Raw genomic sequence first — 132,520 nt, forward strand, 5'->3', positions numbered from 1 at the left:
TATCTTGTGGGGGAAGCGGAATGGAAATATAATTTCAGGGAAAAATATTAAACTTCTATTTGTTGGTATTTTTTTAAATGTATGGTGTGGGGTTTATATTCCATTGACTATATTTGAGTGATGTAATGGTTTTATTTTAAAATGCCAGTATAGATAATATGCCAGAAATGATGTTCTTTGCACTCATGTAAGCTTATGATGAAACATCTTAGAGGTCAACTCATGTGTGTGAGAATATACACGGTCTTTCCCAAAAATGTAGGGGATACGAGAGCCTTGATCGCTTCACCTCAAATGATCTAGCCCACCTCAGCCACGCACTTGCATGGTGTTATCTCAGACTTTGTGACTACCAAAATCTACCTACTACCCCAAATAAATTCTCAGTTTCTAGCCTCCTACCCTCTGACCACCACCTCCCGTCATTCTAACTCACTCCCAGCTCCACCGTGACCTGAGCGATTCTTCAGCACCACCAGGACCTCCAAAATATTCCCACCAAATCTTCCCACCCTTTCAGCTTCTCAGGTTGCCTTTTGCGCTTTACCTGACTCAGATTCCATGACCCATCGTGCCCATCACCTGCCTGCATACCTTCTCAGCTCCTTTGCTTCTTTCCCTCCCTCAACCCTGATTAAATCCAACTCACCCCACTTGGCTTCTGCAGCTGGGTGGCTCTAGAGAGAAGCTAGATTAATACACAACTGCTGACCATTCGTTCCTTCCGGTCATGACAAAGCCCAAGCAACCCTGCTACATTTTCTGAGTCACTTTGCTCTTTCACTCTCTGAGACCCCTACTCTACTTTTTCTCCTTTTCTCAAACCTCCAGTACCCGTCCTCCCTCCACACTCACAAGGTGATTAACTCGTTTCTTATTTCACTAAAAACAACAACAACCAAGTTAATCAGAGATCCCCACCTGCCAATTCTCCCGGAACCGTTGGCCTCCCTGCTTCCGTGTCCCCATGATGGATGACAGTCTGTTCTCTAGGTCAACCCCTCTGCTTGTGCACAGGAAGTCCCTTCTGTCTCAGTTATCCATGCTCCCCCTTTTGCTGGACGTTTTGATTGCCATGTAATGTTGTTATACTTCCAATCCTGAAAACAATAACCACAAAAACAGTGACAATAAACAGCCCACATTCCCTGCCAACTAGGTGTCCCATTTTCTTTGCTCCCCATTATGGAGAAACTCCTCAAAAGTGTTGTCTATGTTTGTCTCCCTTTCCTTCCATTCTTTCCCTAATGGCTTTGTCTCCAGCGTTCCAACGAAACTGCCTTCACGGTACCAAATTCAAGTCAGTCCTCTGTCATTATCGTTTCCTGCCAGCATTTAACACAAACGATCACTTTTTCTTAAAACACTTTTTTTGTTTTCCTCTTGGCCACCAGGGTACAAAGTATACTTGCTCTGGAATCTCCTCCAACCTCACAGACTGTTCCTTTTCATCCTGCTTTGCTGGATAGGCCCCCGGTTCCTGTCCTCCAAATACCAGAGTGTCCTAGGCAAAGGCTTCAGAGGTCTTTTCCATCTGCACTCACTTCCTAGGGAATCTTGTCCCGTACGGTGGCTTTAAACACCCTTTATACTCTGATGACTCCCAGCTGTAATGAGCAACCCAGCCCTCACATCCAGCCTTCCACATCTGCCTGCCTTCTCAACACTCTCTGCTGTTTGTCTAATGGACATCTCAGACCTTGATGTGTTAGCTCCTGATTTCCATATGCCCTCCCAGCCACCAACTTACCCTTTCCCAGTCTTCTTCCTCACGGTAAAGGGCAATTCCATCTTCTAGCTGCTGAGGCCGACTTGATTCCTTTTGTTCTCTTTTACTCCAAAACAAGTTTGTAAATTCTCAGGACTTTTTTTTTTTGGCCACATGACACGCAGGGTCTTAGTTCCCCAACAGCGGATTGAACTCGCACCCCCTGCAGTGGAGGTACAGAGTCTGTCTGTGTGTGTGTGTGTGTGTGTGTGTGTGTGTGACTGCCCTGGAGTTTCTTTTTTTTTTTTTTTTAAATTATTTATTTATTTATTTTTGGCTGCGCTGGGTCTTCGTTGCTCCGAGCGGGGGCTAATCTTTGTTGCGGTGTGCGGACTTCTCATGGCGGTGGCCTCTCTTGTTGCAGAGCACGGTCTCTAGAGCACAGGCTCAGTAGTTGCGGCATGCGGGCTTCAGTAGTTGTGGCGCGCAGACTCTAGAGCACAGGTTCAGTAGTTGTGGCGCACGGGCTTAGTTGCTCCGTGGCATGTGGGATCTTCCTGGACCAGGGCTCGAACACATGTCCCCTGAGAAGTGCAGAGTCTTGACCACTGGACCACCAGGGAAGTCCCTGTAAATTCTCAGTTTGACCTTCAAAATGTAGTGGACAGCTTGCTGCTCCCTGGTCCTCGCCTCCTCCAGACCAGGGTCAGTCACGACCTCCAGGACCATTGTAACAGCCTCCTAACCCATCTTCCCGTTTCCACTGTTGCCTTATGTTTCTTTTCCACAGAGCAGCTAAAGAGATTTAGCAAGTCATTCTTTCAGTGGCTTCCCATCTTACAGTAAAATCCAAGTCCTAAAGATAGCCTCAAAGGCCCCACTTAATCTGCCTCGAGTTCCAACTTCTCCTGGCAATTCTGCTTCTGCTCATTCTGTTACAGCCACATCGGCCACTGCTGTGTCCTGAGCACATTCACCGCTGTCCGACCGCAGGTCTTTGCACATCCTCTACCCTCCGCTGCAAGGTTGCGCTCTCAGATGTCCATTTCACTGGCTGCCTCTGCCACCCAACTTCTCCACAGATACCTGTTTTATACTTTGCAACGTCCAATGTTCCTCTGACCCATCAAAGCTCTTACCCAATGCCGTCTAGGTTAGGAGGAAGACCACAGTCTGTGAAACTCTAACTAAAGGAGGGTTATCAGAGCTTCACCTTGTCAGAGAACTTTACTATTGTTATATTGTTAGTTCTGCTAATGTGACATTAATCCAAGCAAAACTTGCATCTGTGGAAATTTGAGATCATAAATAAAGACGATTCAGAATAGGAAAAAACACCAATGAAGAGAGAAAATGTTCCAATGACGTGTTATCCTCCTATTACATTTAATGTTTCTTCATAACATATGGTTGGTTGGTTGTCTCCTACCCCTAGAATGTAGCTCCTTTGGGAGCAGGAACTATGTCTGATTTTTCACAGCTGTATTTTCAGTGCTAGAACAGTGCTAACATGCGAAACTCGTTGATAAATATTTTTTGAATGAATGTCATGAAACTTTTGTTAATCTAGTCCAGTGTCTTTGGTTTTTAAACATATCATTCCTTCTCAGTAGGCCTATTAGGATGAAGATGCTGAGTGGCCCAGGTGTTTGTACATGTCACTAAGTAATGCTGAGTGATTCTGGTTGGGGAATCTGCTTGTCAGGGCATGATGGGAGCATTTAGTTCATGCCTTCTTTCTCTAAATTTAAAGGCTGATGCATTTAGTTCAAGTTTGGGGAGAAAACATGTTTTGGAGAAAAACACAGGAATGCATTTGGTTCCAAAGCAAGAAGTAAACTTTTATGTTGAGTAGAGGAAATGAGAAATCAATTTTAATAAAGCGTATTTCTATAACACAAACCCCTGTTATGGAGGCATTAAATGGACAGTCAGTATTACAAAATACGAATTGCCTGCTGGAAGTCTGGTCTGAATAAAGGAAGGCGGGGCTCTCTGAAATTTTACTTGAACCTACTATGACCTCAGAAACAAAATTTGTCAGATTCTGTAATGATCAAGCCACACACACCAGGCTTGCTGCTTGTCCGCTGGGAAAGTTGAAGGGTCAGCTTAGGGCTTTTGATTTCCTGTGTCAAGATGTAGGAAACCATCCTCTGCTATGCAGACATCACAACTGTATTACTGTGATCAGGGAGGCCCTTTCCCAGGGGTGGCCTCTGTCAGTGTACAAATGCTTTCTTTTCCAGAGTATTGTTCTCCACATAAAGAAGCCGAAGATCAAAGAGCAAATGTGCAAGGTCACAGTAGGTTAGAAGAAGTGTACAAAATGCTATGTTCCAGGAAGGTACTGACACCAGTCTTTTGTTTTGGGGAAAGGGAGGAATAGTAACAAAATATCTGGCAAAAGTGCTGCAGTTACTTTCCCATGCCAGACAAGAGTTAAGTGTTTCATGGATTCTTTACTGCTGAGCTACAGTGACCTCCAAAAGTCTTCCCAATCAGTTTGAAGGATCCCTCATCAGTGGATTAGCGGTAGTACTGAAGATCAAACCCATTTGCTACTGCAGTTCTAATGGAACTTAGACATTCTTCACAGACAGGCGTCTGGCTTTCTGATTGTTATTCTATGCAGATAATTTTGCACAAGATCAAAACAAGTTATTGTTGGTCAACTCATCACAGACTGGGTTAAAAAGGATCTACAAAGAGAATTTACCTTTCTGTTTGCTGGGTTCCAAAGCTGGTTTTCCCCACTTTCTTAGTATGGAGTGAAGTACTTGGAAATTTTCGGGCTACATCGAGTTGGCGAAGCAGAGATCCATGCTTCTAGATTAGATCCCAGGTCAAACACAGGCTCATCATCAACAGATTGCTAAGAGTGGGATGTGCAAGGCTTAGTCATTATTCTGCCCTTGTTTAGAGTGCTCTAAAGACTTGGTGGTAGTGGTAAGGAATTCTAAATGAGTTGGCATCTTTCCTGATTCCTTTCAAAATACTCCATAGTCTCCCTGACTTTTGTCATGATTGACAGTGTTGTCATTTCTCTAAGCTGTCTGATTTTGCCTTCATTCGATACTTATTGAAAATTTTCCATTTTCTATTTCAGCTCATTTTCTAGTTGCCTTGTTTTCAGTTTTCCTGTCCCAAGGAGTCCAAAAAAGCTGAAACAATACAGGGGATAAAAGAGAGTGATTTAAAGAGGCCCCTCCACTTAAGTGGCCCATCCACACAAGCCTGGAGTTTCCAGAAGAGGCCTATAGCAGCACAGGGATTGATACAGTCAGCTAATTTCACATCTCTTCTGCCCACCCAGGAATAGGGAGGATGCCTCTAACTCCTTTATCTCAAAACTGCTGTCAGCTGTATCAGGCCCACTCTTGAGGACCCTCAATATAAACAACTAACGTGATATGCATCTGCACCTAGTGACGGAGGATGGTCATTCTGACCTGATCCTCGACTTTGCAGCAGTGCTGTATTTATTGTATCCCTCCTACCTCTGTCTTCTTCCTAAATTTGGAGTCATCAGCTCACTGCCTCCAGCCAATAATAACAGTTCTGCTTCTTGGATTCTCAGTTCCCCAGGAATGTAAAGTTCTCAAGATGGAATTTTGAGGTCACCACATGGTCTTTGCTGAAATACAGACATGGAGACCCACAACTCGGGGATCACTAAATAAGTCAAGTTGAAAGGGTTTGGAATTTTTATCCACCCAACCAAGACGATCCTCATAAGAAGAGGATATTTACATGGTGCCAAAGTAAAACCCCACACATTATTGACTCACTTCAAAAGGAGACGTACCGGGACTTCCCTGGTGGTCCAGTGGTCAGGACTCCGTGCTTCCACTGAAAGGGGCACGGGTTCAATCTCTGGTCGGGGAGCTAATATCCTGCATCCCACGTGGCATGGACCAAAAAAGAAGGAAATGTACCAAGTCAGTGGAAAGAGTTGGCTGTCAGCACTTTAGCCAAACACATCATGACTAACAGGGAGACAGTTCCCTGTCATGTACCTTGTGACACGATGTAATCTGAAATACCCAACACCTATGAAGACTTTTATCAACATGTTGAATCTAAATCAAATCAAATGTATCTAGATCTAACATCTAGAGGGGATAGAACAAGTTCAATTACAACATAAGAAAACAATCAGAAAATTCCAGAATGTGAGATAACTGGCATGGACATTTCAAAAAGTTAGTGTTTTAGAAAACAAGGGGGTGGAGAGTCATTCTGGGTAATAGAGACCTACACAAATGCAATGTGTGAACCTTGATTGGATCCTAGCTTGAAAAAAAAAAGCTACAAAAGACACTCTTGGGGAAATTTGACCACAACTGGATATTAGATATCACAAAATTATTGTTAATTGTCTTAGTTGTGATCACGATTACGTAGGAGACTGTCCTTACTCTTGGGAGATGCATGCTGAAGTACTTAGGTATGAAATTTCATAATGTTTGCAACTTATTTTCAAATGGTTCAAAAACAACAAAAATAGTATACACATACATATAACTATTACAATAGTGTGTAATAAAAAGTTGGGGGAGGGCTTCCCTGGTGGCGCAGTGGTTGAAAGTCCGCCTGCCGATGCAGGGGACACAGGTTCGTGCCCCGGTCTGGGAAGATCCCACATGCCGCTGAGCTGCTGGGCCCGTGAGCCATGGCCGCTGAGCCTGCACGTCCAGAGCCTGTGCTCCGCAACGGGAGAAGCCACAACAGTGAGAGGCCCGCGTACCGCCAAAAAAAAAAAAAAAAGTTGGGGGAGAAGAGTTTATAAAACAAAACCAAAAAGCAGGGATGCTTTCCAAAAGATAACAATTGCCTTTCCCAGCATAGTCAAGTCGTGCTGCAGACTTCGTGTATCTGTTTTTGCATGAGATCTTCTCCACACTGGACCACAGAAACAGCCTAGTCTTGCACACACACCACTAATAGGATTCCAAGACCCTGAACTGTGGAAATATATTCATTTTATGGAGCCAAAGGGCCTCTCTCAATCGAGGCAGGAATAATAAGGACTGATACATGGTTATGAGTTGTATGATGTTCTTTGTTCTATAAGAATGTGATTAATAAGTTCGTTACTTTTGGAAATGTTGCAAGAGGTTTCAAACCTTTGGAAGAGAGAGTTGTTTTGCTTTATTACAGAGATTGCTCTAGAACAACCTCCATTCTGCTTTCCAGCCTACTGTTTGCGTTACTTTATTTCAGCTTCCTGGCTCAGAAACCTCCTGATTTCTGAAAGCCTGTGAAAGACACTTGAGATTAGTGGACGATCCCCTTCAGCCCGGTCAGAGCCTCGCTCTTTCCATCCAGGGTGAGGAGTCTGCTTTTGGACACCTGGCATTCTCACTGGCTGGGCCTGGAGAATTCCTTCCAGATGATTCTGTATGAGGTGCCCAGACGCTGACCCTAAGCCTAACCAGAAACCGGGACTCCTTTGCTATGGTACCATGCTGAAAAAGCCCTGCGGTAAAGGAACCTGTCTAATGAGGAAACCTAGCAATTACTCAGCTGGAGAAAACCAGATGTCTTAATCCTCGTGGGAGCTAGCTGGACAACTCTCTGAAGTGTCCTCCCTGTGGGCAGATGAGTTTCTGTTTTGGTGTCAGTCACACGCCCACCCCAGAGGAGGGGGCCCGTAAGCAGGAGAATTCCGGAGGGGGGGTCATGATTTGTGTTTCCTCCTCAGGCTCTGCTCCAAACAGGCTGCAACCACTAGAGACTGAACAGAACTCTGGGAAGAGCAGGTTGTCAGCAGTGGGACAGAGCTAATTAGTCTAGCATATTCTGCTTAGAGACAATTCATGTAGTATGTAGACAATTCATGTATTGTTAGAGTGTATAATGGAGCAGAGAGACGGGGGGATTCAACCAAGCAGCTTGGCTTCAGCAGGGAGGACAGTCATGCTCCCAATTTCTTTGTACCCACTGCTTGGTTTAATCATGTCTCATCCCTCATGCTGCCGCTGACATTTCAGGTCTCGCACTGTATTTATTTCCAGTTAATAAATGCTTGGCTGGGACTTCCCTGGTGGTTTAGTGGTTAGGACTCCATGCTTCCACGTCAGGGGGCACGGGTTCCATCTCTGGTCAGGGTGCGGCGTGGCCAAAAAACAAAGAAACAAAACAAAACCAAAAAAGCAAGCAAACTAAAAATAACGGGGGGAAAAAAAAAGAAGCTTGGCCATTCTAAGTGCAGTTCCAGGCTAGAGTAGGGCCAGTTTGTGTTTTTTTCCATCCACCCTGTTTTTTTTCCAGGAGATTTTTTGGTGTGTGAGCTGGAGTTGTTTCCAGATAGGGCTGCTAGGTGGAACATTGCTAGCAGAAGTGATATACAGGAGGCAAAACTTTACCTCTACCCTATTAGGGTCTCCAGTTGGGCCTGAGAATTAAGTTGACATAAAACATTAACAGGAGGGCTTCCCTGGTGGCGCAGTGGTTGAGAGTCTGCCTGCCGATGCAGGGGACACGGGTTCGTGCCCCGGTCCGGGAAGATCCCACATGCCGCGGAGCGGCTGGGCCCGTGAGCCATGGCCGCTGAGCCTGCGCGTCCGGAGCCTGTGCTCTGCAACGGGAGAGGCCACAGCAGTGAGAGGCCCGCGTACCGCAAAAAAAAAAAAAAAAAAAAAAATTAACAGGAGAAAAGCAGACAGATTTTCATATGTGCGTGGGAGCCCCCATAGGAAAATGAAGACCCACAGAAGTACTTAGAACCAAATACTTATATGAAAAGTTGGACAAAGAGTAGTAAAATTGTGCAAACATGACAAGACAAAGGGACTTTGTCAAGGCAGCCCATCGTGGAGAACTGACTAGGAAGATAAGGGTTAGTTTAACAAGCTTTGTTTGTACAGATTCCCCTTGGCCTTGAGTCCCATCTCTGGCGATTAGAATGTTCTTTTCCTCCTGGGGTAGGGAGGTCATCTTTCATGTGGGAGCTTCATCTCCTGATTTCAGGGAGAGAAAGGTTGGAGCAACCTTCTTACATCTGCTGTTTTTCATATGCCTTTAACTTAAGGCATATGGTTAGGTGGTCCAGTGGTTAGGACTTGGTGCTTTCACTGCCGAGGGCGAGGGTTCGATCCCTGGTCGGGGAACTAAGATCCCGCAAGCTGATCGGTGCGGCCAAAGGAGAGAAAAAAAAAATCTCAAATGTTTTTAACTTAAGATAATCATTCTGCCAAAATGTCACCCTTCAATCAAATAACCCCTCACCCCGTGAGTCTTCTCTGTGTTCACATCACGTTAGTTCTGAGGGGGAGCAGGGAGAGGGGTGACCGAGAAAAGTGTCCTTTCACAGCTTATAACCTAATAGGAGGGATGGACACACACACAACTGTAGGGAAGTAATCAGGGATGGGGTCCTCATCGCCCCATCACCCAAACCCCCCACCACCTGTGCCTTCAGCTACACCCTCTGTTCTGCTTCCTGTTTGCTCTTATCCTAAGCCAACCTCTCCACCTGTGTCCCATCCCCTCGCTTGCCTTATTAATGACTTGCTTCTTCCAGGAGGCTGCTCTCATCCCTACCTCATCACTTTATCTCTGCTGGACCATTCTTCTCAGTCTACAACCAGTATGATCGCACACATCTCTGAAAATAACTCTACCTCTCACCCACAACCATCCAGTCCTCTGTTCTTCCCCAAGACCCCCTCCAGCTAAACTTCCGGAAAGCCATTCTTCACGTGGCAGCCTGAATGATCTAAATATATGCTATATGTATGTGATATGTGTGTGTGTGTATCCTCTGCTTCAAACCCTGCATCTCAACATCAGTGTCAGTACCATGAAAGCTAAACTCTTTATGATGTGTGGCCCCTGTTAACCTCTGACTTTGCTTTGCAGCCTGTTCCTGCTGGCTCTCAGGATTCAGCTCCAGTGACTGGATTATGCTGGAATAACAAAAGGGAGTCTACATTAATAATCCCAGCAAAGAAAGAGGGCTTGACCTGGAGCAGTGGGTCTGGAATTGGGGGTAGGGAGGAGATGCTCATGTGCGCAAATATTATAGAAATTTCAAAAGGAGATGCAATAGGGATTGTCCTTGATTTCTGCCTTTAATTCTTTGTGGACCTTGAGTTTAGATCACAGATAATGACGAATTATCTGGAAAGGCAAGGTTGTGAAGTTTCATCTCTCAGAAGTAAAGGACTGGCTTTCTGTTGAATATTCTAAATCTAGGCAGGTGGTCACTGAGAGCCACAAACTCTGAACAGCCTTGTTGTGAGCTGTTCATCCTGTGTGTTCACTTGTTGACGGACACAGGAACTCTAGGAGGAAAATACAGATGTTAGAGACAAAATATGGAGAGAATGCAGCACTTAGGCAACAATCTTCCCCCTCTAACGTTCAAATCCTCTAGGTTGTCGCTCTTTAGCCTTCCTGAGAAATTACCTGGCAACAACTATGTATTATTTGGCCAGAGTATCCGTAAGGCATTTCTGATCACAAGGGAAAAGTACAAAAATGCATTTTAAATACTTTTAAAAGGTTGCCGTTAGTGTTTTGTCTAAAAGGATACACAGGAAACTCATGCTTGCCTCTGGGGAAGAGGACCAAAGGCCTGGAGGTCAGGAGTGGGAGGGAGAGGTATTTTTACTCTACATCCGTTTATATATTTTGAATCTTCTATGTGTTTACGTGCTGTCTGCTCATACGGAGCTAATTGTTGTAAAATGACAGCTTGAAACGGCCAGAAAAATTACATCTATTTCTTTACGCTTACTGCAATTTAATATGCAAATTTTAAATATTTTTTTTCTCAAAATGGGCAAATATTTTGCAGATGGTGGAACGTGTTCGTGGTCCTGGACGTAGAGGTGGGGGCCCTAGAACTGAGGTTGGTGATGGACGCCCTTGGTTCTGCCCAGACTTGGGCAGATCCTGGGCTCTGGTGAGTTTCTCCCCCATCCTCTGTCCAATGTTGGAACGTGGACGATCTCCTTAACCCCTCTCAGCTTGGACATTCCATGAATGCTTATGTCTATTCATTTCACAAAGTGAAAACGCATCTTTCGACCTTTCTATCGGAGGAGGTGTTTCAATCAGCATCGCCTGTGAAATTTCAACTTGAAGACAGGCTGAAGGCTTGATTTCAGAGCTAAGCCGCTAATTCTCATCAGCACTTCACACCCTTGAACTGGGTGGATTTGCTGAGTAGCTAAAGACTCCCGCATCTGGAACTTGCTGGGGACTTACAGGCCTGCACACGCCAATCCACATGGGTTGAATCTGAAATGATATGAGTTCCCACCCTCAGGAGCCAACACGGATGGGAAATATTAATGCTTCCTTCAAATGCAAGTCTTTTTTTTTTTTCTTTTTGGAAGAAAGATTTTTAGAGAAGATTCTAGTTATTGTGCTACAAGAGAAAAAGAATCATGTTTGCAAATGTCCATTGAGTCATCGTAATATCAGAAGTAAATGGGGGAAAAAAGTGTTTATTTAAGAGAAGAATAAAAATCGAGTCAAATTTTTTCCTTCAGCAGCGACAAGTCTTTAGTCCTGACAGATCCTTAAATCCAAGCCCACTGATGTCAGCGGGATTCCAGTGTTATTTCCTTGCAGAGCCTGCTGGGCTGAACTCAGTCTTGGACTCTTCACTGTAAGCCTTCTAGAACCTTTCAGTACTTTAACTGCAAGTGTTGAACCTGGACCCGGGTTACCATGAGAATCTGCCCTTCTTGGTCTCAGAGATTTTGTGTTTACTTTTTTTTTTTTTTTGGCTGCATTGGGTCTTCATTGCGGTGCGCGGGCTTCTCATTGCAGTGGCTTCTCTGGTTGCGGAGCACGGGCTCTAGGCACACGGGCTTCAGTAGTTGTGGCATGCAGGCTCAGTCGTTGTGGCTTGTGGGCTTCAGTAGTTGTGACACGCAGGCTCAATAGTTGTGGCTCGCGGGCTTAGTTGCTCCGCGGCATGTGGGATCTTCCCGGACCAGGGCTCAAACCCGTGTCCCCTGCATTGGCAGGCCGATTCTTAACCACTGTGCCACCAGGGAAGTCCCTGTGTCTACATTTTTGACTCGATACAACCTCTCATAAATTCTTAATTGCTCTTGTTTACAGTAATGTGGGATGGACATGACAGAGAGTCTTGATAAAAGAAGGTCTTTCCAATGATCTTTTAAGGCATTTGAATATAGACACTTTATGCCTATGAAATCACATCTAATTTTTCTGTTTCTTGGTGCCCAAGGCCTAATAGTCCCACAAATGTAGTTAACATGTTTAAGCAGCGGTCCCTGTGTTGTCTGTGCTGCACCAGGTTGGTTTGTCCGAGGCAGTTAAACTCCCTGGGGGAAGGTATGGTGTGAAGGAAAAAGGTAAGGACGATTCGCTCTGGTAGAGGTTGAGCTCCTCAGAATAAACCTCTGGATAACCCAATGAGGGGATTTCCGAGAGGCCAGATTTGTTGCAGACAACTTCGGGAATTGGAACCCAGTCTCCTGACCTGGCCCGCAACCCACAGGAAGAGCCAAGCTGGCCCCTTGGGAAGGTGGGGATGGAAAGAAAGTCTGAGCGCTGTGCTGGTTCCTATCGGAGCTACACACCGGGCTTGGGGCTTATGAAGGTTTGGGGGCAGCGACAATAGGGGTCTGGGAAAGGGATGTTCAAAGGGAAAAACATTTATATGAGAACACAAATACTCAGACTATGGCTGGTGTTTCCTTACTGCCCTTGACAATGAGAGCTTCTTGGAGGCAGTGAGGACCTTGGGACCCTGGATGAACCCCCGAACTGTTCTCAAATTTCTCCCCTAGGAATAAGTAAATAAGTTAAATAAATACATGAATAAATAAATAAAATTCCAGTTCTTTCCATCCCTGGGGACTCCATGCTCCGTGGAAGGGACTCCAGAAATCGGGATTTTGGCAGTACTTTTTCTATTTCTGTTTTTTTTTCTTTTTTTAATTTTTATTTTATGTTGGAGTATAGTTGATTAACAATGTTGTGTTAGTTTCAGGTGTACAGCAAAGTAACTCAGTATACATATACATGTATCTATTCTTCTTCCAAGTTCTTTTCCCGTTTAGGTTATTATAAAATATTGAGCAGAGTTCCCTGTGCTATACGGTAGGTGCTTGTTGGTTATCTATTTTAAGTACAGCAGTGTGTATATGTCAATCCCAAACTCCTCTATAGAATTTTTTTTGTTTCTTTTCACATACCATCACGAGAGAGGCCCCTTTCACATTAGGAGCAGATGAACAGTTCTGTTTTTCCACAGCTCTGACCCCTCTCCATGATAGGGCGGGCAAAGCCTTCTTTGTTGTATCAAAAGTTATTTTGCTGCTGCACTAAATTCGCTGGTGGTGTGCACAGCATGTTATAAATTATGCACCAATTATATGGCTGAGTTCATTATCCCCCTTCGGAAAATATGCAGCCCTTCCCAAACAATTAACACTTAATTATGTTTCTATATTGTTTCTTAATTGTTCCATATGTTGCGTGTTTACTCCTCCACCAGACTACATGCCTCTGGATGGTGAGATCAGGGCTTACACATTTTGGAAGTCCCAACACAGCAATCCTTAGTCTGTCCTAATGAACGCTGTCACCGGCAGGCTTGGTGTTTTAAGAAAATGTTGGTAGCACAAGTAGCAACGAAGTTTGGGGAAATGGTTGGGCAGTATTTCTACAGTACAAAGAGCATGTACGTGTTAACAAAGTATCTGGCAAACCCATGATGAAATCACTGGGTAGATGTAAAAGGTTGAGGGAAATAGCTTCCCAGTCTTGTAAAGGTAGAGCACCAACAGTGTTTAAAGGAAACCACTGGACTGTGTGTATTAGTCAGGGCCATCCATCTTTCTGCTGTGAAGAGCTAAATCTACTCCCGATTCTGCCTCTCAGACGCCCTTTCTCTGCTCCACTGTTGAACATCCTCCCTCTCACTGACACTATTCTCTAGGTATGTGTATGGTATTAATCAGTTTTCAATTATACATCTGCTCTTCTATCTCCCGGCAGATCTTCTGATTCCCAATTCAGAGACAGAGTAGAAAAAGCATGGCTGTCAGAGCCAGGCAGACCCGGGTCCTAATCTAGGCTCTACCATTTACTGGCTGTATGGTTCTTAGCCATTCTGAGCTTATATCTTCAACTATTAAAAAAATAGGAATATTAATATCTACAACTCAGGGTTATTGTGAGGATCAAAAGAAATACGATTCTAATCCAGCTGGCACCCAACAAATGTCAGATTCCCTCACTTTCTATCTGTATGAAAACATAATGCAAAATAATCTTACAATGATGTTAACAATAATGTCATAGTTAATTTCTACTCTGTCACTAGTACTATGCTAGAAACTTTAGTCTCTTGTGAAGTATGCTCTTTTGAATACAAATTCTCATTAAATACTTTTTCTTCTCCTCTCTGCTTCTTTACCTAAGCCTTCATTTTCTATGCAAGCTAGAGATTTTCTGTAGCCCAGAGAGCTCTCGATGCTGATGAAAACCATTATATCCTCTTCGTATCTTGTAATTATGAAATCTCTCACCTTCACAACTGGATTCTTTCTGAAGCACACTTTCCATTATCTCTCTGCTCTCATCAAGAGTTTATAATGGCTCTCCAGTCTATATCAGATTGAGGGATTAACCCCCAACTCCCCAGCCCCATAGGCAGCCCTCCAACCAATGTTTTATTAGGAGCGTCTGCCTTCTGTTTCTAACTGCGCCTGAGACCTCTCTCCATCCTGCCCACTTCTGGACATGGACACACCCATATCTCATTACTGATTTCCTTTATGTAAACTTGGTTTATGCATTTCTTCTGCTTGAACAAGAATTCTTTCCTTACCTTCCTTCACCTAAATCCTACACTTGCTTTAAGGTCAAATTTGAAGTCCACAGAACCTTCCAAAACTAACCAAACTTCAAAACTATATAATTAATATTTATTTTGCTTCAAAAATTGTTTTTTTCCAGGTTACGTCTCCTCAGCCACTACAGATTATAATCCTACAAAGAAAAGGAAATTATATTCGATAACTTTAATGTTTCTCTCTACCTCTGAGCCTAATCAGACCTAGTGGAAACAGTAGGTACTTAATAAGTACAGGAGTAAATCACCGTTATAATGATCAGTAAGCCATGGGACTCTCCACCACAAAAACTTCTTGAACACCCAAAGATTTCAACTCAAGTCTGTGGAGAAACTTTTGCTTAATTGATATATAGTATATGTAGGGTTAATTTTGTTTTAAAATTCATGCATTTTGAAAAGCCAGCCTACTCAAGAAGATTCTGAGAGTTTGCAATCAAAGCTACATACATTTTTTTAAAAATGTGGATAGATTAATAAGAATCATGTAGTGAAGGAGGGAGATAATTGTATCTAGAGCTTAGTCTACAGATTGTTGAAGGGTTACTTTCCTGATATGTGACCTTTTGTCTTTCGGAACATAACGTAACTGTTCATATGAATACACATCTTGCACAAGATAAGAGAGTAACGTCCAACCAAGATTATTTTTTTTGTAACCACTACCATTGTCCCTCATATCTTAAAAAAGCATGTATCATTATAAGTGTAAATATGCTATATAGGTTACTTTTAATATAATTATAAAGCACAGTATCGTATGGCATACCCTCTTCTGAATGCTGACTTGTATAAGTGGATGAGTATAGATATTCATAAGAGAATATGAATATCCATAACAGACTAGAGAAAACAAAATAGTTGTGAACTGGAATCTTCCTGGAGCTCACTGTGGGACAAAAGCAAGTGGCATGAAAAAAATATTCATTGTTCATACACTTCTATGATTTTACAGTATAAAAGTTACCGGCGTGCAAGCTTGTGGTCTGAATACATCTAGTGCAGGGATTCCTGAGTCAGGGACTACGCTAAAGGTAACTTCAGTTGAGCCCAGTATTTAGCTCTGAGCTCCATGGCAGCCAGGGAAAGATGCTGATTTATGTGTCTTTTGTTATTTGACTTTGAAAAAAATCACCACTTCTTTGGATCTGAACTTCTTTCCACCGTCAAACTGTGAGAGAAGCTGGTCCTGGGACACTGAACAGCTAAGGCAGGGTCTTCATTAGAAATTTCAAAAATATATGGCCTTTCTTGTCAAGACACAAGACAATGTGCCAAGATAATTCTGTACATTATTTTGACAGAGAATCAAGTGATTTAATCTATAGAACCTTCTGATACAGCAATATGAAGAGGCGGTCATGAAGAGGACTTCATGGGTTGTTTGGTTTTCTTTTCTCAAGATGAAAATAGGGTGAAAAAGTGATTCAAAACTGAGTTTCAAGAGGCCAAATCAGCAAAGCCATTACCTACCTTATCACTTTTTCCAGTTTTCTTTCCCTTTGTTCTATTTTGGTTTATTTGTGGATTAAAAAGTAAATTATTTATGTAACATTTTGTTACCGTAAATAAGTAAAAAGTTTTTCAAATACAGAACGCTCCTGTGGTGTTTGCTGCCGGGTGAGGGTAAGGTGTCCATCCTACACTATATTTGGCCCCAGTGGCACTTTTAAGGGAGCCCCCTCTATGTTAACACAAAGCACAGGCTTCAGCTCAGGGGATTCTGGGAGATGATCTTCAATCTGGGCTGAATTGTTTCTGTAACCTGTCTTCTCTTTCCTTCTGGGGGCTTCACTTTCCTAGGGGACTCTCTGAATCGCACTGCTGCCTCTACCACCTCCCAATCTGGGCCAAAAGGAAGTGCCGCCATTCCACTTGCAGGCTCTACCCCAAGCTTGACCAAAACGATCTTTCTCTGGCTCCCCTGGGTGTTCATTCATTCATTCATTCACTTGATCATAGTTAATTCAGCATCTTCGCTGTGCTGGATTCTCTTCCAGGTCCTGAACAGCAGAGGTGAGTAAGGCGGACTCCTAGATTCTTTCCCTAATGGAGCTGTCATTTTAGTGGGAGAATATACAGTGAACACTTAAATAGAAAAGTTAGTTATTGTTAGTCATAAGTACCATTGAAAGACCACTCAGGGTTGACAAGAAGAACTGGCACACATTAAGGGAGAATAAGAAGAAATAATGATAGGAAATGCAAATAACAAGTTATTTACCTATGCATTTTTACAAAGCGTAGGCTCTTAATCTTATTTTATTATTTTTTTAATTGAAGTATAGTTCATATACAATGTTGTGTTAGTTTCAGGTATATAGCAAAGTGATTCAGTTATACATATATACGTATATATATATTTTTCAGATTATTTTCCCTTACAGGTTATTACAAAATATTGAATAAAGTTCTCTGTGCTATACAGTAGGTCCTTGTTGGTTATCTGTTTTATGTAGAGTAGTGTGTATGTGTTAATCCCCAAATCCTAATTTATCTCCCCCAACCCCAGGGTTTTTATTTTGAAATAACCATCCTCTAGCTCCAAAGAGTTGGTACTTTGCCACCAGCCTGTCTTCTCTTCAGCCTTAGCCACCGTGCTGCTTTATCCCTCAAAAGCTATTCTAATGCTTGTCTTGTCTCCTAGACTCAACATTTTTCTCTTTTCAAATATCATTGCCAAGAAGCCCTCAAACAAGTCAGTGACCCAGTAAATTACCTAATGCAGACTGTAGCTCCAGCGATCACTGGTACAATCTTAGAATACCCAAGTGGAAAACGTTACCTGGGGCAGGTTACCACCGAGGACTTAGAAATGAGGGAAATATCAAAATTTCCAAGGGATCCGAAGAGAGATAGGCAAATCTCTTTGATGACTCTCAGGCTCGTTAAGGACCCTAGTAATACATAGAAGATGTTTGCTTATCTGAACAATATGTCATTGTAATATGGGGGTTTAAACATGAATGGATTAAATTCTCCAACCAAAAGACAGGCTTGCTGAATGGATACAAAAACAAGACCCATATATATGCTGTCTACAACAGACCCACTTCAGACCTAGGGACACATACGGGCTGAAAGTGAGGGGATAGAAAAAGATATTCCATGCAAATGGAAATCAAAAGAAAGCTGGAGTAGCAATACTCATATCAGATAAAATAGACTTTAAAATAAAGAATGTTACAAGAGACAAGGACGGACACTACATAATGATTAAGGAATCAATCCAAGAAGATATAACGATTATAAATATATATGCACCCAACACAGGAGCACTTCAATACATAAGGCAACTGCTAACAACTGTAAAAGAGGAAATCGACAGTAACACAATCATAGTGGGGGACTTTAACACCTCACTTACACCAATGGACAGATCATTCAAACAGAAAATTAATAAGGAAACACAAGCTTTAAATGACACAATAGACCAGATAGATTTAATTGATATTTATAGGACATTCCATCCAAAAACAGCAGATTACACTTTCTTCTCAAGTGCACATGGAACATTCTCCAGGATACATCACATCTTAGGTCACAAATCAAGCCTCGGTAAATTTAAGAAAATTGAAATCATATCAAGCATCTTTTCCAACCACAACGCTATGAGATTAGAAATCAGTTACAGGGAAAAAATGTAAAAAACACAAACACATGGAGGCTAAACCATACATTACTAAGTGACCAAGAGATCACTGAAGAAATCAAAGAGGAAATTGAAAAATACGTAGAGACAAATTACAACGAAAACACGATGATCCAAAACCTATGAGATGTGGGCTTCCCTGGTGGCGCAGTGGTTGAGAGTCCGCCTGCTGATGCAGGGGACACGGGTTCGTGCCCCGGTCCGGGAAGATCCCACATGCCGCAGAGCGGCTGGGCCCGTGAGCCATGGCCGCTGAGCCTGCGCGTCCGGAGCCTGTGCTCCGCAACGGAAGAAGCCACAACAGTGAGAGGCCCACGTACCGCAAAAAAAGAAAAAGAAAAAAAAAGTGCTCAACAACACTAATTATTAGAGAAATGCAAATCAAAACTATAATGAGGTATCACCTCACACCAGTTAGAATGGGCATCATCAGAAAATCTGCAAACAACAAATGCTGGAGAGGGTGAGGAGAAAAGAGAATCGTCTTGAACTGTTGGTTGGAATGTAAATTGATACAGCCTCTATGGAGAACAGTATGGAGATTCCTTAAAAAAACTAAAAATAGAATTACTGTGTGACCCAGCAATCCCACTCCTGGGCATATACCCAGAGAAAACCATAATTCAAAAAGACACATGCACCCCAATGTTCATTGCAGCACTATTTACAATAGCCAGGTCATGGAAGCAACCTAAATGCCCATCGACAGACGAATGGATAAAGAAGATGTGGTACATATATACAATGGAATATTACTTAGCCATAAAAAGGAACAAAATTTGTAGAGACGTGGATGGATCTAGAGACTGTCATATAGAGTGAAGTAAGTCAGAAAGACATAAACAAATATCGTATATTAATGCCTATATGTGGAACCTAGAAAAATGGTACAGATGAATTGGTTTGCAGGGCAGAAATAGAGACACAGATGTAGAGAACAAACATATGGACACCAAGGGGGGAAGTGGCGGGGTGGTGGTGGTGGTGGGATGAATTGGGAGATTGGGATTGACATATATACACTAATATGTATAAAATAGATAACTAATAAGAACCTGCTGTATAAAAAATAAATAAAATAAAATTCAAAAAAAAAAAAAAAGATCCAGAGTCTTTACTTGGCAGGTGTGCCCTTCAGTTATAAAAGTGAGGGACTCAGGCAATTAAAGCCTTATGTCATAAACATTTGAATCATCACTTCCCTTTCTCTGAATCTATGTTAATCAAAAACTGTTCTGTGATTTGGTTTCTCAAATCCACAGAGAAAATAAGAACTACATGAACTCTGGGCGTACTTGTCAGTATTATTTCTTATTGAAATGAATACATTGGAATTTTGATTAATATCATTCAATGACTTGTCAGGCATTTTCCCAAATCTGATCAAACCCAGAACATTGACTCAATCTAGTTTCTGAGTTCCAAAAAGTTGTGGACTGCTTTGGGAATTCATTTGATCATTTCTTCATTCAGTTGAATATTTTGGAAGCGTCTTAAAGCCCAACTACTTTGCTTAGGAATATAGCATTGAGCAAAATAGATGTGATCCTGACAGAGAGCTTTCAAGACAATAGTTATAATTACATATGACAAGGGTTTCTTGGCATCAATGTTTTAAAAAAAGAAAAATTAAAAAAAAAAAAAGAAAAATTTTGAGTCTAGAAGAAATGATTAGGTTCAGGAAGTCTTTCTGGGGTAAACAGTACCTAAATAGAAACTAGAATTAGAGTTAGTGCAGTGAATGGGGCAGGAAGAGGTAGAAGACAGCAGAGGAAATCAGGTGAAGGAGAAGCACGGTGAAGTCAACAGAGAGTTCAGTTAGGATGGCCTTTTATTTTTTTTATTTTTTTAATTTTTTAATTTTAACTTTTTTTATTGAAGTATAGTTGATTTAAAATGTGTTAATTTCTGGTGCACAGCAAAGTGAGTGAAATAATGCCATTTGCAGCTCCATGAATGGACCTAGAGATCATCATAGTAAGCGAAGTAACTCAGAAAGAGAAAAACAAATACCATATGATAGCAGTTATATGTGGAATCTAAAATATGATTCAAATGAACTTACCTAGGCTGGAATTTTAGATGCTTGCGGGAGGCTCAACAGATGCTTGCAGAGGGCCGAGAGATCAAGGCTTTGGGATGTGGGACTTTATCCTTCGGGCAATAGGGAGACGCTGCATGACTTAGCAGTAAATTAGCATGATTGGATTTGCATTTGGGGAAATTCTCTGGCCACAAAGAAACCGAACTAGGAAAGAGAGGGTGAAAATGGACGAAACCTGGGCAGGGAAGCCAATCTGGAGGTAATGGTTGTAATTTGTGTGAGAAGCGATGGCGGTCCAAGGTAGAAACAGTGGGATTGAGGGAGAGGCGTAGGGATTGGAAAGACATTTCAGAGGTAGAACTTGTGGCTGAGATGAGAGAGGGCCTGTAGATGGATGAAATCTGGGCAAGTGGTGGGGAGATAGTAGAGTTGAGAGCAGCAGGCTGCTGTCAGGGGCAGCCGAGTGGGTGGCCAGGGAACCTCCTGACCTAGACGCTGATCTCTTATTTAGACTTTTCTTGGACATACCCAAAAGGAGGAAGATGTGCACATGTGAAGGGAAGCGTCATCTCCCAGCAGAGGACACAGAGGAGGGAGCAGAGCTCAACATGAAAATGGCCAGCTCGTGTTGGATGTTGCCTAGACCTCAACAGTGAAGGTTAGAATGGAAACCCTGGGTAGAAGATCCCTCACTGTTTCTCTGCTCAGGACCCCAGGAACTTCCTAATAGTGAGAGACCAAGCGATACAATAAGTGTTGGTACATTTAAAATGTTCTCTGTACTTCCTGACTTTGTTTCATTTTGTATTTATACCCCTCCCAGAATGTTTGCCTTCATTGTTCACCATCTCCCCTCCTTGTGGATTCCATTGCCTTTCTCACCCTATCAGCCTTCGGTCGCTCTCATGCTGCCCCTTACTGCTTGTCTCGTAAGGTCCTTTTCAAGGCCACATAGCTTCTTTGCTTTCACACACTCAAATTCTTAGGTTTATTTAATTTTCTGGGTTTGGTTTTCCATACTATATCCTTAATTGCATCTTAATGACTTTTGTTATTCCTCATGAATTATTGAATTCTGCACACTTTTAGCTAATTCCTCTGGCAGCCCGTCTTGCTGTTGTTCTGCTATGGTTTTATCTGTGAAGCCTCATCCACCTTCTAAAAACGAATTCTAAGATTGATATTTTTGGAGGTTTCAAGGATTAGCTTTTCAGCCACTCTGGTATGTAATTTTTTTTTTTAATTGGAAAGAAAAAAAGAATGAGATTCAGGTACCTTAACTCTTTCTCATGGATTTGAAGTTGATGTTCAAGAATGACAAAAGACAAATATAGACAATAGAATATGTGTGGAAGAAAACAGTATGGTTCCCTTATTAAGAGTAATCATCAAGAAAGATACTAACTTCTTCTTTTTTTTTTTTTTTGGCCATACCAAGTGGCATGCAGGATCTTAGTTCCCCAACCAGGGATTGAACCCGTGCTCCCTGCAAAGGAAGCGCGGAGTCCTAACCACTGGACTGCCAGGGAATTCCTGATATTATCTTATTTAATGAGTTTCTGGCAGTCTTTTCACAAGGGCTGTGAAAAGGGGCGTTTATAAATTAATCATCACCGAATTCAAATGGACTCTCAGTGCTACCTGGACGTCCTAATACGTTTCTCTGCTTTACTCATCTTCCCTGTCTATTCAGTGAAAGACTTGAAACTTTCCCACTTTCCTCCAGCCTCTAATCTTTTCACCTTCCTTCTTCAGCTTCTTAGAGTCAATTGAAGTCATCAGCCAAGAACTCTCTTGACACGCTGTGAATTAATCACCTGCCCCCATATCTAGCCTCTCCTGCTCTCCGTTAGGAGGCGTTCTTTCTTCCTGACCTGGAGACCTCCATCCCTATCCCTTTTGCACGGATCCCTTTGCCCTTCTGTTGGTTCAGCCTCTCGCTTTCAACTGCAGTCTTTCCACGACGTGCTCTGCCATCTTAAAACAAAGCAAAGCCAAACCAAAAATCTCTGCTTTGATTTGCTCTCTTTCCAATTGATTTGCACCCTTTCCAACAACCACCGCGTTTCTCTTTTTGCCTTTATAGCTAGATTTCTAGACAGATGTGTATAGACCCGCTGCCGTCACATCCATGCAGCTTACGTCAGGGTCTGCAGTGCCCTTGATATCATTCCACGCTCATTTTACCTCATTTTGAACAGCATTTAACACAATAGCTATTTCTTTTAACACTTTCATCTTTTGGTCATTAAATCTCAGGACTCCTTAAGGCTTTGTCCTAAGCGCTGTTCCCCTTCTCTACTCTTCTGGGTAAATCTCAGCTCTGCCAGTATCTTCAATCACTGTCTATGCTAATGACTCCCAAATTGACGTCTTCAAGCTTCTCTTCTCAACTCTAGATCTTGCCTACTTTACTTCTCTACTTGAATATCTCGAAAGTTTCTCAAGTTCAACATGTTCAAGACTGAGTTTATCTTCCTGCTGAAAGCTGGTTCTTTTCCACAGTTTCTTAGCTTTGTGATTGGAACCACCAGGCAGGTATACAAGCGAGAACCTAGGTGTCATGCCCAACCTGTCACTTATCTTTATCTTCCAAATGTAATACAACAGAATTCTGCTGATTTAACCTCCTAAATAGTGGATTTTTCCTCTGTTTTTCCTCTAGCATGACTGTCACATGCTAGTCTAAACAACTTCTAAGGAACTTCAATGAAACCAGGTAGCATACAGGTTTTTTTGAGGTCCCGCTCTCTCAAAACTATCCTTCTACCCTCACATTTAGCTAGTACTAATGGTCATGGGTTTCCATAGGATCTAATAATGAACCCTGGGATAACAATAAAGTCATTGCATAATGACTTTATATTATGAACAAATTGAAGAATTATAAACCTGCAATAACTAAATCCTTGCATTATTCATTGGTTACATTTTACTTAAATTATATTCTGAATAAGGGTGACATTTGAAAAAACTAGTGTTTGATTGACAACAATTAATTACTAGGTGGCAAGTGGTAAGTATTATAAAGCTTAAATAGGCTGAAAATCGTACACAGAGCAGATTTTTAAAAATGGGAAGCCACCATTAAACAGAAATTGAGTGCAATATCCTATTTTCCAAATCCTCAATTTAAAGCTAAGAGAAAAGTAAATAGTAAGTGAAAACCTAATACAAAGCAGGCTCAAATGAGAAAAATATGTGTTTTCCAAGGGGCCTCATCAAGCAATGCTATCACAGTCTGCAGTAGCGCAGACAATTAAATCAGTCTTTTCGTATCTCAAAGTGCTCTCTTGGAGATAGGTTATCGAATGTGAGGGAGTGTTTTTCACATGAAAAAACCCTCTCTCTCCCTGCCGTAGAGCCTGGCCACCAAAAGCTCTTCACTATTGCACTGAATGACCAGCCATGAGTAACCATGACAACAGCCTCTGTAAAGGTTAGCAGTGCGCCTCTTAGAAAAAAATATACTTCAAGGTCAAACTCTACGTTTGTGAAGAAGCCTTATCCTGGTCCTCGCACAAAGTTGTCATTGAACAGCTGTTAAAGTCTGAGACTCCCTCAACCTTGGGGGTGTCAGCCAAATGCCCCCGCTAGCTTCCTTCCGTGGGTCCCACCAGGACTGCCTGTGTCTGTCCTTTCTATCTTGCATCAGCGGGGTTCCTCCATTCCCTGGAAAGTTCTCTGTTGTGGCCACTGCTGGGATGGCAGCCGTGAAACCCCTTCACGTCGTCCCTCCATCCTGGGGCCTGGTGGCATCTGGTGCGGGCCTCAGCTGTGAACAAGACCCTGGTTACGGCCCTTCTTCCCAAAGGTAGGATCAAGTCTACTAGGAACTGAAAAGGAACAACGTCCCGTGGATCCTTCCAGGTCATCTTCTGTATCCGTGGTCTCTAAATGTATTTGATGCTACATCCCTATCAGCGAAAATGTTTTGAGCATGTACCCCCGATGTATACAGTTGACCCTTGAACAAATAGGTTTGAACTGTGAGGGTCCACCTATATGCGGAATCTTTTCAACAAATACGCACTACCTACCTGATCTATGGTGGAACCTCTGGATGCAGAATAGTGACTGTGAAGTTACCCAGAGATTTCTGACTGAGCAGAGGGTGGGCACTTCTAACCCTGAGTTGCTCAAGGATTAACTGTATTTATTTCTAAATTATGCATACAATTATATGCTGAAACCTGTAGGTATTAAACTTCAGGGAAGCTTAACGGATTCCTTTTTTAGAAAAAGGAGATCTCATATTTTCTTCCCACTCTTCAGCAGACTGCTCTGCACACCTCGTAGGCTGCTTGTGCTGCGCTTTAAAGATCATTGCGGTGCACGTTCGCCAGAGTCAACATTCTGAGATACAAATAAATCTCTCCCTGCTTAAAATCCTTCAGCCGCACCACACTGCTCTCAGGATAAAGTCCAAATTCCTTGACACGGGTTTGAAAGCCGGTCTGGCTCTGCTCTTTACCCTCTCATAATTTAGAATCCCATCCCTTGCCTTCTCTCCACGTCCTACATTTTTTCCCTTCCGGGACATTGCACAGATTTTCGACTGAAATCCTTTCTCCCCACACGGTCTTCCCCAGTGACTGCCATTCCCAGGGAATTCCCCAGGCTGTCCTGCTCCACCTCCCACCTCATCAGAATGTGGGACCAGCCTGTGCTTCTGCAACACAGCAGGGTTTATTTTACTCTTTATGTGACGTCCTTCCGAGCCCGTTGCAGTTATGAACTCACCAGTGAGCCTGCTGAAGGCCGAGATGGGTTTTTAAGCAAAAGGCTTGTGTTTAGCAAGATCAGAAAGGAGAAAATTCTCCTGGTTTGAGATGGTGCTTCACACCAGCGACAGATGGTGTGAAAGAGGTCCCCAGCCTCCTTGTTGATTTGCAGGACTTTCTAAAATAGTTAAGATATTAATATTGTACACATTTTCTTCTAATTCGTGATCTGTCTGTGAGTTTTATTTTTGGTGTTCTTTGTTGAACCGAAACCTTTAATTTTAATGTCCCCAATTCCATCCATTTTTTGCCTTATGCCTAAAGCTCTTGGGGATTTGCTTAAGAAATTCTTTCTCATCTCGAAGTCACAAAGATATTCCCCTATATTGTTTTCTGTTAACTGTATAGCTTTTATCATTTACACCTAGGACTTCTTTCCATATGGAGTCTACCTTAGTATATGGTCTAAAGTTAGAACCCAATTGCATTTTTCTTCATAGATCCCTTTCATTTTCTATGCAATATTCTGCCACACACACCAATTTCTCAGCCCTCTGCTAGGTTCTTTCTGTCTTAAAAGTCTAAATACTGAAGGCTCCTTCTGTCTCAGGAGTAGAACCAGCAAAAAGAAGTCATCCACGGTCAAGCTTAGAGGCTATGCATTGGTCCCTGCCTTTCTGGGTGAGTCCCTGACCCTTAAAAATAAATAGCTGGGGTCAATGACAGTGACGACATCCACTTAGAACTTTTCCTCTCGTTTGGAACACTGGCAGGAGGGCCCACTCTATTTTCTAATAGAGGTAGTAAGTAAGACATGCTTACTTGTGCTTACAAAGTAGTACTTGGGCATGGCTAGGTGAAAAAGTTTTATAGAGATAAACCATAATGGAAAAGAATATATGCATAAAAAATGAATGTGTGTATGTCTATATATACATATATATAAATAACTGAATCACTTTGCTGTACAGCAGAAATTAACACAACATTATAAATCAACTATACTTCAGGAAATAAATCTAAGTTCTTTAGAATTAAAAAAAAAGTTTTGCAGAACCTTGAATACTTTGTACACCTTCCTTCGTTAAAAATTCTGTTAATCATCTTTGGGAAGCGGTACAGCCCAGGCCTGGCAACATCTTGTTCTCGGGACTTTAGCAACACTTTATCAAGCCAAGGTTTTCCCTGATGAAGGAGAGAGTCACAGAGAGCAAAAGGCTTAGGAGTCCCTAAAAGGGCTTTTCCTTGGGTTCCCCGGCCATATACTACCTTCACTATTTCCCATGCAATGGGACTATTTGGGCGCAATTCTCTTAAGATATGGCCAGTTCTTGTACTTGACATTTCCCACGAGAAAATGAAAGAAGGAGGCTTGTGTCTTTTTGTCTCAGCAACATCATAGGACTAGTAAAATAATGACACTCAATCCGCTAATGACAATAGCGCCCAGCAAGCCACTATTCACAAATGGAAAGCAGATGTTTGTATTAAATTTTAACATAACACTGGGTAAGATTGTTCTAGTTCTGTTGGATCTTGATAAAAATGGTTTTCAAACTAAATTAGCTCCCAATTTGCCATAGTTCATTGAGTCCAAAGATGACACGTCCGGTCCTCAGGAATTTTACCTAAGCATTGTATTCTGATACATGCTAATTTTCTTCAGCCAAAAAAAAAGTGTCATTACTTAGAGTTTTCGTAGCTTGGTAGGCTGTGGCCCTCAGAGGGGCACTGTTGGCAACTTCATTAGGTTTAATTTAATTGGTGCAGATACTTTCTTGACCACAACTTGGAATTGCCTGGTCTTTTCAGACTGTCCGGCAATGGGCTGACATGGTACCCCACTACTCCTGCAGGAGAGGTAGATGTCTTTTCCTGAATCTCAATAAATAGGATGCCAGGCATGAGAGTACATCTTGTAAAACACACTCTTTCGAAACTAGTAGTGTACACACAGTGTCGCAGATGTGCTCAGTGGGCCAGTGGGAGGAGGGCACGGTTGTGAATTTAATAAAACTAAAATAACAAGGATGAGCTGACCCTTGTGAGAGTATATCTGGGTATTGTAACTTTCCAGGTAGAACTTGGTTCTTAGCCAGAGGTCAGGCTCTGTAAATGTTATTAAACCATAAAGTTTGGGAAGAGTTTCCGTCTGATTCTCTCTTAGTAATTCCCTAGCTATTACCAATTCTTTTTCCTCCTAGGACTTACAAATTATATTTTCAGCAGGACCCACGTTTATAAGCCTGTATGAACAAGTTTTGTCATTCCTGAGGTTATTTATATCCAGTGCACAGTCCTCTGACCTAAGAGGAGAAGGCTTAGCTCGTGTCTAACACTGACTAGAGTTTCCTTCCTCATCTCACTATCCACAAGACAGAAGTGAATGTGTATTTAATATTGAATGTTTTTCCTTGCTAATAAAAATATTTAATTTGTACTGATGCATTGCTGAAAGTTTTCTGGGTTTTATCTGTACAATTCCACCATCAGTCATTTAAAAACGTGTCCCATATGGTAGCCAATATCCTCATGTGGCCACTGAGCACGTGTAACGCAGCTGGTCCAAACTGAGATGTGCTTAGAGCATAAGGTACACACCAGATTGTGAAGATTTAGTATAAAAAAGAGTGTAAAATATCTCATAATGGTTTTTATATTCATTACTTGTACAAGAGGTAACATCTTGGATATATTGGATTAAATAAAGTATATTATTATAATTAACCTTACCTATTCCTTTTTACTTTTTCAAGTATGCCTACTAGAAAATTTAGAATTGCTTTTGTGGCTCCCGTATTTCTTGTAGACAACACTGATCTAGAAGCTGGCTTTGGGTGTCCTGGCATCAATTCCTTGCCCGGTTACCTCAGTCAGAACACTTGATCTCGTCCACACTGGTGTGAGTTCTTTCCTGTGGCTTAATCACCTCTGTCAAACATTGTCCAAGCAAGCAACTGGGTGTTAGTAGAGATTAGAGCCCATGACTAGCTTCTGGTTCCAGCCTACCTGGCATGAGATGCCAGTTGCATAAGAGGTTACTGGACATGTTGTAAGTTATGCAACTACCAGGGGAACAAAATTAAATTCAGGGCTTGTGCGTGCTGGAGTCCAAGGCATTCATTCTACTCACCTGAAAGTATAACTCTAGCCTAGAGCAGGAAGCTTCATTGTCAGGAGTAACAGGATTAGGGGATCAGTGTGAAAAACATCAACTAAAAACCGTTTAATTGTATAATTCCAGGGTAAAAACGCTATTTCCCCTGTCTCCGTTTGGCTACACAGCTGGATTTCTTGGGCTTTCAGTCACAACACCTCCTTTTCATGGCTTGATCATTGGGAGTTTTTCTATACTTTACCTTCCATTTAGTCGGAGGGACTTTTGTTTTACTTTAATCTTGCAGTGACTTGTAGAGTTATGAGTTCTTATAATATTTAAATCAGTGAGTTAACACCGAATTACCTCCCTGTAACAATGCAAAAGAATAATGCATAGAGTGGGCTTCCCTGGTGGCGCAGTGGTTGAGAGCCTGCCTACCGATGCAGGGGACACGGGTTCGTGCCCCTGTCCGGGAGGATCCCACATGCCGCGGAGCGGCTGGGCCCGTGGGCCATGGCCGCTGAGCCTGCGCGTCCGGAGCCTGTGCTCCTCAACGGGAGAGGCCACAACAGTGAGAGGCCCGCGTACCACAAAAAAAAAAAAAAAAAAGAATAATGCATAGAGAAATTTATTCCCCACTCAGTGTTCACTTGTTTCCCTAATAAACCATGTACTTTAAAATTTGAATCTACATCTATTTCCTAGGAGGAAAGCTTATTTTATTTTATTATTTAACTTTTTATTATGAAATCTTTCAAACATGCACAACAGAAAAGAGAATAGTATAATGAGTCCCCATATATCTGTCATGATGCAGTTCCAACTATTGTCACAACATTCCCAACCTTACATCATCTATTCCCCCATATATTTCTCTTTTTCTTTTTTCTGGAGCATTTTGAAACAGATCTCAAACAATGTGCCCTTTTATAAATACTTCGATGTGCGTGTCTAAGTGATAATTTAAAGGATTTAAAACATAACCACTCTGACATTTACCACGTTTATTAATAACCATTCCTTAGGGAAAAAAATCTGTAATTATGTATGGTGACAGATGTTAACTAGATCTACTGTGGTGACCATTTCACAATATATGCAAATGTCAAACCACTATGTTGTATACCTGAAACTAATATAACGAGGTATGGCAACTATACCTCAATTAACCATTCCTTAAGATAATCTAAATTCAGAGCATACTGGAAATGCCCCACTTTATCTTAAAAATGCCTTTTTTTACAGGTTATTTTTTGAATCAGGATCCAAACGAGTATCACACATTACGTTTGGTCGCTGTCTCTCTTTTATTCTATAGCCGACTCTTTTCTACATGCTGTGTATGGTACGTAAAAGACAATGAGTCATTTGACTATAGACTCTCCTACAATCTGTACTGGCTGACTGTTTCCTCATGGCGTCATTTGATTTACTCTGCAAACTCGTGTATTTCCTGTACATGAACTTAGGTTCAATTTTACGGTCAAGAATCCTTTATCCGAGGTGCTGTGTACTTCTTTTGGCATCACATTATGTGGTACATAATGGCTTATTGTTCCACTTTTAGAAAGGCCAAGACTGATCATTATGGGCCAGATTGTCAGACTGATCCCTCCATTATGAAGTTTCCTACCAACATTTCATCTAATGGTTTTGGCCTCTGTCAACAAAGGACCATTTTGTACTCAGATTACGAGGATAAGCAGGGCCAGTGTTTTCAGCACAGAGCTGTGTCAGGTAGTATGGACATGGCTGTAGGAGTAGTCTTTGCTTGGGTGTAGGAAAAATCTCTTTCTCCACGGCCTCTCTGTTCCCTCACCCCTTTGCCTGCCTCCAGATGGGTGTACTTGTCAAAAAAGGCACCGGCCTGTTAGAGTAGCAACAGCATTGTTCTAATGTAAGTCCTCACCAGGGGTTTCATAGGAATCCATATGGGAAACTAGCATTTTAACGTTGGAAATTAAGGACAGTAGGGTGGTGTGTGTGTGTGTGTGTGTGTGTGTGTGTGTGTGCAGGTAAAATTGCAAAGACTATCTTTTAGCCTGAAGTATTTCTTCTACTGTTTTGAGGGTTAAATTGTCCTTTAATTGATGAAATTATGTTTACTGTATTTGATAATTGGCCAAATACAAAGTTGGCAAATTTGTTTTCCTGATCTTTGAAATCAGAAAGTCTCAGATATCAGATTAAGATGATCCTCAACCTAGGAGGTATATGAGAACCTTGGGGTGTCATGAGCTTTTATATTTTTCCAAGGGGGCATAGGTTAGGAAAAAGAAAAAAAGATTGAGAAACGCTAGTCTAAAAGACGATGGAATCAGCACAGAGAACATAAACTCTACCAGATGACAAAGGTGATCATAATCGGCAAAGTCTCTTTTCTTTTTACTTGCTTTGGTCTGCTTATTTTTATCAACCCATTAAAAATAGTCACAATGTCGTACCCACTAGGATGGCTACAATGAAAAAGAAATAATAACAAGTGGTGGCAATGATGTGGAGAAATGGGAACACTCAACCACTGGTGGTAGGAATGTAAAATAGTGCAGACTTTGGAAAATAGTCTTGCAGTTCCTTAAAGGTTATAAACATAGAGTTGCCCTGTCACCCAGTATTCCATTCCGAAGTATATACCTAAGAAAACTGAAAACATATGTGAACACAAAAACTTGTACACAAATGTTCACAGCAGCATTATAATAATAGCCCAAAAGATTTAACAGCCCAGTGTCCATCAACTGATGAATGAATTAATAAGATGAGATATAGCCATCCAATGGAATATTATTCAATAGCAAAAAGTAATGAAGTACTGACACATACTACAACATGGATGAACCTTAAAAACATTATGCTCTGTGAAAGAAGCCAGTCACAAAGGATCACATATAGTATGGCTTCATTCATATGAAGTGCACAGGATAGGCAAATCCATAGCGGTACAAAGTAAGTTGGTAGTTGCCTAGAGCTGGGCGGGGGGCCAGTGGGACGGTTCTGGGAGACGAGGCCAGGAGATGGGAACTGACTGCTAATCTACACGGGGATTCTTTTGCGGTGAGGAAAAGTTCTTAACGTACTTAGTGAGGGTTGTACAACTCTGTGCCTGTATTAAAAACCACTACATTATACACTTTAAGTGGGTGAATTATGTGGTATGTGAAATGCATCTTGATAATGCTATTGTAAGAAACAAATAACAACAAGCCTTTTGAATAAGCATTGCTTTAAAGACACGAAACGTTCCACTCGTCCACTCTTAGGGATTAGAGAATGTCAAGGTTAGACCGGATTTTTTAGTCAACTGGTCTTTTTATCTCTTTATTGTCCTTCACATCTTCTTTCTCCACGTTCTAAAGTTTAATTAACAAGACTCCCCATGTATTAACTAACAATGAAAGATAAGTCTAATGTGATGGTGTGAATAAACCCACTCAGAAGATCAAATTAGATTAGAAGTTTGTTTAATAAATGAAGGTTTGGAGTAAACAGTGTTTAATCAACCCATTTCCTGAATTAAGAATAGGGAACATGGGCTTCCCTGGTGGCGCAGTGGTTAAGAATCCGCCTGCCAATGCAGGGGACACGGGTTCAAGCCCTGGTCCGGGAAGATCCCACATGCCGCGGAGCAACTAAGCCCGTGCGCAACAACTGCTGAGCCTGCATGCCACAACTACTGAAGCCCACACGCCTAGAGGCCGTGCTCCATGACAAGAAAAGCCACAGCAATGAGAAGCCTGTGCACTGCAACAAAGAGTAGCCCCTGCTCGCTGCAACTAGAGAAAGCCCATGTGCAGCAATGAAGACACAACACAGCCATAAATAAATAAATAAATTAAAAAAAAAAAGAATAGAGAACACAAAACCTCCTAGGGCATATATAAAATAGTGAGCTATATTTTAAATTTTATGACCAGTTTTAAAAAAAGAGGCAGAGGAAGAGAATGAGAGCTGTACACATAGGAGATAGGGAGACAGAGGGAAGAAGAGGATCGCCGGAATCTTGGAATCCCAGTGTTCATCAGACCTTAAAACACAGCTTAAAATATAACCAAGTCAGGGCGGAAGGAACATGAATCTGTGAAAAACAGCTCTCAAATTTCTTGTCAGAGATAGTATATAAAGAAAGCAGACTGTCCTACTAAATAACTCAACCTCGTGATTGATAGCATAAGACCATAAACTAGTTTAAACTACAGAAAGTGAGCATTTGAAATGCAGGCTATCAAATCCTAAGACCTATGCCATGAATTCAGGATGCAGAAGGACCGCATGAACAAGATTAGATCTGAGGTCATTATTCAAAATACCAGAAGATTCAGAGGCAGAGGGTTCCGTGGAGGCCCTTTCTGATTTAAGCGGAGCTGCTGCTCATATGACTCTTGACTATCATGAGGGGAGGCCGGGCGTCACCAAGAGACACAAAGGCACTCTATGGATGGGACAGAAGTCCCCCCAAAAGTGAGCCAGAAACAAACAAAGACCAGAGGATGTGGGCTCTTAGCCAGTTCTGAATGGCTCATCACAGAGAGAGTTCACGCCCTCTTGACCTAGGATTAGGAGACAAAATCTGCTCAGAAAATGGGGATTCCTGAAAGATGGCTGGAACTCCAGCTATTTCAAGAAGGAATTTCAAACGCTGTAATTTCCATTAGAGAAACAGAAGGGGAAAAGAAGAGTGATAGAGAAAGACATTCATGATTCCTAATTTGTTCAACCGTCCTAATTTGTGATCCTTTCGCATCGTGCTCAAATGATTTTAAAGCCAAGTTGTGCTTTCATAAGTAAAGGCATAGGGTGCCTTTACACTTGTCCTAAAGGGTTAAATGAAGTTAAATTTAAGGCCAAAATTTCCCATCGCTTTTTTATGGACTCCATGCATTAATTTTTTCAAATCCCTTCTGCTGTTTTGGCTGAAGGCATGTGTTGGAGGCTCTGTCCATCTCTTCTGCAAGCTGGTTGGAGATCATTTTGAGCTGCATCTGAAAGGCTCAGTCAAGTCTCCAGACACTCCATTTCCATTGAACATGCTGCAATAAATTCTCCCAAAGACTGCCTGACAGTTTGAGCGGTGTTACGTAAGAAGATGGAGCCCAGTTTGGTGTGGTATCAATTTGCAGTTGAGTTAGCATATTTTCACATGAGCTATAAATCTCGTGGATCCACCAGCTCTCAGCTTGATTTATAAGCTGCAGTTGCCAGGCACACGCCACACTACACCAGTCCGCCTTCCCCAGTGTCCCCACAGCTTTCACGAGATCCTCACGCTGGAATTTGACAAGACGTCAGGGAAGAACAGTAGTAAAGTTCCAGAGAGGGAGGAGCCTGAGAACCAGCCTATTTATAACTTTGCCCTTTTTTTTTGGTCATGTTCTGTACTATGAACATGGCCTTAACCTAAGTTATTGGTCTAAAGAACCCAGTTCTGAAGTGGGAGTCTTCTAATGTTTAGAGTTATACAAGCAGACCTCGGAGATATGGCAGGTTTACTTCCAGACCAATATGGCAGGTTTACTTCCAGACCATCGCAATAAAGCCAATATGGCAATAAAGTGAGGCCCACAAATTGTTTGGCTTTCCAGTGCATATAAAAGTTATGTTTACACTATAATGTAGTCTATCAGGTGTGCAATAGCATTATGTCTAAAAAAACAATGTACAGGGGACTTCCCTGGTGGTCCAGTGGGTAAGACTCCATGCTCCCAGTGCAGGGGGCCTGGGTTCTATCCCTGGTGGGGGAACTAGATCCTACATGCATGCCACAACTAAGACCCAGCACAGCCAAAATAAATTAATTAATTTTTTTAAAATGTGCATACTTTCATTTAAAAATACTTTATTGCTTATAAACGCTCACCATCATCTGAGCCTTCAGCGAGTCATAATTTTTTGCTGGTGGAGGGTCTTGCCTTGACGTTGGTGGCTGCTGGCTGGTCAGGGTGGGGGTTGCTGAACGCTGGGGTAACTGTGACAATTTCTTAAAATAAGACAACAATGAAGTTTGTCACATTGATGGACTCTTCCTTTCACTTGAACACTCAGAGGCCACAGTAGGGTTATTAATTGGCCGACTTTCAATAGGGCTGTGTCTCAGGGAATAGGGAGGCCCAAAGAGAGGGAGAAAAATGGGGGACTGCCAGTTAGTGGAGCAGTGAGAACACACACAATATTTATCAATTAAGTTTTCTGTCTTATATGGGTTCGGTTCATGGGACCCCAAAACAATTATATGGTACCATCAGAGGACTGATCACAGATCACCATCACACCTATGAGAATAATGAAAAAGTTTGAAGTATTGTGAGAATTACCAAAATGTGAGACAGAGACACAGAGTGAGCAAATGCTGTTGGAAGAGTGGTGCCCATAGGCTTGTGCCATGAAACTCCAATCTGTAAACATTGCAATGTCTCCAAAGTGCGATCAAATGAGGGTTGCCTGTAATTTGTAATAAACCATGAATACTTTAAAACCCAAATACAAAAAGTTGTATAGCTTTATTGCGATATGATTCACATATCATACAATCCATCCATTCAAAGTCTACAACGCAATGTTTTTTTTGTACCTTCACCAGATTGGGCAACCATCACCACTATCAGATTTTCGAATATTTTCGCCCCTTCTAAAAGGAACCCTGTACCGATTCGATGTCATTCTCCACTCCCTCCACTCCCCCATCTGCCGCCCGCATACACAAGCCCCAAGCAACCATGAATCTACTTTCTGTCTGTACAGATTTGCCCATTCTGGACACTTCACAGAAATGGAACCATACAATATGTGGTCTTTCGTGACTGACTTCTTTCACTGAGCATAATGTTTTCAAGGTTCATCCATGTTGTAGCATGTGTCGGTATTTCATTTATTTTTATTGCCAAAATAATAACTGTTCTGTTTTGTGGGTACACCCATTTTATTTCTCCATTCATCAGCTAGTGGACAGTCAATAAAAAATCCATATAAGAAAAATAGTGGCGCATATGTAATCATGAAATTTATCTTGGTTGTCTGTTGCACATGTTCTGCAAGAACGTCTAAATCCTAGTTGAAGTGTAACTTACCTGGAAGGCTGGTTATGAATTAGGATACAGAAAATGAGTTGTAGAATGTGTGGCGTTTCATTCAGGCATTTCTGAATTAGTAGAGTCCTTCCTCTGACATTTGCACACTTCACTTTCAACAAGTCTCTGGTTCTAGTTTACAAGCTAAGTCCATGCTTCATCCAGGTTGTTCTAGGTAGCCAGGAACTTCCAGACTCTCCCAAACTAAACCCATTCTCTAGATTCAAGCCTTTCAAATGGCTGCCCTGCTCTGACCCTGGTGAGGGAAGATTTGCGTGCAATCTTAGGCTGCAGAGAGATGCAGGGTCTGAATGGGGCCCTTCCAGAAGTGATGACTCACTGTCTATAAAGGGCACTTTGGGGCTCATTTGCAAACATAACCTCAAACAATTTTTGCAGAGAGGTGTAGCCTACCTGCCAATAATCATTTTCACAAAGGATGCTACTTCATTGACTGAAGATTAGTACTTATGGCACTGGCTGTAGCGGCAGCAGGAGCAGATGAATAGCCATCATTACAATCCCCGAGTGAATGGCATCACCTGCTGTATGAACGAAATGACACCCTCAAAGCAGTTAGAGGCTTCTTGGATTAATTTGAAAGACTTATGAATAAAATATTGTAGCCTAGGCTATAGAGGCAAGCACAGGGGGCTGCCCAGCAGCTCTCAGGCAATGAATGCCCTAGAAACTCGAGTGCTCTGCTTTCACGCCTGTTCTGTTAATGACATGGTGACACCAAGCTGTCATGTCTGTTTACTCCACTGTACACTCGGATGGTGTACTGACTGTCAGAGTGGCGAACTGAAATTATAGATATAAAAGTGCTGAAATCTGGCAAGCGTTCTGTAAACCATTAACTGAATCGGAGAAAAGCTACATGATTCCAATTGGGCTTATGCAAAGACCAATATAGCAATCTCTGTTTTACAAAATAATTTCTAAATCCTGATTATTGCAAAAGTTTCCAGCAAAACAATTCCTACACAACATATCACATCATTTAGAGACACCCAGGAATTTCACTAGAAGTTGATTAGTATAAACAATCAGTTCAATCCAGTATGGAACCAAGGATACATATAAACAAAGCAGACAAAAATCCTGTTCTCAAGAAGCTTATAGTCTCACCGAAAGTCAAGGTTATTCCTACTCTGTGCACATTCTGGGCAAATACATTTTTCCAAGCTCCTTGTCTATATAAACAATTTGATTTTAAAAATGTATTAGATGGGCTTCCCTGGTGGCGCAGTGGTTGGGAGTCCGCCTGCCGATGCAGGGGATACGGGTTCGTGCCTCGGTCTGGGAAGATCCCACGTGCCACGGAGCGGCTGGGCTCGTGAGCCATGGCCGCTGAGCCTGCACATCCGGAGCCTGTGCTCCGCAGCGGGAGAGGTTGCAGCGGTGAGAGGCCCGCGTACTGCCAAAAGAAAAAAAAAAAAAAAAGTATTAGAAAATTTATGGACCCATATGAGCTACAGTGATTTATTAGTGAAGATTCAGAATAATAGTTGGAGGAGAGATATTAAAGTATTTGCTTATTGCCCAGTCAATGCACATAAAAATTCTTCTTAGCGTCCAAGCCCCATCTCTTTCTGTTCACATCCAGGAATCATCTTTTGTGTTCTCTATTGCCAGATGCCCCCTTCCTGACCACGTTCACATCTCTCATCGTGAGAAAAAGGTAACAGCACTGTTCTTATTCACGACGCACGGCTCTTCAGAACCGGAATGCACTGAAACAGCATAGATCTTCAGTCTCTGCTCGTCCCCACAGGGAACGCTGGCTACGTCATTACTCATGAGGCTGCCTAATCCACTGGGCTTCCAATGACCACCTTAAAGGTTGTCACTGTGCTTCATTGATGGTGACCACAAATGCAAGTCTGATCCAGCATTTGCAGGAAAATATGAACAGTGATGTGTTCTCTGGCCAGGTCGGCTTTTCTGTTTGGAATGTTACAGCTTAAACATGGAACAACTCATCATCTGAACAGGTCTTCTCTTGCACTCCTTACACTGTAATCCCTGCATTGTTAGAATGTGATCTCTTTGAATGTCGTCTGCACCCCTACCTTCCAGACACTGCCACCAGCAGGGAGGGGCCGTGGGCAGGAAGAGAAGAGCGGACCAGTTCATGCCAGGAATGTCAGTCCTTTATCTGGCAAAACCGGCAGGGTGGGCTTCCCTGGTGGCGCAGTGGTTGAGAGTCCACCTGCCGATGCAGGGGACACGGGTTCGTGCCCTGGTCCGGGAGGATCCCACGTGCCGCGGAGCGGCTGGGCCCGTGAGCCATGGCCGGAGCCTGTGCTCCACAACGGGAGAGGCCACAACAGTGAGAGGCCCGCGTACCACAAAAAAAAAAAAAAAAAAAAAAAAACCGGCAGGGTGTGGATTGCAGGCACGAGAGAACATGGATCGGAAGGGCCGTCGTACTGGAGGGGCCCTTTGGCACCATGGAGTCATAGTCTTGAAAGCCCGTGGGGAAGATTGGGCACGAGAACTGTGGAGGACTGCCTGACACGTGGAGCCTATGGAAGAGACAGGGTGACTGCCCTGGGGGACAGCAGAAGTTTACACAGGGTAAAGGATGCCTGCCAGCAACCCCGTGGCCCTCCGGTGCTATCGATGGGAGGTGGTCCCACATTGGGAAACGGTCAAGCAAAAGCCACTGCTGCCTTCCTGAGTTCGCGACTTGGTTTCACGTGATACGTGGTCTTTCGCTTAGGGTGTGGGGTTTATGCTCTGCTGTTGCCACCTTGAAATTTTTGATAATTGCCTCTTTGAGCTTGTGTTTTGCGAGGAAGTCCTGCGGGACAATGGAATACGCGTGTCAGCAGCAGAGATAGGCCGGGGGCCAGGCTCTGAGCCTCACGGCCAAGCACACCTACGTATGCCTTGTGGATAGTTGGGCCCCATGGGGTCCTAAGGTGGCCAGGCCAAGACCTGGCCCTGATCGGTGGTGATGAGCAGTTGTGGCAGAAGCAGTGGTGGCAGCGGTACCAGCTGCAGCCGTGGGGAGAAAATAGTGGCTCGGTATGCAGCCAGCGCCAGCACCTGGGGCGGGGAGCAGTAAAGCTTGTCAGCAAATTATTACAAAAGGAAATCATAGACATGGGAACTGCAGCAAAGCATATCAGGAAGTTATTAGAAGTCTCAGAGTTTAGAATCTCCAGTTTTTAAAACTGCTGGAACATTGCAAAGCAAAGCAAACATCCACAGGCTTGAAAATTAAATTTAAAGGTCATTGCGTTCAGCGGAAAAGAACACCGCTTTCATAAGAAGCTTCAAGTAAACCAATTATCAATAAGAGAGAAATTCTTAAATTTTCATTGTAATTGAAGATATAAGTATAGAATGCATAAATAAGTGCTTTAAGTTATATAAGAATCATGAAGGCAATTTCAAAAACCTCCACAGTTAGAGGAAATACCAGGGAAAACCTTAAAATGCCAGTGGGAAATTTAAAACTTAATAGAATTCAGACTTACACAAAATTGATTTTGTATTGAGTAAAATCTCTTTTAGAAAAATTATCCTGTGAAAATAATCTCTAGATGTGCTAAACTTTAAATTTCAAAATAATGTATCAGAAATTTATCATGTTGTTACAGACTGCAAATTCTCTTAACAGCTCCGGAAATAGTTTCTTCTTTCTCAAAATAAAAAAATCATCAAAAGTTATTAGTGATCTTGCATCTGGTAGTAGTGACTGATGTTGCTTTCAATTATATTGATTGAAAGTGAAATTGCTAAAAGGATAGTTTTTGATGATCTAATCAATGAATTTACAGAAAAGCAAGCCAGAAAAATCTTAAGTCAATGTATCACATTTTAAAAGTATCATTATTTACCATACTATATAAAATTATGACGACGGAATATTACTCAGGGCTAAAAAGAAATGAGTTATTAAGCCATGAGAAGACATGGAGGAAACTTAAATGTATTTTTACCAAGTGAACGAAGCCAATCTGAAAGGGCTACATACATACTGTGAATCTAAAACTGCTCTAAAAAATAAAGTCTATTTAAAAGGGGGGAAAGTGGGAAAAAGATCTGAACTCCTCATCAAAGAAGACGATGTACAGATGGCAAATAAACATACGAAAAGATACTCAGCATCAGACGGCATTAGGGAATTGCAAATTAAAACGGCATTAGAGACCACCGCACATCCATTAGAATGGTAAAAATCCAAAACATTGATGACACCAGCTATTAATGAAGGTGTGGAGAAACAGGATCTCTCATTCATTGCTGGTGGGAATGTAAAACGGTCCAGAAACTTTGGAAGACAGCTCGGCAGTTTCTTACAAAGCTAAACATACGCTTAACGTATGATACTCAACACACGATCATGTTCCTTGGTATTAACTCAAAGGATTTGAAAATTTATGTTCACGCACAAATCTGCACATGGATGTTTGTGTAGTTTTATTCATAATTGCCCAAACTTGGAAGCAACCAAGATGTCCTTCAGTAAGTGAGTGGATAAATAAATTGTGGTACATCCAGACAATGGGATATTATTTAGCGCAAAAAAGAAATGAGCTATCAAGCCATGAAAAGACATAAAGGAATCTTAAACGTATATTACTAAGTGAAAGAAGCTAATCCGAAAGGCTACATACAGTATGATTCTAACTATACGACATTCTGGAAAAAGCAAAACCATAGAAGTTTAACATAAAAACATAAAGGGATCAGCGGTTGCCAGGGGTTGTAGGGAGGGAGCGATTATTAGAGGATCTTCAGAGTAGGACGCTATAATGGTGGATACATATCATTATACATCTGGCAAAACCCACAGAATGTACAACACCAAGAGTGAACCCTAATGCAAACCACGGGTTTTGGGTGATACTGGTGTGTCAGTGTAGGTTCCTCAGTTATAACAAATGCACCACTCCGGTGGGGCATGCTGATAGTGGGGAAAGCTGTGTACGTGTTGGGGCGGCTGGGAGTATGTGGGAACTCTCTTTACTTCTGTAAATCTAAAACTTCTCTTTAAAAAAAAATAGCCTATTTTTGGGACTTCCCTGGCGGCGCAGTGGATAAGACTCCGCGCTCCCAGTGTAGGGGGCCCGGATTCAATCCCTGGTCAAGGAACTAGATCCCATGTGCATGCTGCAACTAAGAGTTCTCATGCCACAACTAAGGAGCCCGTGTGCCTCAACTAAGGAGCTGGTGAGCTGCAACTAAGATGCGGTGCAACCAAATAAGTAAAATTTAAAAAAATTTTTTAAATAGTCTATTTTTAAAAAGCTGGTTAACAATGACAAACTATGAGATACACAAAAAAGCAAGAAGAAGCAATATGTTAAGAGGTAAAGTTATCAGAAAAACCAGATCCAGATGTAGCCCTGAGGTTGGAACTATCAAACAGGTCTTCAAAATAATCATGATTAATATGTTAAAGGAAAGGAGCTAGAGGAAAATGTGGACAGCATGCATAAACAAGTGGGAAATTTTTGCAGAGAGATAGAAACTATAAAAAAAGAGTAAAATGGGGGACTTACCTTGTGGTGCAGTGGTTAAGAATCTGCCTGCCAATGCAGTGGACTCGGGTTCAAGTCCTGGTCCAGGAAGATCCCACATGCCACAGAGCAACTAAGTCCGTGCACCACAACTACTGAGCCTGCACTCTAGAGCCTGCGAGCCACAACTACTGAGCCCTCGTGCCCACAACTACTGAAGCCTGCATGCCTAGAGCCCATGCTCCGCAACGAGAAGCCACCGCAATGAGAAGCCTGTGCACCACAATGAAGAATAGCTCCCACTCGCCTCAACTAGAGAAAGCCTGTGTGCAGCAACGAAGACCCAACGCAGCCAAAAATAATTAAATAAAATAAATAAATTTTAAAAAAAAGAGTAAAATGGAAATGCGAGAAATAAAAACCATGATATTAGAGATGAAGAATTCCTATAATGGGCTTATCAGCAGATTGGGAAGAGCTGAGGAAAGGATCAAGAAATGTGAAGAGAGTTTCACAAAAATTATCCAAACTGAAACATAAAGAGAAAACTTTTTTTTTTTAAGCCTAGAGTAACAAGAGCTGTTGGACAATATCAAACAACTTAATACATGTGAAGTTGGAGTCCCAGAAGGAAAAGAAAGAGAATAACAACAACAACAAAAAAAACATACTTGAAGAAATAATTGTTGAGAATTTTTCAAAATTAATGCAAGACAACAAATCCCAGATTCAAGAAACTCAGAGAACTCCACGCTGGAGAAAGAAAAAAGGTCACCCAGGCACTTCGTGGTCAAATTGCTAAAAACCAGGAGAAAGATAAAATCTCGAAGGTGGCTGGAGGAAAAATAAAACAAACTATTTTGTTATTGTTTTAATTTGCATTCCCCTGATGACACATGATGTAAAGCAATTTTTTTATATGCTTATTTGCCATCTGTGTATCTTCTTTGGTGAGGTGTCTGTTATTGTATTCTTATTGTTGAGTTTTAAGAATATTTAAGAATATTTTGTATATTTCAGAAACAGTCATTTATAAAATGTGTCTTTTGCAAATATTTTCTCCCAGAATGTGGCTTGTCTTCTCATTCTCTTGATACTATCTTACACATAGCAGAAGTTTTAAATTTTATTTTATTTTATTTTAATGAAAACCAGCGTATCATTTCTTTCATGGATGGTGCCTTTGATGTTGTATCTAAAAAGTCACGGCCATGCCCAAGGTCATCTAGGTTTTCTCTTATGTTATCATCTAGAAGTTTATAGTTTTTCATTTTACATTTCGGTCTATGAACCATTTTCAGTTTTTGTGAAGGGTATGAAGTCTGTGTCTAGATTCATTGTTTTGCATGTGGATATCCAATTGTTCCAGCACCGTTTGTTGAAAAGACTATATTCTGACAAATTTTTAACAGTTTGCTCATTGCTTTTATAGAGGAAATAATTTTCAGAGGTCTTACTTTATTTTCCTGATGTCAACCCCCAATAAGAAAGCACTGGTTTAGATATCAACACATTCACCCCCATCTCATGTTCATGTCAATAAATTTAACGTTTTGCATTATGATACCTCTGTTTTCTTGAAGGTTCTGATGAGACCTATACCATGCACCACGGGCAATACAACCCAACACATTTGCCACATACATTTCTGAGCAAGCTGTTCGGATTTCTTATTTATTTATTTAGCCATGCCACGCAACATGCGGGATCTTAGCTCCCCTACCAGGGATCGAACCTGAGCCTCCTGCAGTGGAATCTCGGAGTCCTAACCACCGGACTGCCAGGGAAGTTCCTCAGATTTCTTTTTGCACTGTGGTTCTCACTGTTGTAAAGCATCTTGGGACAGTCTGCCCTCAAGGGACCAAAACAAATAAAAAACAAAATGATCTCTTAGTAGCTTTAATTAATTTTATTTCATTAGTTCTGCATTTTTCATGCTCCTGTCACATAATTATTTGTAAATCATACTCATAACAGTTTCTTAATTTGTAGTAATTTTATCACTCAGAGAATAACTGTTAATTATCTTCCCCTATGATTATCACAGAAGAAAAACAAGAGTTTCAAAAACTGTGAAATTAAATTGGAAGGGAATTTCAAGTAGTCACATTCCCCCTTGTTCTGACATCCCAGATGGTGTCTACGGTTTGTATTCATAGTTTTGCAAAATGGCAGATGTCAGAAGCAAATATTTTCAGCATATTAATAAGAGCAATGCACTGGCCCTTTCTGTAATAGCAGGGATGGCACTGATAAAAAATGCTGAGAACTCTCTCAGATAGAGCAAGAAAAAATAGGCTCATTCACTGTCTTCAGTTAGTTTAGTGTCTGGATCAGTAAATGGAAAATCAAAAGATTGAAGCAATACCCCCTACTCCACCAGAGACTTATGATGTGACCTCATAATTCTCAGCTATGTTCCTCCTGGAGTGAGACAGGGCTATGGACCAATAAATAGGCTAATAAGCAGGCACTAACAGCTCAGGCAGTCAGCATCACAAACAGGCTGTGATTTCCCAATATCTGAAGCTTATTTCTGTAAGCTCTGAAATGTTAATTTTATCAATTTGAAGGAAATTTCTCTAAAACATCACATAGGTAACTGCTTTCATTTATTTATTCTGAGGTATATTTGATTTATAATGTTGTGTTGGTTTCAGGTGCACAGCAGCAAAGTGATTCAGATATATGCATATATATTCTTATTCAGGTTTTCCAGAGAAACAGAACCAAGAAGGTGTGGATATATAGAGAAAGAGATAAGAAATTTATTATGAGGAACTGGCTCACAAGATTATGAAGACGGGCGGGTCCACATCTGCAGTGTGGATCAGCGGCCTGGAGACCCAGGTGAGCGACAGTGTAGATGAAATCCGAAGACAGTCTACCTGCTAATTCTCTCTCCCTGGGAGAGGGTTGGTCTTTTGATCTATCCAGCCCTTCACCTGGTTGGGTGAGCCCATCCTACATTACGGAGGATGACCTGCTTTACTCTGTGGATTCAGATGTTAATCTCACCCAAAAGCACCCTCCCAGAAACCTTCCCAGAATAATATTTGACCAGATACCTGGGCACCCTGCAGCCCAGTCAAACTGGCACATAAAATTAACCATCACAAAAATATACGAATTGGTGGGACAAATAGAAAGGTAGATTTAAACCCAAATATGTCGTCATTACATTACACGTAAGTGGACTATATGTATAGTTAAAGGACTTCTGTGGCCCAGAACTCTTTGCCCAACTTGACCACTATATCCTTTGGAGGTGAGTTAGCCGACTAACAGAGGCCTCTGGGCCTAACTTCTCTCCCACATGCGTGAAGTTTAGTGTGTGGATTCGCAGGTCTAGAAGTGAGAGTACTGCTCCCTCAGGTCCCCTCTGGAAGGTATTGCTGGATGAGTTAGGCTTTCTCAACCCAGGAAAGCAATACTTCAACTCTAGCACCTTATTTTGGCTGCCGCACTTCCCCTACTCCCTGTTCAAACCTCATTTCTAGTGGAATGGACTGGTTTTGAAATATTTTGTGCTTGGAAGCATTGGATGATAGCAGCAACCTCAATTCATTAATTTTAGCTCCCTCTGCTGTTTCAGCAACATAGATCATTTAGGGAAAAAACAAAAACAAAAACAAAACCCCAAAACCAAAAAAAACACACCATGCATACACAGACACACAGCAAGTAACACTTAAGGGGAGGAAAAAACCAGAAACTAACTGGAGATTGCCATGGTCTGAACATGTCCCCCCAAATTCATGTGTTTAAATCCTAACAAAGGTGATGGTATTGGAGGTGGGGCCTCTGGGCATGATTAATTCGGAGGGCAGAGCCCTCATGAATGGGATTAGTGGTTAGAAAAGAGACTTAAGCAAGACCCCTCACCTCTTCCACGTTAATACACAGTGAGAAGGTGCCACGGATGAGGAAGCGGGTTCTCACCAGACACCAAATCTGCCGGCACCACGAGCTTGCACTCGCAGCCTCCAGAGCTGCGAGGAATAAACTCCTGTTGCTTACAAGCCAGTCAGTCTATGGTGTCTGTTGCAGCAGCCCGAACGGACTAAGACTGGGACAGTGGGGAATATCCCTTAGATTTAGATGCTTTAAAGAAGTAATCTTCGTATGAAAAACGAAACAAGAAGTTATGGAAGGTACTTTTGAAAAATGGCTACTCTGGGCTTCCCTGGTGGCGCAGTGTTTGCAAGTCCTCCTGCCGATGCAGGGGACGCGGGTTCGTGTCCCGGTCCGGGAGGATCCCATATGCCGCGGAGCGGCTGGGCCCGTGAGCCATGGCCGCTGAGCCTGCGCATCCGGAGCCTGTGCTCCGCAACAGGAGAGACCACAACAGTGAGAGGGCCGCGTACCAGAAAAAAAAAAAAAGAGCTACTTTTCTCTTTCACGACTTTTTCCTTTTCATCACGACTAAAAAGTATGTCAGCATCAATAAACATTACCAAGCAGACTATAATAATTTATGGCTTGGAGTTACTCATTTATTCTTCAGCAAGTATCTCTGGAATGCTCACTTTGCACAGGGTGCTGGGTGCTCAGGATACAGCGGTGCAGAAGAGAGTTTTTTTTAAAATAATGCTCTTTTACCTTATAAATCTGCAAGGCTTTCTCCCTAACGCTTCTCTTGATCATACCCCTTTCCTGGGTAATAGATTAAATCATGAATGAAGATTAATGTAATTTACTGTGGATTTATTTTTTAAAATAAGACCTTCTCGGCTTCCCTGGTGGCGCAGTGGTTGAGGATCCGCCTGCTAATGCAGGGGACACGGGTTCGAGCCCTGGCCTGGGAGGATGCCACACGCCGCGGAGCAACTAGGCCTGTGAGCCACAACTACTGAGCCTGCGCGTCTGGAGCCTGTGCTCCGCAAAAAGAGAGGCCTGCACACCGCGATGAAGAGTGGCCCCCGCTTGCCACCACTAGAGAAAGCCCTCACACAGAATCAAAGACCCAACACAACAAAAATAAATTAATTAATTAATAAACTCCTACCCCCAACATCTTCAAAAAAAATAGGGGCTTCCCTGGTGGCGCAGTGGTTGAGAGTCCGCCTGCCGATGCAGGGGACACGGGTTCGTGCCCCGGTCCGGGAGGATCCCACATGCCGCGGAGCGGCTGGGCCTGTGAGCCATGGCCACTGGGCCTGAGCGTCCGGAGTTACCTGGAGTTAGCATCAGATTTCGCAGATTTAAGGACTCAGTCCCACAAGACTACTCTCACTTCAGATGCTAGTTGGAAGTCCTACCCACCTGTACTTCTGACTGACCAGCTATAAGTCAGGGTTTCCTATGACCCTCTCTTCAGGTTTAAGCATTTGGTAGAACAGCAGAACCCAGGGGAACACTTTCCTTAGGTTTACTGGTTTATTATAAAGGCTACAACTCAGAAGCCGCCTGATGGAAGAAACGCACGGGGCAAGGTGGCGAGATGGGGGATCCAGAGCGCCCTTGCCCTCCCTGGGGTGTCACCCTTCCGATGCCTCAGTATGTTTACCAACTGGAAAACTCACCAAATCTTGTTATTCCAGAGCTTGTACTGAGCTTGACCTCCAGCCACTATTCCCCTTCCCAGAGGTTGCTGGGTGGGATGGAAGTTCCAACCTTCTAATAACTTGGTCTTTATGGTGACCAGCCCCATCCTGAGGCTATGTAGGGGCTCCACCCTATATCACCGCAGCAACATAAACTTAGATAAGGTGGCAGAGGGTTCATTACAAATAACAAAAGACATCCCTATCATTCAGGAAATTCCAAGGACCAGGGACAGAGACCAAATGTATTTCTTATTATACCACAGTCTCCAAGCCAGACTGCCTGAGTTTGAATCCAGGCACCACGATTTATGAACTGAGTGACTCCGGAGCATTAAGTCATTTCCATGTATCCCGGTTTCCTCATCTGTTAAATGGTCGTAATAATAATAGAACCAACCTAACAGGTTTGTTGTGAGGTTTAAATGGGTTAACAAAAGCACTTAGAACAGTGCCGCACAGGAAGCAATCTGAAAGTGCTGAATTGCTATTCACACTCCCTGGTTCACCCCATTGTAAGATAAAATTCTAACCCCTCTGTTGCCAGAGATTAAATTCCAAAGGGCTTCTGTAAAAGCCTCAATTTCATATTATTCACAGCAAGTAGTTTAATAAGTGTTAGATAGAGGTGAGTTTGGTTAGCGTGTCCTTTCTTTTAAATGGGGAAACTGCATAGCGTAGGGTGTGTGTGTGTGTGTGTGCATGTGTGTGTGTGTGCAAGTGCGTGAGTGACATTTAGAGAACTCCACCCTCCATTATGCCAATATTTAGACAGAGTATATCTAGGCTTTCAGTTATTACTATCAGTACAGTAATATGTACAGATAAGTTCTAAACCCTTGCTTTCGATAAGCATGAAGAAAAAATATCTTTCCAAATCAGAAATTGATGAATGATTTTTGGCCAAGATATTTAAGTGAATTATGTTCCTGGTTGCTGGCAGAATGTCAGTATTTCCATTAGAAGATGTTATCAAATCCAGATGATACAAAGTAGAGATCACTGTGTTCCATTAATGCCTTTGAATTCAAGGGTACATGTACCTTGATTTCTCCCAGGGTGTGACACAATTCTCATTGAAACAGGGATAAAATCGGTTGATTCATTAAACTCATGACGATATTGTAACCGAAAGTGGGGTCTGGCTGCTCGCTGCTCAAAAGCAAATAAAGAGGCCAGTTTGGTGGAAAGGAAAGTTTGCTTTATTTTGGACGCAAAAAAAAAAAATTATATTTGGGTGGGGGGGGTGACGGAGGGCAGATCCCTGTCCAAAGGCCAACTCCCTCCCCCACCCCCCGACAATCAGGGGACAGGAGCTTTTATAGACGGAGGGAGGGGCTACGTGCAGAAACAGCACAGTCAGCTCTGACAGTCATCTTGAAATTGGTCATTGGCGGTCTGACCAGCATCATCTCCATTGTTTTAGGTACAGTTAATCTTCAGTTCCAGGGTTGGTTTGTTTCCATTTCTTTGAAGCCGATTCTTGGAATTGTGGCAGCTTAGGTCATGGCTACAGCCTGGTCATCATGTAGTTAACTTCTTCCACCTGGTGTGGGTTTCAGTATCTACAAGACAGCTCACAGGATACGGCCCAGAATATTATCTATAGCCCTGGAGGAGAAACTAGAGGTCCTTGACTATGCTTAATGACTAAACTATTATTATTTGGTTCCCTTTGACTGTGTTCCTCTGTTTCTGCATTATCTCACTTCTCTGATTAAACTTTGGCTAAAGTTTTTCCACAGACAAAAGGCGGGCTGAGGACACAGAGAGGCAAGGACCACAGGGTCCTGCTCCATTTCAGTATGACAGCACGCAATAAATCCAAAGACGAACCCATGTAGGAAAGTCAGGTTGTAAACACGAATATGTCTTGCACGCCCATGTGTCTTTCCTGTGAAGCTATTTTTGGGTCCATACAGCAGTTTAATTTATGAGGACCCAGAGAATCTTTTTAAGGATGTGCGTGGAATTCCATCCTTCAGCCATCCTACGCTTCCTCTAAGGAAGTTCAAGTCACACTTATCAAGAATCTTCTGGGACTTCCCTGGGCGCAGTGGTTAAGAATCTGCCTGCCAATGCAGGGGACACGGGTTCGAGCCCTGGTCCGGGAAGATCTCACATGCCGCGGAGCAGCTAAGCCCGTGCACCACAACTACTAAGCCTGCTCTCTAGAGCCCGAGAGCCACAACTACTGAGCCTGCATGCCACAACTACTGAAGCCCGCGCGCCTAGAGCCCGTGCTCCGCAGCAAGAGAAGCCACCGCAACAAGAAGCCTGCGCACCGCAATGAAGAGTAGCCTCCGCTCACCGCAACTAGCCCCAACACAGCCAAAAATAAATAAATTTATTTTTTAAAAAAATCTTCTTCAACAACCTAATTTAGCCCTAGCCCACTGTTCCTACCGGCTCATCATGATAATCACCAAATGAGTTTGGGAGGAAAAAAAATCCCAGGCCATACTTGTTGAGACTCCCATAAGGAGATATTGGGGTGGAGCCCAGTCATTCATAATTTTTAGAGTTTCTTAGGGGATTATGATCAGGCAGAATTAGAAGCCACTGGTCTTTCTCCATGATCTGTTACCTGACAAAAGTGTAGTAGGTGAGGTCTAGGAATATCCAGCCTTCCTGAGACCCCCTTTACTGAGGACTCTTCCCTTAGCCACAAGGGGTGGGTCTTGACTAGTATAGTTTCAGTACTGGACTTTCTTCTAGGCCATGGTGATTTGACCAAGGGAAGGACTGTGGCATAACTTGGGCCATATTTGCTTCTCTCATTTTATTTAAATTGAGTCACGGAGGCTGAAAGAGCTGGAGCAGAAGACACAGAGGAGCACGATCCCGAGGGTCCACGTGCCTGCTGCAGGGGCCCTGCTGAGGTGACCCTGGTTCCCACCTTTCCTGACGCCCATTCTGTTCAACTTTTCCTTGAATTCTGCAAAACACTCTGCATTAGTTTCCTACCAACTGAGCAGCTTAAAACAATAGAAATGTATTGTCACACAGCTCTGGAGGTCTGAAATCAGGGTGTTGGCAGGATTGGTTCTTTCCGGAGCTTCCGAGCAAGAAACCCTTCCTTGTGTCTCTCCCAGCTTCGCCAGCAATCCTTGGCGTTCCTTGGCATGTAGATGCAGCTTCCCAATCTTTGCTTCCATCGTTACATTACCTTCTTCTCTGTGCCTAACCTCTTCTTATTCGGACACCAGTCCCTGGATTTAGGGCCTCCCTAAATCTGATGATGGTTAATTTTATGTGTCAACTTGGCCAGACCACGGTATCCAGATATTTGTTCAAACACGAGTCTAAATGTTGCTGTGAAGGTATTTTTTATATGAGATTAACACTTAACTCAGTAGATTTTGAGTAGAGAACATTAACCTCCATAACGTGGGTGGGCCTCGTCCAATCAGTTGAAGGCTTTAAGAGTCAACAGAATGAGGTCCCCTGAAGAAGAAGGAATTCTGCCAGCAGACTGCCTTTGGACTTGAGCTGCAACATTAACTCTTCCCTGGGCCTTCAGTCTGCTGGCCTGCCCTGCGGATTTTGGACTTGCCAGGCTTCACAATGGTGTGAACCAATTCCCTGAAGTAAATTTGTCCCTCTATATATCTGGTTGGTTCTATTTCTCTGGAGAAACCGACTAATATGGGAGGGGTTGGGTGGCCCCGTTTCCTACAGCACATACGTGCACGCACTCTTCTGGCTGCCATGTGACACCTACATGTCCCCCACCCTCCTCTCATGGGTACCTTTGTTTCCCCGGCCACCACCGGAGTATGGGGTCTGCTGTATCTTCTCCACCTCAGTGAGGGCTGGTCCTGTGCATACACAGGTCATTCTCACGTGTGCTGTCACTCTCTCACGTCTCTCTGTCCCCTGCTCCCATATCTCCTGCTACCTGGACAATGCCCCTTGTCCTAAACACCTGCGCTTCATCTTTCAGGGCCATTAGCATCGGTCTTATGTCCTCTCCCCAGGCTTTGGAACACATTTCTAAGGGAAGCCGTTGTTTCTAATCACCTTCAGAGTTATCATAAAGACCACCTTTTGGAAAAAATCAGTACATTTTTATGTTCAAATAAATTCTCTTTCTAAGGCACAGATATAAAGACTTCATAGTGTGAATTTTCGTTCTCCTCAAGTTATTGCCTGAACTCTGGTACAGACTTTCAGTCATGTACCTTAGTTTTAATTTTTGATATTCTAATCTTGTTGTCAAGTTGACCATCATTTGGAAATTTTAACATCGGACCCACTATTAGTATCCCAGGGATGTTCACATTTAATTAAAAACAACCGGAGAAGACATTTATTTAATAATGTATTAGTCTATTATTAACCACTTGAGCATATAGTAGCCTTTAGGATGAAATGACTTTTATCTTCCCTCTTTTCTGAAAAATCCACAAATTAGCTCTTCTTGGTATTTGAACTACTTTCCTTCTGGGGGTAACACTCCGTTACTTTACTACACGACTTCAAAATGTGCTCTTGACCATGACCCAAGAGACTAGGGGGAAATGCAGAGATAAGGGCTACACTGCCAACCTCATTTCCACCTTTTATGAAGGAAGAAAGGTAAGGGTAACAGTTCGAGGTGTCACCTGTATCAAGAAAACAAAAGCTTTTCCACAAAGCCTCAGGTTACATCTCATTGCCCAGAATTGAGGCCCACGCCCAGTCCCTGCCGCAAAGGAACCCAGCCTGCACGCAGGTCTCCACTCTAAACCCAACCAAGGTTCTTTTGGAAAGGAAGAGAAGGGAACAAGTATGGGGGTACACAAACAGGCTTCCTGCAGAAAGGAAGTGGAAGCGTGTGACCAGGCAGAGGGCTTTCCCTGGGAAGGGGTATAGATTTCCCTTTTATTTGACACACTTCTTTTGCTGCTGATTTTAAAATAATGTCAAACATACAGAAAAGTTTCAAGAATAGAAGAAACTTTCCTGAACCACTTGAGAGTAAGATGCTGTTACGATACCCCATCACCCCTGAATTCTTTAGTTTGTAATTCCTACAAACAAGGACATTCTCCTACCTAAGCGAAATGACCACCATCAAAACCAGGAAATTAACAGTGAAATCTTCATACCATCTACTCCACGGACCTCATTCAAGTGCATTCTTTTCTCTATGATTCATATATTGAATTTTCATTGACGATTTTCCTTGATGTCAGCTACTTGGGAGAAAATACAGATTATTTTTATTAAAAATGTGTCCTTCACATTGTCCTTGAGCAAACAAGGTGAGAGTTTTTCGGAACAAGTGGAAATGTATGGGTAAATGTGGGGCAGATGCACGGTCTGTGATCTCAGCGCTCTGTGGAGGGATGCTTGGGCTGGGACCCCAGAAGAAGGACTCAAGTCTCCCACCCCCACTCAGTTGCATTCCCTTTTTATAGAGCAGGCATGGGAGTGGCCTTGCCAACTGGGATGCAGTGTCTGCCTGGGCATCGGGCAGTCTGAAGTTAGATGGCAGCTGTTCAGGAAGTTAGCTGTCTGTAGCGCCTGCTGCCAGCACCTGTTGACCTGTGGGAAGTTGCCTTTGGGCACAGCCCCTCCTGCTGGGGGAAGGGGAGGCTCTGGACCCATTCAGACTGTTGTCAGGCAACCTGAGTCTTCAGGGTCAGACAATCCTGTTTGTCTTTCCGTAAAGTATATAGACAATTCGTAAAGAAAGCCTACCTTAAGTAAAGTTTAGATTGTTGAGGGAACATTATATAGGACTTTTTTTGGGCCTCTCTCCCTTCCATTACTGCTCACAGAGGTTACAGATTTGAAAGAACTTTTAGATGATCTGCACACACAGTCACTTCAAGAGAGACCACGGGGGTGGGGTGATGTGCATATAGGCTACACTACTGACTGTCTCATACCATGGTCTTTGGCCCTTGTGGTATTTTTGATTCCTAATAGTTCATGTTTTAATTTTAGTGTGTTTATAGTTTTTGAAGCTATACTAGAAGGTGTAAAACTGGTATGGGAAACAGTCTTACCTAAATGCAAAAGGAGGAATTAAACCAGAACTTTATCATTGTTAGAAATTCTAAAAAAAAAAAAAAAAAAAATGGACCCCCTGAGCCTATGCTGTGAAGATATGGTCCCAAATTAGGAGTAGCCTCAGTGGAGCATGGTGATTTCACTATCTACTACTTATAGGATGCATAAATAGAACTACTCAAGTGGTTTGAGTTGAAAAACTTCGCAAAATTAACTATTTAATCATTTAGGGCCGCGTTTCATCATTTTGTCTGGAACATATTTAAATCCATCCTCTATCAATGCCATAGGAAACCTTCCCTCTAGACCTGTGTGTCCAATATGGTAGCCACTAGCCACATACGGTTCTATACATTAAAGTTACAATGAACTCATTTAAATTGAGAATTTAGTTTCTCAGTCACACGAGCCACATTTCAAGCGCTCAATAGTCACCTGTCTCTAGTGGCTACCTCACTGGATAACGTGGCTATAGAACATTTCCATCATCAGAAAGTTATGTTAGATAGCGCTACTGACCTTTGCCAGGAAACAAAACCTTGAATTGTCCAATGTCCAGATCTTATCAAAAGCCTGTTTAGAGAAGCAATGTTTACAGAAGGTTGGTGGAAGAGGGTTCATTCCTATGGTTTCTTTTTTTTTTTTGCGGTACGCAGGCCTCTCACTGTTGTGGCCTCTCCCGTTGCGGAGCACAGGCTCCGGACGCGCAGGCTCAGCGGCCATGGCTCACGGGCCCAGCTGCTCCGCGGCATGTGGGATCCTCCTGGACCAAGGCACGAACCTGTGTCCCCTGCATCGGCAGGCGGACTCTCAACCACTGCGCCACCAGGGAAGCCCCATTCCTATGGTTTCTTTGAGCTTTAGCCTTGAATCGAGCAAGACCGTCAACAGCATTTTTGGATCCCATCGTCCTGGCTCTCTACAGAGCTGCTTGCACTGAGCCACGTTTTGGGATTTTGTCCAAGAACTCATTAAGCTATAACCGCGTGTATTGCTGTGCCAGAAAGTGAAGAATCACTCAGGTGTGATGAGAGCCAGTGTGAGGGCATTCACCAGCCAAATCTGGGAGAAACTGAGCAGTAAATTAAACAGGATAAAATGGATTAAAGAATAAATCCAGCATGGAAATGAGTCCACACTGATGTGTGGAGGAAAATGCTGGACCATAGAATGCCAACAAATAAATGCAGAAGGAATGATGGAATTAGAACATCACCACTTGACACCCTCCATGGTCATAGCTGTTTCAAGCAAGAATCAGCAATAAAAACTAGAGGGGGAAAGTTGGAACAAAATATTTGCTTAATTTCAAGGTATCTATTTACAAAATATTTCTCAATTATAAGAAACAGTGACTTCAGGGACTTCCCCGGCGGTCCAGTGTTTAAGACTCTGCGCTTCCACTGCAGGGGGCACGGGTTCGATCCCTGGTCAGGGAACTCAGAACCACAGGCCACACGGTGCAGCCAAAAAAAAAAAAAAAAAGGAAAGAAAAGAAATAGTGACTTCACAGTGGGGAAAAGCTGGCGGACACTACCTTAAGCAAGTGTTCAGAGTTGACATCATCAGGATGAGAAGAGTAGGTATGCTGTGTCTCCTGACGGGTCACACTGAGAACGCGATACTACCAAGATACTCGTGCCAAAACATGACCTGAATATAATCATGAAGAAACACTGGGCAAACCAGAATCGAGGGCCATTTTACAAATATCTGGCCCGTACTGTTCAAAAATGTCAAGGTCGGGCTTCCCTGGTGGCGCAGTGGTTGAGAGTCCGCCTGCCGATGCAGGGGACATGGGTTCGTGCCCTGGTCTGGGAGGATCCCACATGCTGTGGAGCGGCTGGGCCCGTGAGCCATGGCCGCTGAGCCTGCGGCTCCGCAACGGGAGAGGCCGCAACAGTGAGAGGCCCGCGTACCGCAGAAAAAAAAGAGAACATCCTTGTCCTTGAAAATACACACTGAAGTGTTTAGGAGTAAAGGGGCATAATGTCTCCAATGGTTTAGAAATATATTTGTATATATGTATGCATACATAGAGAGAGAAATAGAGAAATTGGGGTGAGGAGGGAGGGAGGAGTGGGGAGAGAGAGAGAGAGAGAATGATGAAGTATATATGGTAAAGTATAACACACGCGACATTCGGAGAGTCTGGGTGAAAGTGTAAAGGACTTTGTACTGTTTTTGCCATTTTTCTCTAGGTCTGAAATTACGTCAAAATGGAAATAAACAAAAAAAATGACCTCATGAAAATCCATTACTATTTTTGTTGTGGGAGGTTTAAGCTTCTCTGCATCTCTGCTGTGAAACTTAATATGAGAAAATTCTTCTAGAGTTAAAAGCTAGAAAAGCTTTGTGTCCCCCCAAAGACTTTTTCGTTTCTCTTGTTGCCTATTAAAAGTATACCTGTTTTCCTTTTCACTTTGAGCTGCAGAAAGCTCAGAGCTAAATTTCTGGCCAACTGTAGCCACGATATAAGACCCTATAGGAAATTCTCTGTGTTCTATTTATCCTCGTTGGTGCTATGCTTTTTATATTTGATGTCTTTTTGGTTGTCTGTGTGTTTATTCATCTGCCACGAATCCTCTGTGGACCGAAGCAGCAGGTACATGACAACTTCAATTTCAGCATCACTAGATTCTAGGCCCTGCTCTCCGTACAGCCCACCCTCTGTCTTATTTAATGGACACACAACCCCACCAGGTGGCTGCTAATACTTCTCTCCCCATTTTGCAGATGGGGAGACTGAAGCCCGGAGGTATTAAGGAGAACACAGGCTCACGAGTTTAGGAAGCGGGGGGACCGCGGGTTGAACCTAGGCAGTTGGTCCCCTCGGCTGCAGCCGTTAACAAAGTGGAACTGTATTGCTTCTTGAAAGGTGAGAATCAGAGGGAGGGAAGTCATTTCATTTACGCACAAAGGTCCTCTCCGCACAGAGTTTGTTCTCAGGCAAGAGTTAAACCGTCTGGGAAATAAATATAAAATTAGCATGTGGAAATACATCATAAGAGAGAGGGAACTTTAGCAAAATAAAGAGTATTTTCCCTGAAAGTTTTATATAAATAGTTCAAACCAATTACATTCACGGATGATGCACTCATGTATCATATTGGAGAAGAACTGGGTCAGGCTAGAAAAAATTTTTAGGGAGTCACAAATGCTGTAAAGATGTCAAAGTGGTAGAATGAGTGGTGACTTTTTTCCCCCTCATTGTCCTTTGGGGAAAAAAGACTGATACAAACTGCAAACTTAAAGCCAAGAGACTGAGTAGAGAGATGTGGTTTTGGGGTCAACCGTTGGAACCTACAATTGACAATCGAAACAGCCGGTGCATTTACTAGTTCATCAGCTCTGGATGTCTCCCCCAGCAGCCAGGCTGGCACATCTGGAGTCCCAGGGACCCACAGAAGAGGCTGCCTTCCCGGTGTAAAGATGGGTAATCCAAGGGCTGGGCAAGGCACCTATCTCTCTCTTCCTGGAGTGCAGTTACCCTGCCACCTGGCCATCGCCTAACAAGAGCGGGACCTTCCGGTCAATCTAGCTCATAAAACTCTGATTCTTCCTCTAAAATTTACTGTAAGTTATAATTATAAGCAAAAGCACTTCTATTCATTTCCAACATAAAAGCTTGTGCAGATATAAACTAAGCTATGCTCAGCACCAAAGAAATTAACACCAGGAACAGAGGCTGGCCACAGCTGTACATAGAGTAACCAGTCTGTGAATTTTCCAGTTGTATCACTGGAAGTCCTGTGTCCCAGAGTAGCTTTACTATTCTGTTGTTTATCTTTGCTGCAGGATCACTGCTGGTACGTACAGGCACCTTCGTGCAAATTAGGAAAAGAGGATCCCTCCTTCTGGCAGACCGACCAGAAAAGCGTCTTCCTTCTCCCGCGCTGGCGGAAGGCAGTCTCAAGCCTGGGCATGCAGCTTGGCGATTAGTGTGTGACACGGATTTTAACCCCACTTGAGGCCCTGTGAAAAGCACAAACACACAGGATGGCTCTGCTTTGCTGGGATCACAAACTCATGGCCCAGGCCCTAACCCATGGCAAGGTTTATTTGGCCTGTTTTAAATATATTTTACTTACTAATGGTCGAAATTCAGGAGACCCTATGTAAAAGTACAGACTTTTGCTTTTCTTTAAAGATCTAGTAACACCGCACCTTCCTTCTCCCATGGCAAAAACAGGCTGGAGTCAAGCCGTGCTGCTAACGTGTTGCTCTGCAGACCTCCGTGCTTCCCATCAGCCCATTGCAGAAGACTCAAAGGCCAAGTAGAAAGCGTCCTTCCTTAATGCTTTGTATTGTTTTCCCTAAACCCAACCAGCTTCATTCATATTGTGACTGCCTAGCCCCCGTAGGCTTTTTTTTTTTTTTTTTTTTTTACCCCCGTAGGCTTTTAAGCATCCCGTCCGTGTTACAATCTGTCTCTCTGATCACAAGGTGACACACAGCAGCAAGTTCGAACCTTACAGGCTCTTGGTTTTAGGCTAAAAAGCAAGAGCATCTCTGAGTCCTGCCGTACCTCGCTGCATGCTATTGGCTCTTAGTAGGGCCAGACCAAATCTTACAACAGCACGTGAATGTCTTGAATGTTGCATTTCTGTACTTCCATTTGTTTGCAATCTCACATTTTTCATATCTTTAAGGGATGGTGGCTTAAAGGAAGGATAATGGATTTACACTGTGTTTAGATTTCAGGCAGAGTAAAGTTTCTAGGAGGGCATTGTTCCTGAGCTATATTTAGGCGAAGGTGAAGGAACCTAGGAGCTGGATGATTATTTCAGACTGAGGGGCTGGGACAAGGAAGCACAATCTGTGCACAGGGTGGCGAAGGAGAACAAGCGCCCGGCACTCCTGAAGACTCTCCTGGCGATGCCTTTCTCCCTCCCTCTACGGAGACTGAAGCTATTTGCGATGCACGTCTTCTGTAAGCCTCAGTCAGAAATATTTGCCGAAATAAAGGCCATCTGTCCTGATGGCTGAAGGCCAAGTTCTAGGGATCTCCCGCGGAAGACGAAACAAGAAAATGAATTTATTCTAGAGAAGGAAGACCTGACTTTGACCCCCTATGGGCTTTAACACTCCCTGGCCTTCAGGGGATATCCAGAAGCCGGTGAGGTCAGGCTCCCCAGTATTCCAGCGCTCTCTGTAGAGCACAAGCCTTCCAGGAGCCACTGTGTATGCAAATGTGTCTCGTTTTGAATCAAAGAAGATGTTTGCTAGTCAGCATGGTGCAGTGGGCACCCAGTGAAATGGCCCAAGGGAAGGATCCGGTAGATAGCAACTGAGGACGCAGCAAGCAAGGGGTGACAGCGAAGTCCTGGAGACTGTGAGAGGCAACAGGATTTAGAACCCAAGTGGGGAGGTGGGCCTCGGCTAGAACAGAGGTCCTTAACTCAGTGAACATAGGTGAACCTGAGCATACTCGCAGCCCAGGGGGTAGTGTGATGGTGGGAAGATGAGTTACTTTAAGCAAGTGGTTTTCCCCCAAACTGAGGAGTGGCATTTAATCAGAGGCGTTAATGTGAGTTTTCATGGGGAATGTTGACACGGAACTTAGGATATGGGCAGGTATGAGGAGGGGGATGGGAAGTGGGAACTTTGGGGTTCCCCAGTAGCATGTGGGCGCTGTCTATGGAACAGAGGAGGGAGACAGGGAAGGGGGGACCCCGGGGGGAAGTACAGTTCTCTCTCTGCGGTTTTTTTTTTTTTTTTGGTGGTACACGGGCCTCTCACTGTTGTGGCCTCTCCCGTTGCGGAGCACAGGCTCCGGATGCGCAGGCTCAGTGGCCATGGCTCACGAGCCCAGCCGCTCCGCGGCATGCGGGATCCTCCCAGACCGGGACACGAACCCACGTCCCCCACATCAGCAGGTGGACTCCCAACCACTGCGCCACCAGGGAAGCCCTCTCTTTGTGGTTTTACTTGGGCTGCCTATGCTAGGGCTGAGCTAATGAATATTCGCCAGAATCTTTGACCTAAGTGCCCACAGACTGCTTTTTCCTGATCTAAATTGTAAATCCTTGCAGAAACCAAATTCTACTGAGTTAATCAACACGGTCAAGAAAGTATAGTCTTCTCGGGGGAGAGAAGATAAGACAAGAGCTGGGGCACATGCCTCAGCCCGATGGCCCAAGGAGGAGGGACCAGAGTCCATGTCACCATGTATGGACACAGATTCAAGCACTTCCTTTGCAGACAGGCCTGGGACAGCTCTCTGAGTGGAGATGCCTGACAGTCCTTTCCTACTAAAACACTGTCACTCAGCATTCCTTTCACTAATCAATAAAACCAGTGAGTATGGAAAAAGCACACTGGTGAAGGGTGAGATTTAGAAAGACGGAGAAAGAAATGTTAAACTGATTATCAGGTTGCTCCGGAATGACATTCTCCTTCTGCTTGCAGAATCACAGTGTGGGTGGCAGAACGGAGTATTTTTTTGTTTTTTAATCACTGACTCAACCCAGTAGTAAAGTAACGGTTCTGCCATAAAGCATGATGTGGTTAGAATGACTCAGAGCGACAGCTCAGGTGGGAAACCGTGGGACACTAGCTAATTCTGCAGCTTATGAAGGACACAGGAAGCTTAAATAAAATGCATGATTCTGCTATAAATTTGAAGGAAACTAAAAATTCAAAGCAAGGATCCATTTGCTGACAATGAAAGTGCTGGAATGTTTCTTGCGATCTCTTAAACTGAACTCTCAGGACTCTGTTAGACGGACTGGTATCAGAATAAAGCACCCCAGACACGCTCTGGTCAGCTGGTTTGTTAGAATTCACTCCTGCAGACTTTCTGCCATCTTTGGTCCCAACTAAGCAGTGTTCTGGTTAAACACAGGATTATCTGATCGAATTCCATGGAAATCCTCACAGGCGTTTAAGGCAAGCAGCAATTTAGGATTTAGAAAAGTGGTTTTCGATTTCTAGAAAACAGAACTCACAGTACACCTTCCACCACAGCCCAGAATATAAACACACAGTTTCTAAAACAAGCTGGAAATGTTTCACAGAACTTTATCTACTCTTACATGTATATTGTATTCTGATCTATTCTATTCTACTCTATTCTGTTCATTTAAAAAAACTTGCTTTTGGAAGCCCGCAATTGAATTTATACCCACTCATGCGTTGGGTTGTGAACCAGTTAGGAAAACACAGGTTTGGAAAATGTATTTGTCAAACTAAACCAAACCAAACGCACAGATATTGAGATCAGAGTAGTGGTTAACAGAGGGGCAGGGGCCAGGCTGGGGAGGGCAAAATGGGTAAAGGGGGTCTACTGTATGGTGATGGATGGAAACCACATTTTTGGTGGTGAGCAGGCTGTAGGGTATACAGAAGTAGAACTTTAATGTTGGACGCATGAAACATAAACCAATGTCACCTCGATAAAAAATAAATTTAAAAAATGCATTTTTCTCTACTTCATTTATCTATATAGGGCAATGACAGATAGCCAAGATTATAAACTAGAAAACATTTGATATTGATCTTCAAGGACATCTGATTTGAAGAACCAAGTTGACAAAGTATTTGTTTTTAAAATAATAACTACCACTTGTTGCTTACTCTGTACCCATTACGATTTTAGGCTCTTCACAAATGTTTCCTCTCATCTTCATAACAACTTTTCAGTTCAAGGTACTATTTATTACTCCTGTCAAGGGAAGAACCCCAGTCTCATAGAGGACGGCAAGAAGTAACGAGCCCCCAAAGGAGTGACAAAGCAAGCCAGCCGATCGACTGGCCATAACGCCATAGTTTTGGGAAGTAAACAAGACTCCGTGGACCAGAGTGAGGTAGTTTGTTATTCTCAGCACAGCAAGTGACAGCAACTCAGCGTGATGGAACCAGTGTCCCTGACCCTACATCCCACGGGATGGGCCCGACAGCAGCTGTGGGTTGTGCTGTAGCTGAGGTCCAGGGCCAAGGGCCCAGCACCCTTTACAGCAAGAGTGGACAAGCCAGTCCCATGACCAGCAGGGCGAGCAGGGTGCACTGCAGTCATGCTGTGGTTGCCCGTGTGACTCAGCTACACAAAGGGCTCGGGATGGAGGATGGGAAGGCCTTGTAGGTTGGCATCTCAGCAAAGACACGTGGGGCCCTCGGGCCTCATGGTGGTCTGCTTCTCCCAGGAAGTCCCCATCTTACAGTTGAAGTACTTGAGGCTGAGAGACATCATTTACTTAAATTCACACGAATAATGCAGAAGGGCATACCTTTAATACATCTGCTTGATTCTGATGCAAATGCCCTTTTCACTCTACCCTTGAGTTTACCTTAAATTTATAGGATAATTTAAGGAGAATTAATATCTCTAAGAATTGATTCTTTGCAGTTGCTAAGGTCAAAGCTTAAGAGTCACTCCACCACATTGGATTTGATCCCAAATCCAATCTGGTGCCTTTCATTCAGGATATACCTAAAGATACTGTTACTGATTATGGATGAGTAATAGTAAAGGACATTATCCATGCACACGGATCATTTCACACATAGACAAGCATAGAAGTGGGAACAATTCCTAGAAGTGGAATTTCTGGAATTTCTGGTATTTGTGATTTTGACAGGCATTGCTGAATTGTCTTTCATAAAGGTTGTATAATTTACACTCAAAAAACTTTGTAGGAGAAAGCCTGTTTCCTCACACCTTCCAAAATGGTATTACCAAACTTTTCAGGCTTTGCCAACCTCATAGGAGAAAAATGGAATCTCACTGCAGATTTCATTTCTCTTATTATGAGTGAACATCTTCTTCTTTAAGTCATTTACATTTCCTTTTCTAAAACTGTCACATTCTTTGCTCATTTTTCTATTGATAATTTCTTCTCTTGATCATTTCTAAGAGTTTTTTGTATGTATATATATTGAAAGTAATTTTTCTTCCAAAAAGTAAGTTTTTTTCAAAAAGAAAAATAAAGTTTGTTGTCTTATTTATGGAAATTATTTCTATGCAGAGCTTTTTCATTTTTACATCATCCAACTTAGCATTTTCTTATGCCTTCAGGGTTTTGTGTCCAACATAAGGAAGGTCGTCTCATTCTGAAATTATATACTTAAGAATCATTTTTTTTTCTTGACCTATGGAATTACTATGATGTAAATAGTGAGACAGGAATGCCTTTCCTTTCCTCCCCCCAGGTGGCTATCCAGTTGTTCTAATACCAGTTATTGAAGAAACTGTATTTTCTACAGAGATATCATAAATTACTGTATATTTTTAGGTCCATTTCTGCATTCTATTTTATTTCATTGAACACAGAAGGTGCCAGTACCTTATCACTTTAATTCCTGTTGCTTGAAGTATGTTTTACTAATGGGTAGAACTAATCTTGCTTTATTACTCTTTTCAATATTTTTTTCTGGCTGTTTTAGTGTGCTTGGTTTTCCTTAAGAACTTCAGAATAAGCTTTTTTTTTTTTCTTTTAAAAATCAAGTTGCAAAAAAATAAAAAATCAAGTTGCGAGTTCACTGAGATTACCTTACATTTTTAGGATAATTTAGGGAGAATTAAAGTCTCGGACAAAACCGACTTTTTGCAATTGCTCAGGTCAAAAGCTTAGGAGTCATTATTATATGACTTCTGGCTGGCGCCACAGGGCTTGTGGGATCTTAGCTCCCCGACCGGGCCCTCAGCAGTGAAAGCGCAGACTCCTAACCACTGGACCACCAGGGAATTCCCTAGGAATCATTGTTGATACACATCTATTTATTTCTCCCACATCCTTCATATGATCTGTCAGCAAATCCCGTGAGCAGTTCTCTCAACACACATCCAGAAGCTGATCACTGCTCACCCACCTCCACCTCCCATCCTAGTTCAAGCCATCATTATTTTCACCCGCATTTCTGCGACAGCTTCCCCACTGGTCTCTCCCTGCCGTCCCTTCCGCTTCAGTCCATCCCCAACACAGAAGCCACAATAAACCGTTGAAACAAAAGTCAGATCGCCTCACTCCTCTGCTCAAAGCCCTCTATAGGATGGAATATTATTCAATCATGAGAAAGAGGAAATCTCACCATTTGTGACAACATGGATGGAACTTGAGGGCCTTGTGCTAAGTGAAATAAGCCAGACAGAGGAAGACAAACACTGTATGATGTGTATGTGGAATCCGAAAAAAGCTCCACACGTAGAAACAATGTGGATGGTGGCTGCCAGGGGCTGGAGGGTTGGGAGATGCTGGTCAAAGGGTACAAACTTCCAGCTATAAGATGAATAAGTTCTGGGGATCTAATGTCCAGCATGGTGACTATAGTTAACAATACTGTATTTATACTTAGCAAGGCAAATAGATATCCTAACTGTTCTCACCACACGCAAAAATAATTATATGAAGAGATGGAGGTGTTAAATAATCGTAGTGTGATAAGCGTATCAAATCATCACATTGTACTTACACAACGTTATATGTCAATTACAGCTCAATAAAGCTGGGGGAAAAAAACCCCTCTAGAGGCTGTCCACCTTACTCAGAGTAAAAAAAAAGATGTGGAGAAAAAGATACTAAGGGAAAAACTTAACAGATGGCATTTGTCAGCATGCAGTGGGAGTGAAGTTTTTCTCTTAGCAGATGGATGGCCATTCTTGTAACCACTCCATGATTTCTCCGTTATCATGAGAATTTGAAATAAATAGCATCCACCAATTAAAGTTTTATCTCTGAGCAGCCCCTGGAAGGTGAGGAACATTTAGTGTAGTCCGCATTTATCGAATGAAACGGCCAACTGACAAATCCTAGATTTAGCAATCTTCAGAGAAATAGGACAGAAAAAGGAGGAAAAGTTTTCACTTTTAATTTTTCACATTTGTGTTAAAAAAAATCACACTATTGGGTAGAACTTGAAAAAGGTGTGATTTTAAGAATTCAAAACAGTGAAAAGAATGTAGGAATTAATAAAGTGTTTGCATCCACTGAAACCTCAGAGGGATTCAGATTTTCCAAGGACACAAGGGTCCAAGTCTTAGTATGTTCCTTCGCAAATGAGGTGGGCGGTGATCCAGAGCACCTACTGCCCTCCGTAGAAACACATGCAGTGTCACCCTGCGGTAGCCGCAGAATGAAACTCTGGAGCGTGTAAGGGCAAAGGATTCTTCAGTCTACACACAGTGAGGCTGCTGAAGCTTGTCCTCTGTAATTCCATACATGAAAACCTTTCTTATCTCCTTCTGCGTTCTAAACACTGTCATAGATTAAAACTTTCAAGGCTAATTTCTAACCACTTAATTATGAAGCAAAATGATTTCATCTGCATCCTCCCCCAACCCTGGGGACAGTTTCCTCCTTTTATAATTTGCATTGTCTTTTATGAATGAAATAAGAAAGAACTGATCATAGAGACGGTTTGTTGTTTAAAGCACCAAGAAGAGTGTCCCAACAGGCCAAATCTAAAAAGACCTCTTATAGCACCAGAAGGCTGCAGAGAAACGAGCAAGGTCACTTCGAACTTCCCAGCTGCCAGCAGTAACAAATAGGGGAAAATGGGCAGGGGTGGGAGTGTTTCCTGTCTATCTTACCACCACCATCGGCAGGTTATAATTTATTTTGGAAACTGGATGGATACAGGAAACCCAGGAAGAAAATGCTCACACCTCTAGAAACGGTGGGAAAATTGAACTAATTTTCTTATTTTGGGTTCTTTTCAGTATGAAATTAAAGCTATTAAAATTATTTATTTATTTACTCAGGTATTAGCTCTTAGGTGTTCTCTTCAGTTCTTCATATAAGCAAAAACTGTAAATCTGTAATAATGAAAATTCTTACAGGACAAAGTCATTAAAAAAGTCCTACTCCAAATCCAACATTTTGCTCCTTTCCCATTATACTATGCAATGTGGCTTTAACTGGTCTTCGGTAATAATGCAAAATTAATGACAAATGTTATTAGCACTCTGAAAGGCATATTTTGTCTTTTTAAAAATTAACGGTTTTCAAATAAACTTTGTTCCATCTTTTGTATACTTTCATCAGCGGCTTTCAAACTTTTTTTCACCATTACTCACTTTAAGAAATAAATTTTACATAATACTTACACATACACACCCCCAAATACCCTTATAACATGTAGTATATACTGGTATTTTCTGTTTAATCCTATTCTAGTCCATTCCATTAGAAAAACTGCTGGTAAAGACACTCAATTAATTTCGTCACTAATGGATCACAAACTGCAGTTTGAAAAACACTTCAGACCATACATCACTTCCTGATTTGGTCAAATAATCAAAAACACTGAAATTCAGAATCATAGATTACCAGGTAATTCCTACCAGGTAACACCTCCTGTTCTGTTTTCACTCCATGGGGCTTCTTTGGAGGTCTGGATTGAAGGTGGGCTCAACATTTCAGAGTGTTGTCCAGAGGTTCTACCCACCTGGTACCATCCTGGCTTGAGGGTTTTTTTGAGATTGCCCACATGGGGGAGGAATTTGGGCTGAAACCCAAGTATGAGATAACTTGTTATGGGTGCAGGAGAGTACACGTATGTATACTGATATTTTCTGCTATACCCAGAACCAAAGTTCAAGACCAGAACTCTTCCTCAGGGCCCCCATGGGGGACAGGTCTCAGCCTCACGCATGCGGCGCATGTGTGCATGTGTTATGTCTCCCTACCCTGGGGTGATCCTGGACTTCACCTCCTGTCTCTGGGCCCCCTGAGGCTGTGAAAGCTGAAGCTGTCCTTAACTTCCAACTTCCATTTAATTTTGTAGACTCTGGGTATATCTTACCCTCATCAGTTCATTTAAAAAACCTTTTTTAGTCCAACATTTGGAACAGTTTCTAGCTGGATGGTACATCTTGTACCATAAGTCTGTGCAGTTACAGAACCAACAATTCTCTCTCCAAGTGATGTGAAATAAAACATGTAGAAACGTCACTGAGTGTAATTCAGATTTTATTGCTTATTATGTCATTCCATACAACTTTAGGTAAACAGACGTTGAGAAAATATACTGGGAGTATTAAACAGATGATGGCAATATTGATGAGAATGTTCAAGTGTTTTACATAAGGTAGTAAGAGGCACCGCTGCCACCATCACCCCCCCCCCGCCCCGAAATTTGTACATTTCGTATAAAAAGAGTAAAAATAGTTCATTGGCATTTAACTAGCATTATTCTTTGTAATCTATGAACCACAATATGCCTGAATAATTTCAGAATCTTCAGAGCAAAACAAAGCATTTTCTTCCACTAGCAGACATGGCAGTTTCAGTTTCTTTAAAAAACAAGCAAACAAGTCAGCACAACAAAACTATACACACAACCCCAAACAAGAAAGCTGGCATATTCCAGTGGCCCTGAATTTCGACGTTTCTATCGTATTAATTCAAGAAATAAAATGTGACTCAGCATTTAAAAATGAGACAAGCTTCTTCACCATAGTTATACTTACTTTATAACTGAAACGATTTAACTGAAGCCAATGTTAACCCAGCAAAAACCATGGATATAACTCAAAGAAATTTCTTTAAAAGTTAACTATTCTTTAAAAACTCAGACCCGAGCTGCACAGGTGTAATTGAGGAACCGACAACTGACTCTTCCAGAAACCACAGCAGTAGTTCTAAGTGCTTTTCAAGCTGGGGAGTATATACAGAGTCACTGTAAATCGCACATACACATCAGTAACTTCCTGCTAAAACAGCATTTGAAAGACTTCTATGTCTATTTTTACAAAGATGAGTGGGCTCAGACGTACATTTGGATACTTGAAAAGAAACAATGCTTGAAATGTGGTTTTATGTGAAACCACTTAGAAGAACTCAGTTATCAAACAACTAAAAATACACAACAACAGATAAATAGGAATTTATGAAAACCACTGTCTCTAACAATATAAAAATTAAATATTAAGGCATCTTTTACTCCCATTTTGGTATATGCAGCAAAGGGAACGGTTTTAAATAGGAACCAGCACTTCTAGTCAAATGCTTTCTAATGTATTTGGCAGATTTGGTTTTTTTTTCTTTCTCCTATTCCACATACCATTGAAAGCTCTCATGATCAAACATAACCCAAACCAGGAGGAAAGCATAAACAGATATTCATTTATTAAAAAGCAGTTCACCCTTGAAAAATAAAAAGGAACTACAAAGAATATTATGTATAAAGTTCAAATACTAGTATTTAAATTTCTCTGAAGCAATTTATGCTTCAGTAATTAAGAGAAAGAAGGGATGAAGACGTAAAGACGAGAAGCCTATTAATATGGATCACGCTGTGAACTCACTGTTCACTCAGTCTTCTGCTCCATTGGGATGAGAATTTGAAAAGCGCTTCATACTCCTTAAAAAAAATCACATCCACCAGAATAAGATCACATAAATTAACACTGATGATTTATAATTCTCCATACTTGTCCATTTATAAAGGCCAATTGGCTTCACAAAGTATACTAAACAGTAGCATTTTCACCTTTTATTAAGGCAAGTTTGTGAAAGTAATTTAATACAACCAGATCTCTTCATGAACTTTCAGCTTAAAACATTTTTTTACATAAGAAACATACAAAAAAAAATTGTTTTATAGAAAGCCACCTCAATACCAGAAAAGAGTAATGAAAGATTTTGAACCCAGTTTACTTTTTAAAGGATGCTGTTCCTCCCTCGTCTCAAATTCCAAGTGCTATTCATCATCTTTAGAGCCAGTTTTGCTTAACTATAAAAAAAGATGAAAGAAATATTCAACAAACTTAAGCTTTCATATTATTTGAGTTCACTATTTCCACATCATATCAAGTCAACGTTTACAGTTAATAGAACAACAGGCAACAAGGTTCAAGTAACTTGCACCATCTACAGCTTCCACCATATGGAAATACTTTTCAACTTTAGCCTCAGCTACTTTAAACAGGATTCTTTGAAAACATAACCTCGACAAAACAAGAGGGGTAAAAAAATCCCTTGAAGCTTTCCAAGAATAATTGGAACCAAGAGTACACAAAAGGTACCATTTATAAAATGAATGATATTCTTCTATTTTTGTTTTTTTACAAACAATAAATTCTAAAATTTTAACAATGTATAAAACACTTAAGACTTATCATCTTAACTACATAATTCTTACAGTTTTGAAAATGTGACATAAGTCTCAAACTGTGCGCCTCAAACATTTTGGCTCCGGGACCTCTTCCCACTCTTAAAAATTGAGGATCCTAAAGAGATTTTTTGTTTTTTAAAATGTACATTATACCTACCTGCATTTGAAAAATGAGAAATTTAATTCATATAAAAATAACAGGGGCTTCCCTGGTGGTGCAGTGGTTAAGAACCCGCCTGCCAATGCAGGGGACATGGGTTCAAGCCCTGGTCCTGGAAGATCCCACATGCCGCAGAGCAACTAAGCCCATGCACCACAACTACTGAGCCCATGTGCCACAACTACTGAAACAAGCATGCCTAGAGCCCATGCTCTTCAACAAGAGAAGCCACCGCAATGAGAAGCCCACGCACCACAAGAAAGAGTAGCCCCCACTCGCCACAACTAGAGAAAGCCCATGTGCAGCAACGAAGACCCAACGCAGCCAAAAAAAAAAGTAAATAAATAAAATAAATTTAAAAATAAATAAATAAAAATAACAATAATGATAACCCAGTCACATTTTAAAAATGAAAAACTGGGCTTCCCCGGTGGTGTAGTGGTTGGGAGTCCGCCTGCCGATGCAGAGGGCACGGGTTCGTGCCCCGGTCCGGGAGGATCCCACATGCCGCGGAGCGGCTGGGCCCGTGAGTCGTGGTCGCTGGGCCTGCGCGTCCGGAGCCTGTGCTCTGCGACGGGAGAGGCCACAGCGGTGAGAGGCTCGCGTACCGCAAAAAAAAAAAAAAAAAAAAATGAAAAACTGCATTTTCTAAAACAAAAAACCAAAACTTAAAGTGACGAGTAGTGTTGTTTTACATTTTTGCAAATCTCTTTATTATCGAGCTCAACAGAAGATAGCTGGGTGCTCACAAATCTGCTTCTATAGTAAGGCAGATATAATGGAAAATGGCCAACAAAAACACAGTCCAAGTACTAGGAACAAACGGAGTGAACACAGAAATGAACGTACTTAGATCCTAAACCCACTTACTATCTTAGAAAATTCTGGAAAACGCAAGAATGTAAAAGCACACATTCCATTAGTGCTCTAATAGAGAACGTAGTGATGGCATCATCACACTTCATGCAGCCTCTCGTAAATGCCACTGTACATGTGCGAGAGGAAGTGTAAAAAAGGCAAAAACACCTTACTATTTTGATGCCAATAGTCTGAACCTGACAGTCCCTCCAAGAGGGCCTCCAAAGACCACATGTGGAAACCACTAGCTCAGAGTAATGGATTCTGAGTCCAAACCGTGTCTAGGTGGTAAGCTCCTTAAAAATCTCTCCCATCTCCCAAGATTACTGGATTATTTGAATTTTACTTTATTTTTTGGCTTAAAATTCTAATTTATATTAAGAAAGTCTCTCTTAAAAACAAACTGGGGGCTTCCCTGGCAGTGCAGTGGTTAAGACTTTGCCTTACAATGCAGGGGGTGTGGGCTCAATCCCTGGTTGGGGAACTAAAATCCCACAGGCCTCACGGCCAAAAAACCAAAAAACAAAAGCAATGTTGTAACAAATTCAGTAAGATTTTAAAAAATAGTCCACATCAAAAAAAAAAAAAAAAACTGAAAACGACACTTCTGGCTCTTGGGAAAGAGGCGCATGATCACTTAAGATGATGCATATTCTTCTCCTTTTCATGCTTGGCTGCGATGGGCCTCACCAGAAAGATGGATCCTTACTCTGATTTGGGAGACAGCTCCTTCTGGAGCAGGCGGCATTTTAAGGGGAGAGCAGACTTAGCTGGTGAGATAAATACAGGTGCATCTGGGACAATGGTAAGTATCTATGAAGGATCAGTGGCGGGGGCCCAAGTCAATGAGAGAACGCCAGAGAAGCTTCACCCACACCGATCGCTTGTATAGGGTCAGCCTCTTCCCAGGAAGGCAAGAAGTAGTAAAGGCCGACCTCAAAATTTTGCGGGTTGGGTTCCAGACGACCGCAATAAAGCAAACATCACAAGACACACGAATTTTTTGGTTTCCCAGTGCATATAAATGTTTACACTATACTGTGGCTTATTAACTGTGCAATAGCATGATGTCTAAAAAAAGATGCACATACCTTAATCAAAAAATACTGTATTGCTAAAAAATGCAAACCATCGTCTGACAATGCAGGATTGCCACAAACCTTCAATTTGTACAAAACAGTATCTACGAAGCAAGATAAAGTGAACTGAAATAAAACAAGGTCTGCGTGTACTGTGTTTCTTTATTCCAGTTGTGGCTCATGGCTCCCTACTCTCAGGTAATATTTTTGTACTAGATTTTAGAAGCACAAAAATTACTTCAAATAGGTTCTACAGAAAAGGCATCCTATGGCCCAAACAGCTGGCTTCAAAATAAACTTTAAGAATACACTGCTTTGGGGCTTCCCTGGTGGTGCAGTGGTTGAGAGTCCGCCTGCCGATGCAGGGGACGTGGGTTCGTGCCCTGGTCTGGGAAGATCCCACATGCCGTGGAGCGACTGGGCCCGTAAGCCATGGCCGCTGAGCCTGCGCGTCCGGAGCCTGTGCTTCACAGCGGGAGAGGCCACAACAGTGAGAGGCCCGTGACCACAAAAAAAAAAAAAAAAGTTCCAAGTGGAAAGTAAACAATTTTCAACAACAAAACCAGAAAATCTTTCTTGACGATGGTGGGAAATTTCATTTAGGGTCTGCCGTAAAAAAAATACTTAACTTCTACTAAGAAATCAAAGCACTCCTTTTCATGACTTGTTTCAAATTCCATATTATCTATAATTTAGAGTCATATTTTAGCACATCTATTCTTAAGATGTACTTACATAAACAGGCACACTTTACTGTAGTTATAACTCATTTCTACAGATTTTCCATTATTAAAAAAAGAAAACCTAAAACTGAGGGTGTAGGGAAGAGAAAAATGTGAAAGATATTTCAAAGATACTTACATGCTGAACGTGAAAAAGGAAACAGACATCCCAGTAAAATCCAAAGGTTGAAGGGGAGAAAATGGAAGATATAAATTTCATTACTTGACGGCAATAACTGTAACAATTTTTTGAAGACTGAAATATAAATATTACATACCTTCACCACATCAACCCAGTTCCAACCTCGAGGAAGCTCTCCTTTGTGATCTAAAGGATGAAAACAGTAACTTTATATGTAAGACCAATCAGTAATATTTAAATTTAAATAAGAGTTTATATACTACTCTACACAACAAATGTTATTAAAAATTTAAATAATAAAAGGTCCTTGCTTACTGAAGTGAGAAGTTGGGTCAGTTTGCTCTTTTGTGAGTTAGTGTTCATACCAGGAAGCAGGCTCAAGACAAGAGGCCTTCTGAACACGTCTGCCTGCAAACCTAAGAGGAGGCCGGGCCAACTTATTTATTAACTGCTGTGCTCTGATAAAATATCCATTATTTAACCTGACATTCTTTAATCAGGGCTTTAATCTGTTGGGAGCGCTTAAAAGCAAGCTCAACCCTTTTATAAGAATTTATAGTTTATGAAGTAATTTCACTCTTTTATTCAAATTTGAAAAATAGTTTAATAAATGTAGTCTAAAAATTTTCAATCTAAACTGTCCTGATTTCCTCTTTGCTTCATGTATCTATATATGTCTCATTTTATGAAACCTTCAAAATCTGCATTCAAATAAAGGACACTAATTGTATAGTAAGAGAAACAGAAACTAACCCTGTGATTCTTACAGGAGAAAAGCTGTATCACTGGAGCTCAATTTTAGATGCTAATGGCTCTTTTCTCCTTCATGCCAATAAGAATCTTACCTCACTGGTTATAAGGGGGAACGGGGACAGATCACCAATTCTGGTAACCAAAACTCACCCACAGTGCCATGACTGTCCCATTAAATTTTTATTTAGAATGCAAGTTTCAAGTCACAAGCTCCTGCACCACACTGATAGGAAGATACGGACTTTAGGTGGGCATCACCAAGGAGAGGGAGGTAGGGAGATAGTAATGGAAGGGAACAAGTGTAGGTCATTATGTATGAAAGCAACAGTAACAAACTAACTGACATATATGCTAAAACATTCTGGAAAGAGATGAACCAAAATTCTAAAAAACAGATTATAATGGCTAACAATTTACTGCTTCAGTTGTTTATACTTTAATGCTGCTTTGACAGTAGGTATAATGGAGTCCCAGATTTTCTATTTCATAAACCAATACGATCTCAAAAAATGTATTTTGAGGGCCAACACAGTTGCTTTCTTTTTATTTTGCCACAAATGACATTAAACAAAACATAAACAACCAAAAACTACCATAACTTTATAAAAGAAAGGGTGTTATTTTAAACCTCTTCATCAAAGTAAAGGGGTCACTTCTTTTAATAAAGGGCAGCTTGTAACCATACAGCAATAACACACACATACAGACGTAAGTATAGGTACACACTTGTGTACGTGGATAGAAATATCTATACGCACACATGATAATGTCCTCATTTTCCTTAACTGGGAAAAAAGTTTACAAATTGATGTCAATTTGCAAAGTTTTAGGTTAAATAAAGAAAAAGGACCAAATATATATTCTTAAATCTTGTTGTATAAGTAAGTCAACTACAGACGAAAACATTAAATTATTTATTGTGTTAAGATTTGATGGTATACCAGACTTCATTTCAGATAAAAGCTATATTTCAAAAAAATTTCAAAAATACACTTATCTGTCATAAAGGTAAACAAACAGGAAAATTCCAAACATGTCAGAGAGGGTACCAGTAGGACACACATCTGTACACTATTCTAATGGTCTACAATCTTCAGACTCATTTATAGTTACTTTGCCACTTGACCTTCTTCTCAAATGTTTATCTCTTGTGGTAAAGTAGTAGTAAATATTTTCAATGTACGTCTGTGACCTAAAACAGTCTCTGATCCCAATGTTCCAAGAATGAAGAGTATAGAGAACTAATCTTCTAAATCTAAATATACTTATTAAGCATTCATATCATACCAAAAAGCAACCCAGTTACGTGTGTTATCAAAGAAAAAAAATAACACAAACCTGTTTTATCTGCCAGCTTCCGTTTCTGGGCTTTTGAGAGTTGTTCTTTTTTGTCTTTTTTCTTACTTGATGGGGCTGTGTTAGGAGTTTCAACTGAGATGATATTGCTTATGGACGCCTAGAAAAAAAGAACAAATTCTTAGACTCAAGCCTTAAAACTTACTGAATTACACTAAATATGGCTATATCCTGAAATGAGTTGACAATTTTTAGGTTTGTGAAGTAAAAGAATCCTTTATTATTGTATTCGTTTATTAGATCAGGAACCTTAGCACATTATTGGTTTCACTCTCCTAAAAGTTCGCATTGAAGGCCATAATATTAGTTATACTGTTATAACCAGGTCCCTGAGAAACAAGATCTGATCCCAGGATTATGCTGAAGCTCTGAAGTGCCAAGGTAATGTTACAGTTCAGTTAATGCGCTAGTATGTGAAAGTTAAATATGTCTTTAGAAAAATCACATATGCCTACTTAGAACCTCCTGGTTCCCAGAGGAAATGAAGGAAATTTTTAAAATATCTGGGGTCATGTAGTCAGATAGACAAAACCTAAAATGCTCACTACGTGCCAAGCACTGCCGTAAATGCTGTACAGCATCACTCATTTGATCCTTAGAACAATCTCACGAGGTAGATACTATTATAATCCCCATTTTACAAATGAAAAAACAGAGCACAGAGAGACTAAGAAACTGCCCGAAATCACACAGCAAAGGAGTGCATGCTCAGGGCCATGCGGTCTGGCCCCCGGTCCAGGAGCTCTCGCAGTCCAGGAGCTCTCGCCCTCCACTGCGTCTCCAGCTGCCTGTCAGTGTCCACTTGTGGTCATGGGGAACATGGAAGCCAGAACTGCTCGTGGCCTTTGGTTTACAAGACAAAACTCAACTGATACTGACCACTGAAAGTCTTGGAGTGCGTGACTTGGTGCAGAGGGGTCTAACACATACCTGCTTAAGGTCATAAAAGATGATTATTTCCTAAAATAATTCTACAAATAAAATAATTTTTTCCTATTTAATGAAGTCTCCTTAAGCTGCAACACTTTCCAATTGAACTGTGGCAGGACTACTTCCAACTAAATAAGCCTCGTGGAGAAAGTACGTAATTTCATATGTATTTCAGCACTAGGTAAGAAATCTTCTATCTGAGCTTTATGAAGATGTTAAATACACTTGAAAAAGTATTTGGTTGTACACAGCTCAGTTCTGGCACACCCACGAAGTGTTCTAGGCTTATGTGAAGGGCAAAATCTAGAGAATATCATTTCATTTTTAAAGATAAGCAGACACTGAGAAATCTAAAATTCACTGTTCTTATTTAACTCAGATGTGACTATCATTTTAAATCTAACACAAAGTCTCCCTCCAATTTTTAAACAATAATAACTAGCAAAAATGAATTACTAGCAGAGTGAAACCAAAACAAACAAAGTATGGTGAAACTGAATGCCCTGCTCACAGCCGAATGGACAGGATGGTGATTCTCCATGAGCTGCTCTTTGCTGTCCTTGGCATATTCAAACAATGTGTAGGTCATGGCCGTCCCGAGATTGACTTCCACTGCTTCCTGTAACTTGGCTAATATGCTCTGCTTTACAGCTGATGATCTGCAATGCACAAGATATACATCGCTAAGAGAAAAGTAAGAGAGACAGTTACCCTGCCCCCGCCCCCCAACAGAAAACACCTCATGAAAACGGAACACTACTCACATGGTGTTGTTAAAAAAGGCGTTCATAGATATGATTGGAGGTGTCTGGGGATAGGTTTCTGTCCAGGAAATCTCTATTAGGAAGGCTTTGGGATCACCGTTTTCACCTATCTGAAGAAAAGGGAAATCTTAGGCTTGTAAAAAGTGCTACAAAGGCAGAATATTAAATGATGATCTTTAAAATGCTGACTTCTTTCCAATGCTCGTGATCAGATCAGTCATGTCATATCTTGAAAAGTTCGGGGTATGGGCTAAGACCCAGCAGAGGGTGAGGGCTCAGCCTTTGATTAATCTGTCTTTTAACTCACTCCTAGGCTGTTTTAAACAGCTTTAGCTGATGTCCATGGCCTGTCTCTCTCATCAGCCCTCCAATCTTTTCGAACCCCAAGATTATGTCTGACACATGTATTTTTTTGTTTCATCAAAGCTTTCTGAGGACAAAGATAAGACATCAACTATGGGAACAAGAAGAGAATGGACAAAAATGAAAATCCACAAACTTGAAACACCTCATCTTTGTCTTAAGTTTTCCAATTGCTAAATCATAAGACGCTTTAAGAACAGGTAAACCGATATGCATTAGCACGATCCCAAGAAAGTAGAAAATGAAATGTAACATTTATAGAAAAAAGGAAAGGGTAGAGAGATAAGGAAAAGGAGTGCCTTAGGCTGGACAGAAACTCCTGAAAAAGTTTTAAAAAATTTTAGGGACTTCCCCGGTGGTGCAGTGGTTAAGAATCCACCTGCCAATGCAGGGGACACGGGTTCCAGCCCTGGTCCAGGAAGATCCCACATTCCGCGGAGCAACTAAGACCATGTGCCACAACTACTGAGCCTGCGCTCTAGAGCCCGTGAGCCACAACTACTGGAGCCCACACACCTAGAGCCCATGCTCCGCAACGAGAAGCCACCGCAGTGAGAAGCCCACGCACTGCAACGAAGAGTAGCCCCCGCTCGCCGCAACTAGAGAAAGTCAGCGTGCAGCAACAAAGACCCAATGCAGCCAAAAATAAATAAGTAAATTTACTTAAAATTTTTTTTTTAATTGCGGTATAATTGACATACATTATATTATTCAGGTATACAACATGATTCAATATTTGTATATATTGCAAAATGATCACCACAATGAATCTAGTTAACATCCATCACCACACATGGTTACAATTTTCTTTTTCTTGTGATGAGAACTTTTAAGATCTACTCTCTTAGCAACTTTCAAAGTACACAATAGGGTACTATCAACTGCAGTCGCCATGTTGTACATTACATCCCCACAACTTATTTACTTTATAGTTGGAAGTTTGTATGTTTTGATCACCTATTTGACCTGAATTTAAGATGTCTTTTCTATTTCTTTTGCTCTCCCCAGCTTTTTATTTTGAAAGAACAATGAACATTCACTGACACGTATCTTATTCACCACATACCTATTATTCCACCTGCCTTCTCTTTCTTCCACTATAGGACCAACTCCCTTTCCCCAATGTATGTGATTGTTTTCCTTTGGCATTTGTTGAACCATTTGAAAGTAAACTGCAGACATCATGAAATGTCCTTAAACTAAAGTATCCTAAGAATAAGAACCTTCTCCTTTATAACCACAAAACCATTAACACACCCAAGAAATTCAACACTGATACAAAAATATTATCTAATTCATAACTTATATTAAAAGTCACCAATTGTATCTAAAGTGTCCTTTAACAAAGCACTCCCTCAACCCCCAAATCCATAATCCGTTGAGGATCGTGGATTACATCTGGTTGTCAGATCTCTTTATTCTGTTTTAATTTAGAACAGTCCCCAGTATCCACCCCACCTCCTAAATGTCTTTCATGACAAAAAGAACCTAGGCCAGTTTTCTTGTATAAGTCCCCAGATCAGGACTGACTGTTTCCTCTGTTCAGATTCAGACTAAACGGCTTTGGTAAATGGCTTTGATAAAGATACTGGGGAGGCAATGTGGTGCACTCCCCCAGCACCAAATAATGAGGCACGTAAGACCTTCCAGAATCATTAGTGGTGATACCAAGTTTGATCACTTGGTTAGGGTGATATTCTCCAGACCTCTTCAATGGAAAGGTATCTTTTTCATCTTGTAATTACGAAGAAATCTGTGGGTGGTACTACAAAACCATGTGCATAGCTTGTTTCTCAACAACTTTTCACCCAAAGGTTTCAGTATCCATTAAGGATCCTTGCCTGAAACAATCATCACACTGGTTGCTGCAGAACGATGATTTTCGAATAAAACTATGGAATGATTCATGAATCGGCATCTCATTCTTGCACAGGGCAATGCTAATCTCTTCTGTAGTATTTTTAGTATATGTGCTGCTTTGTGGGTTTTTAAATACTTAATATTAAACTTCAGTCAAAATACTTAAAAAATTTTCACCCTAAATTGTTACTTGACTCACTTTTATTTTCTGACCACTAATGTTTTTATTCACATCTCCTAACCCTCAATCATACCCCACATCAATATAAGGTGAGGCTTAGAAATTATGTCAAATGAACTCCGGGATCTGTTGCTATACTTACACAAGTTGATTACCTGCATAATGGACGTCATCGGTTTATGCTTGTGTTTTAAGTAGAGATAATTAAAAAGTAAGAAAAGTGGTGGGTGGGATGAATTGGGAGATTGGGATTGACATATATGCACTAACATGTATAAAATAGATAACTAATAAGAAGCTGCTGTATAGCACAGGGAACTCTACTTTGCTGTACAGTAGGAAAAAAAAAGTAATAAAAGTTACTTGCTTTATGCAGTCACTAAACCCTTACTCAAAGTATAAGTAGAAACAAACTGTCACACGCCTCACACTGTGCATCACCCAAGAGACAAGAGCACTACTGTCTTCAAGGGAGACAGACCTTCAGACAACTGACTAAACTGCAGCACTAGGAAAAGTTCCAAAGCGACAGAACATAGCATGAGGAAATGGGGACTAGTCGATCCTACTTTGAAGTCAGGGGACAGAGAGGAGACATGGCCCACGTACGCCACAGAGGAGGCTTGGGGTAAGCATTAACGGAAGGGTAGGATGCATGATGGAGGAGAGGCGAGGGCAGGAGCAAACAACGTGTCCCAAGACAGAGTAGTAACGACAGTGCAGGGAAACATTTAACAAGGTATCACGTCTAACAGATGCCAGTGCCAGGAAAGTCTGGAGACACAGTCCAAAGCAAACAGAAGGCACTGGGTGTCAAGCTGAGGAGTTTAGTCCTCATTCTATAGGAATGGAGAAACCTTTTTTTTTTTTGGGTTCGCGGGCCTCTCACTGTTGCGGCCTCTCCCGTTGCGGAGCACAGGCTCCGGACGCGCAGGCTCAGCGGCCATGGCTCACGGGCCCAGCCGCTCCGCGGCATGTGGGATCCTCCCGGACCGGGGCATGAACCCGCATCCCCTGCATCGGCAGGCGGACTCTCAACCACTGCGCCACCAGGGAAGCCCATCAAACAATTTATTTTAAATGGTGACAATGTTAACAACCATAAATCTTGCATAAGTCTTTTATAAAAAAAGTTCTCCATACCACCCACTACTACTTAAAATCATTCAGATAAACGGTTTATGTTATTTATTTATAAAATAAAATACTGGTACTGTTCCACGTTGAAAAAGAGTTATAAGCAACCTTTATTTTAAAGAAAAATTGACATTTCACATACTCATAAAATATTCATGCACATTGGTAATACAGAATTAAGAAAATATCAACTTTTCTTGACTAAATTATAGGCTAGTAAAAAGAATGCTAGACTTGGACTAGAGACCTGGATTTTAACCCTAACATTTATCAATATCAGCTGTGGGAGCTTGGGAAGTAAGGACTGAGAAGCTATCTTTAAGATTAGAAGGTAAAACCACATAATTTCTAATGTTTCTTCTGTTTCTAACATTCTAAAATTCTCTTACAATAAAAACGTTTATCTTAGTTTTTAAAAGTTTCTGAATTAAGTTTTCAAAAGTTGAAAATAACTCATGTCATAGTGATGAGTTTTCATTTAAATGCTTCAGCAAATCCAAAGACATAATAAATATAAACCACTAAATTAAAAAAAAACAAAAAAAACCCCCCAGCATTTTAAAAAGCAACTTTCGTCTTTTCCCACAAAGTAGTAAGTGCTTCTATTCATGCCAGGTCTTACCCTATATTGAAATGAAACCGGACTTAATTCCCGGAAACTTTCATCTCCTTCATAAATAGAACGCAATGCCTCCAGTTCCATCTGAAAGAAATGAATCACAGGAGCATTGTTTAGTCATATAAACGGATTAGAAATAGAGGATCTTTTGTTTCTGGTTCAAGTCCACTCAACAGCGTAAAACTTGGCTGACTTACATGGCGTTCTGACCCAGGTGCTATACTAACACATCACAACCCTAATCCTTTCTTTAACACTATGCGCCAGGCACCGCTAAGCATTTTGCAGTGGATTATCTCACTTAATTCTCACATCAATCCTATGAAGATCTTACTGTTTTCTCCTTCCTACTAGGGAGGAAAATAAGATTCAGTTTAAAGCAACTCCAGAGCCTGTGCTTTCTCACTCTGCTAAAGGCTAGCCTGGGGTAGAAAGAACATTAAACTTGCGGACGAGATGAAACACAGTCATTCCCCATGATTTACACATACTATTTATATTTGTAATCCCTACCACAGAAGGACACAAAACTTGAAAAAACACTTACGGACAATAAAAAGAACTTTTAAAAAATGGTAGTTAGAAAGAGGTTGACAAGTATCTATCCAAGATGGGAAAAAGGACTGCAAGAGAAAATGTAACTAGCAATCCTTGGCTGGAAATACTTCTTAGAATGCTGTGGGCTTACAAATGAGAAGACCCAATCACTGTCGTGTTTACTGACAAAGACCTCAGAAGAGGTAAAGAAAAGAAAGACTGCACTTCCGCAGATATTTTAGTTTTCAAAAAGATGCATGTTGAGAATTCTACAAACTACAGGATGGTGAGTTTGACCTACGTGGACAACATTTTAAGACAGATCACTAAAGAAAGAGTTTGTGAGGACCCAGCAGAGTTAAGGAGTAGCCCCTACGACTTGGCAAGAATATGAAAAACAAGGTATATGTTCACAACCCTTCTTAGGGAGAGTGACTGGATTGGTACATTAGGGAAAGAGACAAAACAGTCTCCCTGGATTTCAGCAAGGCCCCATGGGTTTCTCTTGCTACCTTCACAGGAAAAAAAAATATAAGAATTCAAACTGGATCGAGGAATAACTGAGATGGGATTAGAAAAACAACATTACTCAAAATGTAGTGCTACTCCTTCTGTCCTTAATCCTTCCCTATATTTCAATTAAATGGCTTGGACAGGAACAAAAGTTGGAGGCAGGCTTATCAAATTTGTGGATGACAATTTGATGGGATAGTGAATCATGCTGGAGCAGCAGAAGAATTTTAAAACCCCTTTAAAACAATCTAACAAGATGAAACTTTACAGGATAAGAAGAACTTGTCCTTAGGTACCTAAACATACAGAGCAGAAGATGAAAGACAAACTGCTCTGCATAAAGCACTTTAAGGATTTTTGTTGACAGTAAATCTAACTGTAGAAAACTGCAATGCCCCAATTTTAAAAAAAAGAACATAAATAAACTTATAATGTGTCCACAGATACACAATTCCAGAAGAGTGAAGGAACTAAAAAGAATGAACAAATGGAGAAGAGCTAAAAGGAACCAGTTGGCATGAGAGGAGGAGGTCTGAAAAACTGGGCAGGAAAATGGTCTTCAAACATCTGAAAAACTGTCCTGTGGAAGAAGATGCTATTTTACTGTTAAATGGAGATGGCTGGTTCTCACCTCAGGAATTTCAATTCAGTAAATCTGAGCTAGAGTGCAGGTAATTGTTTTTCTAACAACCACCCAAACGGTTCTAGGCGGTGGTCCATGGGCCAAACTTTGAGAAAACTTTGAGAAACCTTACACTATACGCTTCATGCTACACAGTAATAACTGTTCACGCCTTAGCTTAGAAACTCAACTGGCAAGAATATTTTAGAAGGATTCAGACATCACAGCTTATTGAACTTTGGGTCTTCTTTAAAGGTAACTTCCAATACCGCGATTCCATGACATGTGTCATGTAAAAGTACTAACTTTAAAGCAGTATACTCTAAATGAAAAGTGAACACCTACTTACAACTCTAATATCATATGATTCAATGTCAAAGTGGCATTTCACGAGAAAATATCTGAGTGTAAACCATACAATTCCGGTAGTACATGGATGGTCAAAACAGACTTTGTATCCACTGGACAACTATCAGATGGATATATTAAATGATTCCTTCCACCACGCAATACAGCCAGAAGACACTAGTGTCATTATTTCCCTGCACCAGAAATTTAACTAACTCAATTAACTTTCTCTACCAGCCAACAGATTTTAAAATATAAAGGTGATTAGATTCCCAAAGAGCCTAACTCAGAACACAGGCGCTGAACAACACACGGGATTTAAGGCGAGCCAAGTGCACCGGGTCGCGGGCCAAGGACACTCGCCCTCGTTATCAGGAGACCTGGGGGGAACCCCAGGGTTTGCAAAACTCAAAACTGCAGTGCGGGGGAGGAAGGGCAGAGGTGGTCCCCTACCCAGGTAGGCGCGCTGGGCCTCTCCGCGCAGGACACCCGCAAACATAGGGCACCTCAGCGAGGCTGCCGCCGTAGAGGCGAGGGCACGTGCGGGGCCTGAGAGGGGCACCCCGCCTGCGCGGGAAAGGAGCGTCCACCCGGACTCACCTCCTGGTCCTCGTTGGCACTCATCGCGCCGGTCACGGGGCGCCTCCCGGGCGGACGGCGTTCGCGACAACGAAAATAATGCGAGGGCAGTGGCCCCAAGGCCGGGGCGTCCCTCTTCTGCGCCTTGGGCTGCTGAGGCACACCCTTAGCACCGCAGACGAGAGTCTCGCAGGTTCCCGATCCCCGGGCAGCGCGAAGCCGTCGGCGGAGGATTGCAAGCGAGGAGCCAGCGGCCTCCGCAACAGGCGAGCCAGCGAGTCGCAGGAGAGAGAGAAAGGCGTTAACAGCAGAGACCCCGCCCCCTCCCTCTCGCTTCTCCTATTGGCTCCTTCTCTCCCCGCCCCCAGCTCCTGCTCCTCTAGGAAGCGGAGCGTCTTCCTTACGTTTCGTGGAGCAGCGTAGAGTTCCGGGACGGCGATTGGCCTAGGGCGCTGTCGGTCAAGCCCAGAAAGTGCTTCCTGTGCCTGCGCGGATGGGCTCTGGGAAGTCTCGCTTGTGGGCACCGGATCAGGGGCGGTGGTGGTGGTAAGGACGGCCCCCGGCGTTTTGTGACACCCACACCCCCCCGCCTGCTTCCCCTGGTTCTCCCCCGGCTGGCGGCGACCGGCCACAGCTGCAGCGGGCTCGGGACGTGCGGCCTGGGTGAGTCCGGGTCGGGAGACCAGTGGGGCCGGGCGAGACCGCCGAGAGAGATTGCTAGCGCGTAACGATGCTGGTTTGGGGGGCCTGTGATTTCGTACAGCATCAGCGAGTGCATTTCTCTTTTAGCTTCTAAAGAAAAGACACACCTATTTCTAGGGACTCCAGGTTTAAGGGGGGGTAGGGGAGGAGTGGAGGAAGATAGCGTCTGCCTTTAGAGCTGCAGCGTTTCTTCATTGGAGCTACCGGAGCAGGATTCTGCGACCCTGGGGCGGTATCCTTTCCTAAGTTGGGCAGTTGCTTCGCATCCTCAGCATCAGCTTTTGTTTCGCTATCCCGGCCCCAAACTGTCTTTCCTCTTTTGATTGTTTTGTAGTTGGACATCTTTGAATCCCATCCTTACTGGCCTTGTGTCCTGCATCCCGAACCTCCGTTAATTAAAAAATAGTGACTGCATTATTTTTTTTAACCTGTCACTTTCATTAGGTCACCTTTCTTTGCAGTCCGTCATTATTTCTAAGAGTCTTCCTTATAATTTTATGACGACGCCAGCTTCCAGACGACTTCCATTGCACTACACGATCTCCCATCCAGAGTGTTCGCTTCCTACTTCTGCACCTCCTTCCAGGTCATGGTTTGGTTAGTTGCTTCATTGGTTTTTTTCCAGGAGATCTGGAAATTTCTCCTATAGGCTGTCATCGAGATCCATACAACCTCTGCACTTGTCCTTTGCTGATATTCTTCCCATTTTTTGCCACCGAATAGGCACAACCATTTCAAATGCCAAAGCTTTTAAGGTACAATGTGGCAAGAATTTCTGATACAGTTTTCGTACAGTTATTTTGGGACAGAGTTACCGTAATTTAGAGCTGCACTGTCTGGTATAGTAGCCAGTCGCCATAGGTAGCTATTGAGCATTTGAAATAGGCTAGATGTGCTCTGAGTGTACAATACACACCAGACTTTGGAGACATAGTATTAAAAAACGTAAAACATCTTACTAATAACTTTTATAGTAATGTTGAATTGATGATAATATTTTGGACATATTGGTTAAGTAGAATATTATTAAAATGAATTTCATCCCTTTCTTTACTTTTTTAATGTGACTACTGGAAAATTTTTAATTATTTATGTAGTTTATATTATATTTCTCTTGGACAGGATTGTGATTTTAAGTGATTTAAACGTAATTTCTGTCTCCCCTTATTTCCACTCCATATTCAAAGGACACGGCGAATTCTCTTGCGCCTCTGGGGTTATTAAAGGAAGTGGGTATTTAGGGCTCTAATCTAGACTCTTTGGGATCAAGCAGTGGTACCTAAATTGTGTTCTGACCCATCTCTTTTTTATTTTCACCCCAAATTCACTAGAACTAGAATCTGTTTCTGAACATGCAGTCCTTTGCCCTCGTACCTTAATCCTGTCCTCAGAATATCTGTTTAAGCATTTCTAAAACTTCTGTCTATTGTGGACATTTGTCGTTTCTGATAGACTTTGCAAACCAATTATCTAGTACCCATTGTTCCGTCAGTACTTAAGTGTGAGAAGCCTAATAGTCTTTACTAAATTAACTTTTCAGTTAAAAATACTGTTTTGCCAATCAAGTGGTGGCCTAAGTGCTCCTAACTTCTCACAGAAGTTGTATTTGAGTCCTGTATGATATACTGGTGGAGATCACCTTTTAAACCAACCATGTGATACATGTTTTTGAAAATGAGAAATTATTCTTAAAATATAATAATTTTGTTCGCAATAAACACTTTTATATAATTGCTTTTCAAAACGTAGTGCATCTTGGATTGATATAGACCGCTTCTCAGCTAAAGGGCACAGTAGAAACATGTCCTCCTAGAGGTTTCCATTCATTATTAGCTTTTCCCTTGTAGATTTTCCTTTAAGTAGTACATTTGTATTAATTGTGGAGAAATGAGAAAACATAGCTACTTAGATAATTAGCATATTATTTTAATGATATCTCAGGAAATCAGAAATTAGATGTTAGCAATTACAGAGAAATTAGAGATAGTTGCACTTTATTATATATGTAAATCAATCGTTGTTTTTCTTTATAACTGAAATCAGAAGTTTGATCACCCTCCTGCTTTCCTGGTCTGTTTATCCCAAAGTTTTGTGTGGTTTTGAGATGTTACTGGAAATAGTGATTTGTCTTAAAGTTGACTGGAACCCTTGTATATGAAAGATTTTTAAAAATATTATACCAATAGTTATTAAATTTTAATAGGTCCAATTCAAGAATTAAAGTTTGCCCTTTTGCTCTCTTCTTTTGGATTTGCTTGACAGTTTGTAGACACTCAAAGACTTTCGTCTTTTTGTAATGTTTTACAAATGGTGGAGGTTCATATGTTAGATGTGGATGTGGGCTTTTAAGAAATTAATTATTAACGTATTAACATTTGTATTTCAGAATTTTCCTGACACCTTGAACATGAGCCCCACACAATGGGACTTCCCTGTGGAATTATGTTGTCGGCCTATGGCTTTTGTTACTCTCACAGGCCTGGATGTGGTTTATAATGCTGTCCATCGAGCTGTCTGGGATGCTTTCTGTGCCAATCGGAGGGCTGATCGGGTACCGATTTCTTTCAAGGTGCTCCCAGGTGACCATGAGTATCCCAAATGTAGACCCAAGGTAATGACATTATGATTGCAAGGGGACTCTCCTTCTCCGTCTGTCTCTTTCTTTGCATGTGTGTATCTTTTCTGTTCCTATATCTGTGCAGGAAAACCCCTGAGTTTATCAAGGGTATGGTTATAGTGGTGCATGAAGAAAACTCCAGACGTTTTCCTGTATGTAATATGCTACAGATGTATCTAATAATCCCTTTTTTTTTTTACTCCAGAAGAATAATTACTTTATAATTATTAAGCTTTCTATCCTATGAGCCTAGATTTTCCATTTTTTATTTGTTGTTAAAAAGAGACCCCAAGGCTCCATAATTTTAACAAAGGCCTCTCTAAAAGGAAGGTCTCACCATTGCCAGTGTCATTATCAAATCCATAGTCTCTGCAGCTTGGTTTGATTTCACAGACATACTTTGAGCACTTGCTTTGGTTTAGAGTACCTGGAACTATGCAACAGGCTGGTGATAGAAATGTAAATAATACATACTCTCTGTCCTTGATGAGTTCTACATAAACTAAAACAGTGTATTCAGTGTGGAATAGGAGGGGTATTAAGTTCAAAACTGACTTTTAGAATGAACATCATGGTAGAGACTCTGATTTACTTAGAAAAAAATACTTAGAATGATGATAGTATGAATTAATAATAGCAGCTCATACACGTGTATTGCTTATTATGTCAATTTGCTTTTTAAGAAAGTTGTGTACATTGACTGATTTGTCATTTATTGTAATCTTTTCAGGTTGGTCTGAAAGTCAGTTAATAAGACACGTTGATTAAAATAAACTGCCTACTTTTTTTTCCCCCTAGAGCAATGTTTCTGACAGACTGGTCTTTGGACCAAGTATATCATCACCTGGGGTGTTTATTAAGCATGTCAATACTGGCTGTCCTCAGTTAAACTCGGGGGAGCATAGGACCTGTAGATTTGGTCACCTGCTGATTCTTTTGCATGTGTTTGAGACTCACACACCACAGACACAGTTTCATATATCCAGCGCCAGGAACTATGAGCTTTCTCTGAAACTGGGGGAGCAATAGCACCCCTGGCTCTTACACACTACTTTTAATGCGGTGTTTGTGTCAAGGAAGCCCAGCGACCCAGCAGGACGCACCCCTTTCCTCCTGGATTCATTCTTCAGAATCCTCATTTTCCTCCTGGTTCTCTCCTGAGTTCCCAAGGTGTTTTGTGTCAGACTTCCTTCCTGTCCTCTCTTTCCTCACGTGGAATAACCGTTGGACCAGCGTGAACTGGAGTAGTCTGGCCAGTGTGGGTGCTTTGGGGGTAGTTTGAGATTTCACCCGGCTTCTTCAGGGCATCCCCTCCCCACGACGTGGCACTTAGCACTGACCCCCAGTGACTGCCCTTACGCTTCTGTATTTAAGAATTGTCCTTCATTTTTTTCTTTCACCCACAAGTGAGGTGTAATGCCATCCTGGTGACACGACTCTGAAGCAGATGAAGCCATATTGGGTTTTAGAGAATATTTGAGCAGCTTTTACAAGAACGGAATCTGGGATGGGGAGGAATATAAGTAGAATTTATTGGGAAGAAGGCTGTTTACTTCCAGGGTATTTGAAAGCCTTGACATCATTAGAAATGCTTTGGCTTTGGTCAGTCTTTAAATGGAAACGGTACTGGCTCTAGGGTTGAGATTCTACCTCCAGTACTTGCTGGCTCTTACCTGATCTCTGTAAGCCTGAACGTCCTCATCTTAGAAATGCGGCGTGTGTATACTGAATGAGATAAATACAGAGAAAGTGCCTGCACTCCATAACAGGTGATTTCTGCTGCTCTTGTTGTCAGAATACCTCTTTTCAACTTTGGCTAATGTTTGCAGAGAACTTCGTATGAATGGTACATTCCCAAAGGGATCCTAAAGACAGGCTGGATGAATAAACATCTGAATCTGGTGCCAGCCCTGGTGGTTGTGTTCTACGAACTAGACTGGGATGAGCCCCAGTGGAAAGAAAAGCAGTCTGAGTGCGCGACCAGAGTGGAAATAGTTAGGTATGTCCCGTTTGTCAGGTTGACTGTGTTGGGTCAAACTCACATCTGGAGTTTACTGACATTTATCGAAGGCAGCTGAGTGCCGTTAAGTCTGCAGTGGTCATTTGGGGATCACTGGCCTCCAATGAAACCTGTTCACTTCCAACAGGTAGCATTAATATTAACTTAAGGAATGGTAAGCAATGTGAAGAAATTTCTAAGACAAATTGACCTGAAGTTCCAAATGCTTTTTCTTGCATTTATAATTTTTTTTGGGGGGGAGATATAGTGATTTGCTGTTTAGTCTCATAAAACACTTTTTGCTTTATCACCATTTATTTCAAAGTAATTCTTTTGGATGACTAATATATCACTATAAAGAAATAAGTTGCAGTGTAACTTTTACATTGAAGTATATGTTAAACTTTTGCCTTTAAAGCAGGTTTTTGTAAGGAACAGAAGCTTGATCTGAGATTATACTTTTAAATTTTAAATCATTGTGGCATGTGTGTTTCTTTGTATGTAGGAAAAGAGTTCCCCCAATCTTGGGGTTTTTAAGTTGCAGTTTGTTTTTCTTTGAATTGTCAAGCTTGTATTTTATGTAGTCTTGAATACATTTTTTAAGTTAAAACAGTTTAATTACTTAATTAATTTTATTGTTATTTTTCCACTGCAGGCAGAGTTTACAAGGGAGAAACACAAAAGTTGCAGTGGTTCTGATTCAGAAGAAAACCCCTTTGCCCCCAGGTAGCAAAAGGTTAATTAATAACCAATTGATTTGTGTATCCCCCCAATTCTTATTACCAGGAGGCATAGTTTTTAATGTTGAAATCTTTCATGCATTCAGTTATGGGAAATATGGTGTGTTAACTTTAAAAAGTACCAGTAATGCATGAGTAAATGCTTATTTTAAAAATTAAAAACATTAAAGAGTGTAGATCTTCTCAAGTCCTGCTGCCTGGTTCCCCTTCCCTCCAGGGAGGCACATGTCAATTGACAAAAGAGTTATTCACTTGATTTTTAAAAAAGAAGGTTTTTTGCTTATCTGAGATCTATTTGAAATTATATTCCTTACATAATATTTTTTTCTTAATTTGCAATAGAGCAAAGAAAAATGCTGCAGGATTTCTAGTTTCCTATAAGAAAATGGCCTGGTTTCAAATGCGTATTTCTTCTACCATCTCAGACTTGAGAAGCCAAAATACTATTTTTGTTTCTATCTTGAAACTTGAAGCATCTTAAATAGTTTTGGAAACAACTTTCATGAACTGTTGCTTCCATTTTTAGTTACAGTTATGCGGTATATCTGTTGGCATTACTCGGCCTGTCTTGGCCTAGTAGAAAATTCCAGTTTTCTCCTAACATATATGTACTGTGTAACTTCTAAGCACCCCACAGAGCTCTCAAGGATTCCAGGGGTCTTATAGACGTGGTGAAAAGTGGTTTGGGTTTTTTTTCTTAATTACATTGTCCTGATTTGGGGAAATGTCCATTTAGAAAAAATGCATTAATTATTTTCTCTCTTTATGGCACTTGTTGTCAACAGGAGAAGATGTCATTGCTTCAGAAAGGGCTGCAGCCTTGTGCAATGCGTGTGAACTCTCGGGGAAGTCTTTGTTTGTACTGCCCCATACAGACCACCTTGTGGGCTATATTATAAGGTAAATAACCTAGAATATATACTGAATCTTTTAAGTTTTGACTATTCCATTTTATTTCATTTTTTTACATATTTTTCTTAGATGTATTTAAACCCTTTGAATGCAGCTTCAGAACTCTGTTTTATTCTGAGGAGGAAGAACCTTGAAGTTCAATCCTTATCTGACTTTGAATTCAGCTTTCTTTCATGGCCTAGGAAGATACTTCTGATATGTACTTATTTTCACAAACAGAACTTTGAGTTGTTTATCCATCTCTGGGCAAATTTTCTTGGTTCCTCTGTAGTCTCATAGTTATAGAATGAAGCAGGATTTAATTTATACCAATGTTATTTTCACCTCATTTGCCAGTTCTCATTTTTGGTCCTTTTCCCATTATTTTCCTTAATCTTTAAACCCTAAATGTCAGAGTCACAAAAGGTAATTGAATCTAGTTGAGTATTAGATATTTGTTTCTTTCATACTTATAAAATTATAAAATAATAGGAGATTATTAGTGATTACCTAAGTTTTACAAATTACAAGAAAGTTATTTTTATCAGTTATTTCTTAGATTGTAAAATTTTAAATGGCTTTTGGTGGGTCTTCTTTTTAGATTTTTTAATCTAAAAATTTAGCTTATATTTTGCTTTACTTTTTATCTTAATCATGAAGTAAAGCAGACATTATCTCTGTCAGGATTTTACTTTCAGGTCTTATAAATATGATTCTTGAAACACTTTGGTTTAAAATAACTTCAGTGTTTGAATGTTGGTCTTTTTTTTTTTTGCGGTATGCGGGCCTCTCACTGCTGTGGCCTCTCCCATTGCGGAGCACAGGCTCTGGACGCACAGCCTCAGCGGCCATGGCTTACGGGCCCAGCCCCTCCGCGGCACGTGGGATCTTCCCGGACCGGGGCACGAACCCGTGTCCCCTGCATCGGCAGGCGGACTCTCAACCACTGCACCACCAGGGAAGCCCACTGAATGTTGGTCTCTTTTAACAGATTAGAAAACGCCTTTTATGAACATGCACAGACTTATTACTACACTGAGATTAGAAGAGTGAAATCTCATAAAGAATTTTTGAATAAAACAACACACCAGGTACGTGTCTTTTCCTAAAGAAGGAAATAATAGCGGCATTCTAGAGTAGATTATTCATCGTTGATTATTTTTGAGGAGATGATTTAATGTCTTTAATACTTTGATGTCTTTAAATGGCTTCTGTGCTTTTGAAGTTTTTTTTTAAAGCGTTTAAAAACTATTTTGTCTTTTGTCCTCTTTGCCTTTAAAGCTCTTGAAGACAGATTTTGGTAGCCTTCTTAACTACACTTGTTTACTGGAATAATTCTTGAACTTTAATTTTGGATATTTGCCTTCATACTTTTAGGTCTCCTCTTAAACATTATTGTAATTTTTACATTTTTAAGAGAATATATGTAATAATGATATTTTTTTCCATTCTTCTTTTCAGCTTTTATTTGTTAGACATCAGTTCAAAATAGCTTTCTTCAGTGAGTTGAAACAAGATACACAAAATGCTCTGAAGTAAGTTTCTAACAGTTGTCAAACTAATTTTTTCTTTATGTTAACAATAACATAGTAGTGGCAATTTCTGAATCTCAACCAAACTTTAAGTTTAAAACGTTTATGTTGGTTAGAGTCAGGTTTGTAATATTCACTTTAATTTTTCTAGTTAAATGGAATATATTTGAGCTTTTAAAAAATATATCCATTTTATTATCAGAAGTAAATTTTATAGTGTCCGAAAGCTTTCTGGTATAATTTAATTAAATTTCATGATCTAAAGAAACATATTAAAATTTTTCCCATTCTGTTACCTACTTCTTCTTTGTATACTCAGTAAAATCCTTGTGTTAAGACTGATTTTCAAAGTTTCATGTGTATTAAACATTATCTGAATCAGACTGAATTTCTTAATTTTTTTTCAGTTTATAATACCCGCCAGTAGCATCATTTTTCATTCTTTTTAAAATTTATTTATTTTTGGCTGCATTGGGTCTTCGTTGCTGCACACAGACTTTTCTCTAGTTGCGGCGAGCGGGGGCTATTCTTTGTTACGGTGCGCGGGCTTCTCATTGCAGTGGGCTCCTCTTGTTGCGGAGCATGGGCTCTAGGCATGCAGGCTTCAGTAGTTTCGGCACACAGGCTCAGTAGTTGTAGCACACAGGCTTAGTTGCTCCACAGCATGTTGGATCTTCCCTGACCAGGGCTCGAACCTGTGTCCCCTGCATTGGCAGGCAGATTCTTAACCACTGCACCACCGGGGAAGTCCCATTTTTCATTCTAAGGCTCTGCTTAGAGCTTTGAAGAGTAGTTGCAGATGTGTTGGCAGTGGTTAGGCATTTTATCCCTTTGCTTTTAATTTACTAAACACAATTTAATAAAACATCTCTTTCTAGCTTTAACTCAGTTTTTTAAGATTAACAGTGCCAGTGTAGCAAAAGGATAAAAACCAGCTATATATCCTAAAACTGGGGAGAGGCTAAATATACATGGGAGGGTGGAACAGAGAAATAAATAAGTCTGTCATTCAGAGGAATATTGCAGAAACCTCCTCTCTTTTGTTGCTAATGAGGTGCTAAGCACCAAATTGTGTTCTATAAATCTCAAACTTCATATAGTTTTAGTTGGTTTTAATGTAGTTCATTTTTTATCTGTGGTATTAGTGAAACACCCTCAATTCCAATTCTGTTCAAACACAGTTCTGGAAAGAAAAATGTTACGTGGAAAAGTTAGGAGCAAACACTTTTCTTTGGAGAAGACTGAGATTTTCTCATCACCTTCCATCTTCTATCAGACTTGCCTTTCTCACACTATTCTTTCCTTCAGCGCTAGCTGCCCTGAGGGTATCCGCACTGCAGCCCCTACCCGAGGCCAGTGACACCCGTTTCAGTTGTGGAGATACTTGGGTTTAAAGCTGTTGACCCATCTCTGTCTTGATAGCACCTTCTTCGCTAATACAATTTCTATTTGGGAAGCTCAACATGGTACTTTTAAAAAATACTAATTGTTTTTAACAATGTTAATTTTGTCATGTAACTCTGGACACTTTTCCACTTTCATTTTGCAGCTGAACTCCTATCAGTTATAGGCAGATGTTAATGACAGCAGTGTACAGTGGTTCTGTTCTTAGAGAAAAGTCATTGATTCCTCCCACACATAGTGAATCAATATATCATTTTTCAGGACATCAGAGATTGTTATGTATATGTTATTATTGAGCTGTTGAGTGCTAAGAAATGTTGAGTAAATATTGTTTCTGTTATTTCTAATAATTTTGCTCTTAGGAATCTTTTCTTAAAATTAATTTATATCATAATTAACTACCTTCCCCATGTCTATATTAGGAATTACAGGACTGCCTATAATCTTGTACATGAATTGAGAGCCCATGAAACTAATATTCTGGAAATTAAGACCATGGCAGGATTTATAAACTACAAGGTAATAGTTCTACTTCCAAATAAACAAAATTTGGCTTTAAATATTGGAGTATCTTTTTAAAGTTTGGAAATCCAGATGACTCACTTGCTCTGAAAAGTGAGTATTTGATGAATTATGCTATGCTATTTTATGTCCTTTATCTCCAGGAGCACCCTGGTTCTTAGCAGCCTAATTGTAATGCTTGGTTTTGAGCTATGGTCCCAGAGTTCTCATTTAGAGGAGTTTTATCTTGGTAAAACTCCTTGAGGAGGGTCTTTTGTTTGTTTTTAAGTGGGTGCAGGAGGGAGTGAGAAGAAAGCTGCCTACAGTATTGAATTTTATAAGCTGCAACTTATTAGAACTGGGTAAGCCTTCCTTGGTTTAATGGCCAGCCATAGAAAAGGTGTACCTATTCCCCTTAGAGAAAACTTTTATATCTGTTATGTGAGCATTTTAAAGTTGTATATGGTAGAAATAGACACCCCCAGAAGGCAGATGAGGCTTTGTCTTTTGCTTTTAATCTTTCCACACTCATCTTTTCAAGAGGCTGGCACTGGGTTAGTGATGTAAGGGTAGAGGGACACTTTGTTCACTGCATGTGTAAGTGTAAATTGGTACAGCTTCTACAGAGGCTATTTTTGCAATGACAGTGCAGATCTAAAGTGGATATTCCTTTTGACCTAGCAATTCCATTTTGGGAAATTTATCCCACATATGTGCTAAGACTTGCAAATCACATATGTAAGGATATTTATTGCCTCTTGTAATAGGAAAAGGTAGGAAACAACCCCACAATAACTGACTGGTCAATATAAATTATAACTCCAAACAACGAAATATTATACAACTATCGAGAATGAAGCAGCTCCGTGCATTGAAATGGAATGATATCCAAGGTATATTGTTAGGTGACAAAAGTAAGGCACAAAGCAGCATATTTAGTGTGATGCTATTTGTATAAAAATAATAGTTTATTTGTAAATGCACATACTTGTCTGTGGACAGAATATATCACCAAATGTATGCTGGGAGCTTGTTGCCTCTAGAGAGGGGAATTGGATGGCTGAGGGACAGGGATGGATGAGAGATTTAACTTTTCATGTATTCCCTTATACCTAAAAAAATAAAATTAAAAGTGGTAATAAGCATGTGGAAATAAATTTAGGCTTTGTTTCTTCTTTTTTTTCATTTACCCTACATACATATAGATTATTACTTTGAAATAACATCCCAGATAATTTTTCAAGAATTTCTGTAATCCTTGTTTGATATGGAGTCTACTGTGCTCTAATTGTTCTACAAAAAATCTTTTGCTTTCTGACAGTTCTAAAACTAGAAAGTTAATCTGTCCTTTCTCAGTTACCTGTTGCAAATACTTCATTTTTGCCCGTCTTTATGCCCTTCATTGGGTTTAATATTTCTTTATTCTATACTTTAAAAAACTTTGTAAGGTATAGAATAGATTCATCACAAATAGTGAATAATTTTATTCATGAATCAAAGGGACATCCTCTGTTTTTAGCATAACCTTTGTAATAGAGAAAATCAGTTCTGTTGCACTTCAGTTCTACTGAACTTCAGAGAAGGAAATTCCATACTCTTTTTAAAGTTAGTCTCAATTTTTATATATTTTTAAATGAATACGCCTTTTGACTTTGGTTTTCTTCTTTACTTTGGGGTTGATTTTACATCTTCCAGATCTGTAGGCTGTGTTTTCAGCACAACACGCCACTGGACGCAATTGCTCAGTTCCGAAAGCACATCGACTTGTGTAAGAAAAAAATCGGAAGTGCAGAGTTGTCTTTTGAGCATGCTGCATGGATGTCTAAACAGTATGTTTTAAATTATATTTTCAGAATGTTTTTTAAACAAATACTTGGGGTTTGGAGGAATGGAGTAAGCATGGACTTTGGTTCTAAATCGAACTAAGATTTTTGTCAGTAAGTAGGTTTTTAATGATCCACCATAAGTATGTTCCCAGTAATGGTAGATACTGATTCATACAGTTTCTTAATGGAAATTAGCTAGTTCCTGGGACCATCTCTTTCATTCAATATATATATATATCAAGTTTCCACCATGTGTCTAGACACCGAGAATATAGCAGTGAATAGACAGTATCCCTACTGACATGGAACTTGCCCTCTGAGACTGATGACTAAAAATTGCTAAAATGAAAATTTTCCCAGAAACATGGATGTATTTGAGTGGTGGGAACTATGTTGACATCTGGCTTGATGGTATATTTATAAAGACCTGCTAACACAGAGGAGTTGACTTAAAGAATTTTTCTGTAACCTACGATTAGTGTGTTAGTATTTACAATGAAATCCCCACAATTAATAGTTCAGCAGTAGCATTATTTTGATACAGTCTGCTGAGGTTATGGTTCCTGGATGAATAACTACTAGAAGTAAGCTGCTTTTTCTTTCCTTTTTCTTTTTCATTCCATTTTTTTATTTCTTGATTTTTTTTTTCTTTAAGATTCCAGGCCTTTGGAGATTTATTTGATGAAGCTATCAAGTTGGGGTTGACAGCTATTCAAACTCAGAATCCTGGTTTCTATTACCAGCAGGCAGCATACTATGCCCAGGAGCGGAAACAGCTTACGAAAACCCTCTGTAACCATGAAGTAAGTCACTGACTCCTGTATTAGCTGGCATTTAGGAAATCTATTAACCTTCTCTTGAAAGAAGATAATGCTGATTGGTGTTGATAATTTTTTCCAAGCCTTTGCATGTAACAAGTTTTTATCTTTTATATTTTCAGGAATTAGGATTATTTTCAGTTTTAGCCTGAGTACTCTATTTTCACCTGTGAATTAAGCAGAAGTTTTTCTTTGAAGAACTGATTTATGATTAGCGATAAGTCAGTGATTTAGAGGAGAGAAAGTTACTTTAAAATAAAAGCCACAGTTTAGTCCATGCCATACTGTAAATCCATTGTTTTGTTTCTGTGATCACTGCTAGAGTTTGAAGGACACTGAGAAATGTGCTTTATGTTGACCCACTGGAGAGCATAACATTGGCCTTCTTTCTCTTCCTGGGGTTCTCCATGGAAAACTCTAAAGAATCTATTTGAGAATGTTAACTGCATATTTTCTTAAACTTGACATTTCATTTTGCCTTTCTCTTGGATGATTATATTTAAATACCAGTTTCCCCATAAGCACCTTTAAAATAAGAACATGGTGTGTGTATATAGATAGAGATATTTACATTCACATAGTTATATCAGTTTATTTTCACTTAAAACCTCAGATTTCTTCTCTGAAGATAGGTGAATTTTAACAACAGTGCTACTTAAAAAACTTCAAAAAAAAAAAACAGTTTGCATATTAGTACTTTAAATGCTTGGATTTTTTTCCCCTTAAATCATGATATACCTAGACTATTTTCTACCATGTTATTTGTATATGATGTATAATTTCATTGCATGTATTATATTTTAAAAGTTTGGCATATTATATTTGAGCACAGTATTTTAAAAGGTGATTAAAACTGGGTCTTGTATGGCTATGAGAAAATGGGCATTAGCAAATATTGGCTGGAATGTAAAATAATATTCTGTCAAGTAATAAATTAAGAAGCCTCAAAATCATGCCTTTCTTTTGACCCAGAATTTCATATTCAGGAAGCCTAAGACAGGTAAGAGATCCTAAGAGATAAGTATTAAAATTTATTTATAGAGTTGTTCTGACAGATTTATTAATTGTAATGTAAAATAAAAATAACAGTGTGAACAGCTATAGGGAATCTGTTACAATGTGGAACAGCAGGCAGCCAAGAAAAATAACATTTTGGAAGAATCTTTAATGATATGGTGAGATATACAGAATGTATTTAAAAGAAAAAAGCAGGTTGAAAAATTATTTCAGCTGATGACGAATAAACGTTTGCATACAAAATCTGGAAGAATAATGTATATACATTGTTAACCGTGGTAGTAGCTCTATAGGTAATTTAAATTTTTATCATTTTCCTTTTGGACGTTTTCTGCATTTTTTTAACAATTACTTGTATTACATTTTGGTTTTAGAGGGAAAAGTTATAAAAAAGAAAAGCGGTATAAATTTGTAAATTCTGGTGCCAAAAGTATCCTCCCCCCATCAATACCAAGACTTAATACACATGCAATAAAAAAGGAAAATAGTGTCTTCTTTTGAAAACTCCTATAACATTATTTTTATTTGCACAAAAAACACTTATACATATGGAATAACCATCAAATTTAATTTGTAATGTAGTTTTACTGGTTTATAAATTAAAAGAAAATGTAGAGCAGTTAGTTACTATGAAATCATTTGTCAGAATCAGGTTGATTTATTCAATTTAATTTTTATAAGACTACCTAATATTAAATGAAACATTTCTTGTTTAATTTTATGGAAATTTAATTTATGTTAAAATATTCACAACTTTGATATTTGAATGTGTTATTCATATTTATGAAAGCTTTTTTATTCTAACAAAGATCAAGGGAGAGTTGGTCTTGATGGGCTGTGTTTTGATTTACAGGCTTCTGTAGCGCACCCCAGTCCTGATCCCCTAGAAACACAGACAGGAGTTCTTGATTTCTATGGACAGCGACCATGGCGACAAGGAATCCTAAGTAAATAATTTTTTCCTCTTTCCCTTCCTCTCAACCTCAAAAGCACAAGGTTGCTATCATAATTTTTCCATGGCTGCACAACATAATAACAAATTATGTTGAGGTAGGGCTTCCCTGGTGGCGCAGTGGTTGAGAGTCCGCCTGCCGATGCAGGGGACACAGGTTCATGCCCCGGTCCGGGAAGATCCCACATGCCACGGAGCGGCTGGGCCCGTGAGCCATGGCCGCTGAGCCTGCACGTCCGGAGCCTGTGCTCCGCAATGGGAGAGGCCACAACAGTGAGAGGCCCGCGTACCACAAAAAAAAAAAAAATATGTTGAGGTAAAAATATGTGCTTTTTAAACACTTTTTAAGACCTACTTTAAAAATGTGTTGTTTTTATCACTACGTCTTAGAATGACTTATAATTAAAGATGTAGATGTGACTAAAATATTTGGACATCTGTTGTCTTAAATGACACAGTTAGTAAGCCACTCTGGTCTATTTAAATATTTTAATTCCAGTTAAGTTTAACGATTTTTTTATGTTTGACATTTTAGAACATCATTACCTGAACCACCTTAAAAATGATTTCTCTATCTTTTTTGTTTTATACACACTTAATTTGAGCAGTTTCTGTGGCCATTAAACTTTTTGTTAAGAAATTATTTACTTTAATCTACAGGAAATGTATTTTGTCTAGAAAATGATATTGGTATTACTTTTGAGGTGGTTGATTCCACTGGGCAAAAGAGTACAGAGCTCAGTAACGTACCCTTCAGAACAGAGACCACAGAGAAGATTCCATGCTAATAAAGCTGTCTGTTAGAATCTTTAGAATTCTAGAAAGTTTAAGAATCTTAAGTACATTGTATACGAAGGACTCAGGGAGTGTACCCGTCCAGTGTTCGTGTGAAGGATTTGTGTTAAATGAGCTATCTAAAATGGGTTGTGTCCTATCTTATACAGGTTTTGATCTTTCTGATCCTGAAAAAGAGAAGGTGGGGATTCTTGCCATTCAGCTGAAGGAGAGAAGTGTTGTTCACTCTGTAAGTCTTTTTTCCAGTATAAACTATTTTTTACAGTATTCCAGGAAAACATGAGATTATTTTTATTGGAATGTTTCACATTTTATCTTTTCTAACAGGAAATAATAATAACTCTTCTGAGCAATGCTGTTGCACAATTTAAGAAATATAAGTGTCCAAGAATGAAAAGTCATCTGAGTAGGTATCCATAACATGCCACAACTTTGTGCAACTTTGAGTAATTTTAAATTATGTTCATACAGTCTTTTTTCCTTTATAGTGGTTCAAATGGGAGAGGAATATTATTATGCAAAGGATTATACCAAAGCTTTGAAGTGAGTTCTGTTCACTATTTATTTTTACAAGTATTCTGATTCTCTTGCAGCAGAATTAGCATGGAAATCTGTATTGAAGGATTTATTATTTCCATATTTATTCCTACTTCTATTAAACACCATTTCCGTGATATTTTTTCGAGTATTGTCTGCAGGTACAGTCATTATCAGAGTCTAAGGAAACCTCACATTTACCTAATGTGAAAATACCTGTTAAACTATTTCAGTAAGATTTTTTGAAGTTTATATAAAATGAGTAAAGCACTTTTATTTTAGTTTCTCCATGAACTATTCAAACCCTTCCTCGTGAAGCTGTCTTGGCCCGTCTGACATTTTGTCCTCTGTCAGGTTGCTGGATTATGTGATGTGTGATTATCGGAGTGAAGGATGGTGGACCCTGCTCACGTCTATACTGACCACAGCTCTGAAGTGTTCCTACCTCATGGCCCAACTGAAAGATTACATCACTTATTCCCTAGAACTCCTTGGAAGAGGTAACTCGATGTTCTTTCAGTAAAATTCTGAATCTTTACAATTACATAGCATCTTTAAGCTTCTTTAAATTGGAAGAATAATTCAGTGTCAAATATCTGGTAGTACTGTTATCACATGCAAGTCACTTTGCGGAGTGAAGAGGTTTTATACTTTATTGGAACTTATTAGAGTTCAAGGTCTTATTGTAGTTGAGAAAAATCTGCCTTTTTAAAATATGACATAAAATAATTTTTCACATAGAGTTCAAACGCACATACATAAGGCATTGGGGCTGACTTTTAGGAAGCTGTGCTGTCAGTTTTCCAGAGTTGTGCTTAGCCATCTTAGAAGAGAGATTTATCGGGCTTCCCTGGTGGCGCGGTGGTTGACAGTCCGCCTGCCGATGGAGGGGACGCGGGTTCGTGCCCCGGTCCGGGAAGATCCCACGTGCCACGGAGCGGCTGGGCCCGTGAGCCATGGCCGCTGAGCCTGTGCGTCCGGAGCCTGTGCTCTGCAACGGGAGAGGCCACAGCAGTGAGAGGCCCGTGTACCGCAAAAAAAAAGAAAAAAAAAAAGAAGAGAGATTTATCTGCAGGGTTTTAATACCTGAAATGGGGGTAGTGGGCTTACTTGCCTGTCTTATAGTTCTAATTTTCTTCCTTCTTCCTTCCTATTAGCTTCAACTCTGAAAGATGACCAGAAATCTCGGATAGAGAAGAACCTCATAAACGTTTTAATGGTAGGCTGGAATTCTTTATATAACATCTGTATCTGGATGTGTGTATATTATAAAACTAGCTGAACAGATGTTTAACTCCATGTTGGCACAGAATGAAAGTCCTGCTCCTGAACCTGACTGTGACATATTAGCTGTGAAAACTGCTCAGAAGCTGTGGGCGGACCGAATTTCTCTGGCCGGCAGCAATCTTTTCACAATAGGCGTACAGGACTTTGTGCCATTTGGTGGGTAACCAACGTCTACAGTATTATTTTAGAGAAATCGTCCTTATTTCTACAAAATAAATAGACACAGAATAATGAAGTCAAAGAATTTTCCAAGTACGGTCACTTTGTAGATGAACTGTGTGGTTTTTTTTGTTTTTTTTTTTTTAATTTTCTGCCCATCGACTTTAAAGATGGTCAAAATTTTAAATACTTAGTTGAGGTCTTAACGTTTACTCTGTTCGTTTGTAGTTCAGATGTTATTTGAAATGCATTTGGAAAGACAGTTATTTAAAAAGTTTATGCTTTATTGTCTAGGCAGGTATTTTGAAATAAGTTAAAAATAACAAAATGGTTCTTTTTTCTTTAAAATCCTATGTCAGTTACATTTTAGGGGGAACCATGTTTTTAAAATTAGAGAGGTTTTGGAGCTAGAGTTTATTTAAATTTGGCTTGATTTATGTCTTTTGAAATGCTTCAGGTGCAGAAGTCAGTAAGAATATCCAGTGTAGCTGTTTTCTTTCTGAAGAGCAGATGTGGACCAGAGAATAATGTGTGTGTGTCTAGCGTGTCTGGTGGTGTCTGACTCGGCCCTTTTTGTTTCATTTCTAGTGCAATGCAAAGCCAAGTTCCACGCCCCAAGTTTTCATGTCGACGTTCCCGTGCAGTTCGATATTTATCTGAAGGCTGACTGCCCACATCCCATTAGGTTTTCTAAGCTCTGTGTCAGCTTTAATAATCAGGTAATGGCACCTTTTAAGGTGTTTTTACCATGTGTGTATCTTATTTTAGCTTATTAAATGAGGTAAAATGTGCTTAGTGAATTTTAGGTCTTAATGGTTTCATATTAACAAATGTATTTTGATAGAGTCTATTTAAGAATAATTGTATTTATAGTTCTCAACTTCTGTATCCACAATTCAAGTTTTATACTTTTCTATTCTAATTTTTGTTTTCACTCCCTGCTTAGGAAACCTGAGAACTTTGTCTACACATAGACAAAAAGTTTTGTAACATGTATCTTGAATTTCAAATAAGATATATTCAGAATGAATATAATTTTCAAAACCATTTGTTTTATTCTAACATTGGTATTAGCTTTATATTATAAAACTGTTATATGTTTGATGTTAAAGCAATGAAAGTGGAATAGATGGATATAAAGTAGAAAGTAAATGTGTGTTCCTCCAATTCCATTCCTTAGGGGGCGTCACAATTAACTTCGTGAATAGTCTAGACATCTTACGTGCACGCATATATAAGCAACTTTTTTCTCCAGAATTGGGATCGTACTATATTTCCTACATTTGAACATTTTTATAGTGTGATGTAGTCAAGTGCTTGATTACATTCTGTTTCAGTTATAAGCTCACTTCTAATTTTCTGGTCACACAGAAAGTGTACTGAGCTGTAACCAGCAAGCATTTATTGAGAGTTACAATATTCTTAGCATCATGGTGAACCTGAAAAAGTTTAGCATGTATCAACCCCACTAAAATATAAGCGTTTTGGGAGCAAGGCCAGGACTGGCTCACAGATGGCCTAAATGTGTGTGTAGCCTAGAAATACTGTTATGGCAGGCATGCTGGAGAAAAGAGGAAGTTTCAAAATTGAAGATGCAATTAAGATAGGTTTAAAAAGATGAGAGGGAAAGGATGTGTTTGGCAATGAGGAAACGCTGAATGGAAACAGGAGTGAATGTTCTGTGTTTTTGGGCAAGTGAAGACAGCAGCCTCACGAGAGCAGAGGGATCATAGGTGGGGTGAGTGGGAGTCAGGCTGGGTGGCTTAGAGGAACCTGGAGAGTTAAGCAGAGTCAGTCTGGGAAGTATCAATAGAAGCCTTTTAAGATGGATTTATTCATTCATTTATTCGTTATCTATCTGTTTATTTATTGAATGGTGGTAAAGAAAGAATGTTATCGGTTTAAATAGGTTTTTTTTTGACTCATAAGAACTGAGCAATGTCCCTGTAATAGAATTGGTTAAATGAACCTGGGTCACTTGAAGATTAGTATGTTTTATTCAACTTCAAACCATTACCCAAGGATTCCAATTATTTTGAGAATTTTAAAGCAAGAGCATGAAATTTATGTTTAAGAAACTTTATTCCAGTAGCAAAATAGAGGGAAAGAAATGATATTTTAGAAACCAGAGGCTCTTTGTATGAACCCAGGTACAAAAGTATGAGGATTTGGATTAGCATGCTAGTGATGGGAATGGAGATAAAGGGATAAGAGGCATTTAAAAATAGGTAAGTTTGGATTGCTGAGTGTATACAGAGGATACAGAATGGGGATAGGATGGATAAAGGATGGGCTATTTGGTTTTTGCAGGCCCAAAACAGTTTGTTTATTTTTCCAGCTTTATTGAGATATGGCATATAAAATTATGTAAGTTTAAAGTGTACATGATGATTTGATACACATATTTTGCGAAATGATTACCAAAGTAAGGTTAGTTAACACATGCATCACCTGACATAATCACCTTTTTGTTGTTGTCTTTGTGAGAACATTTAGGATCTACTCTTTTAGCAACATGCAAGTAAATAATACAGTAATTATAGTCCCCATGCCATACATTAGATCCCCAAAACTTATTTGTCTGATAACTGGAAGTTTATACCCTTTGACCGACATCTTCCCATTTCTGCCAACGCCAAGCATATGGCAATCCTCATTCTACTCTCTGTTTCTATGAGTTCCATTTCTATAAGTTGTAGATTCCACATATAAGTAAGATCATACAGTATTAGGACAGGAGCTTTGTATGTGCTGTTTCTTATGCTTGGATTGGTCTTCCTTCCTCTTTTATTTGCTTAGTTCCTCCTCATGTTTTATCCTTTTAAAAGCCTCACTTCCTCAGGGACACCTCGCCTGACCTACATGACTGATTGACCTAGCCAGGCTCACATAACCCTTCATAGTACTTGTCACAGCTGTGGTTTCACTCTTGTCATGTGATTATTTGGTAAATTGCTTGTTTTTCTTACTAGAATGTAAGCTCCAAGAGGACAGATATTTTTTTTTTCACTCACTGTGAAATATTCTAAATCTGGAATTTAGAGGGTCAAGGAAGGCACTCTCATTTTACCTTTCACATCATAGCCTACTATTGCATTTCTTTTCCTTCCTTCTTTTTCCCTTTTAGCAACACAGACCACATCTGTAATTAAACTAATAAAAATATTAAAATGAAATATAAAGCAATTTGTTTTTAAAGTTGTATTCTGAATATATATTATTTGAAATGCAGGATGCAAATCACAAAGAAAAAAGTAGCGGGTACGAGGCTTCATAAGCCTGGAATAGAAATGAAAATTAGAAGGAAGGTATAAAACTTAACTGTATTAGAATCTTCTGTGAAGATAATTCACCTGCTGGGATAGAAGATGGCTCTTGGAAAGTTCTCAGTATTTATTGAAAGGATGAGAATGGTGATCCCTTAGATATGTATATGAAAGATGTCTCTGTTTATTCATCTGTAAGGAGTGTGCTTTTCTGGGAAGGTAGCTTGAAGTGATAGTGGAATTATCCCTGAGACAATTGTGGATATAAGCTTTTAGTTAAGGAATAGGTCAGAATTAGAAGTTTTTATGTGGGAGATATTAGCACAGAGGTGCCGAATACGTAGACATGGATAGACTTTGCAGTGAAGTAAACATAAAGAGAAAAGCAAAACCAAAAGCTAAGGACTGAAACTTTTGGAACCTCTGAATTAGGGGAACAAGAGGGAAAAAAGACCTTTGAGGGAAAAGCAGGAGAGTGAGAAACAGGAGCTATTATAGTGTCACAGAAGCCAGGTAAAAAGGAAGCTCTTTAAGAAAAGATGATAGTAGCATCCGACGCAAAACAAAAAGTCTTTGTTTCTGTCTCCAGGAAAGGGATGGCTAAATAAATGTTTTCAGAGGTCAGCTTCTGTGTGAACCGTCTTTATCTTGTGGCAGCAGTGAGTGGTTAACTGCTACCATCTGGCATAAAAATACTTTTTCTTTTATTAATAGAAAATTCATAATGCTTCAGTATCAGTGCAGTTAACCTTAACAAGCTCCAAGTAATTCGGTGTTTAGTGTTAGCAAAACATATGACATTTGAGTTCATAAACCATGACCCTTGCTCACCTCTTTTTCAGGAATACAACCAGTTCTGTGTAATCGAAGAAGCATCCAAAGCGAGTGACGTTTTAGAAAATTTGACTCAGGGAAAGATGTGCTTAGTTCCTGGTAAAACAAGGAAGTTTTTATTTAAATTTGTGGCAAAAACTGAAGATGTGGGAAAGAAAATTGAGGTTAGTTATGAAATGTGTTTAAAAAATATTTTAAGTGATGAAATAATGTGTATGTCAGAAAAAATTATAATAAAAATAATACAGAAGTTTATTAAGTAAAAAATGAAAATCTTCCACTTGGACTTCCCAAGGGAACCCATTCATTATGGTTTTTTGGTAGGTTTCCCTTCAGTGAGAATATGTTTTTTTGTTTTTTTTTCTTGCGGTACACGGGTCTCTCACTGTTGTGGCCTCTCCCGTTGCGGAGCACAGGCTCTGGACACGCAGGCTCAGCGGCCATGGCTCACGGGCCCATCTGCTCCGCGGCATGTGGGATCTTCCCAGACCGGGGCACGAACCTGTGTCCTCTGCATCGGCAGGCAGACTCTCAACCACTGCACCACCAGGGAAGCCCAGTGAGAATATGTTATACGTAATATTCAGTAGTTGGCTTTTTTCACTTGATAGTGATATATTAGACATCATTTCCTGTTAGTACATGAGACCAACCTCATTTTTAATGGCTGCATAATCAGCTAAGGAATTTTAAACTGTATATATATATATATATATATATATAGTAATTATATTTAATAATTATAATGTAGTAATTATATTTTGTAAAATATGACATAATTCACACTAAAGAGCTATATCATTTTGACCTTTAAACATTGCTGATTGCATATTTTTAAAGAAAAAATGAAGATATATACTTCAAAGGATTCATTTAATGTAGATAATTAAAATGGCTTTCAGAAATACGTGATGGAAGTCATATTTTTATTGAGCATAAACTCTGAGCCAAGCTACATGGGTTTCAATGCCAGCTTTCTGGCTCACCTGCTTGTGGCCCTGGGCCACTTGACCTCTTTGCGTCTCCATTTCTTCATCTGTAAAGTGGGGATAGTAACATTACCTACTTCTCAGTGTTTCATGAGAATTAAATCAGTTAGTTAACGTAAATCTCCTGGGATAGTGACTAGGACGAGGTGAGCACTCATGAAGTGCTGCTCTCCCATGGCTGGAACGGGAATGGTCGGCTAACGTGAACTAGAGACCATTTCCAAGACAGAAACTTAAGGCTGTACCCCTATGTTCTCATAACAATTTCTGTGAATCTGTTGATTTTATTATTTACCAATATCCAGAGTTTTTGCTTATTCATTAAAAAAAAAACTCTGCATGATTTTGGCTAAATCCCTCGTGACATGTTTTAATTTTTTACAAGGTACCTAAGGAAGCCTACCAGGTGTAAATCATAATTAATAATACTATTTTGAGTATGTTTGTTAAGGGATTTAGTGGAAAGGACATTTATTCAGTTAATAAAGAATTTCATTGCTAATACTGTTGATGTCGTCGGGAAGAATACGTGTGGCCACTAGGAGTTAGCTTGTGAGTATGTTAACGGTTAGCAGAACATTCATTGATTTCACTCAGCAGCCACTACTGCAGTGTCTGCTCCTTCAGCCACCACGCCGAGCACTGGGATAGCAGCACCTCACCGTCGTGTCCGAGCTGGGGAGTCAGCTCATTATCCTTGTTTAAAGGTGAAGAGGTTGAAACTCCACACACGGCTAGCCAGTGTCACAGCTGAGAAGGGTCTGGGATTGGACTCCCACAGCAGGTGTTCCAACCTGTGTCACGTCGTGGGTCCGAGGAACGCCACAGCCCAGCAGCCCACCCTGTAATTTGTTGGGAGGGGATGGTGACGAACTGGTATGAGATGGCGTTTCTGACAGACCTCCTCCTCCTAGATCACATCCTTGGATCTGGTTCTGGGCAGCGAGGCAGGAAGATGCGTGGTCTTGAATTGGCAGGGGGGAGGAGGAGATGCCGCTTCCACCCAGGAAGCCTTACAGGCCGCCCGTTCTTTCAAAAGAAGGCCCAGGCTCCCCGACAGCGAGCTTCACTGGGACAGCATAGTGATCCAGGCGAGCACCATGTGAGTCAGCCTGGTGGGCAGATGGGAGAAGGTCACCTCACTTCTTTTGAATACTTTGTTTCTTTTAAAAAATCAGTGACTTAGCTAACATTTTTTCCCAAAGGATCATTTCCAGAGTTCCAAACATTTCTGTCCATCTGCGACATGACCCTCCTGCCCTGACTAACGAAATGTACTGTTTGGTTGTGACTGTGCAATCCCACGAGAAGACCTGCATCAGAGACGTGAAGCTCACTGCTGGTTTAAAACCCGGTAAACTTGCCTTTTTAAAATTTGAGCCGTGTTGCTCCAACATAAAATAAACATCAGTGATATCAACTTCAGGAAGTTTGTTTAAAAAATGGTTATGATCTAGTGCTCTCTATGCAGTATTAATTGTCAAGATAGCGATTGAATTTCCTGTATTTTTAAAACGCCAACATTCATACTTTTAGGACAGGATGCCAATTTAACTCAGAAAACTCATGTGACTCTTCATGGAACAGAACCGTGTGATGAGTCCTACCCGGCTCTACTCACTGACATTCCTGTTGGAGACCTACATCCCGGGGAGCAGGTGAACTTGGCCAACTGTGAATGGAGAGGAAATCGGTTAGGCTGTAGTGTTAAATATGTAGTGAGTTTTAGTTTTAGAGCATTTTAACAGCATATCCCGAGACTAAAAAAGTGATTCAACTAATGCACGTTTTATTCACATTTCACATATTTAATGTGTAAAATGTCTTCAGTTTTCATACAAGGGATTTTAGAACAAACGATGCTAATGTGGAGAATTCATTGCCTGATAAAATAACTAAATAACACAAAATTTGTAGCTTAGTTAAATAACCTTTCGGTCAACTTTTATTTCCAAGCCAAACACAAAGAATTCTTGGGAAATTGAGAATGGTAATAAAAAAAAGATGGAGTAGTAATGATCCCACTCATGCTGCGACAGGAACAGCTATAAAAAGTGTTCAAGAATTTAGCCAGTTGGTACAGTAAACTCTGAAAGGTGGGAGCATTATCCTAGAATATATATCAGGAGGCAATCTCTGTAATAGTAATTAAACTAAAATACTTTTATTTTGTTGCAGCTGGAAAAAATGTTATATGTTCGCTGTGGAACAGTGGGCTCAAGAATGTTTCTTGTGTATGTTTCTTACCTGATCAATACAACTATTGAAGAAAAAGAAATTGTTTGCAAGTGTCACAAGGTATTTATTTCATAGCTACTTCGAGAAATACCATATTTGGAGTGTTTCCTATTTTGTATTATCTTAGTTAACCTGTAAAATAAACAACATAGGTGCTTACAGTCCATTACAAGTTTTAATGAAACATCTGTTGATTTTTTTTATCATTTATGTTTATTGTAAATGATGTGATGATATGGTATTCATTGCTCAAACATTAGAAAATTGGCCTATATGGTTTTTTTGTACAGAGAACCAAAAGCTTTAAGATCTCATGCAAAAAAGTCTTGAGACTCTAAACCTATCTGCTTCTTTATAAAATCACACATTAGATAAAATCTGTAAGTTGGCTAATATGAAGAAGATCTTGTGGGAGGGAGGTCTCCCTTTGTGGAATATTTCTTCTGTTAGTAAAAAAGATTCTTTTGAACATCACTTTTTGGTGAGTGCACATTGGTGAGGAAGAAATAAGAAAGCTATCGGGTCCAACAACTCCGGGGCAGCTGCTGTTAACTCCTTGATGAATTTCTTATCGGTCTTTTTTGTTTCAAGAGATTGCAGGGGGACGTGTTTTTATATAGACTTAACCACATTGTATATAATGCTTGTATCCCCTTTTATTAATGGAAAATGATGATATTTGGTATCTTCTTAGTCCTGGCAGCCTTTTCTTAGGAATGGGGTCCTCAGTCCAGCAGAGGAGAAGCCCTAGGAATTTGGGGGTTTGTAGTTTGGTCACTGCACAGGGCTGGGTCGCAGGCTGTTTTATACGTCACTGGGAAACAAAACCATCCTAAGAGAGTTCAGGAGGATTCCCCAAGTGGCAGGGAGGAAGGCATATAATACACTGTCAAAAATTTCACCAGCCTGATGTAATTAAAAGACCCTGCTGGTGAACTAGGAGATAAGGGTGCCAGTCTCAGCACTGCCTCCTAAATCCTGAACCCAGGTCAGCCAGGTAACTCCTTTCGACCTCCATCTCCTCATCTAGAAAATAAGAACGTTAAAGTTCTGTGCACATTTAAAGTCCTAAGCCTTGGATGTTGTTTCTACTTCTGATAATGAAGCTGATGGTAGACTTGGAATGTACTTTGAAATAACCGTTTGCTACCTCGGAACTATCCTGAACTCGAGCGAAACCAGTGTGCTGCTACATCTTTAAGCAGTGTTCTCAAGACATGAGATCATCGAGGTACATGCCACTTTTTTAGAGAAGAATGTGTTTATTCTTCTATCAGCCAGTACATTACCAAGATGTGCTTGTAAGGGACGCTAATTCTGAGGAATAGAAATAGATATTACACAAGAAAAGAATTAATTGGTCAAATATGTTTGGAAAATACTGGGTTAAAGGGTGTTAAACCGGTATTTTTACTTCAGGACTTAGCACAGCATTTAAATTTGCTAGTGTGTATTGTGAAGCTTCGCAAAAGGCTGTAATGATTATTTTTCAAAATTATTTTACCCGGGAGGGGGAAGGGTGAGCTGGGACAAAGTGAGAGAGTGGCATGGACATATATACACTACCAAATGTAAAATAGATGGCTAGTGGGAAGCAGCCGCATAGCACAGGGAGATCAGCTCGGTGCTTGGTGACCACCTAGAGGGGTGGGATAGCTTGATAATAATTGAGAGAGGAAATAATTTGAAGCATATAATAATAATAAAAATGATGTTGGCATTTCACTGAGTGTTTTGTGTGCATTATCTCATTTAATTATCACAACAACCTTGGGAGGACTGAGACTTAAAGAGACCATATACCCTTCCCAAGGTCACATCACTGTGTCCAAGGTCTACATGGCTAGTAAGTACGTATCCAGCCAGGAATAAAGTCCAGATCCATTTGGCCTTACAGCCGGAGTCTTAACCCAACGTGGTCTTTTTTAAAGGTTTCTCACCAACAGTGTGGGTTGTTTTTTAAAAAGATGTAGTAAGCCCACTGTTCGTTCTCTGTTGGGTTTTTTTTAACATCTTTATTGGAGTGTAGTTGCTTACAATGGTGTGTTAGTTTCTGCTTTATAAGCCCACTGGTTTTTGAACAGCCCTGTGCAGAGGAGATGGAGCAGGATGGTTGAGTCCAGGCTCCAGGGTCAGATTTGGTTCAGTTTCTGCCTTTGTCACCTACTAGCTGTGTGACCACTTCATCTTAAAATGGCAGTGATACTGGTGTCTGTTTCCTTGAGTTACTGTGAGCATTTCCTAATATGTGTGCAGTGATTATAATGCTATGTCATATTACATTATTATTATTATTATTATCATTGTTTTAGTTGTCTTGAGTCAAGGTGAGGTGAAGGACTTAGACAAAAAGAAGACCCAGATTCTAGGCTTTGCACCACTAGTTTTGTGGCTTAAGGCCAATCACTTAACCTTCCTTAACTTCTGGTTCTTCTTCTGTAAAATGGTGACAGTGCCTACCCTGCCCACTGTTGGTAGATCCTGAGATAAATAATGTATGAGAAAGTACTTTGCAGTGTGAACTGTTACAAAACCACAGATAATTAGAACTATTAGTCTGCTCTCTGCATAGATTCTTACAAATACTACCTAAGGGAAAGATCCTAGCTTCTTAATTTTTAAATTGGAATTATTTATTGATCAGTAATCGATTGTGTTTTGTATGCCTTCTGTTTTTAAAACTTCATTTGTTGTTAAGATTTAGAAAAGCCATTGATTGTGCCCTTTACATTTCCTTGCAGGATGAAACTGTAACAATAGAAACCGTCTTTCCATTTGACGTTGCAGTTAAATTTGTTTCTACAAAGGTACGTTCCTGTGAAGCATACTGGAAATCATTGAGGTTGTAGAAATTAACAGAAAAGAGAAAATGGATTAACTTACTTCCTGACAGACCTTTGTCTCCATCCGTGACAGTTTGAGCACCTGGAAAGGGTTTATGCCGACATCCCCTTCCTGCTGATGACGGACCTGTTGAGTGCCTCGCCCTGGGCCCTCACCATCGTCTCCAGTGAGCTGCAGCTTGCTCCTTCCATGACACCCGTGGACCAGCTGGAGTCCCAGGTGGACAACGGTGAGAATGTGGACCATCCCCCTTAACTAGCAGGAGACAGTAGTGTGTGTGCGTGTGTAGGCTGGTGGTGTAAGAGTTAGCTTTTTGCTAAGGAAGGGAATTTGAGACGTACACTCACAAAAAGCAGGTACATTTAGAATTAAGTTAGAATTAGCATCATTTACAATTTGCTTGAGTATACCTTATTTTTTAAAAAATCAGATTCTTGATACTGTAAGAAAGTGACTGAAAAATGTAATTGAAAATAAAGTGTTTTTTCATATTTGGAGTTTTTATAGATTGTTTTTTATAATTTTTAATTGATGTTTACTGTTGTTTATAATTTGAAATGGGAAAAGATGTTTACCAAAGAAACTTTGGAAAATACAGAAAAGCAGACGATAAGTTTTCTAAATTATCCAACTGAAAACAGTTTATAGAGGCGATATTACCTTTCTGGTTCAGGGTACTTTGGGATTTTGTATATTTCTCGAGCTGTTAGAGAGAATAAAAATTAGTTTGAATGTTAACCCAAGCAAACTTGTGCTCAACTAGGTTATAAGGGCAGATATTGTGAGGGGAAAAAATCATGATGCATTCTTAAGACCAAATATAAGTGAGCCATTTTTTTTTTTTTTTTTTTTTTTTTTTGTGGTACGCGGGCCTCTCACTGTTGTGGCCTCTCCTGTAGTGGAGCACAGGCTCTGGACGCGCAGGCTCCGCGGCCATGGCTCACGGGCCCAGCCGCTCCGCGGCATGTGGGACCTTCCCGGACCGGGGCACGAACCCCTGTCCCCTGCATCAGCAGGCGGACTCTCAACCACTGCGCCACCAGGGGAGCCCTAAGTGAGCCATTTTATTTGCTCTGTTTAAGTGAGTCATTTCATTTGCTCTGTTTACCTGTCTCCTTGAAAAAGTCATTTAACATCTCTAAGCCTTAGTTTCCAAGTCTCTACAAATAATGTATAATTGATAAGGTATTCTTTTTTGTTGTATTTCTTGGATGTAAAGCTCTCTTTTTATAGATGAAATCACTACATGAGGATTATGAGTCTCTTTCTTGTAGTTGTCTTACGGACTGCAGAGAGTGCCAGTGAATGCTTTTGTCTTCGTTGCCCATCTGTTGGAAATGTTGAAAGTGGAGTAGCAACTGGGCATTATATTATCTCCTGGAAGAGGTAAAATTGTATCAGCCCTACCTTTTCTTCATTATTTGTGTTATTCTAATGCCTTTATTATGTGTCATTGTCATTTATTTATTTATTCATTTATTTATTTTTAATAAATTTATTTATTTATGTTTAGTTTTGGCTGCGTTGGGTCTTCGTTGCTGCACATGGGCTTTCTCTAGTTGCAGCAAGCAGGGGCTACTCTTCGTTGTGGTGCACGGGTTTCTCATCGCGGTGGCTTCTCTTGTTGTGGAGCACGGGCTCTAGGCACGCTGGCTTCAGTAGTTGCGGCACGTGCGGTCAGTAGTTGTGGCTCGCGGGCTCTAGAGCACAGGCTCAGTAGTTGTGGCACACGGGCTTAGTTGCTGTGAGGCATGTGGGACATTCCCAGATCAGGGCTCGAACCCGTGTCCCCTGCATTGGCAGGTGGATTCCTAACCACTGCGCCACCAGGGAAGTCCTTCTCATTGTCATTTAATAGTTGAGAGCTTCTGTCAGCCTGAGGAACAAACTAGAAGTCACATGCTGTCATTGACCTTCTGTCAAAAACACAAAGATTTAAAAGGATAAACTTTCGTTTGTGTTTGTTACAATTTGTGAACTATTACAGATGCAATTTTAGCCAAATTAATTCTGATGATAGAACCAACCATTAAAAACATGAGGAGAAACTGCCCTTATTTACAGTGAATAGGATTGTTCGCATAGAAAACCCAAGGGGATCAACAAGTTATTGGAATTATAAAGAGTCTCAGCAAGGTTGCTGGATATAATATCAACATACAAAAATCAGCTGAATTTCTATATATCAGTAATAAACGTCTAGGGAAAATATTTTTTAAATAGGTGTCATTTACATAACAACAAAATGGTAAGATACACAGGAATACATCTAGTAGAAGATGTCACCTTTATGGAGAAAATTATAAAAATTTAAAGCATTAAAGGAAGACCTAAATAAATGGGAGAGATACAAAATAATCTCTGATAGGGTTTGGATAAGATTTAATATTGTAAATTGTTCTATAGATTCAATGCAGTGTCCTTCAGGATCCCAACAGCTTGTTTTGTTTTGTTTTTGTTTTTGTGGAACTTGACACTCTTGATTCTAAAATTTGTATGGAAAGGCAAAGAGGCAGTAATAGTCGAAATATTCCAGAAGAAGTACAACTAGGCAAGGGTACTTGCTCTTCCAGATTCTAAGACTTATTGTAAGTAGTCATCACTATGGTATTGGCTCTGGGAGATGTAAATAAACCAATGGAACAGAAGAGAGAGTCTAGACATAGTTCCACAGATCCACACATGGAAATTACATTTCACAGAGGTAGCATTATAGATCAGTAGGGGAAGGAGCAACTGCTTTATAATTGGTGGTAAAGAGTTGGATATTGACTTGGGAAAAAAATGGGATATCTGCTGTACCACTGTATACTGTATATAAAAATTCCAGGTTTATTAAAGTTTAATAGTAAAAAGCAAAACTTTATTACTTTTAGTAGAAAAATAAGAGAATCATTTTATGACTTTGGCATAGGAAAGAATTTCTTTAAATAAGACCCTAAACGTACAAGCCACTAAAATGGATAAATTCGATTTCTCAAAATTTTTTCTCAGTTCATTAGAAAACAGCATGAAGAAAGTGAAAATACAAACTGGGGGAAGCTATTTGCAACATCTAAAACTGACCAAGGATTCGAATTCAGATCAAGAACTTCTTCAGATCATAAGAAAAACACAAGTCTCTTAACTGAGAGTTGAGAAAAATACTTGAGTAGGCAGTACAGTGATCAGAAGAAGCTGGATGGCCAGTAAACGTAGGGGGAGAGAAGTTCAGCCTTATAAGTTTATCTGAGATTCAGCTGTACTCCCACTACTTTGAAAAAATAAAAAGGTTAAACAGTGCAAAATTTGTCAAGAGGAGGAGTATAAATTAGAACAGTTGCTCTGGAAATATATTTGGCAGTGTAAAGCTGATGGCTATACCCTGCAGTCCTAGAAAAGATTCAAAAACATACACAAAGGGGACATGTCTGAGAATGTTCATAGCGGCACTACTTATGGTAGTTAAAAGTTAGAAAATAAATGTCCACCAACAGGAAATTGGATAAATTGTGGCACATTCGCACAGTGGAATATTATATAGCAGTGAAAATGAGGGAACCAGAGCTACACCTATCAGCCTATTAATACTAAATGAAACAAAGCAACTGCAGAATATGAACAAATTGCATATATATAGTATTAGAAAAAACGTAAAACATGTTTCTTAGGGCTATACGTATAATTTGGAAAAGCATAAAGAAACACATAGGAATGATAGAAGCCAAATTCAGGCTAGTAGTTACTTCTAGAGTGGAGGTTGGGGGGATGCAAGTGGGAAGGGGTACACAGGGAGATTCAGCTATGTTCTTATGTTCTCTTAGGCCAGGAGGTAGATGCATGGTATTTCATGTGTTATTTTCTTGGCATGGCTCAATTATTTTATAAGTCTTGAGACAGTAATTAAGATAATAAAAATGAGAAAGGAAAAATAGGTAATTTTATTTTTAAAAAATTGACTTGTCTTTCTTCCCCCCCCCCTTGAATTTACCATATTGATGTTTAGTTTAATTCACATGTTTATAGGAATTAAAACAGCATTTTGAAGGTGCTGCTTAATTACTCTGCTGTGTTACTATAAAGACATGTATTTCTTGGGGCTTCCCTGGTGGTGCAGTGGTTGAGAGTCTGCCTGCCGATGCAGGGGACACGGGTTCGTGCCCTGGTCCGGGAAGATCCCACATGCCGCGGAGCGGCTGGGCCCGTGAGCCATGGCCGCTGAGCCTGCGCGTCCGGAGCCTGTGCTCCGCAACGGGAGAGGCCACAACAGTGAGAGGCCTGCGTACCGCAAAAAAAAAAAAAGACATGTATTTCTTAATGGTGAGAGGTTGGGTGCTTTTGCCCGTCAGTGGTTTGCACTACTGTAATAGTGTCACAGCGGTTCCACCTCTACGTACATGCTCAGCAGTCAGATAGATGCCAGCTGCCCCTGGAGTTCCCACCCGGACTGTACTACAGGGAAAAATATCTGACAGTCTCATAATGTAACTCACTTTATCTCAGGAATATTGGAATGCCACTGTGTCTACTGATAGTAAAATGTTTTTAGTCTTCAGTTTCTCCTGTGTGCCCACAGTGCAGTTCAGCAGGGCATGTCCAGTGGTCTGGTGCTCGTCTGGAGATGGTCCTTGGTGTGAGAAGGTGTTTGTGTCATAATGTAAAGCACCGCACTGCTGCTGACATTGAGAACACTTTGCTGCCAAAACACTGTGTTATGTGGTGTGCTCGTGGTGCAGTTGACTTACATTCTGACGCAACTCCTTACTTCATCACTGGGACCAAACAGCAGCCTTGAGTTACAACATTTGTTAATCGGAAATCCTCAAAACAAAAATGGGATTGTAAAAGCTCTTCACAAAACTCCTTCCATTAATAAACTTTTAGAAAAGGGATAATTTATATTTCCTTCGTAATTAGTTGGTGAATATACGTGTTCCCTGGTTTTGATTTATTAACTTCTCACATGAAACGTGGATTTAAAAGGTACCTTTTTCTGCTGTAGGACTTCAGCCATGGCCGACATCCCTGTCATCAGCACTGTCATCACTCTGCCACACGTGATTGTAGAAAATATCCCTCTCCATGTGAACGCAGGTAACGGCACTCACATTTTATTTGATCAAAAAAACCCAGTAAGAATATTTATTTTATTGAGAGGCCCACGTACCGCAAAAAAAAAAAAAAAAAAAAGAACCCATAAATGGTGAGCTTTTTTTTTTTTTTTTAAACCAAGAGTAATGTGTCATCTTTCTCTGCAGATCTGCCATCATTCGGGCGTGTTAGAGAGTCGTTACCAGTCAAGTATCACCTCCAGAATAAGACTGACTTAGTTCAAGATGTGGAGATTTCTGTGGAGCCCAGTGACGCCTTCATGTTCTCAGGTCTTAAACAGGTACAGGTCATATCTCTTTGGGTTGTTTATGAAGACACAAAAGTATGGCCAGGAAGTGGAAAGCTGTACATTTTGTGTACAAATGAATTGATAAGACTGACTGTGGTCCCTGTTGTTTTGATAGTGGGGAATCTTCAGTCACTTTTGAAGGTTAATTACAGCTGGCTATAGAACTGAGTTAAATGGGCAACCCTTTTTGCTTTGAGATCACACATATAGGTTCTTTCTCCGTATAAAACAGGAGTTCACAAATTCTTGGACTACAACAGAATTCCTGAAAATTTAAAAATATCCCTTTTATCACTAATGAGTTTGTGTGTGTGTGTGTCTTTTAATTTGAGGCCTTGAGGCATGACCACACAGATCAAAGCTTAATTCCCTTCTGAACTATCAGTACAGTTTTTAAGAGATTTTGATCTTGCATAGAATTTACTTACCTTTGTTTCGTGTAGGCACAATTTTGTATCTATACATAAAAATAAGTGATTAAGATGTTTTGATTCATCTATTCAAATCAGGGGTAGAAAAGTTCATCAGATTTTTGAGTGGGACGTACACTCTCAGGCAAAACCATGTTGCAGTGAGAATACTGTCCTCCTCTTCAAAGTGGCCACAGAGGGGAGCTCCCTGGTGGCCTAGTGGTTAGGATTCTGGGCTTTCTGCCAGGGCCTGGGCTCAATCCCTGGTCAGGGAACTGAGGTCCTGCAAGCTGTGCAGTGTGGCCAAAACAAAAACAAAAACAAAACAAAAAAGAGTGGCAACAGGGACACACCTCAGTGGTCAGTAAGATAAGGATGTAATTAGAGCACAAACTTGTCTTAACACCTAGTAGCATCCGCCCTGACTCACCAGCCATGCCATGGCTGGGCATGTCCTTAGTGCTGTGTTTGCAGTTAAATGAAAGTAGAATTACACATGAAGTATACTGTAAATCTGTACAGTAATTTAAATTTATAGTGTATACCAAATATAATATTAGCTGTAATATGTTGGTTACACACACATGTATTATCTCTGACGCAACACGCACCTATATGTACTCATTTGCAAATGAGTAAGCTTTTCTTGATTGTTTTGATCTCTTTCACATATTGACTTAAAAATAATTAGATAATGTAAGATACCAAAAACCTTACCTGTTGGTGTTCTTTCCTAAAGTACAAACATCTTTTCTTCCCCTGAAGTTACTTACCTTACCTCAAAGGTAGAGTCCCTAACACAAAACACAGGAAACAATGTTTGTCTCATGTTGACATAATGTTTACAAAGATGCTTTTCCGCACGTTATCCCATAGCGCCCTGTGCCGTGCCTATAAAGCCTGCCTGGTCTAAGGCACAGGAAATACTGATCCACCCTGTGGTCCCATTGTTAAGCAGGTACAGGTTGCCTTTTAGATGTTGGTAGAAACTGAGAAATCATGCACATGTTTTTGTTACGTTTGTTAACTGCATGATCCTGACCTCATTAATTCGCTGTATATTTTGGTATCTGTCTGGAAGAAGGGATAGGAGAGCGTGTGAATATTTCACCAGAAAGATTTAGGTGTCCTATCATTTGCTAGTAATGTATGGGTAACGTCGTATAGATATATTTGATATCTATATTTGATCATCTTTCTCTATAACTTTTGTGATTTAGATTCGATTACGTATCCTCCCTGGCACCGAACAGGAAATGTTATATAATTTCTACCCTCTGATGGCCGGGTATCAGCAGCTACCGTCTCTCAACATCAACTTGCTCAGGTTCCCCAACTTCACAAATCAACTGCTCAGGCGTTTTATACCCACCAGGATTTTTGTAAAGGTGAGGCTTAGACATTTTCTGCTTTTTAAATTCACTGTCTTGAAAACAAACAAAAGAAGATGTCTTTTCATGTAAACTTCACTAAGTATTTGGAGACTAGCAGGATAGGACTTTGACTGTTACTGTATAAATTTGGCAATATTGCTATTCATTTCTGTAAAGTTATTATTTTATAGATTTTTTTTAGATTTCTATTTTATAGATATTTCTAGATGTAATTTCAAAGATTTTTATTCCCTTGGGTAAAGGTTTATCTTTCTGGCATCCTTAAACATGGTTTTTCTTTGGCGTTTAGTAACGTGTATTTCTATTTTTGTTTTTCTTTTTTAAATTTCTTTATTTTAATTTTTTGTTTACTTTTTAAAAGTATGTTTTAAAATTGTAGTTAATTTGTAACTATTTTTTAATCAAAATGGATTAACTTTCTGAATACAGTCCCTGAACTTTTCTGATTCTAACTATGTAATACTACTGGATTTGGGTCTTTTCTGAAAACGATCACCAGTCAGAAACTATACTCTGGTTTAATATTTTGATTTTTTAACAGTGATACGATTTCCAGGTTCCTTCAGTAAAGGACCCTGTAGGATTGTCATCGCTTTGTCTCGGGTTAAGACACTCTTGATGCCTAAATTAAGGCTGTTTCTCCGGATAGTTCTGGTTTCCCTTGGTAACCAGAGATACATGAACATATATGAATCCTGTGTGTTCTCTTTTTTTATTGTTGTTGTTGTTGTGTTTTTTTTAAAATAATTGATAGAGGATCACACTGTTTTTTGTTTTGTTTTGTTTTGTTTTTTTATTTTTGGCTGCACTGGGTCTTCGCCGCTGTGTGCGGGCTTTCTCTAGTTGTGGCCAGTGGGGGCTACTCTTTGTTGCAGTGCGCGGGCTTCTCATTGCGGTGGCTTCTCTTGTTGTGGAGCACAGGCTCTAGGAGTGTGGGCTTCAGTAGTGTGGCATGCGGGCTCAGTAGTTGTGGCTCGCTGGCTCTAGAGCGCAGACTCAGTAGTTGTGGCTCGCTGGCTCTAGAGCGCAGGCTCAGTAGCTGTGGCGCACGGGCTTAGTTGCTCCGCGCACGTGGGATCTTCCCAGACCAGGGCTCGAACCCGTGTCCCCTGCATTGGCAGGTGGGTTCTTAACCACTGTGCCACCAGGGAAGTCCCTTGTATGTTCTCTTTTTAAGTTTATACCCCCTTTTTGGATGACAAGTTACAATTTCCGTTTTTGTATCTGTCAGGCTTTGGGGAAGCCTTGTTTATATAATCTGGGATTTGGTAAATTGTAAGTTAGCCTGTGTTCATGTATGTGTCATAATCATCCCACCTGTTACCTTTCTAGACTTACACAGTTTTGTTGTGTTTTTCTTTTGCATCTGCAAAACAAATCATTTTTATTAACCCTCTAAGCTTCTATTCTATACCAAACTTTTATTTTTTTATTTTTATATTTTTAACATCTGTATTGGAGTATAATTATTTTACAATGGTGTGTTAGTTTCTGCTTTACAACAAAGTGAATCAGCTATACATATACATATATCCACATATCCCCTCCCTCTTGTGTCTCCCTCCCACCCTCCCTATCCCACCCCTCTAGGTGGACACAGAGCACCGAGCTGATCTCCATGTGCTATGCGGCTGCTTCCCACTAGCTATCTGTTTTACATTTGGTAGTGTATATAAGTCCATGCCGCTCTCTCACTTCGTCCCAGCTTACCCTTCCCCCTCCCCATGTCCTCAAGTCCATTCTCTACGTCTGTGTCTTTATTCCTGTCCTGCCCCTAGGTTCTTCAGAACCTTTTTTTTTTTAGATTCCATATATATGTGTTAGCATACGGTATTTGTTTTTCTCTTTCTGACTTACTTCACTCTGTATGACAGTCTCTAGGTCCATCCACCTCACTACAAATAACTCAATTTCGTTTGTTTATGGCTGAGTAATATTCCATTGTATATATGTGCCACATCTTTATGCATTCATCTGTCGATGGACACTTAGGTTGCTTCCATGTCCTGGCTATTGTAAACAGAGCTGCAATGAACATTGTGGCACATGACTCTTTTTGAATGATGGTTTTCACAGGGTATATGCCCAGTAGTGAGATTGCTGGATCGTATGGTAGCTCTATTTTTAGTTTTTCAAGGAACCTCCATACTGTTCTCCATAGTGGCTGTATCAATTTACATTCCCACCGAGAGTGCAAAAGGGTTCCCTTTTATACCATACTTTTAAATTATCATTTTTTAAATCTCATAATTTTGGATCTCCTGTGTTTAAACAGTGGCCTTTTTGTTTTTTTAAGACTTTATTTTTTTTAGAGCAGTTTCAGGTTCACAGCAAAATTGAGAGGGAGGTACAGAGATTTCCCATATACCGCCCGCCTGCACACAGCACTGGCTTTTTTTAACATTTCCACCTCATCACACTCTAAAGCCATTTCCCTTGCTGTTCCTCACTGTCATGTCTGAGGTTACCCTGCAGGGGAGAAGTCATGACTGGGTTGGGGAGTGGCGGTGGGATGGGTGGTCTCTGATGTCCTTTTAGCTGTTTGACCCTCCGAAGTTTGCTCTTCCTAAACCCAGAAGTATGGCTTTCATCAGCCTGAAAGTATGTATCGATGTACAGACCTGATCGTATTCTAGCCAAACAAACAGAGCTTGTTTGAGATGAGAGAGTTGGTCATGTTGAGGAACCAGCATTTTGTTCCCATCAATTAATCTCTTTCATTCCTTTCCCTGAAGTGCTCAGAACACCCAAACTAATCCCAGATAAATCTAGTTCCGTCTTCTGATTTTCTTTCACAGTAAACCTCTTCTGGGTGGTGGTGTTTTAAGTCCATAAGGAAAGGTTCCAGAAAAGTAAACATTCATAAGTTTTAACCTAATCAGCACACCCTTTTCTAACTGCCATGATCTCTTCTCTAAATTTAAGAACCATCTTCTAGTAACTTGACTGCTGCTAAAATCATTGACTGCATTATTCAGAGCCAGCTCCTTTATCATCTGGGAAAACTCAATAATTAAAATTGTTTTACCTGTCACACTAAGGGCAGTGAATGAGGATTACCCTTTTTCCACTTCATGAACAATCACTGACTAAAATTTTACATCCCGTCATACCTTTATTAACCTTTAGACCTGTGCTATTCCAGTATGGTAGCCACGAGCACATGTGCCTATTGAGATTCAAATTAATTAAAACTTAATTTAAAGCTTAGTTACCAGTTGCAGTAGCCGTGTCGCAAGCGCTCAGTAGGCGTGCAGCTAGCAGCACTGATGTGGAGCATTTCCTCTTCACAGAGAGTCTTGTTGGACAGTGCCGCCTAGAGCAAGCTTGGATCCATATTTTTCTTCCTTCGCAAAATAGATTTGTTTTCTTATTGCATGATAAGAAAACAGATTCATTGTTCTCTGTCCCTGTTTGTAAAGCTGTGTTTGTTAAGGATTTGACCTGGTGGAGCCATTTATTCTGTTTCTAAAGCTAAACGTCCTCCATGAGTCCTACAAATTACATGAAGTGTGAAAGACCAGCGACCTGTTCTTTCGTTCATCCCATTCAGATGCCTGTTGACTCACACACACACGCACACATGCATACATACATACATACGTACATAAAGCTGCCCAGCAACAGATCAGAGCGGGGGCGCCCCCTTCGCTGCTCCAGGGAACCCACAGGAATCAGCTGCTTGAAACACAGCAGTGGGCTGTGGTGCTGAGGTTGCAGTGCTAATCTAGTTCATGTCCCAGACACCGTCTCATGCTTTTCCCACAGAGGTCTGCTAACGTACAGCAGTAAAGTAGTCACTTGCAAGAATTTCATTCTTTTAGCTACTCGATGACTCTCTGGGGTGTTGCTGACCTGTCAGAAATTTTACACCTAAAAACAGTCATGATACCTTTTAATCACTCTCAGTTTTTCTTCTTCTGATGTGATGTTTTAAATTTTTTCAATCACTGAACTTCGAGAAAGGGAAATTTTGTTTTTATCTGCTGCTTCAATCCTTGCAATCTTTGTTGTTAATACCCTAGAGTTCATTGTGAATCACTTTTTCTCAAACAGGAGACTGGGAAACCTTGAATCCCAAAGAGCTTGCTGTCAGCTCAGGTTTGTGGCCGGCTTAAAGCTCGGGACACAGGCCGAGCAAGGGAGAGAGGATAGAGCGTTACCGCTTGAGCAGGAATGGTGGCCAGGTTCCCTTTCAGGCGCGGTGCATTGATAGATTGGTGGTAGCTGCCAGAACACCGGGTTAAGAGAAAAGTAGTGACGAGGTAGATTCCGCGGGTGGGTGTGATCGGCTGGTGATGTCTGCCACTGGGCACAGAGGGAGTGTGGCAGCACGGAGGCTGTGCCGTCACCATCCCCGGCTCACGTGAAGAAAGAGGGTGGGGGGAAAGGAGGAAAGCAACACATTTTGTTTGGGTACTTGCACACGTCTATTCTGTTTTCGTGAAACAGTTCCAAGAACTTCAAAATCTCTTCAATTAATAGCGCTACTGTTGCCATTATCATTTTGTAAACCCGTTTTGTTTTCCACTCGGCAGCCCCAGGGCAGACTCATGGACGATGCCTCCATTGCTGCCGCGTGATGTTCAGGACGGGCCTCGGCTGTTCTTACGGAGATGCCGGACAGAAACGTATGCGTTTTCCATGGTGAACTGTAGCTTGATCGTGGTGCAAGTTAATCTTTGCTGTTTGTTAATGGATGTTATAGCAACTCTTCAGAGGAACTCATGCTTAAAATATTAGGAAAATCTATCCTCTCTTACAGTTTTCACTAATAAATATTTGAAATCTGTCAGTGTGACGTGAAAGGATGTCAGTCCTTTGTTACTGTTGAAAGTCATTTTATGGGTAGTAACGTCTTTTCAAAGTAAGGGATTTGCACATGCAGTGGCCGAGGAAAGATAAGCATCTGAAATATGACTGGACAAGGGGAACACGCGCCAGTGTCTGCCCCAGGAAAGTTCTGAATCCCTGAGTGTCTCTTTCAGAGTTGGCTAAACCACAGGTAAATCCATCCTCGTGAATCTAGTCTGTGCTCAGGATACATCCACAGGAACCGGAAAGCAGGCACGTGACTGATTAGAACTTCCAGAAAGTTTTAATCAGAGCAATTTAAGATGTCTAAAAAATATCCTTGCTTACCATCAAAATGTGTCAAATAGGTTCAGCTTGCAGCCGAAAGGCGGATCATTTATGAAGCAGGTTTGTATTTATAAGTATGTTAACAAGATTCTGATTCTAAGCATAATTCCCTAAACTAAAAGTTTTTGAGAAAGGTGCAAGGTCTAAATAAGAGATTTTAGTTATGTTGTGCGATTTGAAAAGAACTATTTAAAACTTCTGAAAATTCATGTAAATAAATCATATTGTGAAAATCCTCTTTGTTAAAATATCTTAATTTAAAACTACCCCATTTCCCAGAGATTTTTATTGTTTAAAAGTGTAGGAGTTTCAAAAAGGAGAAGAATAATGTGAATAAATGTGTTCTCTTTCAGACATGCTTGTCTGTATCTTTTATTTCTTTTGCGCTTGTTTGATTTCAGCTTCGAGGAGCAGCTTTTACTAAGAACACGGTTGCAGAGGGATGGTGGGGCGCGTAGGACTGGAAATAGAGCCGCCTTCTAGAGCCGGCGCGGCGCATCTGCGGGGACACTGGGGCGGTGACGGGCTGGGAGGACGTGAATTCCCTGTTATCACAGCTTTACAGGTGGAGGCCACAGGAGTTTGTCGGATTGTCTAGGGCCAAATCCCAGCCCTGGTGACTGTTCATGTTGCCCTTTGTTTGTCTCTGTTCTTACCTGTAAGATGTGGATGATGATACTACTATCCCATAGACTTGGTATGAGAATGATAAAAATTAAATACACAAGAGGAACTGTAAACAAAAATTTCATGAAATAATATTTTCTATATGCTCTTATATTTTATATCCTACAAAAATATTCCTGGTTTAACCTGCTGAATTGATTTCATGACTCACTAAGGGGATGTAACCTGATGTTTGAAAAATTCAAAGGTCCATCTCATGCCGTGCTTATGTAATAAAGGTCTCATGTGTTAACACGGCCATCGTCAAACACAGAGTACTCAGTGCGTGTTAGAACGGATGGGTCATTGGCGTCCACTTTAAAATTGTTAGCCTTGATGTCAGTGCGATTTGTGTGAGTGTAAATACACCATATAAACAGGTCTGCGCTTTCCCTCAATAGCGTAATCCTTTCTCAGCCAGGAATTCTCCCATGTCGTTCATTTTCCTGTGAGTGTATTCTATTCACTTGTTTTTAAATTGCAAGTCTTAATTCAGAAATACATGAAATCATGATCTTCCTGGGTCCCAAAAACAAAACTGTCACAGTATTGCAGGAGCTGTTGACTCACTGAGGTTACAGGTGTCCAGAAGGAACTCGGAGTCTTTCCCTTCCTGCCTCTGTGCACCAGCCACAGTCATCTGTCCCCCATGAGAGGACCCTGTCTTCCGTCTTAGTACCGTGTTGCCATTTGATTCTCAGTATTACTCCTTACCAGTATTATGCACCACTCAGGGGTATAAATTTTTAAATAAAGCATTTGGAATTTGGGGGAGCTGTGTATTCAAGTTTGACCCCTGATTCTTGAAGGTAAGAGCCGGTGGATAATCAATGTTGCGTGTTACCAAGAGGATGAGGATGGTATTGACTTTGGCATAAAATTAATTTTCCAATTTGCTTAATTTTATATATCTGTGATCCTAAAAGTGCAACTTCAACTCAGTTTTCCTCAGAAAGTCTTAGATTCTTTATCCTTGACTTCTTCTTTTTATTAAGAGGCTTTCCAGAGCACGGCTCTTACATTGAATTTTTTAAAAATGTCTTCACATTACTTGAAAAAAAAAGATTCTTTACGTTCATTTTCATTCAGTCATTTCTTTCATGGCCCATTAATAACTCCACCCAGAATATTAAAAGCCTCTTTCTTGATACCGTTCTTAACAATACGTATTAAGGAATCTGAGCTGTAGGGCTTCCCTGGTGGCGCAGTGGTTAAGAATCCACCTGGCAGTCGGAGCCTTTGGTGTGCGACCAAGCTTTGCTCCTTTCCAGTTGCCAGGGCCGTGGGAGGGACGTCATGGCCCCTTACCCCTGCTCTCTCCTTTGTGCCGGCACAAATGCCATGCCATGGCCTTGGCACCGGGGCTGCAAGGGATTGGATTTGGTGCCCTAATGGGGCCCATGGCTTCAGGACAGGGGTCCCCACCCTCAGAAGAGGGAGTGAGACAGGTGGGCTATAAGATGTCAGCAGAGGCAGTAACGCGCGGTGGTTAACGCTGATCTCCCAGGCCCCAGACTTTCTGGTTTTTCCTCTTGCCTCCTGCTTGCTCCGTGAACGCGAACTGTTTATTTAACCTTCCCCCTGTAAAGCAAGGATGCAGATGTCCACACCACTGTATTAGTTATCTGTTGCTGAAGAGCGATGCTACTACACACACAGCGGCTTGAAACAACACGTATTTATTGTCTGCAGTTTCCGTGGGTCAGGAATCCAGGCACAGCTCAGCCAGGTCGTCAGCAAGACTGAAGTCAATGGGTCTGGCAGGGCTGAGGTCTCATCTGAGACTTGACTGGGGGAGGATCCACTCTCAAGCTCACCGAAGGTGTTAGCGAAATGTGTGACCTTGTGGTCGTAGGATCAAGGGACTCATTTTCTTCTTGGCTGGTGACCAAAGGCCACTTGCTTTCTCAAAGCCAGCCGGGGGGCGGGGGAGAGGCTCCAGCAAGCCAGGCACTGTAATCACACACATGTTATCATGTCCCCTCTGCTGTATTCTAGTGAGTAAACGCAAGTCCCCGGTCCCACCCACCACTCACTCAAAGGTATGGGTGGGGTCATGACACAAAGGCATGAACACAGAAGATGGGGATCCTGGGGTCACCTTTAGAGCGTGTCCACCACAGTGCCTCATAGGGTTCTCGTGAGGAGGCAGTGAGTTGATACACATCAGGCTCTTAGAAGAGGACCCTTTCTCAGGAAGCGCAGTGAGTTGGTTGTGGTGGAGGTGCTGGTGTTACCACCATCAGAAGAAGATGCCTCTAACTTGTACTTGCTCTTGGAAAGTCTTTGAACAGTCTTTAGGGAATCTGGGATGACGGGATTCAATTTAAACAAACAACTGCAATAGTTAATAAATGAAATAATTCCAATAACCACTCTCATTTAATTTCATTTTCTTAGTTGGAGATTGCATGGCGAGTGGGAACTATGCAAGGTGTGGAGTTTGAAAAGCAATGAATTCATAGGCAGCTTTCTCTGCACTGCACAAATGCTGGCTGTCATCTTCACTTCTTATACTGGATTTTACAAATTATTGGGTTTTTTGTAATTACGAGGTTTAAATATTAAAAAAGTATGTAAGGTAGTATAATTGCCACTGTTTTGTTTTATTTTTTTTATCGAGGAGGTATAATTGACATACAACATTATATTAGTTTTCAGGTGTACAACATAATGATACAATATTTGTATATATTGCAAAATGACCACCACAATAAATCTAGTTAACATCCATCACTAAAAAAAGAAAGAAAAAAAGAATCCGCCCGCCAATGCAGGGGACACGGGTTCGAGCCCTGGTCCCGGAAGATCCCACATGCCACAGAGGAACTTACCCGTGCGCCACAACTACTGACCCTGCGCTCTAGAGCCCGCGAGCCACAACTACTGAAGCCCACCTATCACAACTACTGAAGCCCGTGTGCCTAGAGCCCATGCTCCACAACAAGAGAAGCCACTGCAATGAGAAGCCTGCACACCACAACGAAGAGTAGCCCCCATTCACCACAACTAGAGAAAGCCCATGCGTAGCAACAAAGACCCAACGCAGCCAAAAAAAAAAAAAAAAAAAAATTCTGAGCTGTGATTTCCACGTTGGCATTGCAGTGGAAGAGGGTGCTTTCAAGGACAAAACAAGTGGAAAAGTTAAGGTTACTCTTGTAATGGGGAGGGTCTGTGTAGTCCCAGCACACACCTTACCTCTTGACCTAAAACCCCAGAAAAGGCACTAAAAGTGTCCCAACTCCTAGTGTAAAAAACTACTTGAGATGGGTTGTGTTATTTAACGGTTGAGTGAATAAATAGTAATGACTGTAATTGTCAGGAAGCAGTTAGGTGCAGCGTTAGTGATTAGAGATTGCTGAATGAACACGATACCGAACAGAAATGTGCACTTTCTCCTGCTTGTGGATTTGTTCTGAAACATTTCTACCAAGGGCTCCTCAAGCCATCCTGTGGTGAGCCCCATCGCCATCTTCCTTTTATTTTAGCCAACGATGCCATTCTCAGACACAGCTACTAAAGAACTGCATACAATTCACTGAATGCGTATGAGATCCCATGTTTTCATGCATGAGAAAAGAAATTTGTAGTTTAAGTATATTCAGGTTCTCTTCGAAGGTCAAATTTATGAGAAACTTTCCCTTCCACTCAATTTACTTGTGCCTGAGAACAAAAGAGAAAGTGATCACTGGGCCTTTTGTGTCTGCTTTCTGAAGTGTGTTTTTACCAGAGGGGAACATGTAACCAAAGTCAACCCTGCCAGGCACCCCTGCATTTCAGGTGACATATACCATGCAAGTGACAGGTCGAGCCATGTTTTAAATTCTATTTTCTCCCCAGTCGTTGAGAGGATGCAAAACTCACAGCCACCTTGAAGTAGGTTTTCATTTATAGAATATGCCCTTACCCAGAACGTATCAGCCTGCTTGGCATATGAGAACTGGCAAATAATATGTTTATTAGGTTGGTCAGGATTTCTAAACCATGTATATTTCCCAAATGATAACTACTGATATTATTGAGAGCTACAGTGTGCCGGGCAACTTTGTTCTTACCTCACTTAATACTCATAAAAGCCCACCGTGGTGTGGGTACTGTTATTATCCCCATTTTAAAGATGTGGAGACTGAGGCACAGAGAGGTAAGTAACTTGCCCAATATTCTGGTTATCACTGCAAAACCAATCATCCCAGTACTTGATAGCTTAACGCAACAATTATTCTTTATGGTTTCAGTGGGTCAGGAATTCAGGAAGGGCTTGGCCGAGTAGTTCTGGTTTGCGGTCACTCAGGCAGTTGCTCATCTGACAGTAGCTGGAGTTAGGATAGTGGGGATTGTGAGAACGAGGGAGCTGCCGCAGCATGGGGCTAGCCAGGCATCCCTCCATTTAGTCTCAGGACCTTCCCATGTGGTCTTTGGGCTTCCTCACAGCATGGCGGTCTCAGGGTAGTTGGATGCTTACATGGCAGCACAGAGCTCCAGTGTGGGTGGTCTAGCCAGCAAGGTGGAAGATGCATTGCCGTCTATGACCTGGCCTTGTATATCACATAACATCACTTCAACCATGGTCACAGGCGCATTCACATTTAAGAGGAGGGAATATAAACCCTACCTCCTGATGGGGAAATGGCCACATCCTAGAAGAACAGGGGGGACAGGAGAGATCATTGCAGCCATCTTTGGAAAATACAATCTGTCCTACCCAATGACACGGCAACTGGTGGAAGAGCTGGGATTCAAATCAACACACTGCCTGCAGAGCCCACGTGCTTAACCACTATGCTACACAGCCACCACTCTAATGCTGCCAGTGTTTGCTCTTAAATAAATGAGTTTGGGCTAAATATGGATTTGATGACTGAGGCGTTATGCCTTCTGTGAATTAAGACCTGTTCTTGGGACTTCCCTGGTGGTCCAGTGGTTAAGACTTCATGCTTCCAGTGCAGGGGACGTGGGTTCGATCCCTGGTCAGGGAACTAAGATCCCACAAGCTGCGCGGCGCGGCAGAAAAAAAAAAGAGGGGAAAAAAGACCTGTTCTTAAGTCTATGGCAATAAAGCTGTTGACAATTAAATTACACATTGAATTCCAAGTGTTTATCGAGTGCCTGCCATGGGCCAGTTTCTGTGCTGGTCTTGCTAAAACATAAAGGAATCCTCTTCCTGAAGATCAGTGGTCCAGCAGGAGACACTGGCATGCAAACACATTCCACTGCCATGAGATTGCTGCAGTAGAAGTGGGCACAAGACTGGTGAACTGATGGGATGTGTGGGAATTGCTTTAAAATGCTCCAGAAGACAAAAACAAAGAACAAACCAGGTTGGGGAGAAGTGGATGAAACAAGATTTTTTAAATGTTAATCATTGTTAAAAGTGGGTAAAGGGTGCCTGGGGGTTCTACTTTTGGATATGTCTGTAACTTTCCATGATAAAAATAAATAAATAAAAGATACAAGGTAGAAAGGAACCCCAGTGGAGGTGATTATGGGGTTTGAGTGATGAAGCAGCAGAGAGGCATGGCTTCCTCCAGAAGTGACCCTGGAGTTGTTTTCATGATCGTCATGAAATTACTCTGTGTTTTTCTTGTATGGGAATGTGTTTCCATCATCCTTGAACAGATCCTGTTATGCGAGCTGGGTTTGGAGGGCACATAAAATTTGTAAAGTAAACATATCAGGGAAGCGCTTTGCAGGTGATGAAGGGGTGCTGGCTGGCGTCCACACCAGATGGCCCCCAGGCTCACCAAGCGTTCATAGTGTAGACAGACCCGTCCAGCGCTGAGTAAAGCTGGCTCTGCTTTTCCTACCCGAGAGGTTCCTATTCAGTGATAAGAGAATTAGGGGAGGCCTGAAACTCACAACTCAAAGAGTGCTTTCTACTGTCAGCACCGCCGCTTCTGGAGGGCAGGGCTTTTTCTGTTGGAATTCGAGGATTTTTGAACGAAGCGCGTCTTCTTGTTAGTTGTCTAATGCTAATTAGAGTATTGAAGAATTGTAGCTTGAGAAATCTTTGACCCTGGGTGATAATCAAAAACCACTGTCTCAGCAAAGGACTGAATCCCAAATGCCAAATTTAACAGGAAACAATGAGAAGCCCTACATTCAAGATGTGTTTGAATATTGAATCGTTTAAACACAGGGTGGGAGGAGCTCTGTGATAGTTCATGCGTTTATCAGAGGTGTGAGTGCTTACCAGTGGCTCAGAGTACGTTTGCAATATTTTCTCTCCGTCTAATCGCTACCCTTCATTTTATTTCATTTGTATAGTGAAAATTTTCAAACATACACAAAAGTAGAGACAATAGCACACATGCATGCTTGTACTCAGCTCTGTAGCCATTCATACTTTGCCATCTACCATCTACATGATATTGCACCCACATCTATTCCCCCCTCACGTAATTTCACCCATAAATAAAAGGACTTTTTATAAACATAACCACAATACCTTATTACATCTCGTAATTACCAGTAATTCCTTCAAGGTCACCTGATGCACGATCTATGTTCCATTTTCCCTGATTGGCTCAGCAGTCTTTTTACAGTTGGTCTGTTTGAATCAGCATCAAACAAGGTCCATCATTATATTTAATTATGTCTCAAGTCTTTTTTGAGTTTCATTTAATGTAGAACAGTCCCTTCCTCCTTTCTATCCCTTATCATTGACCTGTTGAAGACATGTAGTCAGCGTCTTGTAAAATATTCCCCATCCTGGTGTTGGCTGACTGCTGCCCCAGGGTGTCATTTGGCTTGTTTCTCTGTCCCCTGGATTTCCTGTGGACTGTTACAGTTCAAAGTTTGTCTGAGTCCCTTTCTGCCTGCCTCCCCCCGCTTTTTTTTTTTTTTTTTTTTTTTTTGTTGGTACACGGGCCTCTCACTGTTGTGGCCTCTCCCATTGCGGAGCACAGGCTCCGGACGCACAGGCTCGGCGGCCATGGCTCACGGGCCCGGCCGCTCCGCGGCCTGTGGGATCCTCCCGGACCGGGGCACGAACCCGTGTCCCCTGCATCGGCAGGCGGACCCTCAACCACTGCGCCACCAGGAAAGCCCCCGCCCCTGCTTTTTTTCTGTAATAATATCTCATAGTTGACATGCTACACATCCTATTGCCACACAGGTCTGATTGCCTCACTTTTAGTCATGCTACGATGGATCAGTGGGTTTAGAGAATGACAGCCTAACCCCTTTATTATAAGGTTCAGCTGAACATCCATCAGTGGCAATTGTCTGAATCAGTTACTTATTAGAAGTTGCAAAATGTAATTTTAATATACTGTCCTGCATTTATTGGCTGGAATTATGCTATATAGAAGCTTTTTTCCCCCTCATCTACTAGGTCTATTTAATTACCCTAAAATATAGTTCCTATAGGAGAGAGAGAATTTTTAATAACTTGATTCTTTCTCTTTATAATTTTCAGGATAATGAGTGGTAACTTCACTAACTCTTGTGTTATTCAAGAGCTTTGGTTTTCGTTTTGGTTTGTTGGTCCTCTCCTTTTCTCTCCCATTCGTATGAAAGAATCATGTAAATGAAAGGCTGCAGGACAGGGAGCTTGGTGTGATGGCCTTCTGACATCTTGGTGGCAGCTGTCACCTTCTCTAAAGGACACCCAGCACCCTCCATCTGGCTTCCTCCGAACAGAGGGATCCTGTGCCTGTACTCACCTGCGTAGAGCTTCTGCTTTGAAAAGTAAAGTTGACAAGGAATCTTCAGCTGTAAGGATAAGACCAACAAGAAAACTTCTACAGACTGGTGTCAGACATCCACTCCTGCAGACCTCTGCCAACCACACACTTCAAATCAATGTTAGAGATGTTCCAAGTGATTCCCTTGAGGAATTAGTGCAAGAGCCTGACACGGAGGAGTGATTAAATGATGTTTAATAAATGGATTTTATACGAATTCTTTGAAAACCGGTAATCACTGTATGATGGAGCTTTTAACACAGACACAGATACTGTTAAAAACACTTTTCAGGACACCTGTTAAAGACAGTTAGCCAGACTTATTCAAGAGGGGCCATGGCAATGCGGTTTTGTAGGGGAGAGAGACTGATTCCATTCCAACTCCGACAGGGACAAATGTGGATTTGTAGGCAAGGTGCAGGCGGGGGTCAGTGGATGGGAAATTACCGAGATGGGAACGGGGATGGGAAAGCCTAAGGGGTAAGGGGGCTCTTGCTAGACCAACTCCACAGAATTCTGGCTGAAGGCAGCCCAGGGTGGTCAGGTACCAAGGTGGGGATTTCCATGAAACTGATTTAGCAGGATTCTTGCCCAAACAGGATTCTCCAAGGACTGGGAAAGAAGCCCAAGTCAGGCCTGGCTGAGCAGAGGTGCTCGGAGGAGCCTGATCAAAGTTTGGTCAAAGGAGAGAGCCTGTGCCCGTTCCCACCTACAACCATTAACCACAATGCTTCACTTCTCAGGTTAATCATTCCTCCTCCTCTATCGGGTAGCAGAATGTTTACTGTTCTCAAAGTCAAGTGTGTCTGAGCGCGCTGGGCAAGCGGGACCTTTCAAGTGTTGCTTCCCCCTCCCTCACAGAAAACGAAAACCGAGGCTGGTCCTTCGAGGCTCGAGGCTCCGTGCAAGAATAACTCCGGCTCACTAGCCAGGACCATGTCGGATGACTGGCTCCGGGTTCTGCGAAGCAGAAAGAAATTTCCAAAGTGGTTAGACAGGCTGGATGACTTCAGGACAAGGAGCCTTTATGTTTTAAAATCAGAACCCAGCTGTGACGAGCAAGCAAAAAGGTTTTCTTGTACCTGCTGGAATGACCGGCAGAAACATTGGCTGGGCGGGCGAGCACTGGACTCTGCACGCACGCTCCCTGCCACGCATCCCCGCATCTCCCCGGGCACGCGCTGCCTCCATGCGGGGACCCGGCTCCCGGCTGGAGCGGCAGCGGGCTGAGCCTGAAGGAGTTCACAGGCCCCCAGTGCCTCTGAGATGGACGTTCACCCCGCTGCGATCACCCCTCGCTTAAACGTGGTGCAGCCACTTCCAGAAAGCGGGCAGGATGCCGCTCTCAGAGAGGCCTCCACAGCGAGTTTCTAAAGCTAATGCAAAACGCCTTCTAAGGATTTTGCAAAGCCCACCTAGGAGGTGAAGCGGTATCAGTTTTACCTTTTCTTTGCAGGAGGAATCATAGTCCGGAAAGACAGAGGATGTGTCTAGCTCAGAACCTCCAGGCCACTTGCAGATGTCTGGGGTCTGCGGGGGTCGTTCCACCCCGGAGGCCTAACACCCTGGCATCCCCAAGCCCCCCTCACCCCCACCCACCTCAGATGCCGATGAGAAGAGTGGAGAAGCTCTGTGTCCAGAAGAAGGTGGCTGGTGTCTGAAAGGGAGGCCAGGGGATGAGAGCAGTGGACTCAGGTGCCTCTGGAATGTCCTCGCCCGGAAGGGAGAGTGGCCTGCGCTTTAGATGCCAGTGCTGCCAGACCCAGGTCCCTCCTTCATTCTTTCTTTTCTGTTTGGTTTGGCAGAGCTGCAGAGCTCTCAAGCGGGGCCTGAACCCCAACAGACAAATCTTTCTTTGTAAGAAGGGCCCTCCTCCCTGGTGAAATCACGTTTAAAAATGGTTGCTCTAGGGCTTCCCTGGTGGCGCAGTGGTTGGGAGTCCGCCTGCCGATGCAGGGGACACGGGTTCGTGCCCCGGTCCGGGAAGATCCCACATGCCGCGGAGCGGCTGGGCCCGTGAGCCATGGCCACAGAGCCTGCGCGTGCGGAGCCTGTGCTCCGCAACGGGAGAGGCCACAGCAGTGAGAGGCCCACGTACCGCAAAAAAACAAAACAAACAAACAAACAAAAATGGTTGCTCTATACTGTTGCAGAAAAAGCAAGGTACAAAACAGTGTGTGTGATACAATCTTGTAAGACAAAACAAAACAAACACTACAAAAACACAAATACATACTCAAAGAAAAAGGACTGGAAGTATATGCACCAAATTCTATTTTTGGATTATTGGATTATAGATGATTTTAATTTTCTGCATTTTACTTATCTGTTCTAAAGTGTTTTCAGCAGTAAATGGGGTTTTTTCTAAGAAGAAAAAATGACAAATGTTATTAAAAAAAAAACAAACCACAGTATCACAGCACCAGTGGGAAGAGAGTCCATGGATGGGCACACCTGGCGATACGATACCAATATACCCCCCAGAAGCCCCCGTGTGGATTCCTGGAGAGATTCTGAAGATTCTGTTTTGCGGCCACTCAAGGAAGAAGCAGATGAGCTGCCGCTGTAGTTATAACCATGATGCTTTTCTCTTTCCCAGAAGGTTCCCTAGGATGTTGGTGACTCTGATCTGTTGCTTGACACCATGTTCATTGACCTGGCTCTCTTCCAGTTGCCAGTCCTCTATGGCTGGGGGAATTCTCTGTCGTGTCTCAGCTTTTAGATTGTAGGAAGCAGATCTCGATTTATATCTCCGACTAGGGGATGATGTCAAAGGGACCCGAAGAGCTTCAAAGTCTTAACTAAACAAGACCTAATAGCTTCCTTCTTGCCACAGAATCCTAAGTGGGCCTTCCAGTGGAACCACGAGATTGTAAGTGCCCCAAAGACATGTTTCCTTCCCTGATCTGTCTCTAGCTCCTAGAACCATTCCTGACACATTAGAAGGGACTGGTAAATATTTATGGCATATGTTGATAAACTACAGACTTACTCTTTGGCAGTCTCCCAGTTTTTGAGATTTCTCTTTCCTGTTCTTTCTTACTTCTTGCCCTCTCTCCCTCTCCCTCTTCTTTTTTTTTCTCACGTTTACATCTATACAGGAGAACACCTTCCTCACCCACCCCATGCCCATTTGTCATTTGCCCA

At 41.1% G+C, this 132,520-nt stretch overlaps 2 protein-coding genes across 5 annotated transcripts; one reads left to right on the forward strand and one right to left on the reverse strand.

The window, feature by feature from the left end:
• Window positions 1-65,071: 65,071 nt before the first annotated feature.
• Window positions 65,072-81,055, reverse strand: RWDD4 (RWD domain containing 4). 3 transcript variants are annotated; one of them, XM_060291623.1, is made up of 7 exons: window positions 80,770-81,055; window positions 78,153-78,233; window positions 73,990-74,099; window positions 73,737-73,884; window positions 72,278-72,395; window positions 70,323-70,372; window positions 65,072-66,472 (listed from the first exon to the last, which is right to left on the reverse strand). In XM_060291623.1, exons 1-7 carry the CDS (start codon window positions 80,791-80,793, stop codon window positions 66,413-66,415), a joined length of 591 nt encoding a protein of 196 aa, XP_060147606.1. In that variant the 5' UTR covers window positions 80,794-81,055; the 3' UTR covers window positions 65,072-66,412. The 3 variants fall into 3 exon arrangements, with proteins under 3 accessions (XP_060147606.1, XP_069900731.1, XP_069900730.1); XM_070044630.1 differs by having other exon boundaries at window positions 73,737-73,908; XM_070044629.1 differs by lacking the exon at window positions 65,072-66,472 and adding an exon at window positions 70,502-70,602 and having other exon boundaries at window positions 70,325-70,372; window positions 73,737-73,908.
• A 186-nt stretch (window positions 81,056-81,241) lies between these two features.
• On the forward strand, window positions 81,242-121,376 carry TRAPPC11 (trafficking protein particle complex subunit 11). Of its 2 annotated transcripts, XM_060291533.1 has the most exons (31): window positions 81,433-81,682; window positions 81,895-82,047; window positions 83,837-84,061; window positions 85,897-86,066; window positions 86,722-86,792; window positions 87,592-87,706; window positions 88,689-88,788; window positions 89,159-89,232; window positions 91,056-91,152; window positions 92,830-92,963; window positions 93,616-93,763; window positions 95,649-95,742; window positions 96,692-96,771; window positions 96,870-96,948; window positions 97,031-97,085; window positions 97,434-97,579; window positions 98,237-98,298; window positions 98,390-98,522; window positions 99,114-99,244; window positions 102,634-102,789; window positions 104,529-104,716; window positions 104,820-104,968; window positions 105,151-105,272; window positions 105,793-105,912; window positions 108,594-108,659; window positions 108,769-108,925; window positions 109,971-110,082; window positions 113,678-113,769; window positions 113,934-114,067; window positions 115,707-115,874; window positions 120,419-121,376. In XM_060291533.1, the coding sequence occupies exons 3-31, from the start codon at window positions 83,858-83,860 to the stop codon at window positions 120,461-120,463; spliced, it is 3,402 nt and encodes a 1,133-aa protein (XP_060147516.1). In that variant the 5' UTR covers window positions 81,433-81,682; window positions 81,895-82,047; window positions 83,837-83,857; the 3' UTR covers window positions 120,464-121,376. The 2 variants fall into 2 exon arrangements, with proteins under 2 accessions (XP_030686607.2, XP_060147516.1); XM_030830747.2 differs by lacking the exons at window positions 81,433-81,682; window positions 81,895-82,047 and adding an exon at window positions 81,242-81,411.
• The last annotated feature ends 11,144 nt before the right edge of the window (window positions 121,377-132,520 follow it).

Source organism: Globicephala melas, chromosome 21, assembly GCF_963455315.2.
Source record: "Globicephala melas chromosome 21, mGloMel1.2, whole genome shotgun sequence".
NCBI classification, from domain to species: domain Eukaryota; kingdom Metazoa; phylum Chordata; class Mammalia; order Artiodactyla; family Delphinidae; genus Globicephala; species Globicephala melas.

Bases quoted from the DNA above. Each gene is read 5' to 3' on its own strand.
- RWDD4 (XM_070044629.1), bottom strand. From the start codon at position 80,793: ATGAGTGCCAACGAGGACCAGGAG. The intron at 78,234-80,769 runs GTGAGTCCGGGT...CATTTCTTTCAG, and splicing joins GTGCCAACGAGGACCAGGAG to ATGGAACTGGAGGCATTGCG. The intron at 74,100-78,152 runs GTAAGACCTGGC...CCTTTTCTTCAG, and splicing joins CGGTTTCATTTCAATATAGG to ATAGGTGAAAACGGTGATCC.
- TRAPPC11 (XM_030830747.2), top strand. From the start codon at position 83,858: ATGAGCCCCACACAATGGGACTTCCCTGTGGAATTATGTTGTCGGCCT. The intron at 86,067-86,721 runs GTATGTCCCGTT...TTTCCACTGCAG, and splicing joins ACCAGAGTGGAAATAGTTAG to GCAGAGTTTACAAGGGAGAA. The intron at 96,772-96,869 runs GTAAGTCTTTTT...CTTTTCTAACAG, and splicing joins AGAGAAGTGTTGTTCACTCT to GAAATAATAATAACTCTTCT.